This window comes from Panthera pardus, unplaced genomic scaffold (genome assembly GCF_024362965.1).
Source record: "Panthera pardus isolate Hobbes unplaced genomic scaffold, ASM2436296v1 HiC_scaffold_25, whole genome shotgun sequence".
Taxonomy (NCBI): Eukaryota; Metazoa; Chordata; class Mammalia; order Carnivora; family Felidae; genus Panthera; species Panthera pardus.
Genome location: NW_026526821.1, coordinates 3,297,027 through 3,432,258, shown reverse-complemented (window position 1 = coordinate 3,432,258; position 135,232 = coordinate 3,297,027). Strand labels below are relative to the sequence as shown.

Sequence of the window (135,232 nt, the reverse complement as noted above, 5' to 3'; positions counted from 1 at the left end):
AATTGGAAAGAACCCAGATATCCATCAGTAGGAGAATGAGTACATAAACTGTAGCATATTTATACAACAGAATTATTTTCCACTAATGAGCATTCACAAACTATAGCTGTAAATAACAATGTGGACAACTCTCCTAGACATACCCCTGATGGAAAGAATCCAACCATGAAAGGGCAGGTGGTTCCAGCACTAATCTCTGACGTCAGAAGTCAGGATGGTGGTCACCTTGGGTGTGAGGGAGACAGAGAGCAGGACGGGGCTCTGGGGTATTGTAATACTCTGACACTTGATATGGATGTTGGGTACCACTGCGTGTGCACTTTGTGCAAATTCATCACCACTTATGGTTTTGTGCACATTGCTGTACGATTTTATTAAATAAAACTCATACTGCAAGTTAAAAAAAAAACACCTTATCTTGAAAATTGAATTCAGACCACATGGATTGACTTCCTTCTCTTTCTTACCTGTGGAGACCTGTTCTGTACAGGTGCACTTTCTTCTCGTCCCTGTCCCTGTGACGCACAATGAGGTTGTTCCTAGCTACTTGCTATCGGATGCTATTTTCCGAGATACTTTCTAATCACCCTTCTACACTGAAGCAGGTTGTTATGAACACAGAGGATAACCTTGTTGCACAGAATCACTTCTGGCCCTGGAGACACCACCAGGCAGGTCGGCCTGTTTCAGATCACCACGCAGGTGAGCAGGGCCCTGACCCATCCTGAACTTGCACAGGCATCATGCGGGCAAACACACTGCCTGCAAGGCTGCATTGCTGCTCTTGGGTATTCCCAAGGCAGGGTGCCGGCATTTGCATTTTCTCCTTGCCATGAATGCCCAAGTGTTCTGAATATTAATGAAACCATTCACAGCCTCCTTTGCAGGCTTAAAATATTCAGCATCAAACATACTGTTTTGTTCCCATTTCAACCAAGTTTAATTTCTCTTAACCGGCTTTGTTTTTGTAAAGCAAAATTAATGTATAATTTCAGTGTTTAAATCTCAATTCTCAGCAATTCACGACAGATTGCAAGTGACTATGATTTGTCCGTTAACACCTAATGGGTTGAAATAATTTATTGTGCAAACATTTCCAGGAAAACGATGCCACTTGAGCAAAAGCAAATCAGGAAATGTTACTTGTTTATCTAATAAACTACCCTAGGGTGAGCGAGTACATTAGCATTGCACAAACTTTGTGACTTATTCATCATCACTATTTATTATTAAAACTTTATCTGTTTCAACTTAGTGAATGGCTGCCTTGGGATACACTGCTTGCAGCAACAACAAGAAAATAAAGTTTATGCAATTTGCATAATACTGTACAAAGAATATTAGCTTAGAACAATATGAATCCCTGGATCATTTGCAGCCCTTTGGTGTTTAATGTTGGTAAATATTTAAATAACAGCAAGCCCGTGTAATTATAAAGATTTCTCTTTCTAATCTGCTCAGGATGCACAGCTGCTGTGAATCACCTCGATCCCATGGTTTGGCGGGGAGAACGTTACGGGTGACGTTAGGGGTGACGTTAGGGGTGACGGAGAGGCACTTGCTGCTTTTGTTGGAGAGGAGGATGGACACTGGAAGCAGAGGCGGGGAGGGGGGCGGAGTCTGACACAAGGTGCTGAAGCTGCTCTTTTTTCCTTTTTCCCCTTTCTGAGTGCATCTCTGTTTCCTACAAACTGGGTCCTGCTTACAATAGGCTTGTATTCTGTCTCATGATTGAGGTCTTTGCATATTAGGGAAAGACATGAGTCCTACCTCAGGATCTTTGCAGGTGCTATTGCCTCCCTTTGGGGTGTTCTTCCTTCACATCACCTGCTTGTCCCAAGTTACAGCTCACTTGTGGGTTGGGCCTCAGTGTAAACCTCCATATCCTTCCTGCTCCGCCCCCCCCCCCCCCCCCTCCCCGCCAGCCCTGACTAGCCTGGTCTCCCTGTGCACTTTCACGATGCCCTGCATTTCTCCTTCCGACCTTACTTACTCAAGCTTCTTTCCCCTGGACTCTGGGCCCCACGAGGGGAGGGGTGTGTCTGTAGTGGACAGAGCTGTGTCCAGGAGGGTGTGGCAGGTGGTAAAAGCTAAATTACATTTTGGTTGCAAAGTGAACAGATGAATACCTACAGTCATCCATTTAAAGAAATGTCTACATAATCAATAATTATATGCTAAATTACCTTCTAAATTAAAAAATGAATTATAACCCCTAGCGTTGGTGAGAATTTAGGGATGTGAGAATGTTCCAAACACTTTAGGAGAACAATTCAACAGCATGATGCCAAAGTCTCAAAATGATTATTTTATTTTTTATTTTTTTGGCTCGGTGAATACATTTGTGGTAATTTATGCTAAAGTAGTAATCTGGGAATGTGTGAACACATTTGGTTCCAAAGATATTCATCACAGTGTTGTTTAAAATTGTGAAAAATCATAAGCACTTTAATGGTCAACAACAGAAGGTTAGCTCAGAGAGCTACAACTCACCTAATCGATAGAATACTATGAAGCTGCTAAAACAGTGATTTAGAAATGTTTTCATGACCTGGGAAGAGGCTTATGATCTACTTTAGAGGGAATAAAGGAAAAATAAAGCCTTATGCAACCATGATTCCATTTTTTGTAATAACATTTATGTATAGAAATGACAAGAATCACGTATGTTAAATGTTAAAGAAATCATTACCTGTGGTTCGGTGAGATTTTGCTTTTAATGTAATCTTTCCTCAAAATCGAACACAAAATGAAAAGAAATGAACCTATGCACTGAGTCAATGGTTTAAGCCACACAGGGAGGCATTAATTTAAGTGAATATAAAAAACAGTCATTTGGGGCACCTGCGTGGCTCAGTGGGTTGAGTGTCCAACTCTTAGTTTGGCTCAGACCATGATCTTGCCATTTATGAGTTCAAGTGCCATGTGGGGCTCTCCACGCAGAGCCCGCTTAGGATTCTCTGTCTCCCTCTCTCTCTGCCCCTCTCCTGCTCAAATGCGCAAGTACGCTCTCTCAACAATAAATAAATATTTAATAAAAACAAGACAAAACAAAAAACATTTGGCTATATATCTTAGTTGGATATATGTTAAGGACAAAAAGAACACCAAATAAATTTTCTTTCCTTTTCAGTAATTATATTGTTAATTATTATATTGGTGTTTCTATTTAGAAGCTACTTAAGTAAATTATAGGATGAAACAAGGAATTATGTTAATGTCATCAGTGAATAAGACATTCAGCTTAAGAGTGAAAAATAGAATTTAAATAAAAACCAGCGACCTTAAATTTGAGCTGGAAATATCAGTATAGCTTCCCGATGCATTTTCTCTTACAACACATATTTCCTACCTCTGTCCACTGAACAAGCCCAGAAACCAGGAACAATCTAGCAGCGACAGATGCTCCTAGCATCCATACTGGGATCACTAAACGAGATTTTCCACAGAAACAGACCAGAGCTCCTTAGAGAAATGGCTGATTCCAGAACCGGGGCTGGAAATGTACGTGAAGATACTGGATCATCTTATCTTACGAAAGGAAATGAGAAAAAAGGCTCCTGGGTAAGAGGGCTTGACAGCCTGCTTAAATTGACTCCCCAGCCAGAGATGGCTCACTGGGAGCACCAATAAGAACGACACAGTGGATTGGAACACATCAGGTCTGATAAAACCATGCATAGAAGATGTAATGACAACAGTGACTGGTTTCTTCTGAAGGATGGAAGAGAATCAGCCTGTAATTCTGAAAACTAGCAAATAACGGGAAAGAATCCAGCATTTTTCCTGCCTTCATTTTGCACTGTACCTCAGAGTAACCAAATGGTTTACTTGAGAAGATTTCTCTTTATGTTGAAGAAGTCCCACTCAATAATGATGATGGAATGACAGAATCAGAACGTCCCAATTTTTCAACCTCAAGTGAAATCACTGAACCATGCCATCGCTCCCAATGACTACTGGCATCACAAAGAGGGAAACCACCAGACATCCTTTACCTCTTGATGGAAACAGATGACACCACTTACGGAGTTTTCTTGCCAAAATACTGAACCTGGCACCACAGGGATGCAATCAGCGAAACTAATGGCAAAGAAGTTAAAGAGAGGCTGAGGACCTATAGACAAAGAGATTTAGGAGATATTAGCTAACTGCAAGGTGTGGGTTTGTTTGGATCCTAATTTGAGAAAAAGTAAGGCGATGTAAAAAAAGAAAAAGAGGCCGTCTAGGAATTTTAATATTCACTAGGTATTTAAAGATATTAAGAAGTTATTGTTATCTGTTATATGTGATGATGGTGTTATGATTATTTTTAAAAATGTTTATCTTCTGGAGATATATGCTGAGCTATTTCTGGAAAAAATGAGCTTACCAGAATACCCAACAGATGTAGGATTTTTTGCACTTTCGCTAATTTTTTTAGGTCCTTGGGACCCTTTCATTTTGAAGACTCAAGAAGAGACATATATTTTCAGTGCTCAGAAATGGTCTATTATTTTATTGATCCTTGCCATATGTCCATTATTCCATTTTAGAATTTCATAATTCCCTTGGGTATATAAGGTAACCTAACCTGACTCTGTATTTCTCTTTTCTTCTCTAAATTCATCACTTCAGAATAACTGAATTACTCTGAATTAAGTGAAGTTGATCCAAAGCAACTTCTATCTAATAGGGGATATGCAAGCTACTAGCTGGTGTATCAGCTACATAATTCTACAATGGAAAAGACTCTTCAAACATGAAAAAATGACAACAATTAGGTCTTATGCTACAGAGAAGTAGTGTGAGCAAAGAGCTTCAGAATCACTGGGAATATTAAGTATTTGAAACAATTATACAAAGGCAGCAAAGAATAATTCTGTTTTCTTGGGCCAACTACTAATTGTGCTGTAATGTTCTCATCACTTTCATCTGTCATTACGGGGAAATACTAAGAGTCCTTTAGAATGGGAATTTGGAAGAACTAGAGGTTAATAAAGACACAACTTCCTATGTGTACCTAAATGTATGATATAGGACTAGGCTAATTTTAGAATAAAAATGATGGTTTCAGAACACTACAAGATAAATACCTCCACAATGTCTATAACTGTAAGACATTAAATTAAGTTTGTGAAAAAGGATTGTGCTCAAACAGCCCTAACCTATCCCTCATCTAATTAGCTTGTTTACAAAACTTAATTGATTTATTTTCCCTAAAAGGTCTTTCTGTGGACTTCCCTACAGATATTGTTGTTCTAAAGTCTTCCAGGTACCTGTTACTGAAATCCAGCTCAAAAAAATAGGCTCATTTTCTGTTTAAGAAGGAATATACTTTCTCATTGGATGGAAAAACCAGAGGCTAGCTTCTTAGGTATCGTTGACCAGATGCACAGTGATGTCTCCAGGAATATGTCCCTCCTGTCTCTTGGCTCTGTTTTCTGTGCCAACTTCAGTCCCTGGCAAGCTCTTTCCACCTGGTAGAAAGGTCCCCAGTAGCTTCAGCCACAGGGGAGGCGCACCGGCTTTGTGTCTGCCTTGCTTCTGTCACATTTGTGTCCCCAAATACATAGCTTGGCCAGGAGCATGCTGTCCCTTGGTCAAGCTTGGGTCCTCTGCATACCTGTGGAACATATATTACGGGTTCAACCCATAAATGATGGGAGGGTGGTTCTTTGACAGAAACTCACAGCCTGCTACTTGGAAAGGGGAAATGCATGCCAGGCAGGCAAATGAAATATCAGGCATCTACTGCAGAATTTTAAGTAGTTTTAGCAATACAAAATCAGTATACATGGTGTGGCCCAGCCTGGTCATTTGTAGGTTAAGGGAGTGGTAGCAGGGCTGACTTGGAAGCTTTGGTGCTCTGTATTTAGGGGTAGAAGGAGGAGAAGTTTGATGCGAAAACAGATGCCAAACTCCTGATCTGTTTTGTTTTTTCCGAGGAGGATACAAAGCCAGTCTTTGTCAGATGTACCTTTTCTGGCAGATCTTTAGTGTTTTTTAAAGGTTTATGAAAAAAAACAAAAAACAAAACAAAACAAGACCTTTTGTTCTGTGAGAATTTAGGAATGGTAAAGTAAATCCCCACCAGATATCTTCCCTGAGGGGCAGCATTTAACAGCTACTTATTTATTCTCACTTTAGCACTGTCAAAGGTTGTACATGATGGAATGACTTTATTGGAGAACATGAAAAATGCTGCCCTAGAACTGTCTACCTGGTCAAACAATGCCTACGACACACCCGTAAAGATGTGGTCAGCCGCCTCGGAAAGGTGGTATTTGGAGAAGATGTTCAGTCAAGTGTTTGTACAGGTAGGTAGTTTTAACTAATAAAACATTAGCTCACATGTGTTGAGCCCTACTGTATGCTAGATGATTTGCCGTGCACTGGGGATACAAACAGAAATATATGAACGTGCACTGGTGTAATACAGAGATTGATAATAATAATAATATATATATATATATATATTTGGACTTTGTCCCCTTTTCTCCCCCAGAGCTCCTAAAACCCTTGGAATTTCTGAGAGTTGAGAGCTACAGATGTCTTTTGTTATTTTAATGAGGTGACTTTTGGGCTGCACCCAAGAATGGGGGCTGGCTGCCAGGGGAACCAACCCTGTGAGGAGAGGGCTGGAATGTTCAGTCCCACCCTCTGCTCTCAGGGGTGGGGAAAGGGAGTGGAGGTTGAATCAATCACCATTGGCCAAAGAGTTAATGGATCCTTCCAAACGAATGAAGCCTCCATAAAAACCCAAAGGATGGGCTTGGAGGTCTTCTGGGCAGGTGAACACGTGGAGCTGGGGAGAGTGGTGTGCTTGGTGACAGCACCGAAGCTCCGTGCCCCTTCCCATATACCTCGCACTGTGCAGCACGTCCATCTGGCTGTTGACTCATAACCTCTAATATCCTTTGCAATGAACCAGTAATTAAGTAAAATGTTTCTGAATTTTGTGAGCTGCTCTAGCAAATCACTTGAGCCCAAGGAAGGTGTTGTCGGAACCTCCTATTGGTACCCCATCCAGGTTGGTCAGGTTAACAATCTGGGCTTGTGACTGGCATCCGAAGTGGGGAAGGGGAGGGTGTCACACAGGACTGAGCCCTTCACCCATGGAATCTGATGCTGTGTCCCAGTAGACACTGTCAGAATTGAGCTGAATTATAGGACACCCACCAAACTGGAGTCCTGAAGGATCGCTTAGGGGTGTGTTGGGGGGTTGACACTGGAAATTGGTCTCAGAACACCCAGATAACTGGGGATGCAAATATATGGCTCCTGGTGTCTTATGACCTGCTTCTACCAAGTGACTCAAAAGAATAATTCAAATAAAGGGAAACTGTTTGTGTTTAAACAAACGGAGATTTATTCTAGATCTACTGACAGAGTGAATAGGATAAAAATAGTATTTGATTTTAAGACTTTTGTCCCAATGCGCCTTAGTACTAGGAAGCATAGGTGTAAATCTCTGAAATGGGTGAGTTTGTTTTGTCTGACATTATGTGGCATCAGGATAGTCTTTAATTGATAGCGGTTTCTTTCTGCTTGACTGGATACTGAGGTTTGCTGATATTTCTGCATAGCTAATATGATTTCCATTTGGTATTTGGCTTATGTACAGAAATACATATTCAATGGGGCTGAGAAAGACCAGACCATGGTTGTTCAAAACCCTGGGGATGTGGCTTATGCTTGTTAGCACTTAGCTGTCTCTGGTTCCTATACACCAAGCTCACTGTCAACCTTCAACGTAGAAATCAGCATGAAAATATTTACATGGGTATAAAGACCATTGTCTTAACATCTCTGGCTGGTGTAGGGAAATCACTCATGTAATGGATCAGAAGACCTGAGCCAATTTAAAATCCTTTATAAATGCCGTTCTAATGAGCATTCTAACCACTGCGGATGATAACAAATTAATGTAAACAAGATCTTCCTTCTTTTTATAAACTCCCTTAAATCTCAGTGGGAGATTTTAGAATTGGTCCCAGTTGCTATCTCATCAGGTACAGATTTCTTTATGTGTGAGGTGGAGGTGGGGATCTGATGCTGGGGCATTTCAACTCATCTCGGCTAATGCAGGTTTGCAAATGTGTGTTTACCAAAACTAAGACAAGCTGCACTCCAGGACGAGAGTTTCCAAGCAAGTGGTTTCTGAACTAACCGTTGGCTGCATTAGTACCACAGGATGTTTCCATGATCAAGCAAGTCTGGGGTCTTATCCAGTTCTTGAGGCTCCCAAAATATTGAAAAATAACAGAACCTTGAGTCAAGATTATAAAAATTGGGATATACTTTAAAGATTTGCATCAAACCATGCTTTTTTTTTTTCCTCCACAGCAAAGTGCAATGACTACACATACGATTTCCTTGATCATGCATCCAGCAATTACTGACTGGACATTTGTGAATGTGGGGCTGACACCATGAGAGGCAGAGGCACAGAGAGAGGGAAGTGGGGTGCTTGAATCGCTCACTGAGCCACGGAATCACACTTCCCTGGAAATCTGGTAGTTGCCCTGTTGCTGACTCTTTACAGTTGAGCCAATAGATTCTTTTATTTCCTAAGTCAGGGGAAGTTGGGTGTTGGCTTCTTGAGGCTGAAATTATCCTAACTTGATACAGACTCGTTCTGCTCACTGCCCCCACCCTTTAACCACTTCGCTCACACACAATGCTAACACTGTCTTTATTTAATTGAAAAGTTAATTATAGGCGGAGGTCTGTTATATAGTATGTGGTTATTTCATTCTCTGTAGCAGTAAACACATTTGACAAGTCCTCTTACTGACTTGACTAAATGGATGGATTGCTGATATGACATAATTCTAGCTATTAGCTGTCAGTCCTTTCATCTTAAAGAGGCTGTTTTCTCTTTTCTTTACATTGATTTGACAATTTATACATTTTGAAATGTTTTCACATGCATTATCTCATCTGATCATAAAGGTATGCTTGGGGCTTATAGAATAGGCATTTTCTGATTTCTCAGAGAAGGAAGTGGAGACAGGAGCCTGCCCAAGGCCAGTGTGAGGACAGGGTCCCGGGCTCCTCAGGAAGCCTGTGTGCTCTCCATGGCTCCTCATGGGTTGGCCAAACCAATTACTATCCATGCATTAGGCAGCAAGTGACTGAACACAGTGACTCAGGCCAATCTAAATAAGGATAAATATGATGCCAGGCAGAAGAAATCCAGAGGCAAAGTGGGATCCAGGCATGGACATCAGGAGCCTTTATCTGCATTTATCTGGGCTCTCTTTCCCTCTGGGTGTGGACTTCATCCTTAAGTGGACAGTGATGTGGCTATAGCTGCTCAGGCATCATCATACCCAGACACAACAATGTCTGAAAGAAGACGGGACTTTCTCTTCTCCTTTCCCTTGGGAGCATGAAAAGCTTCCCTACAGATACCCCCAGCAAACATTTGTTTTGTCCAGCACCGGGCCCATGTCCGTCCCTCAACCAGCCATGGGAAGAGGAAGGGGTGTCCAAGATCTGCCTAGAACATCGGAAGATCACAAGGGAATGTTAGATAGTGAACCACAGTAACTCTCACTGCGTTGATTTATTTTTTTTTTAATTTTTTTTTAACGTTTATTTATTTTTGAGACAGAGAGACACAGCATGAACAGGGGAGGGGCAGAGAGAGAGAGGGAGACGCAGAATCGGAAGCAGGCTCCAGGCTTTGAGCTATCAGCACAGAGCCCGACGTGGGGCTCGAACTCACGGACCGCGAGATCGTGACCTGAGCTGAAGTCGGACGCTTAACCGACTGAGCCACCCAGGCGCCCCTCACTGCGTTGATTTAAAATAAAACAATTTAGGGGCGCCTGGGTGGCTCAGTTGGTTGAGTGACTGACTTCGCCTCAGGTCACGATCTCACAGCTTGCGAGTTCGAGCCCTGCGTCGGGCTCTGCGCTGACAGCTCAGAGCCTGGAACCTGCTTCGGATTCTGTGTCTCCCTCTCTCTCTGCCCCTAACCACTCGTCTTCTGTCTCTGTCTCTCTCAAAAACAAATAAACATTAAATTTCTTTTTTAAATAAAACAATTTAAAGTATAAGGTTGTTCAAGAGAATTGGCCTGGGGTCTGGTGGGTTGTTGCTATCATGGCTCTCCATTTCCTCATGCTTCCCTGTACCCATGCATGTGGGTAGTTCCCTCCCACACTGACTCAGAGCTTGGCTACAGAACTTGTTTTGATCAATGAGAAAACAGTGAATGCCACACAGGGGCTTGGCTTCTGGTTGCTCTCGGGAACTGTTCTGGGCTAAACTTTGTCCTCCCCAAATTCATAGTTTGAAGCCCTAACCCCCAATGTGAATATACTTGGGGGTGGGGCCCTGAAAAAACTACTTAAGGTAAATGAGGTAGTAAGAGCGGGGTCCAGAGCCAATAGGGCTGGTGTCTTTAGAAGAAGAGGAAATGCCACAGAGAGCACATTGTGTGTGTGCAACAGACAAGTCCATGAGAGAACACAGTAAGAAGGCAGCTGTCTGAAAGCCAGGACTCAAGGTCTCACCAGAAAGCAACCTTCCCAGAACCTTGTTCTTGGACTTCCAGCCTTTGAACATGAGAGAATGTTTCTGTTGTTGAAGTCACCCAGTCTGTGGTATTCTGCTATGGCAAACTGGGGAAACTAATGCAGGAACCCCACAAGAGCCATGACAGGAATAAGCCAGGGCTACTCTTCTAGATGATGAAAGACACAAAAGCTAGTGACTTTTATTGCCTCAACCTACATCCAGCGACCTGCAGGCACGCGAGGCGGGTGGTTGACCCCCAGGTGATCAGATGTGTGACTGAGCCCAGGTGAGACCAGCACAACAGCTGCCTAGCTGAGTCCAACCCAACCTGCTGACCCACAGAATCACAAGCCAACGGATGGCCGTTTTAAGCCACTGAGTTTGAGAAGGTTTTGTTGCACAGCAAGAGATAACTTGTCCATGTGGGAAACATGGAGCTTTTAGTCACATGCTTTTATGCTCCACGGAGGACCTGCTGACACATGTTCCCACTGGTCTGTTGTGGAATACAATTTATCTCCCTCACAAGTCAGAACCCATGTGGGGGGATCGGGCAAAGTGAATGAGCAAGGCAGGCTAGATACAAAAAGTAATCACGAAGATTATTTCACGAAGACTGAGTTTTAGTTTTCACCTTTGGATAAAGACACAGGTACAGGAATACTCTCATACCAGGAGAAAAGAGTACCGGCGGGATGCACGATGACCACTGCCTGCACGCTTTCGGTGACAGGGAAACCCCGAGGGGGTGGCAGGGACAGAGAAATGGAAGTAGCCGACTCTCCCAAAAAGGATGGCTACTATTCAGCTCTGGCCCTTGTCGCCATGTGGGCTCAGTGCTGTGTTACTAGAGCTTCCGATTTTTCAAAAGGAACCAGAACTCTGCGTTTTTACAGAAAATCTCCTAATTTTAAACCATTGATTCAATTAGGATTAAGACACTGTACAAGTGAAATAAAGTTGATTTAGCCTGCACTGCCTCTTTAGACCCGGCTACATACACACTAACACAAGTCAGAAATCAGTAAAATGCACCAATGTCACAGAACTGATTTGACAAAACTTTCACTTCCCCATCGTTTGGGGCTTGTGTGTGTGCAGCAGACAGGTGCAAATGGAACAGTTCGCAGAAAGGGTGGTTCTCAATTCAAAATATAATAGAAAACGAGACAATGAAAAAGTTACAGTCTGTGATTGCAGGCCTATCTGCCTCCGAGCTCAGAGAAAACAAACAAAACCGCAAGCCCTACTACAGGAAACCAGGACAAAAAGGCATTTCAAATTCAAAAAACAAGTAAATGAGGGTTTGATCCTTTGCCTTTCAAAATAATTCTCAGGCAGATGGAGAATTTCTTAAAATCTGGGGCCTGACTTTACTTATCTCTATTACACCTGGAACCTGGAAGCCACTAACCCAGGTTAACAAATGAGTAGCCCAAATGGGCTCACAGGTGATCACCACAAGCCATGTGTATGGGAAGGGGCACAGTGTGGGTGACAAGCATCCCGCTGGTGGACCCAGCTTTCTTCCTGCCTGCTCTTCCATTCTGGGAAGGGAGTTACCCAACTTCTCTGCTTCTCCCTTCCTCAAGTGTAAAATGAGGATAATAAAAAACACCTACCTGGTGGTGTTGTGAAGATACAACGGAAAGCTGCTTGTAAACGGCACGGCACAGCCCCAAGCACAACGTGGGTTCCGCTGACGCTGTTACTGAGCTTGATGGCTAGCTAGTTTTAAACAGCGGGTTACCAGGTGAGTTGACAGGAGGAGACGGGGCATATTTAACTCTTCAGGGAGACACCTTTTGAATAAGCCGTAGGAATTTGGACTAGATTAGGTAAAAACGTCCTTTATATGGACTCTGAAAGAAACAACTCAGGTCACATCTTGGGCAGAAGCCTGAGGAATCTGGGAGGAGACCCCATGCTGTTTCCAAAGCATTTTCTACAGCAACGAGGCCCAGATGTTTCCCTGGGGAATGATTCTTTGCTATAGAATTGGCCATTTTCGGCAGCACACACCGATGTTGTAATGACGGGGATAAAGCATGTGAGTCCACAGCGGCTGTTTATGGAGCAGTCGGTATATTCCAGTTGCTCTTGAATGAGCAAAGAGAAATTGCATTCTCTACGCCGGTAGAAGCTTGTGGCTTTTCATTTTCTCCCTCTTTTTGGGTATTGTTGCTTTCCTTTTCACTTTGCCCTAATAAGGAATGTTCTCTCTAGAGCAAAATAGATGCCAATCTCAAGCATTTCTGAAGGAAGAGCTATTGTAGTTCGAAATTACAAAATAATTCTCAGGGTATTATTTTTGGTCATTATTGCTAGGCTTTTACTATTATGTTCCTGATGTTGGCTGGGACCTCCCAGTCCTCGGAGATGTAAGCAAGGTCAGTGCTGGCCGCCATCACATGCTCTGCGGGGCGGGGGAACCTTCTTGTGTCTCCAGCAGGTGGAGAGAGTGGTGAGTGGGGCGGGGGAAGAGCAGTGCGGGCCCTATCCTGGAGCCTTCGCCGCCTCCTGGCTAGCAGTTTCGCTGAACGCGGGCTGTTTTGCTCCATGTGGATCCAGAAAAAAAAGAACCAAACTTCTTTACCAGTTCCATACGCTGACCCTATTCACATACAACATATGCGAATATAGCAAACTTGGGTTTTTTTGTACTAGACTTGAGAGTGGGGAGAAGGGGGAAAACCTCTGCCTTGAAATCAGGTGAAGAATTAAAAATAACTTCCGGTGGAACAGAAGGTCATCCTGCTCTCAGTATAACCACTGTCGCCCCACCCTTCTCCAGCGGGGGTGCCTCTGACACTCGCCTGATTTCTCGCCCCTTCCTCATTTGTCCTGGTACTCCAAACCCTTCTCTGCAAAACCCGCGCGGAGATCCCGCAGCCGGTCCATCTGGATCCAGACGGCAAAAAGGCGCCCCCTTTCCCTGGCACGCATCCCCAAGGAGCAGCTTGAGCGATCCTTTGTTTCGGGTATATCTTCAGAGAGCATGGTGAGCGCGGGGTTTACACCCGCCGCTCCCTTTGGGCCCACCGCGCGCCCACGCGGTCTGGGCTAGACAAAAGTACCGCCCGGCCACCGTACGCGGCCGCTTCACCCACCTTGTACTCCCGCTTTGTCTACAGAAGTGCCACCCGCGCAACGTTCTCGATTCCAGCAGCCCCGTCACACCCAAAAACCAAACAGCTGAGCTTAATATTGATGATGTCCAAACTGTTACCACCTGCACATGTAATCAATAGGAACAAAATCTAATGAGACATTTTACCTTAGTTTTGTCTTCAGCATCCGGAAGCACGTATCCACCGGCTGCACGCCTCGCTCTGGGTCCGCGGGTCCCAGGAAGGCACCGGGAGGCCCTGGGGCGGCGGCCGGCCGCGGCGGGGGCGAGTCCTGAGGCACCCAGCCGGTCGACAGCCAGTCCGGGTCTCGGGTGCCCCCGCGCTTGCCTCGGGAAGGCGAAGGCCGCCACTTCTCTCTTTGTAGCGGTAGCCATCCCGCCAGCCCAGGTGGCGGCGCCAAAGCGCAAGCGCGGAGAGTGGCTCACGCTGCGCTGGGGCTGGGCCACGTGTCCAGAAACCGGCCCAGCTGATTGGCTCATCTGCGCTCCATCCCTCCCAAGCTGGGGCGGAGCTTGTGGGGCCTGCGCCTTCCGGACTTCTCGCGGGGAAATTGCAGGCAGGTGCTCCGCGAGGACAAGGAGAGCCGAAGCCGCAGGCCGCTGTGGTTAGGTAGGTGGCAGGGTTCCTAAGCAAGGGGACCTCCCTGTGAGGCCGCTGGGGCGGCCGGGAGTTGAGGAGATCCTGCCCCTGCCTGTGGAACCTCGCGTTGACAGAGAGGCCTCGACCGGTCTCCATCACTGCTCGGCCCCCATGGCCTCAGGGCCTCGCGCCCTCTCAAGGTTGACTCTTTGGAAGGGCTCCCCGTGGGGGAAGGGTGGGCAGAGCCACCTCCCAGGGACAAGGGAGGGGTCAGGAGCCATCGATTCCTCCACTTGGCCGGCAGGCCAGTCCTCTCGGTGACCTCCTCCAAGACTGCGCGTGGGGCCAGGCCACAGGTGAACCTCGGGATCCCCCACCGCAAGGGGTGACGGGGTTGCAGGGCAGCTCCACACGCCGGCCACAGAGGCTCCAGCGAGCATTTGTACCTTATGTCCGCCTCAACATCAGAGTTACTTTTGAGCTTTGTTTTGGTTACCCATCCTCCTCTTACAGACATGTGGGTGTTTTAATCGCCCCTCATGAAGTTGCCATGACCACTCGGCCAAGAACATGTCTCGATTCAAATCATTTTTCTTTCAAAATGTCTGCGTTGTCGTTGTTGTACATACGCTTTTCAGTTCTTGACTCCGCCGTGTCTTCTTCATATGTGAGGGCTTCCAGGTGAGATTCTGTGTTTTCTGAAATCACCGTTATCGACTTCATAAAATCCGGCATCATTTGCAAGATTTTCACATTTCCTTTGAAACCGACTTGCCTTATCCTCTTAGATGCTGCCAACATCTGCCTCTGAAGGAAGGAACTGGCTGATAGAGCCTCGGTGCAGTGGGCAGGGGCAGGAGCTGGAAGTGGGCTGGGATGTTTGAAAGGGGCTAATATTCGCACGGTCACCTGTAGGTGACTGTCTTTATGTTACGCTCACCCTCTGCTCCACAACCTTGTGACTGGGGATCGGGTTAATGTATACTCAGTTAACAAGATCCTCTTGTATTCAGTTTGAAGTCTACTGCTGTAGAGAATCCCTAAATTTGCCACCGGAGGATCATCTCCCTACCCTTTAGACTCACGCTGTGTCTTTGATTAGTGGTGTACATATGTGTGAAGGGGACAGTTGTCACTGAAATTACAGACAGCTGAATGGCGATTTGAATTGCATGAGCATTAAGGTCTTCCCTGAGAGCGGTATGCAAAACCCATGGTTAGAATGATTTTATTCAAGCATCAGGAAGTATAGATAAATCCCCCTGACATCAACACAGCAGGGGACACTCTAAGAACCTAATTCTAATGAATATACATTTTGACTTTTCAACTACAAGGCAAGTAGGGCAGAGGATTTATTTAGAACTTCCTAATTAATAGCCTAGTATACTAGTCAGGGTCATTACAGGGCTATTCTGTTTCTCTAGAGAAAAAGAACCAATAGGAGATACAGATGTATATATATGTGTGTGTATATACGTATATATATATGTACACATATACATATATACACACACATATATGTGTACATATGTATATGTATATACATATGTATATACGTATATACATATGTATATGTATATATGTATATATACACTTATATGTATATATGTATATACACACACACATATATATGTGTACTTGTATATATATATAGATATATATGCATGTGCATATATACATACACGCATGTATACATATACGCGTGTATATGTACATGCATGCATATGCATATATACTTATATATATCTTTGTATATATCTGTGTCTCTGTGTGTATAAAGATTTACTGTAGGCATTGACTCATGTGACTAAAATGTCCCACAACCTGCCATCAACAAGGTGGAGAACCAGGAAAGCGGTATAGTTCAGTCCAGGTCTCAAGGCCTGAGCACCGGAGCACCAGTGTCCGTGGGCATGAGAAGATGGGATGCCTCACTACAAGCAGACAGACTGAATTTACTCTCCTTCTGCGTTTTTTCTTCTATTCGGGCTCTCAGTGGATTGGATGGTGTCCACCTGCATTGGTGAGGGCATCTTCTTTACTCTGCCTACTGATTCACATTCTAATCTATTCACACACGCACACACACACACAATGTTATAATCGTTAAGAGGGAGGTGGAAATGCTTGCATTTTCTAACCCATGACAGAAATGCCTTCTCCTGGGAAGCCAGGCATGAAAATACACCATGGTGTGGGTGCTGGGATTGTGTGTTCTGGGTGAGGCTGCACCGAGATGCCTTTCAGATAGGATCAGAGCCATGTCTGCAATCAAATGGGACACTTCTCGCTACGTAGTTCGTTCACTTTCGCAGCCTTTGATTATTTGGAAGGTCACTCCACTGGTTTATGGAGAGGTGGCTATGGGGAATACAGGGAAGGAGACGGGGCCCGCCTCAATCCCGTTGGCCCCCGGAGCCGAGTTTGCGCAGGTAGTGGAGGTGTTTCCGACAGGAAGTCTCCTCAGGATCGATGTGGCAAAGGTGGTTGGCTAAGGAGATCCACTGAGCTTTCCGCTGACCAATGAGAGAATGTGCTTAGTGAATGTTAGGTAGAACCCCGTGTAGCCACCATTTTTGTAGGTCAAAAAAGGGTTGGACCATCACTTCCATAAGATTCAGCCGATACTTTGTGGAACATGCGACGTGCCCACATTTGTTCCCAGTTTCCCTCACTGTGTCTCGGGTGTCAGCTGACAGGGCGGTGGCAACCCCCTGTGTGTTCGCTCTCTGTTATGGGTGTTGGCACGCTGGAGTGTAGACGGGATTTGTGTACACACGTGTAGGCACCTGAGAAATGTCATACTCAAAAATTTTCTTTAAGTGGAATTCAATGTGAACCTGGGGCAGTGTTCGGGTGGGCTGAAGGAAATTCAATCACAGACACTTTGGAGACCCCTTTACTCCCCTTTGGGGGCACAAGCTGCTGGAGGTTTAGGTGAAATCTGAGGCAGCCTTTTCTCCCTGGTCTGTGTGCTCAGTGCCAATAGTCTCGTGCTCAGCTGCGTATTATCCTTGGAAGACAAAACCAGAAAGGCAGCTTTCCAGCAGCTCCTCTTTGTCCTTTCTCGACAAGCTGTCACCACAAAGGAATGTGCTTTCACAAACGATTCTGAAGGAACATATCCCACCGAGCCCCCAAAGGCCTCCCTGGAGGCCAGTGAAGGATAGTTTGTGGGTATGATCCCTGTGTGGGCTGTGAGCTGTTCCAGAGCAAGGGCCATGCCTGTCTTCTTCACTGCTTCACCCCAGAGCCCTGAACACCCTGGTGCCTAGTGGGCATGTAGTGGACATCTGCCGGAGGCACGAGCAGGTCAGAAAAGCGCCAGGGTTGACTCAGTCTGGAAGTCGGGGGGTTTAGGAATAACCTGGATACAGGTCTTTCTGGACTGTGGTAGCTAACTTTTATGTAGAAAACCTGCCTGAGACCCAGTGACCCTTTTCAGTGGGAAGTGGCCTGAGGGATAACAAAATACTAGAAAGAAACCCTTGTAAAGAATTATCAGTAGGGGCGCCTGGGTGGCTCAGTCGGTTGAGCATCTGACTTTGGCTCAGGTCATGATCTCACAGTTCGTGGGTTTGAGCCCCGCATTGGGCTCTGTGCTGACAGTGTGGAGCCTGGAGCCTGCTGCAGATTCTGTGTGTCCCTCTCTCTCTGCCCCTCCCCCCACTCATGCTCTGTCTGTCTCTCTCTCTCAAAAATAAACATTAAAAAATTAAAAAAAAGTGTTATCAGTAAACTTGCTGCAGGTGGTACATTGGTAGAAGCTATTACTGAATACAGAGTAAGACCTCTTTTAAAAAATGCATTTTAGGGGCGCCTGGGTGGCGCAGTCGGTTAAGCGTCCGACTTCAGCCAGGTCACGATCTCGCGGTCCGTGAGTTCGAGCCCCGCGTCAGGCTCTGGGCTGATGGCTCGGAGCCTGGAGCCTGTTTCCGATTCTGTGTCTCCCTCTCTCTCTGCCCCTCCCCCGTTCATGCTCTGTCTCTCTCTGTCCCAAAAATAAATAAAAAACGTCAAGAGTAAAAAAAAAAAAAAAAATGCATTTTATTACAATATGACACACATACACAGGTGTATATAAATGATACTCATAGAGTTAATGAACATTTACGTGCCCTAAGCACTCAGGAACATCTCTCCCGCACCCCCCCCGCCCCCCCACAATACTACCTCAGATGTCAAGCACTCTTGAAGTTATATCATTAGGGTTCATTCTGATTGTTTGGGGCTTTATGTAAATGTAATCAGGGAGTATGCTTTCTTTTGTGCCTGATGCCTTTTACTCCTCATTATGTCTGGGGGAGGCATGCATGTTGTGTGTGGTTGTAGTGTGTTTGCACTGTGAGAAGAGATGGTGATTTATCCATTATGCTATTGTTGGACAGCCAGGATGCCTATTATGATGAGCAGTGCTATGAACATCCTTGTTTGTGTTTTGGGTGCACATGCACACACGCTTGTGTTGAGTGGATTCCACTTAGGAGAGGAGTTGCTGATTGTTTTAGGTCACAGTGTCCAGAAGCGGAACCTGAGAGGGTATTGCCGTTGCAGGTGGTTTATGGAAACATTGTTCTCTGGAGGAACCTGTCAAGGAAGAGAGAGAGGAGGAAAGCCAGGGCAAGAAGCCAAGCCAGCCCATCTATCTGGTTGGCGTCCACCTGAGCCTGACTCCAGGTGAACGACACCGCAGTCAGCCCTGGAGGACTTTCGTAACCTGTAATCAGCCAGGCATTGGCCATGGGCCCGCCCCGAGGGGTGCGCATCACGCTGTGGGCATTTCCGGATGAGATGGCTCCCGTCGGCGAAGTCATTCTCCGGAAAAGGTGCGAGCCTTCATCAGTCGGCAAACACAGAAGCTGGGCGATTGGTACTGGCCTCTACAGGGATCTGGGCGGTCACCAGCCGCAGCTACTCTCCCAGCCCGTGGAGGGTGTATGCTCAGCGGTGGCGGGTGCTGCCAATACACACATCCGCCAGCATCTCAGGAGTGTTTCAGTTCCACACCCGCAGTACCGCTAGACATCATCTGACTTTTCCGCTCTAGCCGTCAGATAGAATCACAGTAGTATCTCATCCTAACTGTAATTTGCATTTCCCTGATGACTAACGAGGCTGAGCCCCTTTCTTGTGTTTCTTGCCACGTGGATATTCTCTTTCGAGAAGTGTCTCAAGTCTTCGGCCAGTTTTTCTGTTGGGTTGTGTGCCTTTTCTTACTGTGTGCGTTCTTTATTCTGGTTAGCAGTTCCTGTCAGATATTTATGTTAGAAATATCTTCTCCAGCATAGTGGTTTGGCTTTTTCCTCCATAATATGTCATTTGCTAAACAGAAATTCTAACTTTTAATAAAGTATGTCATCTTTCCGCTCTGTGGTTGGTGCTAGTGTGTGTCCTATTTAAGAAATCTTTGGCCTGAGGCCATGAAGGTGTTCTCGTATATTGTCGCCCAGAGACTTTGTTTTAATTGTCACCTTTAACATTCGGATCTCTGAGTCATTTGGAATGGAGTTTTGTCTATAGTGTGAGACGTTGTTGCTTTTGTCATGAATCAAGGAATGTGTGGTCTGTTCCTCATTTTCCATGTAGTTTTTTGGGATCTATTGATCTATTCCAGTGGTTGCTACCTGGGGGTAATTTTGCCCCCTCCGGGGAACATTTTACAATTTTTGGAGACGTTTTTTAGTTGTCATGAGAGAGAGAGAGAGAGAGAGAGAGAGTGTGTGTGTGTGTGTGTGTGTACTGTAGGCATCTAACAGGTAGACACCAGGGATGGTGCTGACCATCCTGCAGCACACGGGACAGCCCCAGGGGAGAGTCGTCCGTCTCCAGTGTCAGCAGTGCCCAGGTTGGGGGACCTGCTACCCTGCACCGGTGCCACTGTGTTAACCTCTTAGCTTCACAGGGTCACTACTTTTGGTCTTGTGATCCTACAGTTTTCTGCATCTTTCCAAGCCTACCATGGCCCTTCTTTTGCTTTTGTTTTTCCACATACATTTTGGAACTGGCTTGCCAGTCTACACAACCCCTCTACCCCGGAAAAAAAAATCTGCTGGGATTTTGGTGAGATTGAATAGAATCTCTAACATGCCCATAAGTTTGAGGAAGTTTATGTCTTTTCAAAAACAAGTCTTAAAGTCCATGAACATGATACATCCTTCCTTTTACCTAGCGCTTATAAATTTCTTGTAATTTTTTATATTTTTTTCTATAGGTGTCTTGCAAAGCTTTTGTTAGATTTATTCCTAGACATTGGATAGTCCTACTGATACTGTAAATATCATCCGTTCTTTCCATTTTAATTTCTCGTTACATGTCACTGGTGTGGAAAATGTGGTTGTGTTTGTATATCGGCATGCATGTAATGGTGAGGCTGGATTCTCCTAGTGATTGTATTAGCTTGTGTATTTTTTCTTAATTTTCTACATATTTGTATCAAATATGAGAGCTTTACTTTTTCCTTTCCAATTGTTTTGCTGTATTTATTTACTTACTGCTTACTGTGTGGGTTAGGACCTCCAGCACACTTTCGGATAGTGATGGACCATCTTCAGCTTGTTTCCAATCGTGGCAGAAAGTTTTCAGGGTTCTACCATTAACTTCTCCCTGGTGACTTTTCTTACTTTAGAGTCTGCTGTGTCTGAAATTAGTACAGCTTCTCTTGCTCTCTTTTGATGAGTAGTAGCATGGTGTATTTGTCTCCATCCCTTTTAATTTTCATCTCTGTGTGTCTTCATTTTTAAAGTGGGTTTCTTCAGACAACATAGAGGTTAAGTCTTACGTTCTGATCCACTCCAACAGTCTGCCTCTTACCTGGTGTATTCAGGCCACTGGGGTTCGAATTGGTTGTTGGTATTGGGTTAATAGCTACCATGTTTCTTACTGCACTCTGTTTATTACCCGTGTCCTTTGTTCCCATTTTTGTCTTTCACTATTTTTCTGCATTTTCTGGTTTTAACTGAGCATTTTATGTGATTCCATTTTTTTCTCCTTAAAATATTAGTTATACTTTCTTTTTCTTAAGTGTTTTTTTATTTATTTTTGAGACAGAGAGAGACAGAGCATGAGTGGGGAAGGAGCAGAGAGAGAGGGAGACACAGAATCTGAAGCAGGCTCTAGGGTCTGAGTTGTCAGCACACAGCCCGATGTGGGACTCGAACCCACGAATCGTGAGATCATGACCTGAGCTGAAGTTCGACCCTTAACTGACTGAGCCACTCAGGCGCCTCAGTTATACTTTCTTTTTTTACTTTTGTTAGTGGTTGCACAAGAATTTGCAGTATATACTTAGGACGATTCCGGTCCCCTTTCCAGTAACAGTACATGTACTTCACAGATAGTGCAGATGCCTGTATACGTAGAATGCAGGAAGTACGCATAGCACACGTAATCAAGTACATTGTTATTTTGCACAAACTGTTACCAGATCAATTGAGAATAAGATAAAAGTTTTCATTTTACTTTCACTTATTCCTTCTTCAGTGCTCTTCCTTACTTTATGCAGGTCTGAGTCTCTGACCTGGATTACTTTCTTTCTCTCTAAAGAACTTTTCACGTCTCTTGAAGGCATGTCTGCTGGCAACAAGTCCCCTCAATTTTGTTTGCCTCAGAGGGTCTTTGTTTCTCCTTCTCTTTTGAAGGAAAATTGCACAGAATGCAAAACTCTAGGTTGGTGGTTTTTTTCTCTCTCAACACTTGAAATAACTCTACTCTCCTTGTTTGCACAGTTTTGGAAAAGTTGGATGTAATTCTTATCTTTGCTTCTCTGTAGGTATAGTGTTTTGTTTTGTTTTTTTTTCCTCTATGGCTTTTTTTTTTAAGGATTTTTTCCGTATCTTTTCTTTTTTTTTTTTTTAGTTTTTTTTTTAAAGTTTATTTATTATTGAGAGACAGAGAGAGACAGAGCATGAGCAGAGGAGGGGCAGAGAGAGAGGGAGACACAGAATCTGAAGCAGGTTCCAGGCTCTGAGCTGGCAGCACGGAGCCCGACATGGGGGCTCGAACTCACAAACTGTGAGATCATGACCTGAGCTGAAGTCGGACGCTTAACCGACTGAGCCAGCCAGGTGCCCCTGTATCTTTTATTTTCTGTAGTTTGAAAAGGACATGCTGAGGTCTAGGGTTTTGTTTTTGTTTTTGTTTTTGTTTTGCGTTTATACTGCTCAGTGGTTTCTGAGCTTGCTGGATGTGTGGTTTTACGTCTGACACTGGTTTTGGGGAAACTCTCAGTCATTGCTGTTTCAAATATTTCTTCTGTTCCTTTCTTTCTTCTTCTAGAATTCCCATTACGAATATGTTACACCTTTTGTAGTTGTCCCTCAGTCCTTGGATGTTCTGTTTTTGTTTTGTTTTGTTTTGTTTCTTTCAGTCTTTATTTTCTTTGCTTTTCAGACTGGGAGGCTTCCATTGCAATGTCCTCAAGCTCAGAGGTTCTTTCCTTAGCTGTGTCCACTCTACTCATCAGCTTGCCAAAGGCGTTCTTTGTTTCTGTCACAGTATTTGTTGTCTCTAGCCTTTCTCTTTGCTGCTTCTTGGGATTTCCAGCCCTGTGCACATTGCCCTTCTGTTCTTACACGCTGTCTACTTGGTCCATTAGCATCCTTAACATATTTTTAAAAAAATTTTTTATGTTTATTTAAATGTTTTTAAGTGTTTATTTTTGCGAGAGAGAGAAAGAGAGAGAGAGAGAGCACGTGCGCAAGTGAGCAGGGGAGGAGTAGAGAGAGGGAGACACAGAATCCAAAACTCCAGGCTCTGAGCTGTTGGCACAGAGCCTGACGTGGGGCTTGAACTCATGAACCATGAGATCATGACCTGAGCCAAAGTCACTCAACCGACTGAGCCACCCAGGCACCCCTAGCGTCCTTAACATATTAATCAGAGTTGTCTCAATTTCTGGTCTGATAGTTCCAACATTCCTGCCGTGTCTCACTCTATGCTTGTCTGTCTCCTCACAGTGTGTTTTTTGCCTTTGAGTGTGCCTTGTAATTTTTTTTCTTGATAGCTGGACATAAAAGGAAAAGGTGAAAGGGCCTGCCGTAAACAGCCTTTAGTGGCATGGTGGTGAGGTGTAGGGAGAAGGGAATCAGTCCATATTCTGCTCGTTAGGCCCCAGTCTCTCAGGGAGCCTGTACATCTGGACTGGGAACTTGCCAAGAGTTTCTCGGATTTTCTTCTCCCCTCTTCGCTGGGCCAGGATGGCTAGAGTGAGCTGGAGCTGACTATCTTCCTTCGCCTGGTCGGGTAGGCTGTGGTAAAACCTGAGCAGGGCAGGCCCTGGTTAACTCGTGTCCTCTGAGGGCAGGCCTTGTTGAGGAAGGGCAGAGAGCTCCGAGGTGTTTCAGAATGCGTCCTTTCTACTCCTCCTTCTGGAGGCAGGAATGCATTTTGTCTCCAGCATTTACTGTGAGGACCTGGCTGAGCTCCTGGAAGTAAAAAATTTGAGCCGGCCATGATTGGGTCTCCCTGCCACTGGGTCTCCCTGGGGTTTTTGTCCACTCCACACCACCAGCAATTCCTTCCATACAGTTTAGGTTTTCCTGCTCCAGAGCTCACCGGTCTCTGCTCTGGAAGCCGTGACTCCCTGTGGTCACCTGTCTGTCTCCATTCCAGTCGTGGGGGCAACGGTGTGCCCTGTGTCTTCCCTTCTTTTTCAGAGCCAAGGAGAGGTGTTCACGTTTCCATCTGGTCAGCTCTTTACTACTTGTTGGAGTGGAGTGGTGACTCCAAGCTCTTTAAATATGGAATTAGAAATCATAGGTTTCTCAGATCTTTTCTAGGTCATGAACGTTGTTGAATTTCAGCAAATATACGTTGAGATGATCATATGATATTTCCTCCCATCATTCTGTTGATGGGGTTGAGTAGTGAAGAATTAATCTGACCCAGAGAGGGGTTTGCCCTTGGTTTTGGGGAGGTGCTGTGGCCCCAGGAACGTCCTGCCTGGCAGGAGTGTCCTTGTTTGATGGGGCCTTGGCCACTGGATAGTCCAGCAGTGTGATGTATGATGGGGTCTTTAGGACTCATCTGGGTCATCGGGACGTGGTCAAGCCCCGGTTAGGACTCTGAACACGAAGGCTTGGGTGAGCTTCCCGGGTGGGCTACACTCTGGAGTGCTGTTGCACGTGAGAGCCTGAAGTGCATAATGCTGTCTAGGACTCCGTGGGAAGATCAGAAGCTTTGCATTTCGACCCTCCAAATCTCCACTTGATGTGTCCTTCCTTTTGGCTGCTTCTGATTTGTGTGCTTTTGCTATAATAAGACTGTAATTGTAAGTGCAGCACTCCCCTGAGTTCTGAGAGTCATCCCAGTGAATTATCGATTTAAGCTGGTTGTGGGAACTCCTGACTTTGTATTCCTGCTGGTCAGAAGTAAAGAAAGTCCAGGACACGAAGCTGTGGTCTTAGTAAGAGCAGTCTGGCGGAAGACTTGTGAGGTTTGGCCCCCTCTGAGTAGTTGGTACCAGAAGTCATTGCAGAATGAATTATATGGATTTTTTCCCCCCAGTTTTAAACCAACGTTGTGTTTCTAAAATAAATCCAGCTTGGCCACAATGCATTATTTTTGTTATCCTTTATATATGTCACTGAAAAGATTTATTAATATGTGATAAGGATTGTACATCTATGTTCGTGAGAGGGATTGGCCTGAATTTTCCTTTCCTATAATGTCCGTGTTAGGTTTTGGTGTTGAGGTTTTTCTGGCCTTATGCACAAGTGTTAGGAAGTGATCTTTTCTTATTCTCTAAAAGACCTTGTGTAAGATTGACACTTTCTTCCTTAACCTTTTGGAACATTTTTACCAATAAAACTTTCTGGACCTAAAGTGCTCTATAAGAGATGTGGGCTCTATAAGAGTGTTTCTATAAGAAACGTGTTTCTGTTTCTTATTTTATCAGTTTTGGGAAGTTTGGGCTTTAAGAAAATTACCAATTTCATGTAAATTTCCATACTTATAGGGTAAAGTTATTCATAATGTTCTCTGATTAATTTTTTAGTGTCTGCAGGTTCTCTAAAGACGTCATCTCTTACATTATTCATATTGGTAATTTGTTTCTTCTTTATCTTTTTTTAAATCAATCTTTGTAGGAATTTCCCAATTTTATTAGTCTTCTTGAGATGCTAACCTTTGGTTTGTTGGTTTCCCCTATTATACATGCACTTCCTATTTGATTATGTTCAGCTTTTTCCTTTGTAGCCCTTCCCTTCTGCTTGGCATTTTCTGGTTTTTCAAATATAATTTCTTGAGATTGATGATCAGACCATTGATGTTTCAGTGTTTTTCTTTCTCACATGTACAGTTAGACCATAAATTTTCTCTTAAACATGGCTTAGCTGCATGGCACACATTTTCATTTTGACATGTGTATATGTTACGTGTCTCATATATATTTGAAAAATATGCAAATTCTGCAGTTGTGGAGTGCAGTGTTCATGTAAATTAGGTCAGGTTTGTTAATCATGGTGCAGAGAGCGTCTGTATCCTCTTTGGCATTTTGTCCGCTGTTCTGTTATTTCCTGAGAGAGGCATGTTAAAACCTATCGAAGCAATTGTAGATTTTTTGTTTCCTCTTTTATTTCTATAAATTATGCTGTACATATTTTGAATAGATGTTAATTAGGTGCATGTACGTTTCACATGGTCCCATCTTCCCAGTAGATTCTTTCACTATCCAAGATATCCCTGCGTATTTCTAGTAACACGTCTCTCTTTAAAACGACTTTGACCAGTGTCCGTATAGTATCCTGACATTCTCTTGATTGACTTGTGTGAGTCTTTTTCCATGCTTTGATGTTCAGCTTGCCTGTGTCTGTATGCAGAAAGCGGGTTTCTTTTACAGCATAGACTTACAAAACCCAATCAGACATTGTTTTCTTTAACTGGAGTATTTAGTCCATGTATATTTTCTATAAGTACTGATATATTTGAGTTTATATCTGTAGTTTTACTACTTGTTTTCTCTTCCATGTTTTACCTTTCTGTGTTCCATTTTCTTTCCTCTCTTACTTGTTTTTATGTTAATCAATGTAATTTTGTGATTTTATGTTCTCCCTTTTTAGCTTATTAAGCATTATGTTGCTATATTCTAATGGTCCAACTAGATATTACAACATGTATCCTGGAGGCATTGCCGTGTGTCTGCCTGACATAATTAGCACTTTTACCACTTCCTGAGTGACTTAATGACCGTAGAACACAGTCCGTTTAACCTTTATCACCTTCTGTGTTATTTCTGTTTCATATCTAAACATATTTTCAATGCCACAAAACAGGGTGGTGATGATGCTGATGGCATAGAGGTAATCTAAAGAGCTCTTGAGATTGACCCATGTACTTACACACTTATGTTTTGTTTTTCACTTCTCCTGAATCTGCACAGCTGTACGGGCTCGGTTTTATTCTGCCTGTAGACACCTCTTGCAAATTTTAGTTAGTTCACTGATTTTTGTTTGTTTGGAAAAGTATCTAGTCCTCACCTTCAAATGACAGTTTTCCTGGGCGTAGAATTCTCAGTTGGATGTTAGCTTTTTTAACCACTTTGAAGGTGTCCTTCCTTGTTGTCTGGATTCTGCTGTTTCTGTTGCCAAGTCAGCCATCACTCTTACTGTTGACTGCAGTAAAGGTAACGCCTCTTAATTCTTGGCAGCCTTTCTCTTTGTTTTGAGAACTGAGGTGTGGCTTTCTTTTTCTTGATCTCGCTTGTCAGTCTTACTGTTACTTCTGTGAGATAAGGTGGTTTATTTTGTCTAGTTGCTTTTAAGTTTTCCTCTTTGTCCTAGATTTTTAATGCTTTCGTTAAGATGTCCCTAAATGTGGCTGTTTAGAAATTCACATTCTTAAGGTTCATAAAGTTTTTGGCATAAGATTTTATATTTTGTATCAGTTCTTGCCATGATTTCATCGAATTGGGGTTTGTCTCCAATTCTCCACCTCATCCCTTCGAGCCTCTAGTTATATGTGTGCTGAGTCTTACCATCCCGTGTGCAATTCCTGCCTGTTTCCTGTTCTTCGGTTTGGGCACATTCTACTCTGCCCCAGCTGCCTACTCTCTTCTCGCTTGTGTTGAATCTGCAGTCAGAGTCATCTATTGAAAATGTACTTCCAGGGCGCCTGGGTGGCTCAGTCATTTAAGCACCCCTCTCTTGGCTTCATCTCAGGTCATGATCTCACAGTTTTGTGAGCTTGAGCCCCACAGCGGGCTCTGCTCTGACAGCGCAAAGCCTGCTTGGGATTCTCTCGCTCGCTCACTGCCGCTCCCCCACTCACACTGTCTCTGTCTCTCTCAAAAGTAAGTAAATAAACTTAAAAAAAAAAAGTACGTTCAGTTATTGCCTTTTTGAGCTCTAGAATGCCCATTTTCCAACATTTTATAGATTCTAATTCTCCACTAAAATTCTTTGTGATTTATTTTCATGAATGTGTTATAGTTATTTTTAAATCCATGCATTATGATTACAGTATATATATATAGATAGATCATCTGTGGCTCTGTTTCCATTGTCTGTGTTTTCTTTGTGTCTTACACACAGCAGGTTTGCTGTTTTAAAAACAATTGTGATTAATTAGTGGAGTAGAGCCTCTGTAAGTTACCGTATTCTTCTGGAAAAGAATATTAATTTTGTTATGGCTTGTCGCGGGCAGTTGTGTTAGGGGAATCAGAATTCCTTTTACCATTTCCAGACAGGGCCTTGCCTTCCCATTCGCCCTTTTCCAGGAGTGGCCCGTGCTCCGGATTCATCACAGCACCTCACAGGCTGGAAGCATTACCGTTTCCCTGACACGGGGCCAATTTTCTGCTGGTCTTAGACGTTTGCGATCCCTACTTACCAACGAGCAGGTGTCTCCAGGGAAGAATCAGAACAGAGTCTTGAACTGTGTCCTTGAACTGTGCTTGCTTTCTGTCCCTGTCCCTGGAGTCCTGGCGTCCTCCAGCACCCGCTGGTCCCCAGCCCTGCACCTCTGCCCAGAGCCCACCCAGCTCCTAGTTTCTCCAGGCTTTCTGCCCATGATCCCGGCCTCTTGTCCACACTCCTTGTGCACTAGCAACAACCTCAGGGCGAAAGCATCGTAAAATACCAGCCTCCTTGAAATGTGGTTTCCTTTCCTCTGGGACCTAGGGCCATCCATCCGTCGTAGTTCTCTCTCTCATCCTGAAAAACAAAGCTTATTTATGGAAAATTCAGCTTTTCTTTGTATGTATTTCATATGGGTTTTCTGCATCTACAGGGAAGGAATTTTCTTGCTGCAGACTAGTCATTTATACCTTGAACCAGATGACAACATCTACCATCTCAGGCACTGCATTTCCTGTTATAAAATAATAGCCTATGCATCCACCAAAAGGTTTTGTTTTTTGTTTGTTTGTTTTTTGTTTTTTTGAGTAAGAAATGGAAACTGACCCTGGTTAACTTAAGGAAATCAAGACAGAAACTACCCCCTGGGATAGGCACTACCCTCACCTTCATTGTGCACCGAAGGTCTGAGGTTCTGGAACATCAAGTAACAGATTGCACAGATCCTACATCGCAGAGTGGGCATTTAGACCAAAGCTCTCCGGCCCGGAAATACTCTGAAACACTACTGTGTACTGCCATTCCCTAGTCCTTATATGGATTCCCATGCAGGTGTAGAAATAACGTGCAGAAACCCTCACCCTTCGTTCAGTTTCCCCCAGCGATAACATCTTGGAAAGCCATATATTGCTGCATCAAGTCAAAGATGCTGACATCGATACAGTCAACCAGCTTTATTTCTACTTAACCCATTTGTGTGTGTGTATGCACACGTCACCCTCTGTGATTTCATGCCACGTGTAGATTCCTGTGGACCCCAGCAAGGTCGAGACAGAGAACTTCCATCACAAGGACCTCTCATGCTCCATGCTTCTCTTATAACCGCAGACACCTCTCACCCTCCACCCGCCCCTGGCAACCACTACCCAGTTTTGTGTCTATAATCTTGTCATTTCAAGAATGTTCTATGAATGGAGCCACACCCTGTGCAGTCTTTTGAGGCCGATTTGTATCACTCAGCATAATTCCCTTGAATCCTCTGCAAGGGTGTGCACACATTAATAGTTTCTTCCTTTATAGTGCTTAGTGGTGTTGCCCATGGGTTTACGTTTAAGATTGAATAAGATATATGTAAACTTCCCTCCGCAGTGACTGCCACATAGCAGGACACCCCATCATGGGAGCTGGTGCTGTTTCTCTATGCAGAAACATGATGTAGTTGTTTAAACTTGAGTTCAATTACACATGCAGCTTTAGAGGTTGAAGTGACCCCAGGCACACTTAATGAGTCCCAAGTGTTTAGGTATGAACAGTGTTTGGAGGCTGAATTGAGGTACCCTTCTCATCTCCCAGAATTTAAAAATACTGACATAAGTTGGCCTCAGGAATAGAATAGCATGGAACACCCTAGAACGGAGAGGTAAAGCCAGGTGAGGAGGCGGACGAGAGACTAGGGCCTGATTGAATCTATTAACATATGTAAAGTGAGTTTGTGCCATTGGGAGAAAGTTTGCTCCATCAGGGAAGCAGAGCCAGGTAGGAATCCCACTGGCAAACACTAGAAGTTTCATTCAGAGCCTCTCTGAGGGGTAGAGAGAGCTTAGGCTTTGGAGACACTTCTGCCCTGAGTGTCAAAGCCTGTCGTGGGAGGCCCACGCATGTTCTCAGCCTGATGACGTTGACTCTTCGGTACCCCAACTCTTGCTGCTTCTATTCCAGGATCCCCAGGCGACTGCTGATGGTTTGTGATGGCTCGCATTGATGTGTCCACCAGGAGATAACGCAGAAGTCATAGGGGCTGTAAGCCTTCCCTTCTCTGTCAGAGTTACTTTTCATTGTTAACAAGTGATATTCCGAATATGATTTGGTGTCTGTGTCTGTGGTGAAAGAAGGCTTGGTCCTGCAGAGGCAACATTTTCTAATTCCGTGATAATTACAGGACATTTTGCTGCCACTTATTGAACGCTTACTAGGTGCCGGGCTCCCCGTGAAACCTTCTGTTTGCATTGCCTTGTGCTGATCCTTACGTTACCCGGATGTGAGAATCCAGGGCACATTTAGAGAGGTGGCGTCACCCCCTCTGTCCACAGCTAGCAAGTGACAGAGTTGGGATTTAAACCTGGGTGGTTTGACTTCACGTTTGGGTTGTTAGCCACAGAGCCACAGAGCTGAGGTGCCACAGCCAAAAGGTTGGCATCTGGGTCTTGCACTTCAGCTGGAGAAGCTTGGCTTCTGTGAGTCTGTCCGTGTGAGAGGGATCAGCTCACAAGGAGCTGGTGGAATCAGTCTTCGATCTGTAAACCAAGGGCCACAGCCTGAACAAGAGTGACTTTGCAGGCTAAAGGGGGCCGCGGGAATAATGATGACAGTAACAGCAGTGATAAGAGTAAGGATAACCCTGCTGATACTTACGGAGTGAGAACTGGGCCAGCACTATGCCGTGCTTTATGTCTGTTAAGTCATTAATCCTTAAAACATGCCTTTGAGATCATGCATTTTATAGAGGAGGGAACTGAGGCGCAGAGGGGTTAGGTAGCCCACCCCTGGTCACACAGCGGTAACAGAGCTGGGGTTCAAACTGGCCTGCCTCGTGCAGGGCACACACACTTCCCACTTGAGCTGTGCCGTCCTCTTCACAGCCGGGTGGCTCTGGAGCATCTCTGAGTTGGGGGCTCTTCTGGGCAGCCTCTTCTGCTAGTGGCGGGGGTGGGGGGGGAGATGAGATGCCTTGAGGTATTGCGTGATGCAGTTTTGGAGTGGTGGTGGGGTCCGGAGCTGATGACCAAGAAAGAATTCTGGAGACATCTTTGGTGCAAAAAGGTGATTTCATTAAAGTACAGGGATGGGACCCGGCAGCAGAAAGAGCTGGACTGGGGTTGTGATCAGTGACTTGTTATATCCCTTTGGGTTCAGAGGGGGTTAGGGATAGTGTATGTCTCTAAGGAATTTTGGAAGTGAGGTTTCTAGGACCTTGAGGGGCTAAAAGGGGTTAGGAAAAGGTCATTTGTTATTATTTAGTAAAAACTCCGTCATGAGACCCTTCAGATGCATATCAGGGGCCATAAGCTTGGAGGATGATTGCCAGCACATATCTTGGGGGGTGGAGATAAAGGAAGTTTCCGAAGGAATTTTTATGTGTTAAAGTAGACTTACAGGATCCTGGGGGGTCAGGCTGAGATTCCTTTTTGCCCCTAGCAAAGTGTCATCGTCAGGACACTGGAGCTCCTGGAGGAGGGTCGCCCTGCCGGTCCCAAGGAGTTGTCCATGGGCTGCAGAGAGTAAGGAGATTTTCCGTTTGCCCTTGTTTCCCACATCACACGAGGACTTCCAGCTGCCTCTTCCCAGGTGGGAAGGAATCATTTAATCTGGCCACAGGCTCTGGTCCTGCAGGAGAAGGATCCAGTGGGAGCCGTGTTCTACGGGCTTCCATACTCTGTGGGGAGGCTGGAGATTAGACTGGGGAAGGGACACCATCAGGGCAGAGCCAGAGTCCGGGGTGCAGGGAACCCCCCCCCCTTCCTGCCCCTCAGCTCAGTGCACCTGGTGCGAATCAGGTCAGCCTTTGTCCCATCTTGTTTCATTCTGGTTAATGGTCAACATATGTGGAGAGAGCTCATGGAGACTGTGCCAGTTTGACTTCCAGTCCCCCCACTACACCCTGCTAAGCAGTGGCCTGGCACCTTGACTTCCTGCCTGCCCATGACTGCACACAGTGGGAGAGGTGGCTCTCCCAGTGCTCAGGGGAGGGCAGTGGAGGGTGGGGAGCCTCGGTCTCCTGGTTGTGCGGGACCCGCAGCCACCACGGTCGATGAGACCGGAGAGGCGAGTAGCTTGGGCAGAGGCTGCAGGAAGGCAGAAGTAGCCCACGATGCTGCAAGCTCCTCTGGTGAAAGTTCTCGTCTCTTTAAAGAAGGCTCACAGCCTCCAGGAGAGCTCAGTTTTCCATAGATAATGGGGAAACAGTGAAAGCATTTTACCAAACTCTGGGTATGTTAACTTGACTTTATTATTTTTTTTAATGTTTATTTATTTTGAGAGAGCGAGAGTTAGAGAGCAAGAATGCATGAGCAGGGGAGGCAGAGAGAGCTTGCTCAGGTTATGATCTCAGGGTTCATGAGATCAAGCCCCACGTCAGGCTCTGCACTGACAGGGAGGAACCTGCTTGGGATTCTCTTTCTCTGCCCCTCCCCTGCTCATGATCTGTCTGTCTCTCAAAAAAAAAAAAAAAAAAAAAAAGACAAACATTAAAAAACTTTTTAAGTGAAAAAAAATCAGAATCATTTATTTCCTCTTCTTTACTTTCAATTTCCATGCCACCATTTGTTTTCAAAGCAAGTAAAATCTATTAAAGAAGCCCAGTGAAAATGAGTAGATCCTTACTGGGTGTGTCAGATTAGACGAAGTCCCTTCAAATTGCCTTAGAAATTGCCCAAGAGTTTACCCTAAAAACTGGGATGTCTCTGGAAGTTTAAGAAGGTGCAGGTTTGTCAAAAAGAAAGGCAAAAGGAGATGAAACCGTTCAAAGATACTTCAAAAGGATAGAACTTCAAATGAGAAGTATCCAAATGATTCCTTTGAGTCCTAAGGAAAGGTTGTTTGTGGGGAACAGTCTGCAGGAGGCACTTGTCCCCAGACTCCACTGTATGGAGGTGAAATGTTCCTATTTAAGGAGAGATGAAGCCATTTTGCGTGTTTATACCCACCGGAGGCAAGACCAGATACTTCATCGGGAGCAGCTGCTTTTAATTTTTATAAAGGCTTTGAAATCACCAGAAACGGGATGTTTTTCCTCAACATGGAATGTCTGGAATTTGCAGGGGAGGTGTTCTCAAAGTAAAGTTTCCAAAGAGGATGAGCTGGGGACTTCCCTGTCCCCCACACTCCCCCTACCCCCACAGGGAGTTCCAGCAGGATCTGTTGGAGGTGAGAACCTCCAGCGACTGAGTTGGAATTGTGATGTGGAGACTTCAAGGAAGTCTTGTAAAAAGAACTTTTAGTACATTGGTTTCCAGGAAAAACAAAAACAGTCCCGCGTAGGGGCGCCTGGGTGGCTCAGTCGGTTAAGCGGCCGACTTCGGCTCAGGTCATGATCTCGCGGTCCGTGAGTTCGAGCCCCGCGTCGGGCTCTGGGCTGATGGCTCAGAGCCTGGAGCCTGCTTCCGATTCTGTGTCTCCCTCTCTCTCTGCCCCTCCCCCGTTCATGCTCTGTCTCTCTCTGTCTCAAAAATAAATAAAACGTTAAAAAAAAAAACAAAAAAACAAAAAACAGTCCCACGTAATACTTTATTAAAACAAAAAGAATTGTTCTGAGTTCGATAAGAGAGCTGACCTCAGCCTCCTGGAGAGTTGTCTGTGTTGGTACGCGCAGGGCTCTCAGAAACCATGCCTAAAACACAGTCAACTTTCTGAAACCCAGTGCTTTTTGAACGTGTTGGAAACACATTCCCTTTGTTCCAAGGATGGTATGTTTTGGAGGTGCTCCCTTCCTGGGTTTTGAAGGACCGGTTTGGTCCCCCCATCTAAAGAAAAGAGCTAAGTGCTGATGCCTGTGGCATTAGACTTTCTGAATCAGATTTTGCTCCTTTAAGTCACCATCTTGTGAAAGCCAGGAAAGTGGGGAGACCTCACCGCCTTGTGGGAAGGAAGTAGTCCCACAGGCACCGAGCTTCCTGAAGACAGAGGGTGGGCCAGCTCGTCGGGTTTCAAACAGGGTGGTGTGACATGTGGTGTAACACAGGTGACTGCACCTCCCTTGCTTCGGTTCTGACAATACCATCAAAGTGAGTGCACGTGGCAGGACTTTTTAGGCAAAACAAATACACAAAAGCCAGCTTAAATAGGATTAGGCAAAGACAAGGGGAAGTAATTGTCCACAGGCCTGGCCAACCCAGGTGCTATCCTGCTTTTCTGTCTCTGCCACGATGCTGGTCTCATTTCCAGGAGGCCTCATACTCAGGGGGGTCTCTCGAGGTCCCAGCAGAGGTGCCACTAGCAGCCCGGGGCGCACATCCGACCAGCCCAGCACCAGACTAGAAACCGCACATAAGTCCAGCAAACTCTTAGAGGGTGAGGTTATTTAACTGGATTTGGTTATGTGTCTACCTCTGGTGTAAATTCTGTGATTGAATGTGGGACAGGGGACCCATCTCTAGAAACGGGGTGTGGGTCAGGCCTGACAGTGGGGAATAGGTGGGCTCTGAAAACAAAATGAGGGCACAGCCAGAAGAAGGGGCGTGCTTGCTTATCAGTGGGCAGACATATCTGTCCGCTCCCCGAACACTGAGGAGTGGAGGACAGACATGGGTCCGGGTAGTAAGAGAAGCGGTGACCAAAATTGGGTTCTCCCCACTGCTGTCCAGGTGGGGTGTCATTGGGCCACACTCCTGAGTCCTTGTGGAATGTGTTAGATGCCAGAATGATTCTGGGAACAGCTGAGGGCGAACCGTGGGCTCTCAGGCAAGGTGCACAGATGTGGACCGCCTCCCACCTCACTGCATGCTTTGACACTTGAGCTCCTGGGAGAGACCAGGTGCCAGGTTCCGGACAGAGTAGGGACGGTTCCCACGAGATCTGCCACAGTCCAGCGCAGGAACCCCAGATGGATCCCACCTTTGCCTTCCGAGTGCCAGGGGAGGAAGGGCCCCTGTGTAGACGTGGCTCCTGGGGCACGTGGAGAGCCCTGAGCACGGAGGAGATGACTCCGTTGGCAGGAGGGTCCCTCCAAGGCTCACAGTTGTTCTGGGCAGACGACTGCCGTCCTGACGAGCCTGTGAGCCTGCCCTGCCCTAGAGCCTTTCCCAAGCCAGGGCCTTGGCTGCTGCGGTGACGTCACTTGCTCTGCACACATAAGGCATTTTTCCTAAGTGACCTCCAGGCAGAGAGGTTCTGGGTCTCCCACGCTCTGCTTTTCACCTGCGGGGTGCTGTTTCCATAGGTCCCATCTCCATCACTGTGCTGCCATGTATGTGATTCTGCAGACCTGAGTCCTCCTCACTGGGGGGCTCACTGTCCAGCTTCTGGTCTCCCAGGTCTGCACTTGTCTCAAATAACGACACTAGACACGGCCCAGAAAGGGTGGAGGCCGGGCCCCCACATCACTCACACGTGGGGCCAAACTAGCTTTGTTTGGTGCCAGCTGTGTGTCTCCGGAAGAGATAGGCTTAATTTTTTTTCTATTTTTTTGGCAAGGCTTTTATTTTAGAATAGTTTTTGATTTGCAGACAGACTGCCGTTACTACAAAGAGTTCTCCCGTACTCCAGATCCAGTGTCTCCTGTTATTAACGGCCTGCATCGGTGTGATACATTTGTCACAGTTAACAACTCAGTACTGATGCATTATTATTAACTAGAGTCCATACTTTGCTCAGACTCTACTGGATTTTCCCTCAGATCCTTTTTCTGGTCTGGGATCCCACCCAGGACACCACGTGACATTCATCATGTTTCCTTAGGCGCCTTGCGCAGTGACGGTTTCTCAGATTCTCTTTGTTTTTGATGACTGTGGCAATTGCAGAGAACCAGCCAGGACTTTTGTAGACCGCGCCACAGCTAGGATTTATCTGTCTTTCCTTCTCATGATTGCAATTTCAGTTTTGAACCCCAGTTCCTTTCCTAATTGGCTGGTGTTTAGGGGGCACTTGCTGTGAGCCAGCATAGTGCTCTGCCTTTCACCTAGATGATCTCGTGTAACCCCCTCAAAACCTAACACCAAGTAGACACCACTGTTAAACCCATTTTACAGATGTGGGAAGTGAAACACCCGAGGACCAGTAAGTTAGCCAACGTTGACAGCTGGATGGATGTGCAGCTGGGTGCCAAGTTCTCTGAGGACCCCTGCTATGATGGGGAATTGATCCTGATGCCGTAAAACTGTTGTCTATATCCTGCAAGGTGGATGGGCTCTAGTTTGCATTATGCCAGCTTGTAAGCTTCCTGCAAGATGGTTTCCTCCAGGTCTGCAGCTTTGCTTGGTGGCCTGGCCGACTAGAGCGAGCGGAAGGCCATCCTAGGCAAGGGAGCCAAGACTTCTGTTGGCAAGTTGGTGCCCATCCTGCGGACCTGGGACAGTGCCGAGCTGGTGGTTCCCAGCTCCAGGTGTAAGAGGAATCTGTGGAAGAGCTGGAATGATGAGATACTCCATTAAGGAGTAAGGGATTTGCGTTGGCGCGGATGTGTACGGTTGGGCGTGCGGAAGGACAGGAGGACAGCCTGAGGCCATTTCACTCCAAGAGCAGGGAGTGTAAGCCAGCCCCTCTGGGCTCCTTGCCCACCATCTGCACTTGGCTTTGTCCTGCCATGGGGCGCTGTGAGCTCCGTTTCTCCTCTGTCAGCTGGCTTCCTTGGGGTCCCAACAGCAGGACGTTGCAGAACTGGAGGAGAAGGGGACATTCTCTTTGCCACCTGTGTTCCAGCCCATAGCACTGAGGCACCAAGTCTCCTCTCTGCCACGACCCAGAACCAGCCCCCTGGTGCCCCTGAGAGGTTCCTGCAGCAGCTGGGCTGGGCAGCACACCTTCTCTACCTTCCCAGCTTCTAGGTTTGATGGTGAACGAGGAACATTGGCTAGTTTAGCACGGCCCCCAATCCAGTCATGTGCGGACCACCCTGTGGATTTCCTCCAAATCCTATACCTTCGGGCAAGTACGTATTGATTTCCTTAAATATAACCGTTCTAAGTTTTGATGTATTTATTTTTAAAGAACATTTTACATCATCATGTGCAGTGGAAAATCTTGCCATAATTCATTTAAAAAAATGTGTGACAATTAAATAAGCGTTTGTTCTTCTGGCGCCTAGAGTCCCTCTCTTTCCTGAGGTGGTGGGTAGCAGGCTTGAGGAAACCCTGGGTATCCAAATAATATTTATTGTGTGCCTACGGATGCAAATGCTTTTGTAATTGCTCTGGGGTTTTACACAGGTGACCTGGTCCCAGAGTAGCATTAAATCAGGCTTTCAAACCTCCCTTCCCCATCTCCTTTCCACCCAGGATGGGTGACCACACACGGGTCTGGAGTCCTTTGAAATACCCCGTCGGGACCTGCTTCTGTCCCTAATGAGTGTGGCTGGTGTGAAGAACCGGGGACCCCCCAGTGAGAATAAAGAGCTTAACTTGAATCACTCACATCACACATTAGTTGAAAACCCCCAGAAGTTTAAAAGGAATTTATTTATTGTAATTTATGGAAATATATTAGAGAATTTCCTGATGTAACTGAAAAGGTCTAAATTGTATTCAAAGGAGAATACTTAATGACATGTTAGAAGGTGCTCTATTGAAAGGTATTTGTTAAAGTGCTCCCAATTTTGACAAACATTTGTAGAAGCGATTTTTATTTTTTATCTTGAGGGAACAGAAGTAATATATGGATAGAAACTTTGAGTAATATTCACAAATGACATTGGGAAGAGTGATTCAGCATCTGACGTATTTTCTCTTGCTTGCATAATAAATCAGGCATCAGTGGCTCATGTACATAATTATCAGAACTCATTTTTGTAAAACCAATAACTGATGTTAAATCAGGATTTTTTTTTTAAGATTTTAAGTTAAGCAGATGGTAAGAGACTCTTTCTTGTGCTGATTCGTCTAATGAGAATCGGAGGACAAACGAATGTAATTTCACAAGATCAAGGTAAATAGAATAACCACTATGTGCGTGTACATTTATAAACGTATTTCTGTTCACACGTCCGTGGAGCACATCACATGAGGCACATTCACCACAGCATGCGACCGTCACTGCTCCCATTCTCAGCATTTTTCATCTTCTCAGACGGAAGTTTTGTGCCCATCCCCCTTGCCCCCAGGACCCTCGTGCTACCTTCTGTCCGCATGGATTTCCCTGCTCTCCATACCTCGTATGAGGGGAACCACGCAGTGCCTTTTCGTGTCTCACTCCACTTAGCATGTCTTCAAGGTCTGTCCCTGTTGTAGCAGGGTAAGAACTTCATGCTTTTTGGGGGGCTCAGTATTATTCCAGTATATGTGTATACCGTATTTTCCTTACCCATTCATCTGTTGATGGATATTTGAGCTGTTTCTGCCTTTTGGCCATCGTCACTGAGGCAGCCGTGAACGTCGGGGGCAGGTAGGTATTTGAGCCCCAGCCTTGAGCTCCTTGGGTACATACTAGGAGTAGACTTTGCTGGGTCATATGGTAATTCTATGTTTAACTTCCCGGGGAGTGCTTTTGCCATGTTTTTGTGCCAAAGGATTTACTGGGGAATTGAATCTGCCTATCCGTTGTGAGAGGGACTCCCTAATTTAGTTCATTAGATAACTAGCAGTGTTTTTTCCTTTCTTCACACACTCATTTTCATGGGGCGTGTCCTCATTGCCAGCAGGGCGGTAGAAATGGCTAGACAGCCAAATGTTGTCCTTGTTCTCATGGAACACCCATTCTCCTGTGGAAACTGGAAGTGAGGAAAGCAGTAGATGAGGTCAGAGTCAGAATGCCCTGTGAGGAAAACAGGAGGGAGCTGGTGGGTGGGGGGACACAGAGTCCCTGTGGCCCCTGACAGGTGGTTGCAGGGTCCCTGTGGGTGTGACATTGGAACATCAAATCCCCCTGGGGTGAAGCTTCAGGAATAGGGGAAGGAACAGCGAGTGTGGATGCTTGGAAGCCATCCTGGGAGGACGTTTGAGGAGCATCAGGCAGGCCAGGGTGGCTGCAGCCACGTGAAGACGACACGGGGTGGGTGCTGGAGGGGACCAGGGGCTGGGTCACAGAGGGCCTCGTCAGCCATGTCGAGAACTTTGAGTATCATTTGCAGGATGGAAAGCCATCAACGGGTTTGGGGCTGGGTGTGGCGAGACCTGGCTCAGGTTTTGAGAGGGTCTTTCTGCTTGTTGGGTGGGGAATGGCCACAAGAGGACCAAGAGGGGAAGCCAGGAGACTGATCTACAGTCTCAGGACCCGCGACAAGGCAGTTCTTCCGGGCTCACGTGGCAAGTGCATGAAGAGCATGTTGGGAATGGCACTTTGAGTTGACATTGAGGTTGCTTTCAAAGAAATGACCCTCTTTCAGCGTCTGCATTAGAAGGGCTGTTTGGAGTGTTCACCTTGCACTTTAAATTGCTTGTCAAGATCATTGCCTGGTGCATCCCCGTGATTATGCACAAATGGCCAGATGAAGAGAAAATAGCATCAACGTTGTCTTCGTCGTCTCAACAACTGGTGTCTGCTCCTTGCCCGAAGACACTGAAGATGGAAGGCTGGGTCAGGATGCTCCTTTCTAAGCTGTGACCCAGGAAAAGTAGCCTGTGAGATGTTACCGGGCTTTCTTTCTGTGAGCTTCTCTTACGCTGTCTGGAGAGAACTGGATGTGAACGAGGAACTCAGTGAGAAATCTGAAAGGCTCGCCCTGCAGACCTCCACGGCCTGGCGACCAAACCCAACTTTTAGGTTGAAGAGAAAGACCACCTTGGGTCCTAATAGGAAAGAAAAAAACCTTAGGCTTTTAAATAACTTTGTTTATTTCACAAGGTTTTATAAACTTAGGGCCCAGATGTTCTTTGCTACAATTTATTGCTGAAAGAGGGGAGGAGAGAAAAGGAGCAAAAAGATTAATTGGCTCATTTCGAGTATATGTTTCTTTTGACAACTGAAGAGTTATTGCCGAATTTGATATAAAATAAGATGTTATGACCTGACATTTATCATTTGGATTTATTTAGAGTAACTTCTCCAAATTCAATAATGCCAGGAAGCAGAATTAAGCTGGGTAACTCTATGGGATGCCCTGTAACTCCACTGGGGGCTGCCAAGCACAGATCCCCACCCTGTAAAGTCTGTAATGATGACCTCGTGCATTTTCTTACCTCCTTCATGTTGAGGAGGCTGTATAACCACAGGGATGTTATTTATTTATTTAGTTTTTACATGTTAAATCCCATCCTATCTCCTGTGGAAAGCCCAAAAAGATATTTTAAAAACCCAAACAAGATAAAGAAACATCAAAGGGCCAGAAAGTCTTGAAATATAGAAAGTAAATAGAGTCAGACTTCCAGGGAAACAAAACTAGAGCCAGTACTTGGGGGGCGGGAGCTGAGAAGGTAAGAAATGAGCCAAAGGTCCTGGAGATGCAAAGTGGGGGGGGGTTCCCGGGATTCACTGAGGGTCTTAGTTAATAAATCAGGTGGGGCAGCTCTCCCCCTTTCCCATTGTGTTAAGTAGGAATGGCATTCCCTGAGGCCAGGGCGGTTGGGGAGGGCTCAGGCCAGGGAGCTCAGGCCTGGGGAGGGACAGGGAGCCCCGACCGAGGCAGCATCTCCAGCCTGCCCAGCAGGAGCTAGGAGTCAATAAATGGAACAGGCAGCAAACCAGGGATTGACAGAAAGATAGGTAAATATTCACGTATCAGCAAACACTTGAGGAGAGTCGACATGAGGCACGTGTGTCTCCGAAGGCAAAGGGTAGAAAAACTGTTAACGAGATGGGTCACTCTGCAGAGTAAAACCCAGAATGAACCTAACTGGACTCACGGAGGGGTTCGGGGAGATGCAGCGTCTGATGTGAGCACCAGCCAGAGGTCCGGGAAGTCAGAAGTGGGGATCTGGACTAGAAAGCTCAGGATGTGGGCAGAAGACCCTGAGGGGTTCCAGTGTGCAGCAGAGGGGGAAGGGGGCGGGGTGGAGGGGGAGGGGAGCGTCCACGAGGTTGGCATCCGGACAGAAAATTCTGGAAGGATGGAAAAGAGGCAAAGTAGAGGATGAAATGGAAAAAGACGAGAAAAGAAATCCATGGAAATGCCCAGGGCGAGAGAGCCTGCTGCACAGGGGGCGGGGGAAGGCCCGGATGGCCCCCAAGACACCCGCGGAACTTCTGGAAACCAGGGGGAGCAGGACACCCAAAAGCCCAGAAGCAAAAATGATGTTTCCTGCTAAGTGGCAAAATTCAGACTGGCACATGGCCTCTCATCGCCTGAGTGCGGTGCTGGGAGCCGGTGGAAGAGTGGCCTTCCAGTCCCCAGGGAAAAGGGCATTTGCATGTAGCATCTTAAGTCCTCCAATGCAGTAGCGTTGGGGTGAGGGCACAGTGGAGGCATTTCACATATGCTGGGACCAGAGATGCTCTGAGAGTTGCTTGGCTATGTCCTCAAGCAACGCATATAAGCAGTCCAAAATTAGCATAGGTTTGCAACACAATTCAGATAATGATAGAAATGTGCCAAGTGGAGAAGAGAAGCTCCTTCATTGTCCTCTCCTAAGAGAGACAGAGCTTGAGTGGGGGAGGGGCAGAGAGAGAGGGAGACAGAATCCAAAGCAGATCCAGACTCCGAGCTGTCAGCACAGAGCCCGACACGGGGCTCGAACTCATGAACTGGGAGATCATGACCTGAGCTGAGGTCGGACACTTCACCCACTGAGCCACCCAGGCGCTCAAAGACACAGTCACTTACAGGCGTTAACGTTTGTGAACCTGCGTCTTTATGGAAAGGCTGCATTCTGTAAAACAGTGGCAAGATTGCATAACGACCTTTTGCTGTGGAGACGCACCCTACTCCCTGACTACCAAGTTCCTTGTTCTTTGTAAAGGCTGCCTAGGCTCCTGTGCATTAGAGAGCCCTAATTTATTTAAACAGTCCCTATTTGTTTAGTGTTCAGATTTTATATTTCACCAGGAAATGAGTACCGTGGTGAACATTTCTTGGACTTTGAGTATCCCTACAGGATAAACTCAGAGTGCGGGTACTTGCTGGACAGGGGCGGGCAGCTAACTCTGCTGGACCTCGATGGCTATCCCCCCACGCCCCCCCACCAATCCTGGTACTATTGTCACCACTTATCCTGTAGGTGACTGAGCGTTGAGCCCCGCATCTGCCCCCTGGGCCAAGAGGGGAGGGGTGCAGGTGCTGGAGTCCCCCTCAAGCCCCCCCCCCCCCCCCCCCCCCCCCCGCTGCCCTGACCCGGGCTGTGAGGTTTGGCCTGCAGATGGCACTCCTGCCTCTCCCGCCCAGAGAAGCATCTTAATTCTAAAACAAAAGGAAAGTAAATTGCTCTGGTTCCTGAGGCAACCCAGATCGACTATGCCTTACCTTCCCGGCTGTAAAACTCAGATAACTTTGTGATCCACTATTCTTCAGAAGAAAAAAGAAAAGATTATATTTGACCATCTTTTTTGAAATCTTTAGAATTGCATCCTTTGAAAATAAGGCTTTGAGAATTTCCAACAGTGTGCATCCAGTCAGTGTATTTCAGGAGAGAAGAAATAATTTAGGTTTCAGCTTAGTTGTTTTTTTTTTTTTTTCCATCTCTAACTTCTAAAAAAAAAAACTTTTAAAAAGGAAAAAGAAAAAAAAACGCCTCTTGATCCAAAGAGAACAAATGGAAAGCTCTATGATAATTTTGCAGAATTAAGCCTTCCAGGGGGCAATGGCCTCTGTGGTCCTGTGCAGATTGGTGCTTAATTTCCAGGGTTAATGCCAAGCGATGATGGGAGTGCAGGGTGTTCCCTGAGTCTGGGAAGGGAGGGAGTGTCACTCCCTTGCTTCGGGGTGTGTCTCCTCCAGGGTGCGGGGAGACAGATCCAAGTTGGCAATGAACCAGAGAACCTCTCTGCCCAGGCAGAAACTGGGGTTCGTTGGGGGGTGAAGTGGAGAGGAGCCGTGCAGTCAGGTGTCCCGACCTGGGCCCTGCTTCTCTGTGCTTGGTGGCAGCGGCCGGCAGAAAGCGAAGGCAATGCTTACGATGCACTGAGGACCCGCTGTGCCTTGGGTGCCCCCCCCCCCCCCCCCCCCCCAGCTCACAGCAAAGCACCGGGCTCTGTGGCACATTCGGGCTTCAGAGCACCGTGAGCCCTGACTTGCTCTGGAAGGAGAGAGAGGCCCAGCAGGGAGCGATCAGCAGAGGAGGCTTTGCCCTTAGAGGTTTTTATTCCATGAATCCTTTCAGAGGCGAAGTGCATCCACACCCTCCTCTCAGCACAGAAGGTTCTGGGATGCGGCTACCTTGGGGAGTCCCAGTGAAGATTCTGAGTTGTTCAGGGGTAAGGAAACCCCGCCACAAAGCGAGCCCCTGTCATGTTGCCGTCATTCCCTGTGTCTCTAAATAGGCGATGGCAACTTCTCCCGGTCTTTGCGGCCTCTCTGGTCTGCCAAGTTCAGGAGTACTGTCGACTGGTGGGTGGAGTGTGCACCGGCGGAGAGCTCTGCTTTGTCGGCGTTGTTAAAAGTCAGCTTGTTTCTTTGTGCAAGTCTCTTATTCCACTGAAATGGGGTCCTCGGTGGTTGGTGTAGCCTGAGTGTGCACACGCGCAAAGTCAGCTGCTCAGTGCCATGCAAGCATGATGCTCGATACCTGTGCCTTCCCTGAACAGAAACCCGAAGAAAATTGGATGGATCTTAAAGGGTGGTCGTGAGCGACTGGTGCTCCCAGGACCGACAACTGCTGTGAGGTGCTGAGCAGGACCCTATGTATGTGTCCAGGGTGGGACTGTGTCTCATTTCAGACCCCATTTCAGCCCAAGACAATAGACGGCAAAGGTGGACGCATCTCAGAGCATCACCTAGAATGTGAGGCGAGGTGGGGAGCAGGGCTGGCCCCAGGCGAGGACCCTGGGCTGGTATCCGGGAGTGGACAGCTGGAGGTCATGCTGAGTGTGGCCGGAGGTCAGCAGTAGAGTAGTGTTTTTAGGGGCCTGGAGTTCAAGGCGAAGGATGATCTTCAGTGTTGAGTCTCCATCGGAAGCAGACTCCAGGATTGGGAGGTAGGGCGTCAGCAAAGCAGGAAAGTAGGGGGTGGACCCAGGCAGTAAGACACTGGGGGCAGCCATTGGCCAGGTCAGAGGAGGGAAAGGGTAGGGGAATCCACACCACTGCTCACTGCTCCCGGGCCACATGGTCTCTGTGCCTCACATGTTTTCCCCATGTACTGAGCTCAGTGCTGGGGAGTCAGGCAGCCTCGACCGGGTCTCATAGCCAGGCCACAGTGGGAACCCAAGCACCTTGACTCCAGAGCCTGTGCCCTTGAATGGTACTGATTCTGCCCGAGTTTGTGCTGCTAGGAGTTAGTGGGACAGGACTGGCATCCAGGCTGCCAGACTCCGTGGGGGCCAGACCCCCAGCCGTGGCCGTGCGGTTCTGCCCCTAAGACTGGTACCCGGTGGGGGCTCCCATCTCCTCGTCCCAGTCCCAGTTCCAGTTAAGGGCTTTCCGGGCTTCTGAGTCTCCAGCTCCAGTCACACCAGATCCTCCCTCTTCTTCCTCTAGTGTCCCCTGACCTCAGCCTCTGTCCCTGCAGCGTCTCACCGCTCTTGGGATGATCTGGCTCATAGGAGCTGCTGTCTGCCTGCCCTCCCTGTCCACCCTGCCCCCTGTCTGACCCTCTCCTTCTTGCTCTAACGCATCCTCTCCTTTGGCATCAGAGCTTCCAGAGCACTGACAAAGCAAAATGCTCCTCTGCTGAGAAGTAGCAGTGACTTCCCCTTTGCCCTACAGTGTGACCTTGCTTCCTGTCCTTGTTCCAGCTCTTGTGGGGGAGGCTACCCGGAGCCCCATGTGGAGGAATCCTGGATCAGAGCTCCCGGAGCCAAGATTGATCGGCAGTGCCTGCCAGGGACACGGGCATGGCGGGTAGAGGTCGGCCGGTCCATCCTGGTCTCTCTGACCGCTTGGGGTCGCTTGAACATGCTGCGTGCTATTGTAAGTCTGAGTTTGGCAAATGTTCCTTCCATTTCATGCGATACTTTTCCCCTTGGATCACCTGGTGAACTCTTAATTGCCCTGCGAGACTCTGTTCTGCCAAGTCACTCCTTGGAGCATTCACCTGACCCCACTGAATGTTTTATCCCGGCTGCTGCCGTAACTCTTTGTCTATCTCTTGGCCCTCCCTTCACTATCTTATGACTGTCCACCACCCCTCCCCATTGTTTCTGTGAGTCTCTGAGAGCGAGAGCAGAGAATGTTTTATAAATTGCGTATCCCCAGTACCCAGCACTTAATTAATATTCAAAAGTGAGTATTGAGTTTTAGAAATCTTCATCCCTTATACCTGCTTTAAAATCAGCACAAGATGGCATGATTACATGGGGTTCGTATTTCACTGTATAACGCGAGTCCTTTACCTGGCCTAGCCTCTAGGAGAGAGCACGGGGAAAGAAATCGAACTGAAAAGAGAGGAGGAATTCAACTGAGGAGAAGCGAACTTCCAGGCAGATTCCGCACTTCCTGTGCTTCAGCTCGTCCGTGGTTAGCAAGCACGTACCCAGCGCCCTCTCTGTGATGGCTTCCCCTGTTCTTCGGTGATGAGACTCTGTGTGTTGGGGGACGAGAACCAGTACCTCGCCTGGTCTCAGGGTTCCAGGGAGATGTGGTGCCAGGGCAGCATGGCGCCATGGAAACAGGCGTGGGCTAGACCCCAGGTGATGTGGTGTGAGAGCCAGATCCCCCCTAAACAGGTCGGACTTGCTCGTACACAGAGTGAAGGAGGCAGTGCAGTCATGGCCGACACAGATGGAGCATTTGCTGTTTTCACCCCTTTGGTGACACACCTTCCACGATTAGCCTGTTGAATCCCAAGGAAGGCATATTACTGTGCCCGTTTTACGGACACAGACTGAGGCTCAGGTTGATGGAGCTATGCTGTCTTCTTCCTGAAATGTAGCACGGAGAATGGTTTGGGCAACCACCCAGTGGTCACTATCATTCATTCACTTGGCAGCTTCCTTGGATTGGGGGGGTCAGATGCGCACCGGTCTCAGAGTCCAAGGGGAGGCAGGCTCTCAGGAAGAAGTCACAGCAGGGGGCAGTTACTCGGTTCTGTGCTCTCACACCCCCCTGTATGTTTGCTCCAGAATCTACCACATTCTGCCTTACCCCATACTTAACGCTGTGCACATCTGTTCTTATCATAGGAGAGAAAGTTCTTTGAAAACAAGGACCATATGCTTTTCATCTGTCTCCGGGCCTGCCATGGTGCAGACCAGACCACCTGCAATTTCTGAATCGATGACAAACTTAACTCTATCATTGCAGCCATGATTTTGAGGTGCATTTGGGGGAATCCTGTTTTCTTGGGGAATTAAATCAATATCACATACATTTATTGAACACCTACTGTGGGCTGGACCCTGGGGTGCACCAGGTGAATGTCACATCATCCCTCCCCTCGGAAGGTCATAGCCTAGAAAGGAAAGCGAGTGCTTCTGTCTAGTCTGTGCTCAAGGGTCATCGTTCCTGAGGCATTGGATGAATTTGCATGCCAGGCATCTGTGCAAAAGCTTCCACTGATTTTTCACGAAGTGAACTGATGGCTGATCCTGGTGAGTGAATTCTGTAGCTGCTGAGGAGAGATAGCCTGGGGGAGATTGGAGGGGGTGCGCACTTGACACGGGGAGAGAAGGGCAGAGCTCAGGAGATGATGGTGGGGAGGGATCCTGAGTGAACAGACCTTGACCTTGCTTCAAGTGCGCAGGAAAAGTTGCCATTCTGTGGGGCTGCTGGGTGGGGCTTCACATCATGCTGACCAAGGGGAAGGTGTGACTTTGAGTCCAGACCGCAGGGCGACTCCTGTCTGTGCGGTGTTGGGTCTGTGCCACAACATCCTCATCTGTAAGATGGACTTGGACCGTGATCCTCCCTTCTGGGCTCACGGAGAGGGTCGTGTGAGTAAACCTCCAGACAGGCGTCCTTGCTGCTGGGTGAGGGGCGACTAGTGCCCGGCACCCCGGCAGCCCCACCGCGGGCTGATTCTCAGTTACTCGCGGAGCTCGGACAAGGCACAGACTCTCTGACACGTAGCCACGAAGAGGGTGGAGGTGCATCTCTGTGGGCTCACGCGGAACGATTTCCAGGTGTGCGCCTAGGTGAGGAAGCAGAGTGCTGGTCAACGTGTAGGTGGTTTCTGCTTGTGGAGAATAGTGGGGAGATACAGGTGCGTGCTCATATGTGCTCAGACTCTTTCTGGAAGGATCCACATGGCACTGCCACAGAGGGCTCCGTGGAAAGGGAATAGGGGGCTGGGATTGGGATTGGAGGGGCGACTTGAACAGCTCGAAATTTATAACAAAGAGTTCATCTTTGAACCCAGATTCCTGGGCCCTGTTTCCAGAATTCTTACCCTATAGTTTTCAAGTGGAATCTGGGAATATGTTTTTTATAAAGTTCCCTGAGTGAAGTGTATGGCCTACTGGATTCTGGAACCCCTGCTTTAGTGATAAGGATTACACGGGGTGCCTGGGGGGCTCAGTCGGTTAAGTGTCCAACTTTGGCTCAGGTCATGATCTTACAGCTCATGAACTCGAGCCCCGCGTCAGGCTCTGTGCTGACAGTTCGGAGCCTGGAGCCGGCTTCGGATTCTGTGTCTCCCTCTCTCTCTGCCGCTTCCCCACTCGCACTCTGTCTCTTTCTCTCTTTTTCTCTCAAAAATAAATTAACATTAAAAAATTTAAGTAGAGAGAGGGTTACCTGACAGGGGTTTGGAATCAACAGCCACTCTTGCAGTGGCAGTTTGCAATCTTGTGTTTGTAGAAGGAAAACTGAGCCTGATGCGTTGAATTGACAAACCTGAAATCATTCCTAAGCCCCTTCTCCCTTTTGTGTCTCTGCTTCAGAGGCTGAAAAGGGAATGTGTACTTTCTCAGAATCCTAAGCATTTAGGAGTGGTCATGTATAAACACAAATGTTTTGGGCAGTTGTGGGAAAACCTTGGCTTTTGGGAGAGGAAGGACTGATTTAAATACTTGCCTTTCATTTTCTCTTTGGCCTTGAACATCTCTGTGATATCTGGAGCTGTGGAAACCATTTTGCACTTAACGAAGGAAGACCGAGGGAAATTGTGGAGACCCCAGCCCTGATATCCTTAGACTTCTGGAATGATATCAGCAGCCACCTTCTCCGACTTCTTGACATGTGGGAAAAATTAACCTCGTTTTATTAACGTTGAATAGGTTTTCTGCTATTTCCAACTGAAAGGGACCTCCGATGTGGGCACTGAACTAGAAAGCAATAGGTTTGGGGCCTTGCCCTGGTTACTTTAGATTCGCTGAGTGGCCTTGGACAGCCTTCCTTCCCTCTCAACCTAGAAAATGCGGGGTGGGGACCCGAAGACACCGCCAAATCCTTCGTGATTTCTGCCTTTTGTAAGATAACTCACAAGTACTGCTGCTCCTTCCTTTGAGAAGTGCCGTCTAGATCCAGTAGGTTCACTTGGCTACAAACAAGAGAAAACTGCTTTTCCAGGTTAGGCGGGAAAGTGTTTGATTTGAAGAGTAGCAGGGACCCCACTAAATTAGCAGGGGTACAGTGGGGGGACGGAGCCAGCACAGACTTGACGACAAGGGCAGGGGTGCACAAACTGTGGCCTGCAGGCCAGATGCAGGCTGCCGTCTGTCGCTAAATAATGTATCGCTGGAGGGGAGATGCGGGGCTCCGGGAGCTTCCGTGAGGGCAGAGTCAGGACAGAGGTGCACGCCGCCTAGAGCTGAAAATGTTTATCATCTGGCTCTGCACTGACACAGGTTCACGGCCCCTGACCTGGGGGCCGAGCCTCAACAAGAGATGATAAGGAGGAAGGAAGACCAGGCCCGAGCTCAGTGCCCCCTCCTGTCGAGGCCCCAAGTGCTCCTGACTGGCGCCCACCACTTTGTGTCACCCCTTCCATCTGCTGCTGCTTCCTTGTGTGGCCGTGTCTACTGTTGCTTGAGGGCACATGTGTGTCATTGCATTTGTTTCCTGCCTGCTGTGTGGAGATATCCGGCCCCTGGGGACAGGCGTCCACCTGTCTCCTTCCCTGTGCGCCTCGGCCACCCAGAATACGCCTGACACACAGCAGGTGGTCAGTGAATATTTGTTGAACAAATAACTAAGTTCTAGCTGTTCTTTAGGTATGCTGCTCCATTTCCTGCGGCCAGGAGAGAGTCTGCCTGGTCTAACTTGGATCGTGTGTCTCCCCTGTCACCTGGGGACTGACGGGCACTTTGGTCGGCAAAGATGAGCACATCGGGACAGAGGCAAGGCCCCCGAGGATGCTCCGTTGCAGTTACAGAGGAGGGAGTGGTCTGTGATGGATGTGGAGTGTCTGCAAAGCGGCACAGGTCCATTCACGAGACACTGGGTCTGTGAGAGCTGCTGGCACCCTGCTACTCCGACACATTTCTTGCTGTATTCTTATGTCCTCTTCCGCTAGGTGGTGCCTTCCTTTTTCTTCTCTGTCTTCCAGGTTCTCTGGGGCAGGGAGCCTCAGTTCCTGCCTGTGTCTTCTCTGTCTCTCTCTGTCCTCTCTCCGGCCCTCCACGCCCAGCACCCTGCCCGGCAGAGCCAGTAGTCTGGGCTTGATGCATTTTAATAATGACGGAATTCTGCATGCGTTTATATGCCAGCCTTTTAAGCTGAGAAGGCAGAGGTCTGGGGGAAACAACAGGTTGGAACTTCATTACGATCCAGGACATGTCTAGCTGGTGTATGAATCCATCTGCGGTGACTGTTTGGATAAAAATATTCCATACTGGTGGCTCTATTCTATTTGAATGTGTAGATTACTCAATGCTCTGACTACTATTTCCAGAAAGCTTCTTGCTGAAATTTTGTTAACGGTGTGTGTAGGCTTCATAGCTACAAAACATGATCTTCTGGGTGAAAGAAGATTAATGGCTTCAGAGAGACGTGTCGCTCCCTTCCTGCCGCTGGAAAGCATCACCGGATGATGAAGAAAAACGACTCAGGATCTATCTATACCTCCTGTGAAGTGTTCCCCTCCTCGAGCATTTTATTCAACCCATGTCAACCTGGCACAGTACGTTAACGCCATGAGTTTCTTGAGAGGCTTTGTGGCTGATCATATTTTTCTCCCAAGTTCTCGCTAAACACGAAATCAGTAACAAGGCAGATAGGGCTTTTCTTCGCTCCTGAAGATGTTCTCACAGCTGATCTCTTGAATCGGGTAGAATGTCCTTAGTTGAACGTGATCTGCAGGGGAGCGGTGGGTGGGCTGTGTTGGAGCTCATCTTTAGACAGCTTGACTCTGAAAACTCGGTTGAGGCTATAGGCCAGGCCGGGAGTCAGGACCACTGGCCCCCACGTGGGGTCCGCTGCTCGTCAGCCTCAGGGCCTTGGGCACCAGTGTCCTGCCCGTTCTCTGCTGGTGAAACAAGAGTAGTGTGGCTCTTTGTTGTGTGTTGGGGAGCGGCATCCCTGGCCTCTGCCCCCTAGTGCCAGTAGCCACCCCCAGTGTGACAGCCGGAAATGTCCCCAGACACCTGCAGATGTCCCTGGAGTGAGGGCAGAGTGGCCCCTGGCTGATGGCCTTGCTGTACTTGAGATGCTTTAGTGGCAAGTAGAGAGGAGATAGTTCAGTGTATGTCACACCCTTGCATCTGGTTCTTGTAGCTGCTGATCATTCCCAGTGGGCCCTCACTCTCCACCCCGGAAGCCAATGTGTGGATTCCTTCTGGAAGAGGCCACACAGACAGCCCGGAGCAAACACGTCGTCACCAAGCCTTGTGGTTTGTACATTTTCATCCAAGTGTAGTGCACTGATGAGAAGTTCGTGGCTCAGTGGATTTTCACAGGGCGACGACCCCTGTGAGTGTGACCAGCGCCCCAGTCAAGCAGCAGGTTCGAAACAGGAGCGGCACCCCTCCGCACCCCAAATTCACCACTGTCCCGACTCCAGACATCATAGGTTCGTGTTGCCTGGCTTGTTGAACTTCATGTAACAGAGTGTTAAGGGATGCACTGCTTCTGCGACGGGCTTCTTTCCCTGTTTGTTGTGTTTGTGGAGCGAGCTCATGTTGTGTGTGCACTTGTACTCTTCCCTCTCGTTGGATGGCCCGATGTTACCTGAACACACAGCAGCTTGCTTACCCATTTCGCTGGCCGTGGGCCTTCGGGGAGCCTCCGGGTTGGGGATCAAAATTACACTGTGAACATTCTGCACATGTCTTTTGGTGAATATGTGTAATGATTTCTGCTGGGTATGTACCCAAGACTGGAGTTAATGCAGTATAAAAGCAAATGACTAAACAATAATTTTATCGTCTAGTGCAGTGAGTGACACAGAAAGGGTGTCTGAGGCAGGATGCTTTGCAGGTGGTGGTTATGGAGAAAGCATCTCTGAGAAAGCCAAAGGGGCGAGGAGGAGACAACCATTCCAAGATGGTGGACACACGGGAGCAATGCCAAGTAGAGGGAACAACCTGTGCAAAGGCCCTGAGGCAGGCCCGGGCCTCCTATTTTCCAGGAAGTGAAAGAAATGGGCTGAACGTGGCTGAAGCGTAGTGGTCTAGGAGAAGTCTGGACAGGAGCCAGATCACGCAGGGCTGCGAACTCAACGGGAGGGGTTTCGGAAGGACAGTGGGAGATCATTGCAGGGCTTTAAGCAAGGGAGGGAGTAATGTATGGGCTCATTCCTCTTGCGGCCCTGTCACGACTATACTGGAAGTGCAGCACGTGTGAGAGGCTGGTAGTAGGGGTGGCCTGGACAAAGGTGACGGCAGAGGACAGGAAGTGCGTGGATTTAAGATCTATTCTAAAGGTTCAGATGCGGTAATCAGAACAGATGCCATTGTTATTATTACTGCAGCAACCCGTACTTGCTGGTTACCTGCTATGTGCTGGGCAGTGTGCTCACAGTCTTCTATGTAGTGTTTGAAACAGCCCCGTAAGGCGGGTGCTCATCACCTACATCAGAAAGCAGAGGCTCATGGGAACTACCTGATTAGCCGAACCTCTGCACCTGTCACCGGAGGGAAGCGTGGTTGGAATTTGCGTGTTGGACTTGGCAGCCTGTACTCCGTGCCACTGACGCAGTTGGATCCGGGGTCACGGGGTCGGGGAGAAGCCCCAGCCTGTCCCTCACCAGCTGCAAGGCCCACCCGGTCCTTATCCCCCAGCTGGTTTCCACCCAGTAGGGCTGGAGTTTAAGGTGAGGTTGCTTTCAGGGTCACGTATAGCACTTGTAAATGCTAAAGCGGTGCTCAAATTTGCATCGTTATTAGAGAGGATAAACCACCAGTCACAAAAGATTTAGGACAGTTTTCTTCTGGAGAAACGGGCTTCGGAACAGGAGTGGCTGTTTCATCCAGAGACTCTCACGCTCAGAGAGTCCCAGAGGGAGCCCGACCAGGAGCTCCTTTGTCCTGAAACGAGATGGAAAAATCGCAGCTTGGGCTTGAGGGCTGCTCTGCCCCTAGAAATACCTCCCTGTTCTTCAGCCTCTGTTTTCTCCAATAGATGAAACTTCCTTCGTCACAGGGTACTGGCGGTGCCCAGATGCTGTGCCTTACCCCCTTCCCAGGGGTCTGCCCTCTGGAATGCCCACTCCTCGCTCCTGCCTTTTCTGCAGACCTCACCTTGACCAAGCCATCCCCATGCCTCCCCCTTCCCCGCCTCCAGATTTCCTTGCCTCGCCTCGCCTCATCTCCCTTTGTGCTTTGCCCACGCATAATCACCAGCATTTACTAAGTGCTCACTCTCTGCCAAACACTGTTTAAAGAGCTTTGAAAGCACTGTTGCTTTGCTGGGCCTGCCCTAACAAGGGAGGGGTTGTCATCACACTGCACCGCAGGGCTCGGAGGCTGAGGTCTGGAGAGGTTTCAGGAGCGTGGCCAAGGCGGCCATGCTGCCGAAAGGCACCCCTGGGACTTGAGCCTCTGTCTCTCTGTCCACCGCGCTGCCGCTGCCCATCTGTGAATTAATCTGTCTCCTCCTCGAGGTTGGGGCTGCTTCGTTGCTGGTACTTGCTAGCGTGGTGCTGGGCCTGCAGTGGGCCCCGGGAATACACCTGCCGAATTGAATTGAGACCTAGAGAACGTACGGTTGCCATGGGGTGTTTGAGCTGGAGCAGAAACGACCCCATGGAATCCCATGGCCACGACCTGACACGGTGGCTGCCCCCGGGTCTTAGAAAATTCTGCTTCTGACAGTGACGACAGAAAACAATGGCTGAGCGTTTATTTTGTGCCAGACACCGTGCAAAGCACTTACGGTCATGTCCCTGATGGCCCACCCAGGCTTATGCGCGGCATTCCTGCTGTATCGCGCTTGAGGAGGCTTAAGTGAAGTGGGTTGCCTGGCCTGTCGACTCTGTCATCGTGGGTCTGTGGACTGTGACCCCTGGGGGAAGGTCACCCACTGGGGCAGAGTCTGCTGCCAAGCTGGAGGCAGCCACGGATGGACCGTGAATGATCCACAATCACATTTGGTCATTACCTTTCACCTGTCACCTTCCTTATACTGCCATGAAAAAGGTAAGTGGCACCCTGGCCATTTGGTGTCAGAAGTTCTGGTGTCTTTCATTCTGTGTTTTAGTGATAAATAAGGGCGAGGGAAGGAGCTGGAGGAAGTGGTGAAATGGGCTCAGTGGTCCCAGGTCTCCAGATGACCTCCCGGTTACGTGGCTCACGAGGCTGGCTGTGAGGACGCGGGCTGCAGTGGTTGAGGACGTGGGGTCTACATGCCAGGGTCTGCAGGCCTGCTGTTGTGTCAGAGTGGGGGGCGGTTCTCGGTAGGTTCCGTGTGTATGACACGCCTGGGAGTCTGTAAAGGCAGCATTGTGTGGGCCTGTCTGTGGGAAACACGTGTGTGGTCATAATGTGGTTGGGAGTCTCCACTCTGTGGGCCTGGAACATTGGTCTGGACCCAGCTGAGATTCGAGGGAGTAGCCCAGAAGCCCCCTTTTCTCACTGTCACAGGAGACTGGGAGCCGCAGGCCTATGCGAGCACGTGGGATCCACAGGTCCCATCGAGAGATGGACGGTCAGAGCTCTCTCCGTGCCCCTCCCCAGGCTAGGGACTGCGTGATGAGGAGACAGTATGCAGGCGTTGGGGTCAGCCAGACCTGGCAACTCGTCCTGCAAGTTCCGGGATGCTCCTTGGTCTTAGGCTGTACAGGTGAAGCACTGAACACAGAGCCCGGAATGGGAAAAACAGAAGTATTTAATAATGCATATTCACATATACGTGTGCCTATATAAGCACCTGGGTGTTTAGAACTTAAATATGTGATATGTATAACAAATACGCAAAGCAGTAGATTGTTGGAAACATGGACTTCAAAACCATTTCTTTAAAATATATTTTAAATGTGTATTTATTTTTGAGAGAGAGAGAGGGAGAGAGAGACAGAGTGCGAGTGGGAGAGGGGCAGAGAGAGGGAGACAGAATCCGAAGCAGGCTCCAGGCTCTGAGCTGTCAGCACAGAGCCCAACGTGGGGCTCAAACTCACAGACTGCGAGATCATGACCTGAGCCAAAGTCAGATGCTTAATTGTCTGAGCCACCCAGGAGCCTGTTAAAAACCATTTTTAATCATAGAAGTTATATTGTTAGAAATGAAGATTTAAATTTTTGAAATAGGGCCTACAACTAGGAAAAGAGTACATATAAAGCTAGTTAGAAGTAAACATGGTGAATATTTATTATATCGTTTTTGCATATTGTCTCTTTCCTGTATTATTTTTTACTTAGAATTTGGATATTATTGTACATAATGTTTTGAACCCTTCTTTAACAATATACTGGGAATGTTTTCCCCTGTGGTTAAACATTTGTCTTCGAAGTCGTGTTTAATGGCTCATTATGTTCTGCGTGGGAGTTTCCGTGGAGTGCCGATGGACCGAGTGATGCCTGCAGACGCAGGGAGAGATAGAAGGCTTTTTGACGGCAAAGTGTGCAGAGATGGGGAGAGGAGGCGGGGTGCCCGTGAGCTCCCGGCGGCTCCCCCCAAGACACACAGCTGCTGGGGTGTGTCTGTCCTGCTCACACCCCCCAACACGGTGTGAAACTGCCCTTTGCTCACAGCTTTTCCAGCAAGGTGTTGTCAAAAGACGCACTTTACTGATCTGAATGTGTGAATGTGTGGAAGGCAGGTCTCGTTGCTTCTGCTTCGTTTGCATTCCCGAGTGGCTCAGAAACACAAGCAGAGCTCTGCCCTTTGCCCTTCTGTCCCCGCCCGTGTTCCTGTTGGCCTGGGTGCGTTTTCCTCTTTAATTTTTAGTTCTTTATGTAGATGCTATATTTTTGTCAGCTGTGTTGCAATCCAAAGACTTTTTTTCAAACTAGATCTTGTCTTTTATGTGGCTTATGGTGTCCTGTGTCAAAGATTTTGAAGTTTGCTTTTCCTATAGGAGCCGCCGGGTTGAGAGGAGCGTGGCCCTCTCCTCTCCCCGCGATGGCGTGTGCTCGTCCATTGATATCCGTGTACTCCGAAAAGGGGGAGTCATCTGGCAAAAATGTTACCCTGCCTGCTGTATTCAAGGCTCCCATTCGACCAGATATCGTGAACTTTGTTCACACCAACTTGCGCAAAAACAATAGACAGCCATATGCTGTCAGTGAATTAGCAGGTCATCAAACCAGTGCTGAGTCTTGGGGTACTGGCAGAGCCGTGGCTCGAATTTCCAGAGTTCGAGGTGGTGGAACTCACCGTTCTGGCCAGGGTGCTTTTGGAAATATGTGTCGTGGGGGCCGCATGTTCGCACCAACCAAAACCTGGCGCCGTTGGCACCGCAGAGTGAACACAACACAGAAGCGATATGCCATCTGCTCTGCCCTGGCTGCCTCAGCCTTACCAGCACTGGTCATGTCTAAAGGTCATCATATTGAGGAAGTTCCGGAACTTCCTTTGGTGGTTGAAGATAAAGTTGAAGGCTACAAGAAGACCAAGGAGGCTGTTTTGCTTCTTAAGAAACTTAAAGCCTGGAATGATATCAAAAAGGTCTATGCCTCTCAACGAATGAGAGCTGGCAAGGGCAAAATGAGAAACCGTCGTCGTATCCAGCGCAGGGGACCCTGCATCATCTATAATGAGGACAATGGTATCATCAAGGCCTTCAGAAACATCCCCGGAATTACTTTGCTTAATGTAAGCAAACTGAACATTTTGAAACTTGCTCCTGGTGGGCATGTGGGACGTTTCTGCATCTGGACTGAAAGTGCTTTCCGCAAGTTGGATGATCTGTATGGCACTTGGCGTAAGGCTGCCTCCCTCAAGAGTAACTACAACCTTCCCATGCATAAGATGCTTAATACAGACCTTAGCAGAATCTTGAAGAGCCCTGAGATCCAGAGAGCCCTCCGAGCACCACGCAAGAAGATTCATCGCAGAGTCCTCAAGAAGAATCCACTGAAAAACCTGAGAATCATGTTGAAGCTGAACCCGTATGCAAAGACAATGCGCCGGAACACCATTCTTCGCCAGGCCAAGAATCACAAACTCCGGATGGATAAGGCCGCGGCAGCCTTAGAAGCCAAATCCGAGGAGAAGGGTGTTCCAGGCAAGAAGCCTGTGGTAGGGAAGAAAGGAAAGAAGGCTGTCGGTGTTAAGAAGCAGAAAAAACCCTTGGCAGGAAAAAAGCCTGCAGCGACCAAGAAACCAGTAGCTGAGAAGAAGCCTGCAGAGAAGAAACCCACCACGGAAGAAAAGAAACCTGCATAAAACTTAGATTTGTGTATTCCATAAAAGTTAAATCATTTTGGACAGCTAATTATGAATAAAGGCCTAATCAAAGACCGTGAGAAAAAAAAAAAAAGATTTTGAAGTTTATTTTTTTTTAATTTTTTAAATTTCTTTATTAAAAATTTTTTTAACATTTATTTTTGAGAGAGAGAGAGATAGAGAGAGAGACAGCATGAGAAGGGGAGGGGCAGAGAGAGAGGGAGACACAGAATCCGAAGCAGGCTCCAGGCCCTAGCTGTCCGCACAGAGCCCGACGCGGGGGTCGAACCCACGAACCGTGAGATCGTGACCTGAGCCGAAGTTGGATGCTCAACAGACTGAGCCATGCAGGTGCCCTGAGATTTTGAGGTTTCACCTAGTCTCACTTACCTGTCTTTTCTCTGACGGTTTGTGCTTCAGGCGTCTCATTTACGAAGTCCGTACGCACTCCCTTTCTGTAGAGATTCCCCCGTATTGTAGCCCAGGGCTGTGCTGGCAGCCCACCATACTTAGTAGCTCTGTGACGTGGGAGAGACCTCCCTGGGGACCCTGCTTTCTCATTTATGAAATGGGGGTAATAGCATCGGCTTCATGGAATTGTTTTCAGACTTAGTGTAATTAACTCATGTAATGTCCTGGAAAAATTGCCCAGTGCCTGAAAATCACTCAGGAAATGTTAGGTGATTGTTGTTGTCCAAGAAGTTTTACTTTTTCTTTTAGCATCCATGTCTTGAGTCCATATGGAGTTTGTTTCTGAGTGCAGGAGGATCTTTGGCGATAACATCTGTGTGGCTAGCTTGCCATCTCAGCATCAGTCATTAACGGATCCGTCTTTTCACCGTGAGATCTTAATGCCACTTGCCTTACATAATAGCTTCTTAGATAGTCATTTCTGTGTTTTCCTGTTCCAAGGTTCTAGTTTTCTACCCGTAGGACAATAATGTGCACTTAATTGAGTGTGGTCTTAACCAATGAGAAGAAAGAGGTCAGCACCTCTTCCACATTCTTCAAAATTGTCCTGGCCAGTTTTGCCTTTATTTACCCATGTGGATTTCAGGAGCAGCGGATTAAGTTCCATGAGGAGCCCAAGACTGACATGTGACCACAGTACCTTTTCTCCGTGACACACCACAACTCCCGTGAGAATATTTTCCTGGCTTTTTTTCCTGTTTGTTTAGTGAGGTTTTGATTTTGAAGACATTCAGTTTAGTAAACCTTTTCATGCATCTACACTGGCACTTGGGTGTTCCTGGTGTAGGTACTGAGGCTGTGTTTTGAGGCCAGCCTGGTTGATCCTTTCCAACAGTTCCTGAAGTTCACTTTAGACAAGGAATTTTAAAACTTTGGCTTCTCAACGACCATCTTCAGTTTTGGACCATGTTGGGTCCGTGTTGGGGACTTCTTCACAGGCCAGGCTGTATGTGGCTTTGCCGACAATGCCCGGTTGTCAACGGGGTTCTTTTTTGGCCTGGCCCCAGTCTGACCCCTGGGTTTTTGTCTTGTTCAGCCACGTTTCTGACATCCTTCTTCTTCCAGTCTTTTCCCATCTTTTTTGATGTTATTTTAGCTCTTCTAAGCAGCGTCTAGGTAGAAATCCTATCTCAAAATCTGCCTTTTAACTGTAGTATTTTATCCATTTACATTTACTGTGACCACTGATGAATTTAGACCTAGTTCCAACAATGGTATTTTGTATTCTCTCTTTATTGTAGTTTTCTTTGACAATTTTTTTCCTTTTCACAAGAGTCTTCTAGGACTGACTGAATAACTGATCAAAGTTCCTTTATTCCCTTTACTTCTGGTACTTGTTTGGACCTTCCACATGCAGGTGAAGTCCTTTTAACAGCTACCTTATGCTTTAACACGCACTCTTGCTTCAGGGAACTCTGAACTTCAGGCCTGTCTCTGCCCTCCCTGCAGGTTGTGTGAAGATATTTAAACCTCTTGGTTTGATCGCTCACTCTTGTTTTCCAACCTATTGTTTTCACTATTTTACTTTTGCCTTATTTTTTAACCTCCCTAAATTGGTAATCCTGATTATTCTTATCACTAACGGCCAGTTTTCCATATGTTTATCAGTATTTTGATCACGGCCTCTTGCTTCTCATTTTCTGTCATTCACTTCTTACTGGTCAGCAGCTTCTTTTAAGAATTGTTTCATGCTGAGTCTGTGAGTGGCAATGTTTCCATCTTTATGTGTCTGAAAATGTCTTAATTTTGTCTTCACTCTTGAACAATAGTTTATGGTAATGTAGAATTTTTGCTTTTTTTTTTTTCATGGCCATAAAGGTCTCATTCCATTCCCATATGACTTTTATTACTGCTGAGGAGAAGTTGTTTGCTGTTCTGATTATTGTTTCTTTGCAGAGAATCCCTTGCCCCTGTGGCTGCTTTTACAGTTTTCTCTTTTTCTCGGGGCAATCTTCATGTTACCGTGTTGCATCTGGGAATGGGTACATTTCACATGTTTTCTGTATAAAATTTCTGTATATCTTAGTTTTGGGAAAAAAACATTGCCTCCCTCCATCTCTGTTACCTTCTCCTGTAACTTGTTTTAAATATGCATGGCACCTTCTTAATCTGCTGTCTGTGCCCCGTAATCTCTTGTCATTACTTCCACTTTCTCAGTTGCGCAGTCGCATGGTCAGCGATTCACTGGGCTCTGTTCTGCAGTTATGTCTACTCACTGGTGTACCCCCTTCTGAGTTCCAGGTGTTACCGACTGTGTTTTTCATGTCCAGCAATTCTGTTAGGTTCTTCTTACTGAGTCCACCATTCTTTTCGTTAATAATATTTTGTTCTTTCGTAATGGCTTATCTTAAATTTTTATCCCTTTGAGATTCTGTGGTTTTTCCAAGTTCTAGGAAACACCAGTTCTCCTTGTTGTGTGTGCCGGCCCTCTGTTAACAGTCCAGTTTTTCCCTGTGTGTTTATAGCTTTAATTCTGATTTTATTTCCAGCTGGCGTGGCTGTGGACTGCAATAGTTTCGTGTGGCCTTGGTTGTAAAAGCGTCCCTACAGAGGGGTTTTATCAGCCTGGATTCACGTGTGATGCTTATTTTGGTGTGGGACTCCTGCACCTTAGATGAAGTGTAAGCTTGAACTCTGCATCCTGGGTGGCGTAGACTCAGGTTAGAATTTCTAGCAAGGCTTGCTTTCTGCATTTGGAGCCAAGCTCCGCTAAAGCTCTCCTGCTGTTTCCCTGGCTACTGGAAGTGAAGGTACTGGAGCGAAGTGTCTGAGGAGGTTCAGGGCACATTGTCACATCGCCCTCAATTAAAATACTCCTCCCACCAACAGCTCATGGATGCAGTTTCCCAGTTTTCTTAGCTCTAGACCAGTGGTTTTCGACTGGGGGCAGTGTTGCTGCCCAGGAGACGTTTTGCAATGTCTGGAGACAGTTTTGGTCATCCCCACTGGGGGTAGGGTGCTACTGGAATCTGGTGTGTGGGGGCCGTGCTGACGCTGAGCATCTGTCATGCACACGAACCTGTCCCCCCAACAGAGGGCGACCCAGTCTGTACTGCCAGTTGTGCAGAGGCTGAGGAGCTCTGCTCTAGACGAAAGCCTCTTGAGGGCAAGGACTGGACTGGACTGGTTCAGGTCTGTATATCCTTCCTGTCTCTCATACTGCTTGGTGCGGGTTCAGCTTATCATGTCAGGGTCACCAATTGTGGGCTCGGCTTTTGGCTTTGTCCAGCAGAGCCGGAGATGGCAGAAAGGGTTACTCAAGACTCCACAAGTCAAGAGAGGTGGGAGGGAGGTTAAGGGAAGTCTCCCCGAGCTGCTCGCAAGCTCCCGTATTTATTAGGCACAAGTGATAGGAAAAACATTGCACAATACGTCCCTGGCTACTTGCCACTAAGAACATATAGAAAGCGTAGAAAACGTGCAAAAAAACGAAGTGTTCCCAAGACCACAAAAGAGCAGATGCCGAAAGCAGAGTGGAGAACAAGGTTAGATGTTCCATAGATAACATGGTCTAAGGAATTCAGGAGCACAGGCAGGACCCAACCCCCAAGTGTGCATTAACTAGATACTGGTCAGCTGTTTTCAGCAGGGCCAGAAGGCACTGTAATGCATTCCCTATAATCTCCTTAACCAGGATATAGCTGTTTGATTTCCCATAGCTGGTGCGTGGTAGTCACTCAGTAAGTTTTACAAAATATCAAGCATTAGCTTTTAAAAATAATTCTTACCAATATGACAGATGAAAAATAGTATCTTGTTTTAATTTGAATTTATTAGTTACCTGTATTTCTTCTTTTGCAAAGCAACCACTCATTTTCTTTGCTTAGATGAACATATTATACTTTCTGTCTAATGATCTATAATTGGGACTATAAAGATTAATTAGATTAATTGAGCAAAATACCCGTGGATACACTTTGTATAGTATAGAACATTAGACAAAGACGTTATTATCACTGCCTGCTGTCCAAGCAGCCCCCACCCTTAGCAAGGGGACTGGGGCTCTGTGACTGGGTGCTCACTGCACAGGGGGTGGGGGACACTCAAATCCAGCCAGCACTCCATTCTCAGAGTCACCCGTGCATGCACCTGTGGGGAGGCCTCTGCCTGTGTTCACATTCACTACCTGGTATTTTCCCCAGTGCTTTCACATTTCTACTGCCTGACTGTACCTCGCAACAGGTGCCAGGGGGGCTGTGGTTGGCAGGTGAGGATCTGAGGCCGGGAGCGCTGACACCGGTGATGGCAGAGGGTGAATGAGTTCTCACACCTGGCCGCAGCTTCTGTACACCTGCCCCCGGCTCCTCCCAAGGGCTCAGCATTGGAGGAGCCATGGTTAGGGCTTCATCTTGGTAAGCTTCCTTTTACCACCTGGAACTGAGAGCTGAGGTGGGAGAGTGGAAGGGCGTTTGTGAAAGAAGATGACGTATGGCCTTCCACAAAGGCCCCAACTCCACCAAAGCATAGGCAGATCTTGGGGAAATACTGTGGCTCTCTCTTCCTCATGTGCTGTCATAAGGCACAGCCCAGCAAAGCAAGAGCTAGATGTGTCACCTAAGGCAAGGGACACAAAGCAAAAATAAACTATTCAGACCCAGCAAAATAGAAAACTTCTGTAGAACAAAGGAAAACATCAACAAAGCAAAAAAAAAACCTACTGAAGGGGAGAAGATGTTTGCAAATGACATATCTGATAAGGGCTTAGTATCCAGTATATATAAAGAATATACAACTCAATATCCAAAAAAACCCCCAAATAATCCATAAAAATGGGCAGAAGACATGAATGGATATTTCTCCAAAGAAGACATCCATATGGCCAATGGACACATGAAAAGGTGCTCAACGTCATTCATCACCAGAGAAATGCAAATCAAAACCACAATGAGATATCACTTCACCCCTATCAGAATGCATAAAATCAAAAACACAAAAAAAAGTGTCGGTGAGCATATGGAGAAAAAAGAACCCTTGTACACTGTTGCTGGGAATGCAAACTGGTGTAGCCACTGTGGAAAGCAATATGGAAGTTCCTCAAAAAATTAAAAATAGAATTACCATGTGATCCAGGAATTCCACTATTGGTTACCCAAAGAAAACACTAATTTGGAAAGGTATATGCCTCCCTATGTTTATGGTGGCATTATTTACAATAGCCAAGATATGGAAACAACCTGAATGTCTGTTAACTGATGAATGGATAAAGAAGATGTGGTGTACACATACAATAGAATATTAGCCATCAAAAAGAACGAAACCTTGCCATTTGCAACAATAGGGATGGAGATCTAGAGGGTATAATGCTAAGTGAAATAGAGAAAGATAAATACCATATGATTTCACTTATATGTGGAATTTAAGATACAAATGAACCAAGAAAAAAAGAGACAAACCAAAAAACAGACTTCCTAACTACAGCGAACAAACCAACGGTTACTGGAGGGGGTGGTGGGGGGTGGGTAAAATAGGTGAAGGAGAATAAGAGCAGACTTATTGTGATGAGTACAGAGTAATGTGTACAGTTGTAGAATTCCTGGACTCTGTACCTGTATGTTAATTATATTGGAATTAAAAATACAAAGATAAATAAAGGATTTAACCACACCTCCGTGATACCGGACCCTTTGAGAGTGATGACCCCCTAAGAATCTGATGAAATCTGCAGTCTAGGAAAACATACCTGGTTTTATAGCTGATTTCAGGGGCTTCAGGGTCCCCTGAGCCTTTTGAGAACCCCTGGGCCCCAGGAATCCTTGGTTAAAAACAGCAGCCTGTGCTAAACTGGACATTAGTGGTCATGTCAAAGGATGCTGGAAATCATGTAAACTCACCCAGGTGGTCAGAGGACGGGCACGTCCCAGTTTCCTTGCTTCCTCCCAGGTTCGCCTTTTTTACATGTTGTGTCTCTCAAGGGAATTGCATCTGCCTCTTTTGAAAACTCTTATTAACAGTTGAGATGTCACTTCTCTGCGGCATATTTTCTCGCCTCCCTGGGGGCAGGGAGAGCACCACTCCCCCATCTTTGACTGTACTCACAGAGCCCTGCTTACTTACTTATTTGTTTTTCCAAGGAGGCTGTGGGATGCTTAAGAGCAGGGATTGTGTCTTGGTTTTCTTGACTTGTCCCTCTTGGCCTCTCCTTGTCCAGTGCCCGGAATGTAGAAATAGTTGTTGCAAAATGGCAAAATGGAATAAAGCATGGGCTTTTCAAGAATTAAAAGAGTAGAGGAGATTTGTATGAGTGACTCCCTGTCTGTTTTGGGCCAAGATAACATGCACATCCTGGGCTGGTGCACAATGTCTAGTGTGCCCAAATGATTTGTGTCTCTTCTTTAAAAAGTATTTCTCCTAAAGGGAGAAATCCAAAATCTATAAAGAACTCACCATACTCCACACCTGAAAAACAAATAATCCAGTGAAGAAATGGGCAGAAGACATGAATAGACACTTCTCTAAAGAAGACATCCAGAGGGCCAACAGGCACATGAAAAGATGGTCAACGTCACTCCTTATCAGGGAAATACAAATCAAAACCACACCGAGGTACCACCTCACGCCAGTCAGAGTGGCCAAAATGAACAAATCAGGAGACCATAGATGCTGGTGAGGATGTGGAGAAAAGGGAACCCTCTTGCACTGTTGGTGGGAATGCAAACTGTGCAGCCACTCTGGAAAACAGTGTGGAGGTTCCTCAAAAAATTAAAAATAGATCTACCCTATGACCCAGCAATAGCACTGCTAGGAATTTACCCAAGGGATACAGGAGTGCTGATCCATAGGGGCCCTTGTATCCCAATGTTTATAGCAGCACTTTCAACAATAGCCAAATTATGGAAAGAGTCTAAATGTCCATCAACTGGTGAATGGATAAAGAAATTGTGGTTAATGTATACAATGGAATACTATGTGGCAATGAGAAAGAATGAAATCTGGCCTTTTGTAGCAACGTGGATGGAACTGGAGAGTGTGATGCTAAGTGAAATAAGCCATACAGAGAAAGACAGATACCATATGGTTTCACTCTTACGTGGATCCTGAGAAACTTAACAGAAACCCATGGGGGAGGGGAAGGAAAAAAAAAGAGAGAGGGAGAGAACCAAACCATAAGAGACTCTTAAAAACTGAGAATAAACTGAGGGTTGATGGGGGGTGGGAGGGAGGAGAGGGTGGGTGCTGGGCATTGAGGAGGGCACCTGTTGGGATGAGCACTGGGAGTTGTATGGAAACCAATTTGACAATAAATTTCACATTAAAAAACAAACAAACAAAAATAAATAAAATATATTGTTAAAAAAAATATTTCCCCTAAATACCATTGACTTCTCTCAAGTCAAAACTTGAGTTCAAGAAGCAGGCAGCCCATTTCCCTGCCATGGATGTGGCTTGACCCTGGAGGACTTCAGCTCCTGTGGACCCCCACAGAGGGACAGATTGCCCACATTAGGGAGAGTACTCAGCCTCTGGAGTCCTGTCATTGCTCTGAAAATTTATCTCCACATCCCGGAACTGGGGAGGAAATGGCAGCGGGGTTTGAGTTACTGCCGTTGACGGATCTGAACAGATAAGCAACCTCAGTGAAGTGAGTTGCATCAGATACACACGCTGGCATGCTGGATAGCCTTGGTCTTTAAGCTGGAAAAAAAGCACACCTTTCTGAGAAGAACCCCTCATTTGAGCTTTCTGTCCAGACACTGTAACTCTGTGGTTCTACTCAGGCTTCCCACCCTGGGGACCAGGTCCCTGTGGAAGAGAAGGGAATTCTGGTGAGTGCTCCCGGGGGAGCGGCGTGGTCCTGCCTGCCCTCCACCTACTGAGACTCCAAGCTGGGCTAGCACCTGCTGCCTAGGTACTCACAGTGGTGGGAGAGGCCATTGTTTATTTCTGTCTTGATGTCTCTGACACAACTCATGTTGTGTGTGCAGCACGAAGCCTGGGGAGCAAATGAAGAAAGGAGTGGATCCTTGAATACAGACATGCATCTGTGGACACGTAGCGACCATCCATTCGAGCAATGTGGTGATTACGCATGCAGTGAACTTTGTATGCCCATCTCTTTCCCTAAGCCATTCAGTATTCTTCGAACATTTTCATGGCTGCACAGCATGTCATAATTTAGATGATCATTTTTGTGTTCTTGGGCCTTTACGTTTTTTTCTCAACATTCACCAATGTAACGATCACATCTCTGACATCTTCATTCTTAATTTCTTTTTCTTTGTCTGCGATTGTTTCTTAGAATATTTTCCTACAAGTTTGAGAGCATCAAATAGTCTCCAGAGTGATACTTCCTAGTTTATACTCCCCAGCCCTATACATTTTCCATTTCACTTTTACTTGACCACCAAGAAGTATTTATAGCTTTAAAATATTTCCCAGTCTTGTAGGTGAGGAATGTTTTATTGTTTTTGGATTCATTTCATGTCTCATGAGATTGAACATTTGCCTTTTCTTTTGTGATTACCTATTTATATCTTTTGACCAGTTTTTATTGGCGTTTTTTCATTTTCTTATTCAGGAGATCTCTTTCTGTGTTAATATAGTACATATATGATACAAATAGTTTCTACAAGTTATTACTTCCCTTGTAACTCTGTGGTCATTAATCCACAAGGAATTTACTTTTGTATAAGTCGTGAAGCAGGAATACAACTTTGCTTCATTCCGAAATAATCAGCTTGTTGTCACATCTATTGAATTATTCATTTTTATACTGTTGATTTAAAATGTTTTTTAACATTTGTTTATTTTTGAGAGACAGCGTGTGAGTGGGGGAGGGGCAGAGAGAGAGAGGGAGACACAGAATCTGAGGCAGGCTCCAGGCTCTGAGCTGTCAGCGCAGAGCCCGATGCGGGGCTTGAACTCATGGACTGTGGGATCACGACCTGAGCCGAAGTCGGACGCTTGACCGACTGAGCCACCCAGCTGCCCCTACTATTGGTTTTAAATATCACTCCTACCACGCAAGTATATCTGGGTTTGTTTCTAAATTTTGGTTCTGTCCTGGTGATCTCTATGATTGTTTCTGGATGGTAACAGTCTGTTTTAATTTAGTGTTGATGTTTTGTTGAGATAATCCAAACATGGGCCATTACCCTCCTTTCTGCTTCTCTCCTCCTCTCCTTCCTTTCTTCTCCCCCCATATTCCTCCCTCCCCTACATCTCTTTCCATCCAACCTTTATCCCCTCATCCCCTCCACCCCCCTCCATTTCCTTCCATCCCCCTCTGTCTCTCTCCAGCTCCCTCTGCTCCCCTTCCTCCCACCCTCTCCTCCTCCCTCCCCTAACATCTCCCTCTCATTCCCTTTTGTATCTTTTAGGCCGATCTTATACATTTATTCTTCTTGATAACTTCAGAATCATGTTGTCAAGCTTCGGAAAACCTCATGTTAGCACTTCAATTGGAATTTCATTAAATTTATAGTTTAATCTTAAAATGTTTGATATTTTACTACATCATACCTTCTCATTTAAGAATGTGATGTATCTTTCAATTCCTTTATCATCTTTTATATTTCTCAGCAACATTTTATAATATTTTTCATGAAGTCCTATACATTTCCTGTTAAGATTATCCTGAGGTATGTTATATTTTCGTGGCTGTTATACATGGAATCTTTATTATATTTTTCTAGCTGGTTATTTGGCATAAAGGAACTCACTGATTTATTAGCAGTTCATTTACTGGACTGTCTTCAGTACCTAAGTAACTTTTTCTCTTTTGTTTTCCAGTTAGACTGTTTTTTTTTTTTTTTTTTTTTTTTTTTTTGCATGGAAACAATAATCTTAGTTCTTATTTTTTCAGTAGATCATTTTAAGATGTTTAATTATTTTTAATAGAACAATGATAAAAATGGTAGGGATTCTTACCTTTTTGCAGACATGAATGAATTACTTTAAGCGTTTTACTCTTCTTTGTAGCATTTTATGAAGGTCGTTATTTTTTACCATTGACAACAGACTTCCTTCTGATTTGATTTTACTAAGAAATTTTGTGAGAAATGAGTGTTGAATTTCATCAGATGTCTTTCCATCCTTACATGCATGTATCGTGATGGTAAGATTTTCTCGTTTAACCTCTCATGAGATACTTTCTTCTAAATACGTAAGTACTTGTGTCCTGCCCATAACTTTCCTGTGTCACTTAATGTCGGTGTCTCTGTGTACACCTACTGGGATACGTTTGCACCAATGGGAGATATGGTGTCATTTAAGAGAAGGTTTAACCCATTTACTTTTTTGTCGTAGTGGGTCTGATACACTTGGCCTTCATTTTGTCATCCTATTTCTGTATTTACACTTCCTTGTTTTCTTTGCTATATGGATTATATTGCCTTTGATCATTTTTCCTAGAACCTGTGTGTCCTATTTTTTATGGATGGTAATAGTTACTTTTAAACATGTAAACCTTCTGTTTCTGTAGTGATCAGTATCAAGAACAGTAAGTAGCCATTGTATCCCCTTTACACAATGCAGGGAATATACCAGATAAAATTTTCAGCTAAGAGAAACAGAAGCTTGTTCACTGTGGCTTGAATAACTAAACTCATTGTTCTTTTTCTTTTTAAATTTTATTTACTTATTTTTGAGAAAGAGAGAGAGAGAGGCAGAGGGAGAATCCCAAACAGGCTCCACACTATCAGCACAGAGCCCAATGTGGGGGCTCGAACCCATGAACCATAGGGTCATGACCTGAGCTGAAATCAAGAGTTGGACGCTTAACCGACCGAGCCACCCAGGTGCCTGAAACTTATTGTTCTTAAATGACAAGAAGTCTGGAGACAGATAGCTGTCAGCATTGGTTCAGTAGCTCAACAATATCAGAGGTAACTTCTCTGCCATTTTCTTCCTCATAGTAATAAAATGGCTGCCACAGCTCCAGTCATCATATTGACGTTCAAGGTAGTAGTGATAAGGGAAGGTCTGTGCCAGCTGATTCTGTCTCAGGAGTTCCAACTCTTCGGAGACTTTGCTTAACATCTCATTGGCCAGTCTCTGGCTCATGTCCCTTCCTACAGACACAGAGGATGCTCAGAGATGAGCGTCTTTCCTGCTCAGGTAGTGTGGGTGGCAAGGAAGAAGGGGTATCAGCCTCAGAGGAATTAACACACTTGTCTTTTCTCCCATCATAGTGCCACCTCTGGGGACTTTCCCCCAGAATGAATATTTTCTTCCACAGATTGTAACATAGCATTTAAACCATCAGTTAAAATAGAGTACAATTTAAAATTTTCCTAGGACATAGTAGGTGATTAAAAAAACATCAGTTGGACACTCTTTCTCAGCCAATTCATGAATCACCTACCTTTGTGTGGCTCTACTTAAATCGCCAGATTTTATATCATTTATCCTATGACCTCATTTTTAATCTGCATTTGATTCCAACATTTTTGCCTTTTTAAAATTCCAAGTAATAACAAAGTACGTTTTCTTTCAAATAGTTGTTTTGAATTATCTATGAGAAAAGTTCCTTTAATAGAAAGACACACATGACACTGTCAGGAATAAACAAACAGATACCTGTCTCTGCTGGTTTGCTCTCTGATATTATAATGCTTTTGTGCTTAGACCTATTGGTCTGTCTCCTCGTTGACCCGTTTATGGCTGTGAAGCATTTCTGGTCTAACAGAGAGACTCGAAGGACCAGGTAGTGGCAGGGCGCGGACGGAGCCCGCGTCCCACGTTCCTCGGGGCACATGCCCGATGAACAGGCTTTGTTGAAGGCTTGGTGCTTCTCTGCCAAGTCTGGCATGTTTACACTTGTTTATGCTGCAGAGTTGATGTAATTGCACACCTAGTCACCACGTCAATTGTCACTAATCGATTGAGACTTATAAAAACATACGGGGTTAATGCACCCATGTGGCACTCTCGAAGGAACCCGGAGGCCAGACCAGCTGGGTGCAAGTCCTGGGTCTCCCAGCCGAGCTGCGGGGTGTGACTTGGGATACATAGTGTTCTTTTTTTTCCTTAAATTTTTTAATGTTTTTATTTTATTTTTGAGAGAGAGACAGAATGCAAGCAGGGAAGGGGCAGAGAGAGAGGCAGACACAGAATCCGAAGCAGGCTCCGGGCTCCGAGCTGTCAGCACAGAGCCTTCTTCGGAGCTTGAACTCACGACTGTGGGATAATAATGATCTGAGCTGAAGTTGGACGCTTCACCGACTGAGCCCCCCGGGTGCCCCGGGGCCCCTGAGTATTCTGGTTGAGCCTCGGTCAGCAGGTAACACGTTGTTGTGAGTTCACGTATACCATCGGCTTGGTAGATCGTAGGATTTCTGCGAAGGTTAGGGGTTATGTGGACAGGCTTCGAACACTAAATGCAAACGGTCGCTTTCACCTTGGTGAGGGTCTTCCTCTTGCTGAGTCTTCAGTCCGTGTTGGTTTGACAGAATGGAAGCGTGAGCTCTGCATGGATCCCATCCTGCCCGGCTCTGCTTGCTCGGGCGCCGCGGCAGGGGATCGGGTTCTTCTCGGTGCGCTTTGTTCAGGCACGTGTACGCCAGGCAGGATGCCCTGTTGTGTGCCGTGCTCCCGGTCTCCCGGCCGACGGAGCCCGACCTCGGTGTCCACACGTGGGTGTCTTGGATGCACAGGGGGTCACCTAGCAGATCCGCTTGGACAGCTGGTTAAGGACAGTCTGACTTGGGTGAGCTGGTCTGGTGGCTTGTGCCCAGTAGGGGATGGGAAGCCTGATTGGCAGAGGCGGTCACCCTGCCTCTTCAGTGCTTGATAAAGCTGTCTCAGGAAGAGATGGGCCATGTGATGTGCTCCCCTGTACATCTACCAACTCCCCAGGGCGCTGCCTGGAGGCCTCCAGCTCCTGCCTCAAACCTCACACTGGTGGTGCCTTCACTGACGTTTAACAGGTGCTGCCTTGCCGCCAGCGCGCTCTCTCCTTTACCTGGGTTATCTGTGGCCCCAGCACGTACTTACTACCATGTCGTGTGCTCCTGCATCGTAGTCCGTAGACAACTTTAGTTGCGTGTTGTCTGTCTCCTGTTCACAGCTGTGTTCACCGTTGGAACGGTGCCTGGCCCATAGTAGGTGCTCACTGAAAAGCTGAGCGATTATTAAACAAATGAATAAAAGTGTGGTGGGAATGTCCAGGAAGCGTTGGGGTGACCCACTGTCCCGCTTTGCCTGAGACCAGGGGTTTCCCAGGTATGCTTTCTCAGTGCTAAAACCGAGAGTCTTGGGCAAATGGGGACAAGTTGGCACTTTAATGACAACCTCGTGGAATGTCCTCTGCGAAATCACGCTGCCGAGGGAGACCCCTGGGCCTGGCGAGGAAGCTGGAGGGTGGCTCCCCCCAGTCCTACATCCTCAGTTTGTAGCGTGGGGTCTCCTGGTCGGATGGGGGTGGTCACCAAGTGTGGGGCGACCCAATCAGATGGGGGTCGGCGGTGCGGGTGGTGACAGATTCACCAGAGGCAGAAAAAAGGAGACAGAAGTTTATTGGTGTCTTGGGTCAGGACAGCGGGGGAGGGAGAGACCGTCTGCCATGCAGTGGAGGTGCAGGACTGTCTTCCAGGGGGAAGGTGAGCAGGCAGGGCTCACGGCCGTTTTGAGGCGGGTCGCCCGATGGGCCTGTTTGTGTTCAGCCAGGCAGTGGGGAGTGGCCACTATGGGCCCTTCTCCCTTTTCTCGGGTTTCCACTGCTCTGGTTGGTGGCCTGAACACGACCTCTGCCCACAGCCTCTGCCCCGTGGACACAGCACGCCGTTCCTGGAGGATGGTCACTTGGCCCAGAGTCAAAGCCTGACAGCCAGGGACGCGCAGGCCGCTGTCTTGATGGAGGAGGAACAAGAACACGGCTTCTACTTGATCGAAGCCGTGTGGGGCCCACGCTGCTCCACGCCATTGTTCAGAGCTGCTGGCAGGGAGCCCGCGGGTTCTCTTTCCCCCGCTTCCCTCTTTTCCTGAGCGCTCCACGGGGCTGTCTCTAAGCCCGGCTTTGCAGGGCACTGCACGGAACTCAGGCTCCTGAGATGCAAAACACAAAGGCGGTGGAGAGGGCGAGAAGCAGCCTGCGACTACCTGCCGTGCGTGGCTGGGGCCCCGGCACCGTCCCTGGCCTTTGAAACCGCTGGCCCCACGCGGTGCAGCGAGAACACATGCCTTCCTGTTCTGCCGTCTCTGATCCGGGGCTGGAGGGCTCCTAGCCAGCCCTCCTGTCTGTTGAGCACGACGATGTGGGGAACAAGCATAAGTAAACTTGAACGGAGAGCAGGAGACTCTGCAGGGAGGACGTGCGCAAGGCAGGCCCCTTGCAGACCTCTGAGCGGGAGGACACCAGGCGCCTCTTTGAAGGTTTGGCTTAGAGGGAGTTGTCTTGGTGCCTCTTCTGCCAGAGCAGACTCCTGTGTCGCCTGCTGGACGTGTGCAGCGTGGGCTGGGCCCTGCAGGTTTTCAGACCACGCGGTCAAACACAGCCGCTTCCTCAGGGCCCACCCAAGGTCTCCTTGAGCAGGGGCAGTGTCTCTGCCCTCCCAAGGCTTCCAAGGCTTGGGAGCCGTGCCTCCCGAGGCTGCAGCGTTCTGCCGTGTGGCACTCGCAGCCACTGTCACCAGCCGGCTCCTGGTGACAACCAGTCACACTCCAGTGACTTCCTTCCATGTTGCCCAGAACATCTTCAGAGTGAGAGGGAGTCTCCAATCATGTACTCTCTTTTTTTTTCTTTTCTTTCCAAGCCCAGACAATGTTCAGTAATTAATGGCATATTTTAAGTACACCAGGGAGCTTTGTATTTTTCAACAAGGGAGGAAGTGACAGCACACGTACAAATATGTGTTCACACTCAGGCTGCTTCCGGGCTGGCGATCCAAGGACCTGCTGGAAGGAAGGGAGATTGCTTTGCCCTGTGGAGAAAAATCCTTCTTGCTCAAGGAGCAGGGGGACCTTTTGGACAGCGTCTGCTGCTGCAGAGGCATCTCGGCAAGACCTTTGTTAAAACTTAGTTCTCGTCTTTTATTAATGAGATTTGGTTCAGGGAGATCGTGTGGGGGAATTAAAACTGCCTTGGAAGGCAGCTTGAAGAGCTGGCTGGGGCTCGGTGACAAGGGACTCGGCAGCTGGTGTCGGGTATTTGGGCTCCACTGGATGGTGGGTGTCGGGGGACAGAGCCACTGGGCGGGTGATCCCGCAGAGGGTGGCTAGCTAGAGACGAGCACTGAGGGGTCCACACCACCCCCCCCGCCCCCATGAGCCACCCCGGGATCTCCATAGCATTCTAGCTGAAAACCTAGTCTTTGTGGCTGGAAAAGCTTGGATTTGAGTCCGAGCATGTGACCTTGGGCAAAGCCTCAACTTCTCCATCTGTGAAATGAGGAAATCGTCACAAGTTGTGGGGGGGAGTGAGTGGGGTCGTCCGTGCAGAGAGCTCGGTGCACAGTGGCCTTGCTCAGGCCGGGCCGGGCTCCTTCAGCCCTGGGGTTCTGCTGAAGGCCGTGGTGCGTCCATGCTGCCCTTCTGTCCTGGGAGGTTTGTTTTCCACAGTCCCCCGCCCTTCTCCAAGGCTGATGAAACTTAACCCGTAGAATGTTCAGAGCAGCGTTGCATAGAAGTGGACATACCTCCAATGTCCATCAACTTATGGATGGGAATCGTAAGTAATATGATGTGATAATACATGGTGAAATCTGTCTTGGGTTTGAGGGCATTGTTTCAACAGAACAGAAGTGCTGTTCCTATACTCCACCTGAGGAGCCCTCTCCCCCTGCTCCTGCCCCCCACCCTCCCTCCTTCTACCTCCTTTCTGTCTCTGGAACGTTCCCTGAGGTGCCCTGATGCACTTGGCGGTCGCTCTGCCGGTGAGGCCCACACTCTCTGGCTGAAAACCACGTCAGTGGTTTCAGCTGGAAAAACCACATTCAGCAATCGCTTCCAAGGGTGAGCAGCCTAAGTAATCACCTCTGAAGCCTACTTTGCTGGAAGAGGTTGACTGACAATTCATTCTGTCTCAGACGCTGAGATTGATTGCCTGAGAAAGACCAGGAAATCGCACAGGAAGTCCTGTTATGGGGCGACTGTCGAACTCTGCGACTGCACGGGCACACCGAGCAGGTGTCGACTGGGCTCATTGGGAAGTGTCCGATATGAAACGGCTGCACAGTGCAGCACGCACGTGCAAAGTGCAAAGCTCAGGACTACATGATTCGGTGAGAAAACATAAATGGGAAATTACTGGAGCTGAAATTTTATTGCAAAGTTATTTATCTTTGTTATTACTTTCTGAATCCTTTTGTGCTTTTTGTTCACGGCGGTGGATAGAGGCACTCTTACTTACACTTTAAGCAGAGATTAGGAGGGAAAAATATTCCTCACGGCACCACAAAGTACCAGATTAAGTCTCAGCCAGGCCTGTGATTTCTCTCATTACAATGAAATATCTAGAAATTGAAATAACAATAATAAAAAAATTTTTGTAGTCCTTTTGCACAGACAGTTCACGTGATTTCCTTTTGACGCCAGTTGGCATTTCTTATTACAATAATAATGGCGAGAACAGGGCTCCCAGAAGATGTGGCCTGGGATTCCATCACTTTGGTCTCCAGCTTGTTGTGCAGGGATCCTGGCCCACTTCGAGAGAAGACGGCCGCTGGCCAGACCGCTAAGGTGATGTGATGTTAATAACAGGGATGATTCATCTTTTACTTTTTCATAAAGCTGATCACTTTTCAGAATCATAGTCTACATCCTTGGATTATTTAAAATCGCATGCAATTTTTATTAAAAGGGAAACTAATTTTGTGAACTGAAAAATATATACACTTAAAACATAGGCATACAAAAACATCCGTATTTTTAAGTTTTAACAAAGGTGTGGGTTTCTTATACTCATTCTTCCTGCAGTTATTTCCTGCTGCATTCAGAGTAAAAAGAAACACATTTTCTTTGTTAATTCTCTTATTTGATCTTTGGGGCAGCGTTGCTGTTCAGGTATAAGAGTTCAGGACTGTTGTCAGCGAGGCCTGTGGACCAGCTTACCTAGGCAGGCACTCGGAAGCTCACTGGAAATGAAGATTCGTGGGGTGCCTGGCTGGGGCTCAGTAGGTAGAGCACGTGACTCTTGATCTCAACAACACATTGGATGTAGACATCACTTAAAAATAGAATCTTTTTTTTAATGTTTGTTTATTTTTGAGAGAGAGAGAGAGACAGAGTACGAGCGAGCAGAGGAGGTGCAGAGAGAGAGGAAGACGCAGAACCCAAAACAGGCTCCAGGCCCTGAGCTGTCAGCACAGAGCCAACGTGGGGCTTGAACTCATAAATGGTGACATCATGACCCGAGCTGAAGTCAGAGACTGAACCGACTGGGCCACTGGCACCCCCAAAATGAAATCTTTTTAAAAACATAAGAAATGCACATTCTTATCCCCTCCCTGGACCTGAGTGTCTGGGACCAGCAACCTGCGTTAACATGCTCGTCATCCTGGTGATTGATGAGGGGTTTAAAGATGCAGAGGCCACTTCCTTGGTAGGGTCACAGTTGGATGGGGGTTAAAACATTGTTTGGGCTCAGATTGCCTGGGTTCAAACCCCAGATTCACCGCCTCTATCTCTTAGCTCTATGACCACAGAGTAAACCTTAAAATGGGAGCACGTTTATAGTGAGGGTCGAGTGTGTGTGTGGGGGAAGCATTTTCAATTGCTCTTGGACACGCAACCCATTCTTCATTTAACCCAGAGGGCTCCCCTTCCCACCACCCCACCCAGCCAGACAGATCTGACGTACATTCCAGGGAAAGAAAACCACTGTTTTCACATGTGGGCAAATAATGTTCGGAAGCTGTTGGCCTAAGTGTAAATGAGAGATGTGGATGACTGTTCGCAGAGTGAGTTTACTGCCAGAAACCGGATCAAATCTTGAGCGGGAACAGAGGAATGGATGGATCTCAAAGTCAGGCAAGAGAGAGGGGAAGTGATGTGAGGCTTCTTGGGAATGAGGTTCAGGAGGCAGCCTGGGAGCCAGATTATGGCAGATTGCGTATTCCACAGATGGCCACACTGATATTCCCTGTCCCATGTGTTCTTACGGAACTCTGCCCCTGCCTCACTGAAAGTAAGTCTTGGGGCTCCTGGGGGGCTCGGTCGGTTAAGCGTCCAACTCTTGATTTCAGCTCAGGTCATGATCTCATGGTTCGTGGGTTTGAGCCCGTGTCAGGCTCTGTGCTGATAACACAGAGCCTGCTTGGGATTCTCTCTCTCTCTCTCTCTCTCTCTCTCTCTTCCCTTCCCTTCCCTTCACTTCCCTTCCCTTCCCTTCCCTTGCCTTCCCTTCCCTCACTCAAGCTCTTTCTCAAAAATAAATAAACCTGAGAGAGATGAGTGGGGGATGGGCAGAGAGAGAGAGAGACACAGAATCCAAAGCAGGCTCCAGGCTCCCAGCTGTCAACACAGAGCCCAACGGAGGGCTCGAACTCACAAACTGTGAGCTCGTGACCTGAGCCAAAGTCAGATGCTCAACTGACTGAGCCACCCGGGCTACCCCTAGAATAAGTAGACTTTAAAAGAAAAAAAATAAAGTCAGTCTCATGTCCCTTCCTTTTGAAATTGGGTCGGCCTCTGTGACAGCCGGGTGGGGAATATGGCAGAAGTGATGATGCATGGCTTCTGGGACTCGTTTGGAAAAGGTGTCCAAGAGGCAGTGTCTTCTTGGTTCTGTCTCTCGCTGAACATACCCCTTTTGGGGCTCAGAGCTGCCACGCCAGGGAGCATGAAGTCACTATGCTGGGGGAGGTGCATAGGAAAGGAGATGTTGCCGAAGCCCCAGCTGTCTCTGAGTCTCCCCAGTGCAGACTCCAGGCGTGTGAGGGAAGGCGACTCTCATGGCAGCCGCCATCTGACTACAGTCTTGCGAGAGACCCTGAGCGAGAACTGCCAGGCACAGCTGCTCCCGAGTCCCCTTCCCATGACTCCCCCACCCCAAAACAGGGATAACAGGTGTTACTGTCTTTGAAGAGCTAAGTCTCAGGGTTCGTTATTAGGGAGCAGTAGGAACTGTAGCACCAATAACTTGTTTCTCTCTGGTGGGAACTGCCTCTCAGCTGGGGTCAGGAGGTTGACCACTGGTCATCCGGCTGGAAGGACACTCATCCGTTTCTGGGACTCTGCCCAGACCTCCTTCCAGCCCACCTCCTGTAGATGCCGCCACGCTCCGGGATGGAGGTAGCTGCTTGGCGATGCCGAGAACAGAAAGGCTTTGCCGCTGTCTGGGGTGAGACAAGGAGGCTCCATGTCTCCTACTTGCCTGGGGGGAGAGATTAGTCTGCTTTGTGCGTGCCAGAGTCACAGGGCAGTGCTTGGTTCACGGGGAGTGCTAAAACTAGCCCCCGCAGTTACTTACTGGCTTTGTACAGAGATGTGCCGGAACACAGATCGGACAAGCGCTGATGCGGGTGCTCGTGAGGCTGAGCCCAGGGAGCTTCGACGGGGTCAGATGTCCCCCTGGTGCACCAGGGATGATCGTGATGATGGTGCTGGTGGTGGTGGGTGATGTGATGTGACGTGACGTGATATGGGCTCGGAGTGAGCAGTCAAGAGAGAATTGTTGAGACATTTTCAGTGCCAAAAAGTGGTTTTATTAAAGGCACAGGGACAGGACCCCTGGGCAGGAAGAGCTGCACTGGGATTGTGAGCAGTAGTTGTTCATATACTTTTAAGTTGGGGGCAGGTAGAAATAAAGGAAGTTTCCAAAATGATGATGTTCGCATGTTGAAGAGGCCTTGCGGGATCCTGGAGGTCTGTTTGTTGTCAAGCTAAGGTGGCTTTTTGCCTCTAGCAAAGCATTAACGTTAATGCTTTACGCATTATGCTTCATGCGGTCGTGAGTTCCTGTGCTCTGCCTGCCTCAAGGAGGTTGCAAGTTCTAAGGAAATTTAATTTTACCTTCCTGTCTTTTGCCTTTGTTCTCCTGGTCAGTGATGACGATGGCGGCTAACGCTTCCTCGTTGTCCGTCACGCATCAGGTGCTCGGCGAAGGGTCTAAACCACTCAGTTCTCACTGCGACGCTGTGAGGTAGGTCCTGCTCTTGTTCCCGTGTTTCAGGCAGAAGGAGGAGGCACCAGGGGGTCACATAACCGGCCCCGTGTTACGCAGTCACCAGCTGCCCTGGGCTCCTCGTTGTTAACATGTCCAAGTAGCACGTATTTCGAGGTCTGCACCGCATGCATAATGTGACTTCATCTTCAAAGCAACCTTGTGAGGGAGTTGAGCAGATCTCCGCTTTTTTCTGGTTTGAAGCTACCGTCCAGAAAGTTCAGTGGCGTCCTCACAGTGACACTGGAAGTGAGGCACGATGGTGTCCGTGGGGGGAAGTGTCAGGCGTGCCGTTTGGAAAACGGTCCAGGTGTGTAAAGGAGAGGTCGGGTGAGATGCGGCTGAAGTGAGGGCCAGAGCCGTGGAGCTGGGACTTCATTCGGGATGAAAGGGGGAGCCACAGAATGCACCCGACGTGCGTTGTTGAGGTTTGTCCCTGGTGTGGAGGAGAGTTTGGAGTGGGAGAGGAGAGCTGACTGATGGGGTCCCGGCAGGGGCAAGGTGCCGGCCTGGCAGGTCACAGGGGCTGACGAAGGACGTGCTGTTCTGGACAAGGCGGTGTCTTAGCAGCGTCTCGGCTGTGGTGGAAGACACACAGAGGGGAGTGATTCTGAGCCACGCCTGAGGTGCTGAGGGTGGGTGGGCAGGAGACAAGGGGCCGCCTCCGTGTCCCGTCCGCTCCAGAGTCACATGTGGATGGGCCTGACCTGCAGGGAACAGCCAACGGTGAACCACGTTTCACTTTTCTTGCGAAGAGTCTGGTGGATTTCCCACTGTTTTTTCAGACAGCGCGATGGGATCCGTGAAGGGGACACGCTCACAGATCCCGTTCCATGCGGCACCCTGTCAGGGGCGGAGAGTTGGAGGAATCTGGCGGGGTGCATGTTGGCTGTGTTGGTGAGGAGGCCAGAAAGCCAGGATGGGATACTAGGCAGACTAGAAGCCGTTTCTCTTCTTGCAGCGGAGAAAAGGGTAACGAAAGGTCCACGTGTGCTCCAGCGACAAATAGTAGCTGTCATATCGGTTGCAAAATTTTGACCGTCACGTACCCCAGATTCCTCGGTGGAGTGGAATGTGTGCTCTGGAACCAGCCAGACCTGGTCCTCTCCCACCTACTCGCCACGTGATCTTGGGAGGTTGCTGAGATTGGTACCAGAGTCAGGTAGGAGATGCTGGAGAGGTGGGAATCGTAACACTCAATACGGCCGTCTTCCTGAGTCCCATCTTGGTTGTCTATAGAACGGAGGTGGGAAGAACATCCACTCCATCCGGCACCTGTGAAGATGAAGTCAGTTCTCTTAGAGGCAACCCACTCCATTACTGCCGGAAATGTTAGTCGTAAAGCAGAGGTACAAAGGAGCAATGCCGGAAACGTTCTCGAGTAGGAGGAGGGGCCGTACTCCAGATTCTTGCACATCAGCCTCAGGGCTGATGTTAGATACAAGCAGCCGGCCGCGAAGCTCCTGCAGAACGCGCCTTCCTGGAAAAAATAGCCCAGCGCCGCTTAGGAAGAGACACGTTTCGGCCTCCGCCAAGTTACTCACATTTCAGACAGTTCGTATTTGATTGCAGATGGGTTTCAAACGAATTCCTTTCTTTTACCCCGACTACTTGCAGTGAGGTTGGTGTTGAACTCTGCCCCTTTGAAGAAAATAAGGCACTGAACCATAAACTATTATTTTTTGACACTAATTTCCCCAGACTATTTTTCTAGGGAAGTGATCTCAGTTTAAGATACATTGATGAGTTTTAAGTGTTTTTCTTCTCAGAACACATTTATGGGGATGAGCAGGGCATAGAACACAAGAATTCAGATTCTCGGAATTTTGAGTCACGGTGTTTGGGGACAGGGTAACCAATATGTGTGTGAGCGTGCACACACACACACACACACACACACACACACACACAACACACACACTCCAGTCTTTACCTACACATCTGCCTTCTCCCAGGAGGAGGAGGGGAAAGGAAGCTCTTTCTCTGTTGCTTGGGCCCTTTTGTTGATTTATCATTTATTATTTTTTAAAATGACTAAAAATGTTATTGGCCTCGTCACTGTGTTTCGGTGTGGGCTTAACCAAGGTCCTCAGCCCCTGGGGAAAAGTCCTCCAGATGCTGTGGTTTTTTTCTGTATTTTTGTCCAGTTCTCACCTCAGGCATGAGCTTTTATTCATCGACATGCCTTTGCAAAAGACTGTTGTCCCTCCATCCCTCCCCAAAAGACATTTTCCTCATCAGAAATTTCCGGTTCCATTTAGTACTGAGACTGAGTAGCAGTGATGATGGCAGTGAAGTCGTAGTGATGGACTCATGTGCTGAAAAATGTGACACGTCAGGTTTCTTTTCTTTACCGCAATCTCCCCAGTTCTGTTAGAAAGCCATTTGTGGGTTTGAGGTGAGGCTAACTGCCCCCCTCCCTTACCACGGGGCGGGGTGGGGTATGTGGCCACAGTGACTTGTTTCCTGCTGGGCACGTGACCCCCAAATGCCCATGTGACCAGACCAGGAGACTTTCTGTGAGGTCATTGGGGTGGGTGGTGACCAGGTCTCCTCCTTGGAGGTCAGAACCATAAGGTTCATGCCGTGCCCCATCCCATGTCATGGGGAGAGACAGTCTTCCTGCAAACCTCCAACAGACAGGAACCAGTGGAGGTTCTGAAGGAGCAGACCTTGGGCGTGAGCCCATCTCAGTAGTGCTGGTGTGGGGTGAGGCGGATCTGTTACCAGGAATAAAAGGAGAGCTTGAAAAACATGCGAGAAAGCCAGGAAACAGTTGTTACTTCCAAAGGGGAAGTGTTTTCTGCGGACTCCTGTTGTAAAACGAGGACCGGGCAGTGTAGCAAGGGGTGGACGGGTCATCAGAGAAGAGAGGAATGGATTTCAGCATTATCCCAGCAGCTTGGATGTTTCAGAAAAGGAGTCGAAAGGGTGGTAAAGAACAGGCCTCTGAGAAGCCTGTGGGAGGCGGAGAAATGGCCCCCAAAGATGTCCACTGTAACCCGTTGGGCCTGTGGACGCGTCCTCTGCTGTGGCCCAAGGAGCGCTGAGGATGGATTAAATAAGGGCCTGGGGATGGGAGGCCCTCCTGGACTGTCTGGACAGGCGCATTGTTGCCTCATGAACCCTTAAACGTGGAAGACGGAGGCACAAGAGAGGTGGGAGAGATGAGGCCAAAGGGAAAGAGGGGGTGGGAGGGGCAAGAAGGACTCAGTGCACCTTGAAGATGCAGGAAGGGTGCGGAGTCGTGGAATGCAGGGGACCCTGCAGCCAGGACGGGCCTCAGCGGCCAGCCGGCCAGCGGTGTGCTGTGCCCACAGCGTGATGGAACAGGAGAGGCCCCACCCTGCAGGGCCCCCGGGGGGCGCACCCTGCCTGCACTTGGTGTCAGCCACTTCTGACCTCCAGAATCCACTGAGGTCGTCTAAGCCACCATTTGCAATAACTTGTTGCAGTAGCAACAGAAAATTAGTGTAGAAAAAGACCCACATGGTAGCAAATCAGGACAAGGCCGCGCCCTGCAGACTGGCTCAGTGCGCGGCAGCCACACAGGGACCTGGCCTCCCAGAGGCTCTGCTCCCGGCCTTTCATGTAGAAGGAAAAGTGCCCGCGCCTCCCGGGGCCTGTGCTCGTTGCTTAAGATTGTTCTTTTACGGCGGTTAGCAGAGCACCTACCCGACTCCGTGCTCAGTAACTGCTCGATTGATGCAGATGAACACAGGAGAGGGAGAGACATCCCCGTACATACTTGGAGATTCTCCTTCCTTTCTTAAGTAGACAAACTAGGTCACAAAGAAATACAGCCTGAATAGATATTTCGGGCTAATTCCATTTTGAAGTGTTTTGGGAGCTTTTATGTTTTCAGCTCTCTAAAATTGTAGTGTACTGAAAATATGTTGAAATTTCATTAGAAGGTAATGCATCAGGCCACACCTCCTTTTTCTGGACAGAAGAGGGATGCGAGGGGGGAAACAAGGAACATATCAGTTGAAAATCCCACTCCAAATGCATCCATTCCGTGACATTTGAAATAGCAGTCAGAGGCCCGTGCCTTGGTTACGGTGTGGCAGCAAGTGGATGGCCAAGCCCGTTAGCCCTGGGTTGTTTCTGAATTAAAAGGTTCACCTTATAGGAGCTCAGCTGTGTGCTTCCCCGCTGCACATGGCTGGATATGTGGTTTCTCCTCTGCACTGTTTTCCCCTCCCACACACCCAGTTCTTTCCCCCACTCGTTTATTCTTGCCCTGTCTCTCTGGAAGGACAGGGAAGCTTGGAGTCTGGGGTTTGAGCCCCTGCTCCACCACGTACAGGGCTGCTCAGGGCTGTGTCCCCGAGCCTGGCTAGCCGCTTGACTGATGGGGTTGCTGCAGGGTGAACAGAGGATTCTGGAAATGCACTTAGCAGAGTAAATGCCCCTACTCTTCTTGTCTACACTGGCTCCACAGCAGTCCTGAGAGCCTGGTGTCTGACCCACACTGGTGTTTTTCAATTCCGGCGTCTCCTAGGTTAATGAAAGTTCAAGGACCCAGGTTCTTACCAGCCTGTCCTTTATGTTCTGACACCTGGGTTTACTGCCCCTTGATTTGCTGCTGTTGTGCTAGAAGTGTGTGCATTGAAAGTATCCATCTTCCTCCACCCTGCCCCGCCCTCCTCCCCACACGCTGAACATCCAGGACAAACCCTCAACCTCAGATCACTCACCTGTGCCAGGCTCGCGTGTGCGCCCATAGAATCGGTCTCCACTCGTTGGTTTCTTAACATAAAATCATTTTCTAACTCACTGTTACAGTAACAGTGATTATTCCGATTGAATCACAATTTGAGGCGCCTCACAGTGTTCCAGTGATGGTTTTGTCTCACCATTACCGATGCTGTTAATAACTCATGAGGGATGCTTGTCATCCACTCCGATGAGCCCTGGGTCATCCATGTACAGCAGTACAGCAGGAGCATCTGGGGGACTGACGTGGCTTCAGGGGCCCCTCCTCTGAGCCCATCCAGGGTGTGGGTGTCCTTGATGACACCCTTGTCAGTTTCAGTTTGACCCCTAAACTGCCCCCTCCCTCCTGTCCTGTGGCCTCTGATAATTCTCAGGCATCTCAGACCTGCCTGCAAGTTTTGTTTGACCTGACACCGCCTCCCTTCTGATGGGCGGGGTCAGCCCCAAGGTCAGTGAGCTGGAGGTGAGCAGGGTGGCGGGGTGGCGGTGGGGGTGCTGTGGGTGTTGTTAGAAAGAAAACCACAGGCCCCAAATAGTGTCACTTTGCTGAAGTTCCCAAACTGGGGCTTAATGCCTAATCCAACTGCATTTCAGCCCCCCTCAGAGACGTAGTCTGAACCAGCCAGGAATGTTCCATCAGTGCCAGTGACTCTGCCACAGGGGCCTCTCCACCCCTCAAAGAAAGAAGAGGTCTTCTGTATCCAGGGACCCCTTGCTTTCCCCCTGGACAGCAGCCTCCCTGCAACAGCCCTTCGCTGTTTCTAGTAACTTTCTTACCCGGCCCTCCTTCTAGATGGACCTTCCTTTCTGTCCAGCTCCTTGGAGCCCCTTCTGCTTGCTGCTTGGGGTGCTACCCAATTCATGAGTCCTAAAGCCAATCAGATCTTTAAAATCTGCTCAGTTGCATTTTTGTTGTCTGGCAGTCTGCGCAAGAAGGCTCAGCCGGTGTCTCTCTGAGGCTTAGGCCACGTCAGGCATGGCCACCGAAGACCCTGAGGGACCTTTCTCTGGAGGGAGGGGCTCTGAGTTTGGGACTTGTCCTGAGACAAGATTTGAGTGATGTTAATGCTCGTAAGGGAGCAGGGCAGGATGGGGGCCAGTAAAGGGTGTGCGGCTCCTCTGAGAGACCGTGGGGACAGGGTGGGGACAGTGTAGGAAACGCCTCAGCGTTGCCTAGTGGGGGCAGAGGACTGGGGCATGGGTGTGCACTGAGCCCACCCTCCATGGTTGATGCTGGGGCAGAGATGCCTTGTAGGCAGCAGCCTTGGCAGGAGGGGGTGTGGGTGGGGCACCCTGTGGGCTGCTCCTGCCTTGCTTCCCGGCCTCCTTGCAACTTGGGGACCAGAAGTCCTGACCATAGTGTTGATAGTGGAATGTCTGTGCCCACTAACAGGAGTCCTGGAGGAGGAGTATGAGAGTGTCCTATAAAAGCTGACCGCCTGGGAGAGCAGGGGAGGGAAGAAGAGGGCTCTGTCTGTGAGGAGCTGGCCCTAGCCCTCAGACCAGGCAGGAGTCTCTGTGGGAGCAGCCGGTGGGATCAACCCCGGGGGAGCCTACCCTCTGTTCAGCCCAAGTGTCGGAGCTTCAGGCCCAGACACTGGCAAGGGCAAGACTCTCCCCTCACCTCCTCACCTCTGTCAGGAGCTGAGCCTCCCCAAAGAGGCTGATGGAAGAGAGCAGGGCTCTGCATCCTCTCAGGGGCCATGGCAGCCCTTTGGTGGCTTCTCCAAGTGGATTCCTAGGCCACCAGCATGGTCAGGTGGGATCCAAGATGGATGGAAGACCAGCAGTGGCAGGACGTGGTAGACAGGCACACGGGAAGAAGCCCTTTTGAGACTCAGAAATGCCTGGGTGTTTTTGGGGGTTTTGACTCTGTCACTAAGGCCACTGGAGGGGTGTCTATCCACCATCATATGAACATGAAGGAACAACAGGGAAACCCAAACTGATGCACAGCCTGAAAGTAACAAACAGGCCTCTGTTCCTCGAAACTTCTGTGGCATAAATGACCAAGGCCAAGGAATGTTCCAGAATAGAAGGTAAATAGAGGTGACCACAGAATACAGTTAGTGATCTTGGAATACATCCTGTGCAGGAACAAAGTTTAATAAGGACATTTTTGGGACAGTTGATGACATTGGAATATGACCGATGGTTTAGATTACGGTGTTGTACTGGTGTTCTGTTTCCTGAGGCTGGTCACTGACTTGTGAATATGTGAGAGAATGGTTTTGTCCTCAGGGTGTAGACCCTGAGCATAACGGACAAAAGGGCATGGTGTGTGCAACCCACTTTGAAATGATTTAGAAATACAGTAAAACCTTGGATTGCGAGTAATTTGCTCTGCAAGTGTTCCATGAGACGAGCAAACATTTCTAATAAACTTTAACTTGACGAAGGAGCGATGTCTTGCAGTATGAGTCGTACATGATGCTGAACGTCACGTGGTCACAACTGAGCCAGTGGTTCTTGAAATTTGCTTTGATACATGAGTGTTTTGGATTACAAGCATGTTTCTGGAATGAGTTATGCTCAAAAACCAAGGTTTTACTTTACATACGAGTGCACGCGCATACGTATGTACATACGTAAAACCTGGCCAAGTGAAGTGTTAGTGAAACGGGGTAAAAGGTATATGGGGGTTCCTTTACTATTCTCGCAGTCTTTTGTAGCTTCGACAGTGATTGCAAGATAAAAGGAAAAGGAAGTTAGTGACCAGTTAGTGAGGCCCGGGAACACACACACACAGTGTCCCCTGCATCCCATGGGAGACCAGCTCCCCCACCCCTCCTGCCCAGTCTGCTGCCCCACCCCCACCTGGCAGAGTCCTTAGATTGTCCAAGAAGCTCAGTCTCCAACACCCGCCTTGTGCTCCACCCCCTTGGAACTCATGCTTGGAACCATGCACAGCTGTTTGTTTCCTCTTCATTCACACGGCCTTGTTTTCCGCTAGCTGTGCCAACGCTGACACTTGGTGCACCCCCAGGGTCCCCAGACAGATCAGGAGGGTCCCGCCCTGCCCGCTTTTAAGCCATATCTTCCCAGGCGTATTGTCCAGATCTGGTCTGTCCAGCCCTTTTGCATGATGCCGTGGCACACACTTCATTTTCTGGGTCGACTGAGGGGGCCGGGCAGGGGGAGGGTGGTGTGATCCCAGACCCTTGGGAAGATGTGCTGTGGGAGGAGAGGGCCACCTGGCTGCTGCTTTCATTGTGGGGGGGTGGTGGGTAGGCGTGGGCCAGGCGTTCACCCAGGGATTGTGGTGCTGCCGACAGGCCCGTGTCAGAAATGACAGGAGGTAGAACCGTACCGGGAGCAAAGCGTCCTGTCCGTTGTGACTGCATCATGCTGGAAACTTCCTTTCTTAGTGTCCCTTTGAGGCTGCGGTCAGGGAGGGTCTGGGTCCCATTGGAAGCTGGGTTTGTGTGGGGTGGGGAGCCCGCAGCCCCCGGGAACGGGGTGCTTCCGTGTGGCCACAGGAGGTCGATAGGAGGTGAAAGGCAGCTAGAGACACAGAAAATAAAAGCAGAATGAAGACTCTTAGGGATCCGTAAACAAGCTGATGGGGCCCGCCCCTTGGGGTCCTCTCCAAGGCCCGCCAGTGGGGAGCTTCTCAGGCTGCAGGGAAGGTCTTTGTGGGGAAGGTCGGGTAGGCGCTGCACTTAAGTGGATTGATGTAAAAGTATCTCAAGAGCAGTAGGGGAGGGCGAGCAGGGTATGGCCACTCTATACTAGGGTTTTAGATTTCTGCTGTTCCTTTTGATTTGTGAAGTCAGGTCTTTTCTCCATGTCGGGAAAGGCTGTGCTTTGGGGAGGCCAACTCGGGGTCCTCTCCTTGCAGGGGGGTCACAGCCTCTTCCACCTCATTCACTGGCTTTGGGCAAATCGACAATGAGCCCACCCGCCGTCTATAGAATCAGATCAATCCTGTGAGTGCGTCTGGGGGGCCCACACTCCCTTTTCTGGCCCCAGTGGACTCTGGCCAATCTTAGTCCTCGATCTGTTCGGCAAATATTGTTGAGCTGCTTTTTAAGAGCCAGGCAGTCGGGCTGGAGCTACAAATAAAACGGCAGCCCACGGGGGCCCCTGTTCCAGGTCCGAGACGACAGGAGACCAGTAAGCAGAATCCTGAGGTCCATGCAGCAGGATTCATGCTGTAAAAATAAGCAAGCCTAGGGCTGGAGAGAGGGGCTCTAGATTAGGTCAGAAAGGTCTTCCTGGAAGGGTGTGGGGTGAGCAGAGCCCAGAAGGAAGTAGGGACCAGCCCTGTGTCCTGCGAGCTCCCGGCAGACGGCAGGGCTGCAGCCGTGGTTGTGAGGCATCTCTGGGGAGGAGTGGAGGGCCGTGGGGGGACGGGGCAGGAGTGGCAGGGACAGGCCTGGATGTTGGAGGCAGCAGGGGGAGCACCGCTTGGCCACACGGGCAGGGGCTCGGCGGTAGCCACACTGATGTGAGAAGCGGGTTTTGGGGCTAGGAGAGTGATACGTACCACGGTCATCCAGGGGGTCAGAGTAACTCCCACCGACTTCAGCTTCTGTGTTACCCTCCCGAGGGAGCTGTGGCCCGAGTGTCTGTGCCCCTCATCTGTGCTTCTGATTGGTCACTGCATGAGGACCAGCAGGAAATAATGCTGAAGGAGGCCATGCTTCTCAACCAGAGGTGATTCTGCCCCCCCGGCTGACACTCGACAATGTCTGGGGACATTTGTGGTTGTCACCACTGTGTGTGTGTGCACATGTGCCTGCACGTGTGTGTATGCGTGTGTGCGTGTGCACCTGTGTGTACTCCTGGCATCTACTGGGTACAGGCCAAGGATGTTCCAAACATTCCTCAGTGCCCAGGTCAGATGCCCCAAACAGGCTCTTCTGGCCCCAGATGACCCCATTGCTGACTCTAGACCCCAGCTAAACATGGCATGTTCTTTGCTTCATTTAATCTTTATAGGAATCCTATTAAGAATGTGGTTCCCTTTTTATAATTGGGGAAACTGACACTGGGGATGGTGAGCCATTTCCCAAGTGACACAGCTGGTTAGTGGTGGAGCTGGGATTCGAACCTGGGTCTGACCCTGCAGTTTGTGTTTTAGCCGATGCAGGACACTGTGTGGGGACCAGGCAGGTAAGGGGCACTCAGCAGGTGCCTGGAGAGCAAAGAAACCTCTTTATTTTGACTTGAAAGTTCTCTGGGTGCTGCTGCCAGTTTGCTTTTGCCCCAGACATTCCCTGGTGACCCCCTTGATTTGTTCAGTCCCTCGGAAATCATCCAGAACATTCACACCACTGCCCAGCACTCATCGGACACTGGCGAGCCGGGAGTTAACGACGTCTTGATGTTGGAGTCAAGGAGACCGAGATTGGGCAGCCAAGTCTTACAATCTGTACATGGGAATGAGGGGTTATATTACCAGTGCCGCCCGCCCTGAGTCTTGGGTTTGTAAAGTGTGCTGACGAGTGCCTGTCAGCCTCAGGTCCCTTTCTTAGGAGGCCCCCACCCCTTAGGGAGGTTCCTGGACCCACTACATGGCAGGGCAGGGGGGCCTGATTACCCACCACGGCGAGAGGATGGTGGGGCGTCTGATTCAATTGCTGTTCCTATGGATCCACTGTGACAGATGTCTGTGGCGGGCCCGTGTGCACGCTTGCCCTGGGGACTTCCTCAGCGCCTTGACGGCGATCCCAGGGGACGCCTCAGCAGGGGCACTGGAGGACCCAAATGTGAGATCCATGAGCATGGTTCCTAATCACACCCCCTCCCTGCCCCTCCCGCCAGCTGCTTCAGGGGCTCCTGTTCGTATCATCCCCTCAGCTGTGATTCCCTTGGGCCTACAGGTTCTGAACCAGCCTGAGCCAGAGCAGTGGGTAGGTGGGCTCTGAATGGCATCAACTTACCGGAGACCTGCTTCTTTTATTTATTTTTTTAAAGTTTGCTTATTTGGGGGGAGAGAGAGAGAGAGAGAGGAGAGAGAGAGAGAGAGAGAGAGAGAGAGAGACAGTGAGAGCGGGAGGGGAAGAGAGAGAGACAGAATCCCAAGCAGGCTCTGAGCTGTGAGCAGAGCGCCTGACGTGGGGCTCAAACCGTGAGATGATGACCTAAGCCGAAATCAAGAGTCGGTGGCTTAATGGACTGAGCCACCCAGATGCCCCAGGAGACCTGCTTCTCAGTGTCTCTCACCCACTTTCCTAATGCTCAGGGCCATTGGTGGATGGGCTGATGGGGACGGTGGGGACAAGACAGCATTCATTAGGCGTATACAGATGGCTCATGGGGACCCCTGCTAGTTTTTCAAGTTCAGCTTTCTCACTGAACTGGGCAGGCCCTGCTCCAGGCATGGGAGCTATTCATTTAAATGAATCCTACAAGGCCTGCCCTCCGTGAGCGTGTGGTCTGTTAAAAGAGCCCCATGTACAGTAAGTACATCAGTGCAGGGCCCCCTGGCTCTTGTCACTGCCCTGCTCACCTGCCCACCTTCCAGGGCTACTCTTGGCTCCTCCCGTCCCCTCTCTTGCCCTCAGCTGAATATTGCTGGCAGGTCTGGCCTCCAGGCGCCTGGCCTCCAGAGCCCTTTCTGCACCCACCACCCACCCTTTTCCCTGTGGCCACCATGCCCTGCCCTCTGGGTAGAGGCCTCTGGACGTGCTCCTCAGCCTGGCTGTGAGCTGGCCGTGGGTGGGCCCTTCTGTGCTGCAGGCCTGGCGCTGTGTGCTGATGGGCAGAGGAGGGCCTGGCGTGGTGTGCGGGGCAAGCGCAGGGTGTGGAGGGAAACCGTGGGTCTGTGCGCAGCAGCCTTTCCTGGAGAAGGCACTGATCCCGGGTATCTGGGCATTGGCCTCACCCACATCAGAGGCTCAGGGGCAAGACCTTGTTGCCATGAGTCTGCGGTGCACGTGGGCAGGTTACAGTGTAAAGAGCCAAGTGTGGACCCCAAGGCTCATTGTTGGGATTTTCAGCCACTCAACATACACTCCTCCTCCTGCCTTAGAGGAGAAACCCTCCCCACCTCAGGATCCTTCTGGAAACCACCAGGGCCTTGGACAAGAGGATAATGAAGATTTTCTGCAGCGACAAAAATGAAACCTGGAACTAATGTATTTTTATCATGTCCAGTGTGGTCTCCCCCACCCACAATCGCGATGCCCCAGCTCATCCTGCCTCCTGCCCCCATCTGCTGCTTGGACTTGGAGGATAAATGAGCTGGGGTGTCCCTGAGAGCTGGCCTGCTGGGCACGTGGAGTCGGGGGCGCTTGGGGAGGGGGGTGGTGCAGAGCCACATTTTAATAAGAGTTTGATAGTTGCTACCTGCATGGTAACTAATTGCGTGCACCCGTCCAGAGGGCAGACCCCCCGCATGGTGCTCCATTAACAAATTACTCTTCAGTCCTGAGGGCAGGAGTCTCTGTTCTTGCTGTGATTCTGGAAGCTCGGTGGGGCACAGCCTCACCTTTGGAGTGACAGCTTCCTTGTGCCACCAGCAGGCTGTGTGGGAGGTTTTACCTCTCACCCTTCCCATGGGTGGGTCGGAAGGGCCGCCCTGGAAGCGGTGTCGGCTTCTGTGCCCTCTTTATCCCCCTCATCTGCTTCAGCCCTTGCCCTCGCCCCTGCCTGAAGAGCCCCCTCCAGAGACCTGGAGGTCTCTGTAGTCAAACACCATTTCCTTAAATAGGGCAACTTGATTCCAACAGATTCTGTCCCTGGAGCGGGAAGGCCGGGACCCACTAAGCCAGAGTGGCAGGTGCGTTATGTGGTGTGGGGTCAGAGGGCACCCTCCAGTGACCCTGAAATCATCCGTTTTCCTTGCTCAGTCTCCCTGGGAGACCCACCTGCTTCCCTTCCTACGTGCCCAAGCACAGCCCAAGGGGAAAAATAAAACCTCTTTCTTGCCATTGCCAAGAATTCTTATTGCCAAGAAAGTCCATGCGTGCATTGTAAACTACTGTTTTTGTAGAGGACAAAAATCAGGGTTAAGCCTGGATAGCAGCCTCCCATGAAAATATACCAGGAAAGATGTGAGGCTTTGGTGAAAGGAAACACACACACAGGATCACAGGAAAGGTTTAACAACTAGATTTTGTCTGACAAAGGCTGCCAACTTTCCCTCCCTCCCTCCCTCCCTCTCCACCCCACCTAGTTCCCTGTTATCTTTATGGAACATCTCCTTTACTTCCCCATCTTGCTCATGGTTCTTGGTTGCAAACAGCAGACCCCACTCCAGCTCGTGGCTCGTTTCAATGACCATGAGCCCGTTGAAGGACTCTGGTGAGCTCACAGAATCCCCTGGGACAGTCCAAGACTTGCGATCACAGGCCATGCACACAGGAGCCCGCCCAGGCCTGGCAATTCCCCCTGCCCCAGCTACTGTGGGCCATGCTACTGCCATGGATGGGGCCCAGGTCACACGTCCTGCAGCTAGGACAGATGCATGGCCCCGCAAATCCAGCGTGAGGTGAGGACCTAAGACCGGGGCTGAGGAGCAGGGCAGAGCCATGGACTGAGAAGGGGCTCAGGCAGCCACTGGTCTGTCTCATGGTCATCAGTGGAGACCCGCAGTGTGCCACAGGGTGGGAGCACCGGGGGTAGGGGTAGGTGTGGGCTCGTGGGAAAGATGGGCCAAACCAGGGGAACAGAAACATCACAGTAATTTTGCTGGAAGGGAGAAAAACGGAGGTAGTGATGGGCCTTCTCCAGACAGGGTCCAGGGCACCTCCCTGCAGTGGTGCCAGCTAAGCTCACCTGTGGCCCCTCCTGCCATCTGGCCACAGCCACGTGTGCCGGCTCTGATATCCGCATTGCCAGGATCAAGGCCCGTGTGCCTGGCTCAAGCTCATGGCGGTCCTTGGATAAACTTGGTACGTACGTGGGGTGGTTTGGGGTCAAGGGGAAGCGTTTGGGCCCTGGAATCCCCGAAGCAGCTTAACTTGGGTAAATTGACCTCTCTTACCCTTGGCTTTCTTGTCAGGAGGTAGGATCCATGAAGGTGTCTATCCCATTGGGTTGGAGATAATGCTTGTCAGGTGTGGAGGACACAGTCTAGCTCACAGCAACTGCTCAGTTAATGCTTGGCTGTTAGGGTGGCATCACCACGCTCATTAGCAATCAACTGATGAATCAATCGCTAAACCATAAAGCCAGACTGTTCCTTAGTGCTTAGCCAGTGCATAGGGACAGGGGAGAATAGCGTTTGGGCTTTTCTTTTAAGAATCTCTGTTCTGCCATATTTTCATACCTCAGTGTTCTTCATTAACTACATTATCTACTAGTAGTTGGGTATTTATTCTAGGCACCTTCCCCAGAATGCCGTACTTAATCCTTAGTTTGTGTGTGTGTGTGTGTGTGTGTGTGTGTGTGTGTGTGTGTGTGTGTAAATCAAGTGTCATAGACTTTAAGTATGTTGCCGAGTGTTGTAGCTTCTGTGAGGAATAGCTGGGATTTGAACCCAAATCTGGGTGACCTCCAGTTCTGTGTCATGACCAGTGCCAGGTTGCAGAGCAGCGCTGAGGTGCGGGGGCTGGAGGCCTGGGCTCCGCGTCCGTCTCCGCGTGAGCCAGGGTCCTCACACCCAGCAGGTGTGTCCCGAGGAGGGCCCAGCAGGATCCATTTTTGCCGTCAGACAAAGAATGTGCCTGGTGTTTCCCCCAGAACCTTCTTGGGAAATTATGCCTAAAGGAGGCAATTCCTTGTAAATTCAGCCGCCACCGAAAGCAGAGAGGACTCGGTTTTCCAGAATGGTAGAACCAGCCGCCGATCCATTTTTATTTGCTTCTTGTTCATTTTGCATTTTCTTCTCTCCCCATAATCTTTTTTCCCCCATGTGATAAGATTTTCATCTGACTGTCTATTTAACATACCGATGCTTCTCGCAGAAACCGCCGTCTATTGTTCCTTGGAGTGGGGATTCATTAGTCTTTGCCGGAGAGGGGCTGTGTGCTGTGGCTTCGGTGCCTCCTTTGTAGGTTTGAGATTAATTCCTGCTGTGGTCATGTTCATTGGGATAATTTTATCAAGATTTTCTTTCTCTTGCTTTTATTACTTGCTTTCTTGGTTACTTTATTAAATTCTAAAATGTCTTATTAAAACCACTTCTTTTCTCATGACAAAAGTGTAACTTTTAAACTTGGCTTGAAAAAATTTGCAAACCAGACACTTCCTGCCCCTCCCCCCCCACCCCGGGGGGGTGGGACAGGGCCGGCCTGGGACATGGGTCAGGGAAGGCTCTCACCTGTTTGCTCTAAACGTTTGTGCATGGTTTTCGTTATTTATACTCATCACAGACTATTTCGCTGAATTGCTTTAAGCAGTGAAGGAAGACTTCTGGATGTGGTAATGTTAATTTTTAAATTTTCTCATAAATTTATCTTAAAAGCAGTCGGCAGATATAGACATGTAACAAGTCTTTTGTGAAATAAACTTCTAGAACTCCACATTAAAAAAATTGACAGATGGCAATCCCTCCAGTGAAAATAATGTGGCTATCAAAGCTGCACAGAATTCAGGAATATGCTTTAATGGAGATTTTTAAGGCCACTTGGCCTAACAGCAGTTTACAGCCCAAGTGGGAATCTGTCTGGGTTCTGTTGGAGTATCCAAAGGTGCAGAGACAAGCCGTATTCACACTGTGGAGCGAGACTTAATGCCAGCAAATGACTTCCATGTTGGCCATCACCAGAAACCATCTGGAAGGACAATTTATGAAAACCTGGCCTTTTGTGACTTACATGGTGCCTGGTCTTTTGAAAAAGGACTGTCAGGGCAGGACTGATTTGGTGCCCACCATGAGTTAGTTTCTCACCTGGACAGGTGTCTGTCTCTTGCAGGTGGGCAGGTAAGTTGGCTTGCTGGCCTTGCGAGGCAGGGCACCTATGGGTGGAAGCCAATGGGTGTGGAGAGTGACCCCTGGTGGCCGAGGAACCTTCCTGTGTTCACAGGCCTCCCCACCCCCCATTCTCCAGGGCTCTGTGCCTCTCCTGGTCCCAAATAGAAGTGCTTGCTTTCTTGAAGCTACAATAGCCAGAACACCCCATGTCCTCTGCCTCGTCCCCACCCCCTGCTCCCCCACTCACATGTCAGATGTGTTTCTTAGATACGGATCTAAAATTAATGCTCTCCAGCTCAGTTCCTCAGGGGAAAAGTGGGATAATCAGCAAATGTCAAAATGTTTTCTCCAAATTTCTAAATGAATGGAAAATAAAACAATGTAATCCCCCTCCCTCAGGAATTACCTGGCCACCGTTTTCCCACAGATTTGACAAGACTATTTTCTGTTCCCCTGAGTGAATCCAGTTGGGAATATTTTATGCTGCGGATCTCGGAGCTCCGAGGAGAGACACTGCCCTTTTGGAAAGAGGGGGTCCTGAGCACAAGGGTTCTAGGGCAGTGTCCTCGGGTTCCGGGCAGCTTTCTGAGCCATGAAGTCTGGGAGGCGCCTGGCCACACACCCAGAAACGGGCTCCTTCTCTGGGTAGTGCCGGTTAACCTCCAGAATCTAGTGTAACTGGAAATCTTTATTGGAATTACCCAAGCCATTACCCGCTCACTGTATTAGCTCTGCCCTCGAGCACTCTTGACTGCGTATCATGGGGATGGAGTGCTTTGTCAATTGGAACTCAAGCCTCCCGATCTTAATTAGAGATGTGCCAAAGTACCTGAATTTAATGGAGAAGGTTGGAAGACAGTTCTCTCTCCACCCCTCTTGCATTTAATGACTTCATTACTGAGTACCGTCCACAGCCATGCAGAAATTAAATACGCTCTGCAGAGAAGCACAGAGGTTGACGTGCAACCGCTTCTGCGCGGCACGTTCTGTGTGCAGCTCTGCGCTCTTTGCAAAACGGGGAGAGCCGAGATGTCAGCATTTCGCCCTGCCGTCCCCCCGCCCATGCTCCGCCCAGCAGCCTGGCCTCGGACACCCGCGAGGGGCTGATGCCCCTGATACCTGAGGTGCGGAGAATGCATTATTCATGCACTCGCTCCCATCCGCAGATAATTCAATATTCTGCTCTCAATAATCTTTTCCAGCGTTATCTGTATTCATCCTCTCGTTTTGTAAAGAAGGCTGCTAAGTAATTGTTAAATATCTCTCCTGCTCCCTGAATAAATTGGAGATACGGAAAAATAATAGGGGTATGATTGCACCGTGTTCATTGGGTCACGTCTGCCCTGAGTCAGTGGTGCGGTCACGGCAGATGGAACAGCGGCCTTGTAGGGACTGCAGAGAAGGGCCCAAGTCACAGCTCTTTCTCCCCCTGGAAGATTTCCGCCGACATCTGTCCCTCTTAACTCAAACACGGCACCCTGCCCTGGCGACACCAGCTCTTACCAGCGGTGGCTTCTTTTCCACCAAAAACCAGGTGGTGGTCCCATTCACGTAGAAACTCTGCCAGCCTCATTCTCTTATTTAAGCTAAACATTTCCGTCGGAGGCAGGAACATTGTAACTATTACATCCGTCTGCTTTGCAAAACGAATTCACAGGTTCAGATTTCCCCAGTCCAAGCAACGGCTTGTGAGCACAGTAAATACAGCTGGAGGGAACTGTTTGTGTAACACTTGCTTGGAAGGAATAAATAGCACCGGGTTCTGCGAAGAAAGGTAAAGAGCTCCCAGGCTTCCACAGAGGAGAGAGGAGCCAGGAAAACGGTGACTCTTTCCTGGAAAATTCACCGGAAAAGAAGGAGTCGCTTTCTCTTTTACGCTGAAAGAAAACATTCGGGGAGAGCGGCTGATGCCGGGGTGCTGGGCTTGCCCGCTGTTCCTCAGGAAGCCAGGCGCTGGCTGAACTTGAGGGCTGGGCAGGCGGCTGAGCACGGGGCTCCCAGCGGGCAAGAAGCTGGTGCTTCCGGAGGGCAGAGCCGCTGGTCTGGGTGTGTGGGCGGGGTGGGTGGCGCAGGGCCGGGTGGCGGGTCAAGGGTGTCGGCTCGTGGGGAGTCCTGACCACCTGCTCCTCTGGGCCCCTCTCCGGTCAAGGTGAGGTGCTGAGCTCCTGCTTGCCGTCAGCCCTGGGTGGCCGCAGGTAAGTTTGGGACACCACACTTCTCATCCTGAGAGCTCCGTCTGAGGCCACACGGCCACAGGTATTTATAAGCACGTGTGTCTCTTAAGTAAGTACCTGTGGAAGTCAGCTCTACCTTCGTTCTGGCTTCGCGGTCACATTCAGTCGGCCGTTCGCACAGGTTCCCGCCCTTCCCGTTGGCGGCACAGCATGGCGCTTCTCTCCTTCTGTGGTTGGACATCGGTCTCTTCCCAACCTTTCCTTCTCTCGGTCTCTGACGTAGTGTCTTCTGACACGTCACGTCCTTCTTTCCTTGCGGCCGGCAGACTTCATTTGCATCCCGATCTTCAGGGTCACCGCTCACTCCCTTGACATCTTTTTGTTTTAGAGCCTGTCACATCAGCGCGGACGCAAGCCTCCCGCAGCCTCCAGAGATCTTTGACAGTGCTGTAGACGCCTCAACCCACCTGATGTGTGGAATCTGCTCCCTGCCGAATTAATTTCCTCCCCAGCCTCCGAGAGCCTTCAAGTAAGTATGGTCTCAGCTCTTCATTCACCCTGGCCCAGACTCTCTCTCTGGGGCCGACGAACACAGAGCACTGGTTTAGACCAGTGGTTCTCGACCAGGGGGCTGTCCCCTCCCCACGGGACACCTGGGGATGTCTGCAGGCATCTAGGGGGTGGAGGCCAGGGAGGCTGCTGACCATCCCACGGTGCGCAGCCCCCATCACAGAGAATCACTCAGGCTGGAAGTCTGTCGTGCCGAGGCAGAGGAACCCTAGGTCGTAACACAGCGGTGGTCAGGGTTTGCCTTCTCCTGGCAATATGACCTCGGCCAGAAAACAGATCCCTACAGCTCTTACCTTGCGTGCTTCCGCAGGGATTAAAGGAAGTCATGTTTATAAAGTGCTTGGCAGAGTTATTCCTGGCACGTGGAAACACGCAAGTCCCGGGTGCTGTTGTTGATTTTCCTGGGCTTCGTAAAACCCAAGCCCCGTACCCTAACCTCTCCCGAGGGCTGGTCTCCTGTTCTTCATCTGCTCAAAGCCCTTGCTTGGCTCCTTGCGCTACCCTGCTTCACACCAGGACTGTACAGTGCCCCCTGGCGGGGCTCCCCCAGCCCGGCCCGCACTGCCAGCATCTGCACCGGCGCTCTGCTGTTTGGGCCCTTCCCTGAGTGTGTGCCTCTGTCTCTCGTCCCCAAGGACGTCGCCATGTGCCTCAGGACCTCTCTCACCCAGGCCCGCCTCTCTACCGCGTTCGGTGCGGGGGAGGGGGAGGGCTGGTGTGGGAAGGGGTTCAGTGTGCAGAGCCAGGGGCCATCTGTTCATCCCTCTCCTGAGTGCCCACTAAGCCTGACCCGGGCACTGGGACGGGGCCTGCCCTTCTCACATCCGTGCTCGAGGGTCTTGGGAACAGGATGTAGGGGTGTGCGAGGAGCATGAGGGTCCCTCTTCCCTTCTTCTGAGTCTTCCCCAAGGCGGAGGCTTCTCGCCTGGTGGAAAGACATGTCAGGGGGATTTAAGGGGCACCTTGTTAAAAGATATTAATGACCCTCGAATGTCTAATATTGCCTCATACTTGGAAATGAACTCGGGGGCAGAAAAGCTGCCTCTGTTATCTGGTACTTAGAGTGAGAGTCAAAGGCCATATACTTGTAGAAAGTCCTTTCCTTCGTGCTGAGGGCTTCCATTTGGCCCAGTGGACGGGTCTCAGATGCCTCTGCCCCTGCCCTCTGACTGTCCTCAGGACCCTCTTGCTCTGGTGCATTCCAGCAGCTCCTCGGTCTCCGCTCACTTGTCACCTCCTGTCACAGGCTTACCTGAGCATCTTATAGAAAGTCGCCTTTTTTCAATCACTCTGGTTCTGGTTAGGACATTGTCGCCATCTTAAAATACCTTGTTGATCTGTCCACTTGTATTCTCTGCGAGCTCTGCCGTGGAGGCAGGTCTGTGTATCCTGTTCATTCATCGGTGTAGCCAAAGGACGTAGCTGAGCCTCTGGCCCCCAGTAGGTGCTCAGGAACTATTTAGTGAATGCATGGCATGAGTGGATGGGAGGTTCTCCTTCTGCCCATGGAGAAGGAGGGAACGGGGAAAGGCAGCGAGATGTGGCATCGTAATGCCTTCCTGAGGGTTCCCCTTGATTCAGGCTGGGACCAGGGTGGCATGGTGACACCTTCCAGGTCAATGGTATTCTTCTTGGATTCTACAGGCCAGTGGTCTCTGTAGCCAGGACTCTGAAGACCACAAATAATAAAAATGTGGTTGGGTCCTTGGAGCCGTTCCCTGCTCAGTATGTGTGGACATTATTCCCCGGCCCTGGGTTGAGCACCTGCTGTGCAAGGGCCTGGACCACGGTCACAAGGAGCAGCGGTGCCTGTTGTCAGACCTGGTGGGCTGGCAGGAGGAGAACGAAGTTGGAAAAATGGCGGCCACGCGTGACAGTCTGTGGGAAGTGGTAAGGGACACAGAACGTGGCCGCAGGCACGGGGCTCTGTTTGCATCCGACCCAGGCTCCTCCGTGGGACCATTTATTATGTGGGTTGCTAGAAAGAGCCCTGTCATCCCTAGTGCAAGATGAGTCCCAGCAACATACCTGTAGGGATCTCAGCTTTGATAAGGATGTCCACGTTTGTTGTTCATTTCCTGCCTCCTGACGCCTCAGCCTCTGAGCTGCCCCAGGAACCTGCCCCACTGATTTCCCTGCCCAGCACTTCCTTGCTCTTTAGCTGACCTTTAGTGCTATTCGGATCCCTGCACCTGCACTGTGTGCCCACCTGCCCTGTCGTGGTTGTATGAGCCACACCCTGCTCTCCTGCTCTCCGTTGGCTGGGACGGGGCATTTTTAGAAGATAGTTTGTCCATGTGGGATTATAAACAGGCTCATAACGTGCCTTCCCTGGGTGACCCCTCGGTATCTGCACCCTGTTCTTGAGGGTCGTGTGTTAATGGCATTAGCAGGGTTTGAAGTCCAGAGCCAAGAGGTGAAGTGTGGAGCAGGCTACAGAAAACGCTGCAGACTTTGGGCTTTCACAGCCCTGGGTTGAATCCTGGACCACCATTCACCAGCTCTGTGGCCGGGCCAAGCACTTCCCTTCACTGGGCCAGTGTTTCCACCTGTAAGATACAGATAATACCAGTATTGCACACGGCTCTTAGAATGCAAGCCACGTGGCTGAGGCTGGGTCTTGCCTGCCCAGCATTGCTTCCATCGCTGCTAGTAGGACCCCCCCCCCTTTCCTGTGCAGAGTGCATTTCATTTGGATCAATCTCCCCACCTCCCTTTGGGGATGGGCACCTTGGCCAAGCCAAGCTCAGGATACTCACATGACCTAGACTAACCAATCAGCTTGGGAAACACACACACGCACACGCACACATGCACACACATATGCACACACATACACGCACGCACACAGCCAGGACTAATCAGTCAGCTCAGGGAGGCAAGCATACGTGACCAGGTCTGACCAGATCAGCACAGGGTAACTCAGATGACCCAGACTAGACAATCAGCTCAGGGAAACACATACGTGACCAGGGCCACTCACTTTAGCTCCAGGATGCACACCTGACCGGGTGGTCCTGTCTCCCCGCGAGTGATCAGTCACTCTCCATCCCAGGAGGAAGGCTGCACCTTTGGGCAATTCTTAGAGCACATAGCCTTCCATGAGCTGTAATCTGGGAGATTTCTGGGTGTATGTGAAGTTTATTTCCATTTCACCCATGCTAGTGGGAGAGTTCCTGTAACTGACCGCTGACAACAGGTGCCCAGTGCCTGGCACGGAGTGGATGTTGGGTGTTTCAAGACGGGAGTCACCCCCCAGGCTCTGGGGAGACAAACCAGTAGTTTCCTGCTCCCCTGCCGGATGAGCGGCGGCTGGCTGTGGATGGGCACAAGGGTCCTTCACGTCCGTCGTGAAGACCACCACCTTCTGAGACGTCCGGGGGAAACAAAAGGTGCCTGTTGCTAGCCCTCAGTGCTCAGCCTGTTAACTGAAGGAAAATGCATTTCTTTAGTGCTGCTCTGAGAGAGCTTTCCTTCTGATTGGTAATTCCCTAGCACCCAATAGATGCTAATGAAAACGCACTTTCATTGCCAATTCCTCGTGTAATTCATTCCTTTTCAGCAACAGACAGGAGGGTGTTTTATCCATGGATTGCAAGCAAAGAGAGGCTTTGCCTCTGTAGCAAAGAGACTTCACTACTCATATGAGTGTGACTACATCTTGATGTAACTTGAGTCAGCGTTTTAGGGTCAGAGTGTATCGAGTCCCCCCACGAGCGTTGGTCTTGGGGGCAGGAGCCGTCTTTCTGACGAACTAAACAAAAGTCAAGCTAGTTAAGCCCCTTGTTGAGTACGTGACAATCCGTAATCTCTCAGAATTTCAGGAACCTAAGTAGATGGAGTGAGGCACACACCGGCTTCCGTGGTCTTGTTTCCTGGAGCTTGCCAGTCGAGCATCCCATAGCTGACGGTCCCAAGCCACGAGTCCTTCCGACATAATGACGCCCTTCAAGACTAAGGCACAATCTGTCATTACCTCGTTACCCAGCGGTGTCTTATTTATTCCAGCACGGCTCTGCAGAGCCCATGAGAAAACATGTTCTTCTCCCCCCATAGAGCGCTGCCTCCGCCTGGTGAAAATGGTGTGTTTCCAATCAAAGAGCTCACAAATCAATTATCCCCGGAGCGATGAAAACGCTTGGAGGTCACTGTAGACGGAGCCGAAGGAAGCAAATCCGATGCGTCTCTCCTCGGTTCATTAGCTCTGCGTGTTTGCATCCTCACAGACTCCTTGCTGGACGACAGCCTCCAACCTTTTCCAGGCAGCCACTGCTTGTGATTTGCCTGAAGTCTCATGACTGCTGATGAGAGACGTCAGAGACTGGCCAGCCAAGGGCACCTCTCCTAGGTCATAGTGGGGAGCACATTGGAGCTCCACTCGTAGGTACAGGCAAGAGCCGGCGGGGCCTGGCCACGACTGGGCTGGCCTGACCCACGGGTCTTGTCTTTAGTCTCATCCTTCTGGGGCCCCTCAATGCTGGGTGTGTCTCCTGTTACTCCCAGTTGTCTCGGTGTGTGAATGGAAGTCTCAGGCATTTATCCAGGCTGAGTGTTGTGTCAGGGACAGATTAAGCACGTACTGGGGGGCGTGTCTTAGGAAGAGCAGTGGAGGTGCTTGGGTGTCGTAGTAGGTGGACCGCGTGCCGAGGAACACAGGGGCCCCGCTCAGACCGGCTGGGGTCTTGTCTGCCTCTGTTTCTCACTAGGAGTGACTTGGTGTCTCCGTACATTCAGTCGGCTCTAACCAAATGCCACAGGATGAGTTACAGATAAGAAGCAGACGCTCTGAACAGTTGTGGAACTTGTGCGGTCCGAGATCGTGGCACCAGCGGGTTTGGTGTTTGATGAGGACCTGCTTCCTGGTTCCTAGATGGCTGTCTTCTTGCTGTGTCTCACATGGTGGAGGGTGTCAGAGACCTCTCTGGGGTCTCTTTTATAATGGCACTGGGCCCATTCATGAGGGCCCCACCCCCCTGACCTAACCACCTCCCGGAGTCCCCACCTCCTAACACTGTCACCTTACGCATTAGCGTTTCTGTGTATGCATTTGTGGGGGTCATTTGGGGGGACACAAACATTCGGCCCGCAGCACCTGGGAAAGTTACTGACCCCCTGTCTCTGTTTCTCATCTGTGAATGAAGTGACGATACTGTCTAACTCTCGGACTTGCTGTGAGAGCCGGGAATTTAACGCATGTACGGGTGCATGGCACACAGTCAGAAATGCCAGCCTTTATTTTTCATAGCTCATGGACGGAAATATGGAATTGCAATCTTGACAGAAGAGGAAAAGAAACATTAATATTTCAAGAACCTTACCACGTTGGGGGCCTGGGGGGCTCAGGTGTTTAAGCGTCCGATTTCAGCACAGGTCATGATCGCGCAGTCTGTGGGTTCAAGCCCCGCGTCGGGCTCTGTGCTGACAGCTGAGCCTGGAGCCTGCTTGGATTCTGTGTCTCCCTCTCTCTCTCTGCCCCTCCCCTGCTCTCACTCTGTCTCTGTCTCTCTCTCTTTCTCTCTCAAAAAATGAATAAATGTTAAGAAAAAAAGAACCTTACCATTGATGATAGACACTAAAAATGAATGTTCATTATACCTCCAACGATGAGGCACACCTATGGATCTCAGATCTCGCGAGGCCCCCAGCTCTTCGGGAATAGTCCATTTGCGTAAAGTGGGGTCCTCTTCATGCCTGGGTGCTTGCCCTAGGGAGACAGAAAGGCTGAGAAATTATTAATCTACCCCGACCCAACTTCGTTCGTGGGCAGAGTCCAGAGGGTGAAGAGTGAGTGAATGTTGTAGACGTTTGCAGTCTTGGTGATCTGCTCATAAACACGGTGGTTTATCAGAATCTAGGATGCTGGATTTGATAACAGCCGCGGTAGGGAACCTCCTCTCCGAGAGGTTCCGGAATGCCCCTTGGGGCTGGTAATGATGTGCAGAACCAGTCTGTCTCCCCTGGAAGGGAAAAGGCTGGTGCACAGTGAAGTTTGGAAACAAAAACAAACTCAAACACCCCTTCCTCAAGACCCGAGATCCCAGCCGCGTGCGATGCGAGGCATCGCAGAGGCCCAGCCGGTCTTGGGGGAAACTCGTCCAATGCTCAGTCCTGCTTGGTGGCAGGGACTCTGCAGAGATTCACTGACGTCCTACTCCAATTGCCAAGCCATGGCTCGTGGCCCACGATCAAAGGGCTGCTGGGTTCACATAGCTGCAAGGCAGTCCAAAAGGGTGGAGAATTCTAGAACGTGGGAGAATTGGCGATGGAGGCGGGTGAAAATGTGAGCGACTGAGATTTATCATCGAAGAGATCTGACGTATGCTAGAAGTTGGCTTTGGAAGGGGCCGGAGATCAAGGTATCACTTGCCCGTTTCCTGGTGATTTTATTTGTCACAAAAGAAATGAAATACAGTCATCACTTGGGAATTGTGAATGAGGTTGGGGCCCTCTGTTTAGGAATGGGAGCACACTGAGGGACAGGATGTTGGGAAGGAAAGTGGCTCTATTTCTCCCAATACAGTGCCTTTCCTCAAGCCAAGGAGTCTCCCCTGGTTTTCTGAATAGATAAGAATGGTTTGTAATTCACATATGGTCAAGGGTTTCTGGAATGCTTGAGGATGCTTGAAAAAGGATTTCAGTTGACTTAGCATTGCTTTGCCCAAGTTGCACATGCCATATTCCTTAGCCAGTTCCTTTCTTTATACAGAGGTTAACTTCCCAACTGGCAGGTAGGGATTATCACAGTCCGAATGTGGCGGTTTCTGTATAATATTTGCCTCTGGGTGCCCCTGTGAAAACAGCTAAAAATAGGGACTTTTAGAGAGAGAGAAGTCATCAACTGGGAAAGCTAAGGGCTGGAGGTGACCTCAAAACCTAGGGAGATAAGCTTTGCTGTGGGCTGAGGCAGCTGGGAACCTGTGAGGAATTTCCAAGAAGTTAATTCTACAGAGGTCTTCAGTTATCTACACTGCTATTTCTCTAACTTCCACCGGAAGAAATGTTTTCTTGCTAAAAAGTCACCAGCATTTGCAAATAATGACTGTTTTTCCCAGCCCTTCCTGCACGTGTGGCCCCCATGCACCCTGGGAGGTAAAGAGGACAGGTTTTATTGCCCTGCGAAGATCAAGAAGGAAGGCATGATGCGGCTGTCTGGTTGAGCCAGAACTCAAACCCGCCTCTCCTAACTGTCGAATGCCTGAAAACTTCTTCCTCTCGTGTATAATCGATTTCTGTTTTCCACGTGCTACGGAAACACTACACTGTGTCTTCCATGGTCCTTGTTGGCGAAACCTCCAATGTCCGAATTTAGAAAAAAAAAAAAAGGTAAATTGAGAGAGATGTTCCACTTAACAGAAAGATTTTCTCCCCTTCTCGAAAGAATTTGTCCTTTCTTTACATTAAAAAAAATGTTGCGAATTGTCCTTCGATTTGCAAAAAACGTGGCATAGCTTTTCAGAGCACGTCCGTTTGGTAGAGTGAGGCACAAGAGAACAGAACTCACGCCTCTCGGGGAATTCCTGAATGTGCCCTCAGCCTTTTAACTACTCCAGGGCGCCTGTGTGGGTTTACGGGTCGGTCTGTGTGGTTGGAGGCCTGCGCCCCCCGCGGCAGGTGCAGGCACACACCGACCCCACACGACACGCCCGCATGCATCCCCAGTTGCCTCACTGGTGAACTCTAATGTGGTCTCTCAGCTCCCGTCCTGGATTTCAGCAGCTCTCTGAGAAAACCAGACAGACGGGGGTGCTCCTGGCAGGCTGGGCATAAATGAGCTCTCCACGTTTAGCTGAAGGGGTCTCTTGCTGCCCAACACCCGTTACTTCCTGCCAGTCTCTCTACAAACATGCGCTGGTGTACCTCCGTACACACACATGCACGCACAGGCTTGCTTCAGGTAAACAAACAAACACGAAGCCTTCCTCCTAATTGCCTGAGCAAATCCGAGAGCCTTATGGTGAATCGTTGTGTCAATAATCGTCCCTGCCGCATCAGTATTCATCCTCTCGCTTCTCTCGGGATGGTTTCCTTAACCGAGAGTCCACCTTTGTTAAATCTGGAGTAGTCGTTTCCGGCTGGCGGTGATTTTGCCCCTCCCCCGAAGACACCTGGCGATGTTTGGAGACATTTTTGCTTGTCTCAACGTTGGGGGGGCTGGCAATGTAGTAGGGAGACGCGAAGGATGCTGCTTAACATGCTATGGTGCACAGAACGGCCCCACAGCAGAGAGCTGTCCACCCCAAATGTCAGGAGGGCCAGGGAAGAGGAATCCTGGGTCATAGGGGGGAACACAGCATAAACGTGAGATAACAGTTCGTCCTAATGAGGGACCCTGGCCCAGAATTTGTGGCTAGCTAGCACTGGGAACTTTCCTTGGAAAACCGGAAGAGGGGAAACCCGTCACACACACAGTGATACACGGGCATTTTAGAAACAGCAATGGCAGTGGCAGCCACGGAAGCTTCCCCTTTTAATTAAAGAGTACAGCCGGTGAGCATGGCACCACGACTTCTGAGTTACAGCCCCCTCCAAGTGGCTCATTCCCTGCGCAGCCAGGCCGACAGAGGGCACCCCTCTGATGGCGTCCTGACCATGGTTGAGGGACAGGCAAGCAGTCCGTTGGTCTTTCTGAAACACTTTCCCTTCTGTTATAAAGAGGTTGCGTTGTTGAAAAGAGACCCTTGCTGTTTGTGGTGCTATTAATAATTCTCCCCTGGTGACATCACCCATGTGGCCAGAGAAACGAGGTTTCCGTGACTGCATCACCACAGAGCTCCTGCTGGATCGGGAGGAGGGATGGAGATGGTGAGGTGGGGAGGCTGGAAGTGTCTGCCTGGGCAGCGAAGAGGGGACTGGTTTCATTGCTCATCAGGAAGGCGTTGGAACAGGAGAGAGACTGAGCATCTCCGGAAGCAGAAGCCGCCTTTGGCTTGCAAAAGTGTGACATACAATTCTCCATGGAACAGGCAAGCTATATTTAGCTTGGTTTTGGAAAGGGTAGGAAAAGGATATGTTTAAATAAAAGTTTGGACAGCTTGTATACCAAAACCCATCACCCTCCATGTACACATATCTCTACGAGCTGAGGGAAGGAAGCCTTCATCCAATGGCTCCCTTAAATGGTGGCGTCTGTTTCTGTTTCCATCTCGGAAACCCCGAACACAGCCGTTCTCATTAACACAGATTTTAATGGGAGATATTTGTCTCCAGCACTCAGTCGTTTCCACTTGCCTGAGACCGCCATTTAAAACAACAAGTATAATAGCATCTTTGAGCTTTTTAATTAAAAATTAATTAGGAGGTTTAAGAACAAACTCATTGGGGGTTACTGTACAATAGCATGTTTACAGAATTAGGTCTGGGCTTTTTGTTCTGGCTAAGTGTTTCCATCAATTCTCTGTCTATTAAATGTAATTACGTATGATGCTTCCTCAAAATTATAATGTCGCATTTAAAAAGCAGCTGGGAAAAAGTCTGTAATTTTAAGTTTGGGATGAGGGTAACTATGGAAATTCAAATACAGGCACCTGTGACTGGGTGGTGGGGGAGTCACGGCCAAGAATCGAACAGCAGAGTTTCAATCACGGAGGGCATTCGGAACACCTTTGTCCCTGTTGGTCTCACCTTCCTGCTTCTGCTAGGATGCTTCCTTGGGGAACACCAGCACAGGCTAGATGTGTGCTGCAGAAGGACAAGAATGAATGGAAAGAAGGAATGTTCTCGCACACGTCCTTGGCATGTATTTTCGCACTTACTGCTTTTTAATGAGAGGTATTCGTCGATTAAACGCTCGCTTTTGACATTGGCCCTTTAAATGCATGTGCTTCCAGAATAACCTTCATTTTCTCAGTCTGGAAACAGCACTTTTAAACACTTTGGAAGCAGGCTCTATAGTCCGTTCTTTTTCAGAGCGTAGCTCTTGAACAGGTAGCATTTGCTGGGAGGGTTTTAATGTGTTGGTGTGCAGGTACTCAGGCTTCAGGATGAGGAAGTCCAAACAGTTCCTCCCCCTCCCGTTCATTAACGGACTCTGTGGCGGTGGCCTAGCACGTTGGATCCCACCTGCTTAATCACCTCTGTTAAAAATGGATGGAACGGTGTCATATCTCGAGATTGTATGCAATAACTAAAAAATAGTGCTTCTTGGAGAGGAATGCCAGGTCTGGTCCTGTGGCCGACCCCCTTCTCCAAGCCCGGGGTGTGCATGGGAGCAGTTAGTTCACATCTAACTAGAACAGAGATTTAAGAAGCTTGCAGTGGTGGGGCTCCCCAGTGGTTGGCAAAATAAAACCTAGATCAGAGTGACCTCTGAACACTCCCATGCTCCTGGCAGATGTACGAGGCACAGGACGTCACTTGCTGGGAGAGCCTGCCAAGATGGCCCTCTTCTCCTTGTGTAAAGGCACCTGTGGCCCAGCAATGCCCTCCATTTTCAGACGGAGGGGGAATGCCCTGCAGGTAGTCCCTGGACTTGGGGACACCGGACATGCTTCTGTTGGCCGCACCCTGACTCGGCTGTGCTGACAGAGCTCATCTTGGAAATACAGTCCTTCCGCAGGCCTTCTCTGAAGAATGCAACTCTTCCCTGTGATTTCTCTTCAGCGGTTGTATTTTTGGAGCGTGTTTCTTGATGGGAGACGTGCCGGGATCTGTAAGGAAGGATGCTGATGCTCTGGTGTCTCTCCTGGTCATTGGAGTGGCTGGCGGGGACGCACATCAGTGGGAACGGTTGGGCTTACCGTGATGTCCCCCGCCTCCGTGCTGCCTGGTCTCCCTCTGGCCGAGAGGAGGGGCGGTCTCTCTTCCTTCTCCAGACTTCTCAAGCTCTCCCTGGTGACTGCTGAGGCAGCAGATCCCTTTGGGGGGGGACTCTAATAGGGGAAAATAGACTATTTCTCTTGCCACATTCATATAGTATTGGGAGCATTAGAAAAAAGGTCTAAATTATTTTCAAGGCTTGGGGGGTTGCTACTGCAGTGTGGCGGTGTTACCTTCTTTTTGTTTCTTTCCTCCAGAGCATAGTTAAAAATCTGAATTCGAATTTTTGTGGCATGTTCTCACTGTGTATCCTGATGATCAGATTTTAACTACGAGATGATATTTATCACATATGCCTCACTTTAAGAACTGTCTTTTTTAAATCATTCCTCAGAAGATGGGAGTGACTTTGTGTTTCAGGTTTTCAAATGCCTTTCATCTCATGCAGCTCTCTCCCTATTTTGAATAACACAGTTTTGACTCAGGAAGACACTTCAGGCTGAAAGAGCCTCATTCAGTCCCAGCTTGGGTGCTTATTGAGGGAGCACATGTCAGGATTGGTAGCGGAGGGTTTTTTTTTTTTTCAAAGCAATAAAGACGACTTAGCACAGATTTGGCAATTATCCCATGAGGTGGGACCTCGCATCTCCAAGCCTTGTGTGTTATTGGACACAGGTCTGTCAAGAACCACTTTAAAAAGCAGCACAGGAGTAGTTACTCTGGAGCTCATGTGATTTACACGTATCAGAAAAAGAAAAAAGAAAAGCAAACCGTCCTTGTGTCACACAAATACGCACTTGGACTAGGAAGCAATTTCCAGAAACACATTCATGTGTGGAATCAAAAAGTGCTTAATTGCAAACATCTGAGATGAAAGGAAAAATGAGATACTTGGAAAAGTATGCTAGATGATTCAGATGGGCGCCCTGGAGATGGCAGAGACGCTGATGGGAGAGACGTGCGCGGGGTCTGAATGAAGTCATCTCATCAGACGCGAGATGGAGAAATTAATGTTTCCACGTTGATACTTTCTATGGGATAAAAATGTGTATACGTGCTTAAGTTAATAACCTAAATATTATTAATAGACATTGGACTTCTTCATCTTATTCAAGGAGTTTTTTTTCATTCGGTTTGGTCAGAATCTACTTTGGGATTACCTCTTACTGGAAAAACAGCACCATGTATCTGGGCACATGTATTGTTGATTTTGCTTTTGGACCTTGGAATGAGGCTCGCGGTTGGGAAGTATTGGGGGAGGTGGAGAGAACTGCCCGTCGTTAACACCTGTGCGTGGTACATCCACAGGTCACGTACATAGTTCTGATTAAGTCGGCAAACCTTGGAGTGTGCTTATAACAGTAACTTTCAGTGTTTCGTAAACATCGGAATGGTCGGTGGAGTTTATTAAAAATATAGATTTTGGGGGCCGCCTGGGTGGCTCAGTCAGTTAAGTGTCCCACTCTTGATTTCAGCTCAGGTCATGATGCTGGAGTTGTGGGATCGAGCCCCGTGTTGGGTTCCGCGCTGAGAGCAGAGCCTGCTTGGGATTCTCTCTCTCTCCCTCTCTCTGCCCCTCCCCAGCTTGTGTTCTTTCTGTCTCTCAAAAGAAAAAACATTAAAAAAAAAAGAACGGAAAGAAACACAGATTTTTGGTCATCATCTCCCAGAGGGCTGGAGTAGGGCCAGGAATCTGAACTGGGGACATTTGGATGTCGCCATCACGCTGAGGCCTGGAGAGGTGTTCCAGGGGGGCGATTCGATCCAGCATCAAGAGGAGGCGTGGGTGATGGAGCTCCACGTGGAAAGTAGAGTGAAGGGGCTGGGTCTCTATGTGCGTGTGAGCAATCAGCTGTACCCAGGCAGGTCCAGTCTCCACCCTCAGCCTCAGGGATGTCATCTTGAGGCCCCTGGAAGGTTCTACCCGGCAGGAGCATCCTCGTTTGGTGGGAGCTTTGGCCACTCGACAGTCCAGCAGTGTGATTTATGACGGGGTCTTTAGGACCCGTCATATCAGTTCTGATCAGTTCTGATCTCAGCCAAGTGGGCAGGACGTGGTCAAGCCCCAGTTAAGATTCTGGAAAACAAAGGCTTGGGTGAGCTTCCCGGATGAGCCACGCTCTGCAGTGCTGTCGCACACGGAAGCCGGGAGGAAGTGATACCGTCCAGGACTCCACGGGGAGTGGCTGGAAGTTCGTACGTGGACCCTCCCAGACTTTGCCTCTGTCCTGTGGTCGGCTCTTACTTGTATCCTTGTACTTATGATAAATCTGTAATTGTAAATACAGTGTTTCCTGCATTCTGAGAGGTGTTCTAGTGAATTATCAAACCTGAGGGAATCTTGGGGACCCCAGGATTTGCAGCCAGGTGGTCAGACGTGATGGTGGCCCTGGGGACCCCGAGTGTGTGGCTGGCATCTGAAGTCTTGGGCCTACTTGGCAGTCTGGAGGGCTGTACCCTCTCCTGGAGCATGGCCAATCCCTCTGCAATGTGCTTCAGCCTGGACAAGCCTTAGAAACACAAGGTCGAGAGAAAGAAATAAGTTCCATACAGTGATATACAGTGTGACACCATTGATGCCAATTTAGAAAGAATAGAACGATGCCATATGTTGTTTATTAACATATATGCACACACATATATAACCCATATTTTCATGCGTGTGAAGTGCATAGGTAAATGTATATGGTTTATGTATAAATATGTATACTTACTCATTTCTATTTATATGCAAAGCATTATAGTTTGGAACTGGATAGATACACACCAGTGTCTTAACCAACCTGCTTCCAGGGTCAGGATGAGAAAGCCAAAATGGCAAACTGAGAACATTTGTTAATTACCGATGATGATTTTTGGACGTTCATATTATTATTCTGTATGTTTCCCTGTATTTGAAATTAATGCAAACAAATCTGGATTGGAGGCAGGGGAGGCAGTGGGGCTTCGAGGGTGCTGGGAAGAGACCTAGGGGGCTGAGTGGTCGCAGCTCCAGTGGCAGGACCACCCGGAGAGCAGCATGGGCTGTCGAGCAAGGACATGCAGATGCTTTGCGTGGCTTCTCCCGTGACGGCTGTTCCACGGACGACCACACCGGGAGGGATTCTGCAGCCCGAGTGGCTGGAGGTTCAGGAGCTGCCCATCTCTGGACTCCCCTCTCCACACCCCCCCTCCCCGCCCGCCTGGATGCCTGGGTGAGGGTCACCAAGGAGGGAACAGCTGGGGGCTCTTGGTTCAGCTTCAGCGCAGTGTCTGGGAGCGGCCCTAACGGAGCGGCCATTGGGCTTTCCTGCCTTCGCTCGCTGCCCCCCTGCAACTGAGGGCACATGTGGGTGTGCAGACTTGCCCGGCCTTAGCTCAGGGCATCCACGAGGCCCTCTCTCTGGGGCGGGCCAGCCCCGGCCGCCACAACACCAGTCTGGCCTCCTCGGTGGCTGTTGTTTCTTGCCTGTGCCTAATTATGCTCAACGGTGGCACAAGTCAATAAAAACCCCATCTGGCCCTCACAGCACAGAAGACTGCGTCTGCCTTGAAAATTCGTTTGTGCTGAGCCGAGCACACACACGCTTCTAAATCACAAGTGCCAGAAGAGTCAAGGTGACATGGCAGGAACAAAAAATCAGCCACAGGAAGCACAGGCGCCGTGGGGCCATATTTCACCCTTCGTGGGGAGGACAGCGAAGGCACGTTTCCTGGTTTGTTCAGGTGATGAGAGGACATGAAGAGGCACGTGTGAGGACGTTAAATGGGGTGTGCATTTTACCCAGAATATATTATTGTGGGCGCATTGCATTTAACGTCTGTTTGACCTAACTGCAGACCCGGTCAGACTACCAGCTTCACTGTGTCAGAACCACAGGCATTAAAAAAAAATTTTTTTTTAACGTTTATTTATTTTTGAGAGAGAGAGAGAGAGAGAGAGAGAGAGAGAGAGAAGGGGCAGAGAAGGGGCAGAGAGAGAGGGAGGCACAGAAACAAAGGCAGGCTCCAGGCTCTGAGCTGTCAGCACAGAGCCTGACGTGGGGCTCGAACCCACAAACTGTGAGATCATGACCTGAGCCAAAGTCCGGTGCTTAACCGATTGAGCCACCCAAGCGCCCTAGAACCACAGGCGTTTTGAGCTCCAGCCACCCTGGTAAGCTGCCTGGGACAGTGTCAGGTCAGCTGTGCCCAACTCAGGGTCCTGGGCACCTTCCTGTGAGAAAGAATTCCAAGCAGGATACCAGGTGGAAAAAGCCTGGATTTTCAAAATAGACATGAACTTGATGTATAGGTGTCTTGTTCTGTTCTGGTGTGGGGCAGGGGGAGGACACACTCCTTGTCTTTCTTACCCTCTTTTTCTGAGCGTCTGTGATACTGAGCTCAGCGTTGGGGAAGCAGGGCTGGTCAAGACACGGGTCCTGCTCTCCAGGGTCCGCATGTGGCGGTGGGGAGACAGAGGCAGGTCAGCGAACAGACACAGGCACTTTCAGGTGCTGAGGGAATGGGGGAAGTCACAGGGCGGGGGTGTGGGGTGAGGTATGGGGGCCCCATGAGGGGCCTCCTTGAGAAGGAGGGAGGGGTAGGAGGACAGACAGAGGAAGAAGGAGGAGGGGAGGGAGGGGGAGAAGGGAGGGAAGGAGGAGGAGGGAAGAGGAGGGGTAGAGGGAGAGAGGAAAAGGAAGCATGCGTGGCTGCCACTGTGTGATGGGCTGTGGTGGCCGCTCGCCCACCTTCCTGGGCGCTGGCTGCTTGGCTGACCTCGGTCTTCCTCAAGCCTGCCGTGTCCCCACCTCTCACCACCTCTGTCCCCCCTGTGCTGTCTCTGACTTCCTGCATCTGTGGCCCCCAGCCTGGCCCCTGCTTCTGGCCCAGATATGATAGTTCTTCTTTTTATCCAGTCCTTGAACCTTAATATGTTTCAGCAGCTTGGGGCCTGGGGTCCCCTGCTGGTCTCGTCCTGACCTCGCTGCCGGCAGCACCTGGTGCTCCTGTCCCGGCGGCTTGCGGTCACCTGCGCCGTCCTCCTGGGGCCGGCTTCTCTGCCACAGCCCTGGCCTCCGGGTCCCTAGAAATTAGACATTTTGGTGGAGGCAGTAACATTTCTTAGCACCTGGAATCAGCAGGCAGCCTCCTGTCTGTGCGTCACCCGCAGTAATCCGCCGCCCGCGATTACGGTAAACCGCGTGCGCGTGGGGACGAAAGGCTCATCTGGTGACAGATGTGGCCCCTGGTTCCACACCCCACGCAGGATTAAACAGGTGTTTCACATTCTGCTCATGAATTCTGTCAATAATTCTAATAAGAACTTGTAATAATTAAATTAGAATCAGCCTATAGGTTTTTAACATGAAAGGAGACAAAATTTGCTGAGATAAGTCAATTTGAAAAAAAAAAAAAAGAAACTGCTCACATTATGTATTTATGAAGTAGAAACTCATTTTCCCATCCAATTTGAGCTTGCTGTTTCACGATGGGTAATAGGTGCTTCTGATAACAACAGCAGCCTCTGATGGAAACGCCAACCACAGTCTCACCAGTAAGTTCTCTCCAGGCTCGAGTCAGTGATGAAAATCTCATTGGCCGGACCCCGGCTAGTTAAAGGCGGAGTGCAGTGTGCCAGCCAGTTCCCTGGCTCCCTGCCTTGCTGCGTTTATTTATTATTCGCACCTAAATGCTGCCCACCCTATGCACGTGAACTCCAGGTTCCCTCCTCTGGGAAGCATCCAGGGCTGGCCCTGGGCTGGAGTGATTGCGCCTCTGGCCACCACCGCCCTTCAGGCCCCTCGTCCGCTGCTCCCAGCTCTGTGCTCAGGACGGGACAGGAAGAAAGGGAAGGCGGGTGCTGAGTTTGACACCCATTTTCTGCTGGACCCCTTGCTAGAAATCTGTTTGTGGACCTGACAGGGCCCTGCTCAGGCTTCAGGGGGTGACCTCTGCCTGCTTGGGCCCCAGCCTGGGTGTGGGAACCAGGATGGTGGGCAGAAAGGCCTAGAAGGACCCAGAAAGGTCTGCATTAAGTCACGTGGTTGAAAAGCAGGCTTGGGGAAGATTTGCTCTTGGAGAACTAGAGTCAGAGAGATCCAGGGGGGAGCTGGGCACCAGGCCTAGGGAGGATTATGGCGTTATTTGGGGTGTCCAGTTGACAGAAAAATGATGAAGGACTTTGAAGGCAGCCGCAAGGCAAGGGCTAGACGGCCCGTGAGTAGGGAGAGGACGGGTGTGCGGTATTGTCGCTTGGGGTCACTCACCCCATCTTCTCCGGTGTTCACTGAGATGCCCTGCCAGACCCAGAGGGACCGCGTCTCTCTGCACTGCCCCGCGTGGCCGTGTGACCCCTTGGCTGCATGGCGTGTTGTGGGCCGTATGTAGCCCCTTTGCTCAGGCCTGGGTCTGAATTCGGCTATGCGGCGGGGAAGCTGGATGGCAGATCTGGAGCAGGTTGCTTAGCTCTCTAAGCCTCGTGTCCTCAGCTGTGAAAGGGGCACAACTAATCACCTCCTAACGGGCTGGTTCTGAGATCAAAGTGAGATAAAGGGAGGTGACATGGGGTGCGGGGCTCATCACGCAGCAAATAATTGGAGGCTAACAGGTCTTTGTGTCATTGATCTCCTAGCCCCGCATGGCTCAGCCCCACCCTGTGTCTGCGTCTTACCCCTCAGCTGCTGTGTGTGCCCTCTGCGGAAGGGGCCGTGACTTAGGAGCTGTTTATGCCCCCAGAGCCCTCCCAAGGAGGGGTGCGCAGGGGGAGCTCAGTGAGCCCATGAGCGTGTACCTCCTGTTACCCAGCGGGCTCTTTCCTGAGCTGCAGGAGGGCCAGGCCAGGCTCAGGCACAGAGGAGAGCCGTGGGGCCAGCACGCTGGCCCAACGGGATTCCTCTCTGGCTGTGCTGTCCTGTGTCTGAGTTTCTGGACTTTGATCACAAGAATCTCGTAGGAGAGAAGCACGCGGGTTTGGCATGCTGCGCTCACCCTCTAGAAATAGCACGCACACACACGGCTCTCAACACATGTTCCTGCGAGGAGTCATAAATTCGTAAGCGCATTTAATTGCTCAACAACAAGGCGTACGCTTGTCTAAGGGCAAAATACTGAAAAATGCATAGAGCAGGGGAAAATCACCAACAAAAATTGAACTTAAAGCCCCATGACTAAGTATTTATGTAGGGTGTTCTGTTCGATCACAGTTGACCATGTCTGAAAAACAGCCAGATTGTGCGGAAGGCATGGGAGAGTTGGCCATGGGTCAGCCCAAGCTGGGCCCGTGGACCGAGGCCATGTCTATGAGCAGGCGGCTCGGACAGATACAGCGACTCCCTGGACTGTGGTTTCACAAGAGGAGCTGAGGGGCTGTGTGCACAGCGTCCGGCACCAACTGAGGACTCAGTGTACCCCAGGTGTTGTTACTGTTATTACTGTAGTTTTTATTTTATTTTTATTATTTTATTTTACTTAATTATTTTATTTTATTTTACTATTTTTATTTATTTATTTATTTATTTATTTATTTATTTATTTATTTGAGAGAGGGAGAGAGAGCACACAGGCATGTGAGCAGGGGAGGGGCAGAGAGAGAGAGGGAATCCCAGGCAGGATTCACGCTCAGCGCAAAGCCCCACACGGACTCCGTGTCACAAGCACGAGACCACGACCTGAGCCGAAATCAAGAGTCAGACGCTTAGCCTATTGAGCCACCCAGTGCCACCCTTGCCATTGTATTTAGGAGCACTAATGCCATTTGTTCCTCCTGAAAAAATTGCCGTTCTTAATTCTTTTGTGTACTCTCAAGTGAGATAAACACGTTAGCTGATTGCTGTCGCACGTTCTGCGTCTGACACCCTAGTGAACGGCAAACGCATCTCCATTCAGTAACGGCCTTAAAAGAACCAGAGACCTGGTTTCGCAAAAAGATGTATCTTTGCGGTCAACAGACCTGCCGTTCATTCCTGCAGCCGTCAGGAGGCTTTCAGCTGTTGGCACACATCCACCAAAAATGCAGAGGGGGGTGCGTGACCTTGAATAGTCACGTGGGAACAACAGGTGGCTGTGAACACGAGCTGAGAGCAAAGAGCACACTAAGGGACATTTCGCTCGGAGTGGGACCCCTGGCGCTCACACCTACTCCCCTGGAAGCAAATTTACTGAGAAAGAAATGGAGGCAGCATGACAGCGGCTCAGACTGGAGCCCCCTGCCATCTGTGCAAAGACCTGAGCATGCGGTGCAGACCCCGTGTCTTTTCTCTCTGGCTGTTTTAAGATAAATATCCTGAAAAAGCATAACTGTGGACTGAGCTTGATTCAGTAGTTATGGAAAGAAAAGTCCGAAAACTAATAAGCAAAGAGAAAGCACTCAGAGGTTTGGTGATTGGTGGGCGTTTGGCTCACCACCTGTCCCCAACCCCAGTACTGGGAATTATCCCACTATTCCTGATGCGTCTTTGATCCCCAATGAGCAAAGGCCAGGCCTGGGTCTCAGAAGCAGCTGAGGTCCCTGATGGGAGACAAGTGATGGTAAGACCATAGCTGTGAGTCCTTCCTGCACAAGGTGCTTTGCAGAGTGATTCTGTTTGCCTCTGCGATGGTCTGGATGTACTATCGCTAAAATTCATGTGTTGAAACCTAATTCCCAATGTGATGGTCTTAGAAGGTGAGCCTTTGGGGGGCACCCGGGTGGCTCAGTTAAGTGTCCGACTTCAGCTCAGGCCATGTTCTTGAGGTTTGTGAGTTCGAGCCCCGCATCGGGCTGTGTGCTGACAGCTCAGAGCCTGGAGCCTGTTTCAGATTCTGTCTCCCTCTCTGTCTGCCCCTCCCCTGCTTGTGCTCTGTCTCTTTCTGTCTCTCCCCAAAATAAATAAATATTAAAAAAAATTTAAAAAGAAGGTGACGGGCACCTGGGTGGCTCAGTCGGTTAAGCATCCAACTTCGGCTCAGGTCATGATCTCATGGTTTGTGGGTTCGAGCCCTCATCGGGATCTGTGCTGACAGCTCATAGCCTGGGGCCTGCTTCGGATTCTGTGTCTCCCTCTCTCTCTGCCCCTCCCCTGCTCATTCTCTGTCTCTCTCTCTCAAAAATAAACATAAAAAAATAATAATTAAAAAAAAAGAAGGTGAGCCTCTGGGAGGTGATTAGTCATGAGAGTAGGGCTGTCATGAATGGGTTCAGTGCGCTTCCTTATAAAAGAGAGCTCAGGGAGTTCCTTCACCCTCTCTGCCATGTGAAGACACAGTAGAAGATTCTTGGAACCAGGAAGACTTCCCCAAACAGTACACTGGTACTATGATCTGAGCTTCCCAGTGTCCAGAACTGTGAGAGATACACTTTCTGTTGTTTGTAAGCTGTCTAGTCTATGGTATTTTTTGTTATAGCAGCCCGAACGGACTAAGACAGCATCACTTCTTTTGTTTTTCATGTTTATATATTTTTTTAGAGGGGGGGGCAGGGGAGGGGCAGAGAGAGAGAGAGGGAGACACGGAATCCGAAGTAGGTTCCAGGCTTCGAGCTGTCAGCACAGAGCCCGACGTGGGGCTCGAACTCATGAACCGCGAGATCATGACCTGAGCCGAAGTCGGATGCTCAACCGACTGAGCCACCCAGGCGCCCAAGAGAGCATCACTTCTAATTTTATCTTCATAATAATTTATAAGATCGAAAACACCTTCACCCCATTTCACAGATGTGCAAATGAGGCCCAGTGGGGCTCTGGTGCTCCACACAGCACAGGTGATGTGGGTTAGCATTCCAGCCTCTGGAATTTTCTCTCCTTCTGTTGGGTTGAGATCTTCATTTGCAAACTTTCACCACGATCCAGGCCCCTCACTTGGAAGCACTGTGCAAATGCCGGCCCTACCCCAGAGGACAGACCGTTAGGCGGCCAGACGTGGCGCCCCGAACCCGCGGTATTCCCTGTAGTACCTGCCACGTCCCTCACGTGTTCTTCCCCTGGCCTGGCTGTGAGTCTCCTCAACATTTCAGTTGTTTTCAAAGCACCTCCAGTTGAGGGAACGTCCCTCTGCAAAGTTCAGTGCCTGGCACCCAATGCCACACTGCTACCTGGTTTTAAAACACCTCAGTTACGCTTACAATGATCGCTTCTATTAACTTTGTCGCTAGAGTTCTCGAATGCAGCCTCAGTTTGGACCGGCTGTGTCAGTAGCCAACAAGTGAGTAGTGAGTACACTCACTGGTGTGTGGACTCCACACAGGTCACAAGGAAATCTTGTTTGTTGGTGGGTTCGCAAGGAGCTGGGAGTGTCTCCTGTGTACCAGGCACTTCGCTGGGTGCCGTGATGTAACGCTGAGCAGTCTCCAGGGCAGAAGCAAGTGAAACAGGCCAGTCTATGTGAAATTGTCACCGTGTGTGGGCTGCAGACAAGAGGGTACCGTGCATAATGGGAGCGTGAAGAGGTAAGCCTGGCCTGGCCTAGATGGGGGTGGCGGCTGGTAAGGGAACATTTCCCCTAAGGGGATGACATTTTACATGAGATAAGACAAATGAAAAGGAAGTGATATGGGGGGGGGTGGGGAGTGGTAGGAGAGAGTATTCCGGGAAGAGGGTCTGGCATGTGCCGAGGTCCTGAGGCAGCGAGGGGCTTCTTGGGTAGAGCGGGTGGACAAGGAGAATGTCCACATTTGGAGAGTGAGTCTGTGCAGAGACAGGGCTGGAAGAGCTGGGGAGGGCAGCCATGCAGCCAGGGGCTGGTAGGCTGTGGCGAGGGTGCTGGGTTTTACCTTGACCGAAGCAAGAAGTCCCTGAAGGATTGTAGGCCGAGGGGTAAGCTGATGAGCTGGCTTTTGTACAGTGGCCGCGTCCACGGACTGACTCCGGAGTGCAGACTTGTAGCCACTTAGCCTCTCTTGCACAGGAAGGAGAGCCTCCTCCAGCTCACCTCCGTCTTACAGCTGGAAATCACACACATGCGCGCGCGTGCGCACACACACACACACACACACACACACACACACACAGGCTGCCTCCAGCTAAGGCTAAAAGGGGAAGGTAATGTTTGGGCCTGAGTCTGCATTCTTTAAAACTGGGCGTTTGAGAGGAAGTGTGGTGCCAAATGGAACGATGCTTATGGTGAACAGCGAGTGCTCCAGATACGGCAAAGGGTATTTGATATCGGCTATTTCTTTGAAGTTTGAAGAGCCTCACGCTACAGCCGCGCACCCCTTCCCCACCAGCACCCCACCCCAGGGAAAGGCCAGGGTGCAGGTGAGTGGATGGTGGGCAGCAAGCGTGACCTCACAGCCTGACCAGAGAGAGACGGAGTGCGTGGGCCTGGGGGAGGCTTGCGGGGGGGTGCCCGCTGCCCGCTTGGGGGGAACCAGCCTTTCACAGGAGAGAATTTGGGGCTCAGAGCCTTCCTGTTTGGGGTGGAATAAATACAGGGAGTCCCAGGCCAACCTTCCAAGGGCATCGCATGGCCCGTTTCTTATGCTTGTTCGTCATACTCATAGCAGTGCTGTGATTAATTATTTATGATGTGTAAAACCAGAAATTAATGAGGCTACAAATGGTGAAATGTAACACACTTCCATCCCGACTGCACCTGCTGGGGCCGGAAAGCAGGTTCCGGTGGAGCAGCTCTCGGTGGGCAGAATCCAGGATGCGCGGGGGCATCACCTGGTTTGTGTGTCTGCTGTGCGGGGCTTGAGGCAGACACAGCGAGCCTGGCGACATGACGGTAACCGTGACCCCGCACTCAGGCCTGTAAACTGCTCCGTCCCAGGCAAGGGACGGGGGGCTGGGGTGCAAAGGAGCTTGTCCAGAGTCACGGGGATGGCAGGCAGTGGAGGCGGGTCTCGAATCCAGGTCTGGATCTCAGCCTGTGGGATTACGGTCCACATTCCTGCCTTGAATATGCTCTTTCCAGGCCACGTGGAGAAGAGAGGTGACGCCAGTAGCGGGTATCAGGAAGCTGGAGGCGAAACCACCCAGATGCTCTGTCCACTGAGCGCACGGGGCAGAGCACCTGCTGAGTCAGCAGCTCCTGACCGGTCACATGGGGCGTTTATTCCACGGTAAACACAATTTAAAATGTCCATTCTTTTAAGATACTGCCATAGACTGTGTCCCCCAAATTTAAATGTTGAAACCTGATCCCCAGGGGGATGGTATTGGGAGGTGGGGCCTTTGGGAGGAGATCAGGTCATGGGGGTGAAGCCTCACGGACGGGATCCGTGCCCCAAAGAAGAGAGCCAGGGGGCTCCCCTCCACCATGTGGGGACCCGGCGAAGAGACAGCCACCGTGAACCGGGAGGTAGGTCCCCCCAAACCCCGGATCTGCGGGCGCCGCGAGAGCTGTAAGAAACTGTGGTTCCTCAGCCCCTAGTCTGTGGTCTTCTGTTACAGTCGCCCAGTCTCAGACGGATACTTGGTTCTGCTGCTTGAAGACACTCGAGTTTGCCTGGTGATCAAACTTGGAGAAAGCAGCGTGGAGGTGTTTGGGACTAACGTGAGGAGAGCGCATTTGTAAGGGGGCTGGAAGATGCTGTTTCTTATTCACTTCCATAGCAAGAGCCAGATGAAATTGTAGTCGCTTCCTGTAGCCAAAGTAACAGATACCATGTTTGATGACTTCAGAAGCAGAAACTCTCCTCTCTCCCTCTCTCTCTCTCTCCCTCTCTCTCAGTTCTGGAGCCCAGGCATCCGCAATCAGGCCGTGGGCATGGCTGGGCTCCCTCCAGAGGCTGTAGTGGAGCATCCTTTTGCCTCTTCCACTTCCAGTGGCTCCAGCCATCCTCGGCTTGTGGCATCACTCTGACCTCTGCCTCCTCTTCACATCACCTCCGCTGTACGTCGTCTCCTCTTTGGTCTTTTATAAGGACACCACTGTGTCACGTCTGGCATGAGCTCATCTCGAGACCCTTCACATAACTCCATCTGCAAAGACCCTTTTCCAGAGGAGGTGACATTCACAGCTTCCAGGATGCGAATGTAATTGGGGGCGAGGGGGCACCCTCCACCCTCTGCAGAGAGGCTTCAGTCAAAGCTCTCAGCACAATGCCTGGCACCACTGAGTGCTCGAGGAATATTATCTGTTCTTATATCGTTAACTATTGTTTCCTGGGAGAGGGTTTGGGAAGCCCTCTGGCCCTTCGGTTAAAACAGAACAGATGAAAAGGAGGGTCTTCATGACGGGGCAGGTGAGAAGGGGCCGGGGGCACTGCCGCCGGGCCTGCCAAGCAAACGCGGGGCTCCCTGCCTCGGCCCCCTCAGCCTGGGTTGAACTTTTCTCTTGGCATCTGCATTGTGGGTTTCTCGGGAGCAGAAGTTTTCCGGGTGGAGTATGCTTTCCCTCTGGAGAGGCTCGGCTGTCCTGCCCCTGGCCAGCGTGCTCCTGCAGCACCGAGTCTCAGAGCTAACCGCCACCTGCTGTCAGCAGAGAGGTGGGCGGAGCCCAGGAGGATGGTACCAGGGGACGAACGCACCACTGGCCTCCTCTATCATCTGCGGCCTCAGTGGAGCTGCTCATCCGAGCAGACTGGAGGAAGCAGCAGAATCTTCCTCTCTTCCCAGGGGATGAACCCATGCACCTGACCTGGGACGTTCGGCCGCCAGAGCACCAGGACTGAGGGGCTCGGAGCTCCTTGCTTGAGGCTGGGGCTCTCAGACAGGTCTCTGTCCCGAGCCCTGCGCAGCGGCCCCCTCACCCCCGCCTGACCTCTCCGATCCCATGGGTGGCCCGCGGGCACTCATGCCCTTCCATGTTCTCTTGCCTTCTGGGGATCACGGGCCCACTTTACGCCAGGTGCTGCGCTAGGTGGATGCTGCAGCCTTGCAGGGAGCACTGGCCGGAGAAAAGCCATCTGTCTGTGTCTGCCCCCATTTACCGATTTGTGGGATGAACAGATTCTGTCCAGGCGGTGACCGTTGACCACCTGCAGGCTGCAGGCCACTTCCCCCTGCGGTCCTCAGGTGCGTCTCCGGCTCTGGCCTCGTGTGTGCGCTAAGAGCCGATTACGTCTGTTCCCACATCTGTTTATGCCGATTGCACAGTTCGTGTAATTACATCACGTAACTAAATATTACATAAAACAATGACATTTCAGTGCGAACAGGAAGAAGGTGTTTGTATCTATAAAAACAGTTGAATTTTTGGAAAGACTTAAAATGGGCAAGGTGGTAAAATTTTTCTTTCAAATTAAGTTTCCATGAATCTGCAATAAAGGATTGAAGGGAGGAGTCACAATTCCGACTGATGGCGATACCTGCGGGCGCTTCAAATTGCCTGCGTCCTCACAGCACGTTTGGTGGGTGGGAAGTGCGCTGCGGGCATGGTAGCTGCGAGCCAGAAACCAGAGGGCAGAGGGGGTGTGTTTTCCCAGAGGTGAGCAGACAGTGAGTGAGCATATGTCTAAGCGTTTTGTGTTGAGATGTTTAAGGCATCATCGGTGGTAATGACTGTCCACTTCACAAGACTGAGCCTCTGTGGCTCAGTCGGTTTAGCATCTGACTCTTCTTGACTTTGGCTCAGGTCATGATCCCAGGACTGTGAAATCGAGCCCTGCGTCGGGCTCTGCCCTTAGTGTGGAGCCTGCTTGGGATTCTCTCTCTCTCTCTCTCTCTCTCTCTCTCTCTCTCTCTCTCCCCCCCTTCTCTCTCCCTCTCTCTCTTTTTCACTCTCTCTCTCCCTCTCCCCCCCTCTTTCTCTCCCTCTTTCTCTCCCTCCTTCTCTCTCTCTCCCTCCCCCCTCCGCCCCTCTTCTGCTCATGCTCCCTCTTTCTCAAATTAAAAAAAAAATGGTCCACTTCATAGGATGTTTTTGGTCCCGTTTGAGAGGGAGTCTTCTGGGAGGCACTGTGACGGCGGGAGCTCACAGGGACCCGGGTCTCTCCAACATCCAGGGTGTCATCCCCAGACCAGAGACCCCAGAGCAGTGTTACCCGTGGGGTGGCGTGTCAGAGTCTCCACAGCGCCTGACACATCCTCAGGCAGAAACACTCCCATTTTGTTGTTACTGTTCAGTGGAGGAAGTGTCCAAGAGATGGCTTACTTTTGTCACACATATGCACACGCGTGTGTATTTCTCTCTCTGTTCCAAAGACGGTAACTCCAAACGTGACTTTCTGTTCGGTCAGCTTACACAAAATAATCCTGAAAACATGGGAACTCACTTCCAAGAGAGAAAAAGAAGTGTAGACAGAAACTGAGGCATAAGCAGCAGTTACCTGCCGGTCAGGTCTCCTTAGGGTCCCGGAGAGCTGTCAGCTGGCCCCTCGACACGAAGACGCCGTGTCTCACACAGCGGCCACCTGGATGCTCACACACCAAGCGTGGGGACGCTTTGCTTGCAAAGCTCGTTGCACTCCATCTAGTTAGAAGGCAATATCTTTTAAAAGGTAAAATATTGCTCATGTAGATTATTTAACTTTTTTTAGCTCCTTCTATAATAAAAAAAGAAACATACAGCATCGAAATGAGCGATTTATGGAAACACATAAAGGAGCACATTTTCCTGGCGAGTCCTTGAAATTTAATTTAGAGATGTGGCAGCAGAGGAAGGGATGCATTTTAAAGTTGCTTGTTTCCTCTCCTTTGGGTGACTTTGCGGCGCCTTTGTGAGAGCGGCTGAGTTCAGGGAAGGAGCCACAGGGCCTTTCAGATGGTCAGGCGTCCCCGTCCCTGAGCATCGGGCGGGGAGGGCCTTGTGCTAAGCCTGAGGACCTCCTCTCTCTGCACTCACTCCCTCGCTCGAGAGTTGAGTGCCATCGGCGTGTCTCTACTTGGACGTCAGGAGCCCATCTCACACTTGATGCGTGGGGAGCTCAGCTCCCGCCTCCGAAGCTTTCTCTGCGAAGTCTTTCCCATCCTCGCGGATTTCAACAGTGTCCGTTCAGGTGCTCCAGCCGGATCACCGTGTCATCCCGGCTCCTCTTTCCTACACCCCACACGTAATCCATCGCCGTGCCTTTCAGCAACACCTTCCAAATACATCCAGAAGCCAGCCGACATAGATAGGTAGCTTCTAGCCGACACCGCGTGGGCGCCTGCGGAACTGCCGTGGCTGCTGAACTTCCGCTCCTGCCCATCCTTACCCCGTTTCGGTGTCTACACGGCGGCCAGTGGGAGCCTGCTAAGGGCCAGTAGGGCGATGTCACCCTGCTTCCAATCCTCTGCTGGCTCTTTTCGCCCTCGGCCGGTCATGTGACTGTGTGAGCGAGGGGCCGGTCCGCCGTGTGGTGCCACGGGCTCCTGCAGCTGGAGACACTGAGAGCCGGGGGCGGTGAATGCGAGCGGGCACCCTCACAAAGGGAGCGAGCCCCACGGCCAAAGCAGGTTCTTAGTGTTCTGGCCCCGTCCCTCTGATGCCAGAGCAGGCACTTCCTTGTATCACGTCATCGTCACTGGGGAAGGCCTCCTAGGGTAGGACCTTGGTGGATGTGAAGGAGGGTTGCCAGGAGGGAGAGAATAGCAGACGGATGAAATGTCTACGAGTCCATTCTGGTTTAGGGAAGTAACTAACACCTCAAAGATAAGGAGTGGGACACCCGCGTGTCTCAGTCAGTTGACCGTCTTGACTCTTGAATTCAGCTTAGGTCATGATCTCACAGTTCATGGATCGAGCCCTGTGTCAGTCTCTGCATTGACGAGGAGGCTGCTTGGGATTCTCTCTCTCCCTCTCTCTGTCCCTTTCCTGCTTGCTCTCACTGTCTCAAAAAAGGAGGAGGGGGAGGAGAAGAGAGAGGAGGAGGAGGAGGGGAAGGGGAAGGAGGTGCCTGGGTGGCTCCGTCACTTAAGCAACCAAGTTCGGCTCAGGTCATGATCTCACAGTTCATGAGTTTAGGCCCCACGTCGGGCTCTGTGCTGATAGCTCAGAGCCTGGAATCTGCTTTGGATTCTGTGTCTCCCCCTCTCTCTGCCCCTCCCCTGCACATGCTCTCCCTGTCTCTCAAAACTGAATAAATGTTAAAAATTTTTAATAAACAGAAGAAGGAGGAGGAGAGAAGGAGAAAGAGGGAGAGGAAGGAGGAGGAGGAAGAGGGAAAGGAGGAGGAGAGGTGGGGGAGGGGGAGGAAGAGGGGAAGGAGAAGGAGGAGGCGGCGGAAGGGTGGGGGAGGGGGAGGAGGAGAAGGAGAAGGAGGCAGAGATGATAATACAGAGTGGCTGGAATAACCAAAGCCCAGGTATGACCCCGTGTGATCGTTCTTTGTGCCACAACCGTAGTGCTTCCCCGGGAGAGTGCTCCAGGAGAGGGACGTCCCTGCTCTCACAGAGTGTACAGTCTGGAAAACCTGTCTGAAGTCCCCAAGAGGGTCTGAACTGGCCGACATCAGCCAAGAGAGCTCACTGTCATCACATGATCCTCTGCAGACCGAGTCTGGTTTCTCTGTGTGTCGTCCAGTCAGACTTACGTGTGGCATTTAAGGCCCTCGTCTGGAATGAAACCAGGGACCCAGGTGATGGATTGTTGACTGTTTCATTCATTCACACACATTCATTGAGCACCTGTTGTATGCTAGGCACCGGGTCAGCCACTGGGGGTGGTGAGCCCCGCGAGACCGTGAAGCAAACCAAGAGTCTCCAAGCACCAGGGCTCCTGGAGGACCCTGTCGTGGAGCCATCTTGCACAAGGATGTCTGGAAGGCTCCCCTGTGCAGCTGCCCCCACGCACACCACATCTCTGTTGTATGTTTACACAGGGCATCGGGGATTTATGTGGGGAGGCATTAAAGCATCAGGGATATCCAGTCAGAGCGACAAAAAATACAGGGACCGTCTTTCAGTCCTGGTATCTGCACAGTTCCATTTTTATGTGACAAATATGGAGAACAATTAAGTCCCTTTTGATGGGATAATTGCTTGCTACCTGAAGAAGCTGCCTTAAAATGACAACTTGAGCAACGCGGACTTCCCAGCACTATTTAAACCCGTCACATTATCCAGAAGAAGTGGAAGGAAGGCTGAGCCAATCCGTGACCGCCTCCTTCCTAGATTGCCCAGCCTTTTGTATCTGTTATGAAGCCCTTCAAAAGTATGCTGCTTCTCCGGAGAGAAAATGTATTTACATAGCTCCCAGTGTCTCCACCAGACAGTGGTCGGCTCGAGATAAACCTCCCAGAGCTGGGGAGGAGGGTATTACGCACATACCGTAACCGGGTCCAATTATGTTGAAAACTAATAGCTGTGTTCCTCTGCCCCTGTGGTTCCCAGAGTGTGAAGAGAAGGAACAGATAGACTGACAAAATGGAATGGAATGGAATGGAACGGAACGGAACGGAACGGAATAGAATAGAATAGAATAGAATAGAATAGAATAGAATAGAATAGAATGGAATGGAATAGAATAAACTAGGCTAGAGTAGACTAGACTAGATTAGAACAGACTAGACTAGACTAGAATAGAATGGACTAGAATAGAATAGAATAGAATAGAAAAGACTAAAATAGACTAGACTAGACTAGACTAGAATAATAAAATTGCTACAGGGTCTTAACGGTGGGAGTCTGAGGAGGAGCCATTCAGGTTCTTGCCGCTTGTCCCGTCCTGTGTGGGTCTCCGAGGAGCACAGGGTACACAGGTTCTGGCAGCCCCTGTGGGCTGGCCCCTGGTTGGAGGCACTGCCGTGGCCCGCCAGCCCTGCATGTGGCACCAGGAGCCTGGAAGTGCGTTCTCGAAGAAGTGGCCTGGAGACGCACGAGGCTCCTCATTTTCTTTCTTTCCAGTAATTGACTTTGTATTGAGTTCCCCACCAAAGTGGACAGTCAGGCGCTCGTTCCCGATGAAAATTGCAGCGAGAGACAAATGGCAGTTGAAATAAGTAACATCGAGTCGCTTGACAAATGCATCTGCAGCAGCAGCAGAGGCCCCGGCTCAGGAGACACAATTATGCACCTGACCTGTGAAGCCAGTGCCTCAGTGGCCGCAGGAAAATGGATCGGCTACACGGGGCCTGGGGTGGGCTCTTTCCATGTATTTGTCCCAGAAAAGTTAATCAGAGTGAAGTGGAGATGGGGAGAGCTAGGGTTATCCTGATAGCATGAAAAAAATTAAATTCCGGTTGGCCCTTTGCAATCCAGGCTCATTTCTCTCTCCCTCTCTCTCTCCTATGGAAACCGTGTCTATCCGTGTCTTTTCAGTGTGAAAACAGTTTCACCCTTGAATTGGTGAGAGGGGCCTTACAGTTTCTTAGGAAGGTGCAGAGGGCAGGACAGGGATTGCAAGGGGAGGTCCAGTGGCTCCCTTGGTCTCCTCCACTCCACCCACAGGGCTGGCGGGAGAACACAGATTGTGCCGTTTTACCTGGATAAGCATGTGGTTGAGGACAAGGCCCCTGGGGGTTTTATGGGCATGGGTTTGCCTGGAGGACAGATCTGGCAAGGCTAAGAGAACGTACGCAGGGAGCTCCCGAGGGGCAGAGGAGGGACAGGTCAGGTGTCGTCAGTCACCCAGCGCTCCTTGCCCTGAACAGATGCATCATGTAACAGTGCCGTTTTTGCGTCTGCCCATCATGCCCAAGGCTGGGGGGTAGGCTATGCCCCTGAGGATTCAAGGACCAGACTGAGCCCCTCTGCTGGTTGAGGCGGGAGGAGTGTCAAGGCTGGGGTCCTAGATGCTCACACTGGGGGACATCTCCCCGAGCACCGCACGGCTGCCTGCCCGGCCAGCGCCAACCACCGTGGCCTGGAAGGCTCAAGAGCTCAGGCTGAGAAGCCACCCCTGGACGTTGTACCCATAGGAAGCCCCTCCCTTAGCTGTCATCCAGCAGGAGATAGTCCCTGGCGTTGCTTCTGAGGCCACCACCCCACTGCCTCTTAACACCCCAGACAGGTTCCTGGAGGTTGGACGGTTGCCGAGTAGAAACCAGCACCTCCTTGACCTGCTGCCCTTGGGAAAATGGACATGGCCCAGCAGCCAGGGGTGACTGTGCTGCCATCCCCACCCAGCCTCCAGCCATGCCGCACCCAGAACCTTCTAGGGGTCCACTAGGGGGGCTTTGTGCATGCGTACGGTGTCGGGAGGCCCTGCAGGAGGCTGCCTCCACCCGGTGCAGTGCCCTGGTTGTGGTTCAAGGTCCTTCTCTCCTCCCTCTCACCCTTCACGCGCACATGGGCAGCACTGGGTCCCACGTGCCAGGTGCCGATGGCAGTGTTTTCCTAACCTCAGTCATTTACTTCCTTACTCCGTGGTTCGTCCACGTCTCCTGCCACCACGGCCCATCTTCACAGTTTTCCACTTTGAAATATTTCCTTTTTTATTATTTACTCATTGTCTCCTCTTAGTTGCCTTTTTAAAAAATAGACTTTATTTTTTAGAGCAGTTTTAGGTCCACAGCAAAATCGAGAGCAAGAGGAAGGTACAAAGACGTTTCCGTATGCCGCCTGCCCCGCACTGACGCGGCCTCCCTCGTCGTCAGCGTGCCCACGGGATTTGTTACAGTCCATGAACCGCGTGGACGAGTCATTATCACCCAAAGTCCATCGTTCACCTGAGGGTTCCCTCTTGGCGCTGTGTGCATTCTGTGGGTCTGGACTGACGTGCGGTGGCACGGCCCGCCAACATAGCGCCACACACTGTGGTTTCTCGGTCCTGAAAGTCCTCCGTGCTCCCCCTGGTCATCCGCCTCACAAATCCCTGGGAACCACCGATCTGTTTACTGTCTCTCTAGTGTCGCCTTTTCCAGAACACCGTAGATTGGAGTCAGATTGGCTTCTCTCACATACTAATACACACTTACGTTTCCTTAGGTAACTTGTTAAACTGAAATGAATTTATTTTAAAGGGAATCAGTACCACGCATGGAAAACTAGTATCATTTATATTAACGGGATAATGGGATGAATACAATAAAAAGCGAATACGTTTTGGCTAGAGATCATTAATTAACAAAGGGTCAGAGCCCCAGATCTCTTTTCTTTATTGAAAAGATACATGAGTGTATGTGAGGTGTCAAGGCTAGAGCACCATGGAACTGAGGCTTTCCTCTTTATCGGAAGAGCTGAAGAGCCTCTGCTGCGTGTGTCCGCTCGGTCGATACCAGTACGACAGTCGTGGGCTCACACTCTTCCTTATTCTCGGATTTAGTTTTATTCTGGAGCAGATGTTACTATTCCCAGTTTAGAGAGGGGAAATTGAGGCTCGGCGAGGCAGTGGAGCCAGGACCTGAACCCAGCGTCCTGGACCTCAGGTCTCATGCTCACGAACATCGCATTCCTCGCATTGGGGAGAGGGGGTGGTTCCGTCTCAAGGCTCCCGGCCCCCGGCGGCAGACTCGCAGGCAGGGCTGCCCCCACGGAGTGCGTCGGTCCTGGAGGGCTCAAGGCAGCCCCCCTCTGGGGCCAGGCTGGTCATCTTCCTCGCCTTTGGGTTGACTCTCTGACCCAGAGTGCAGACAGGCTTCTGTGTGAGTGGACCCTCCGCAGCTGGGATGGGTTGGATCCTCTGGGAAGGGCTGTGACCTTCCTAAGCACTCTTCTTCGTCATGTGTCTCGGGGGCAATCAGGAAGTGACATGGGGTGACCTTTCCCCACAGAGCAGAGCTCCCCAGCCTGGGGGGTCTGCCCCATTAATGCTCAACACCTGGAAAGATTGGGCCCCACACGAGGAGTTGGTTTCTCAGAGAGGCTCTCCGCAGCCCCGGGGTTCCTTTTAAATTTCTCAGCAGCAAAGGATATACGAGAGTGAGCGGCATGCGTGCCCAGGCGGTGGGAGGACTTTCTTACCAGTGACCTGGGGAAGTGACCTGCTGTCTCCAGGAAGGTGGGTGCTGGAAGTCCCTCACCTGAGCATCTGGCAGGGGTTATTATGCACGCAAATTTTATACATGAGATTCAGACATGGAAGGAGCGGCCCCCCAACTTTTATGACCCGAGGATAAGTTATGTCTGAGTTATGCATCTGACTAACGCATTGGCAGACCCGCGAGCGTCTGTCCTGGTTTTCTGGGTCGGCTGTTGTCAGCAGGAAGATTGACACTCCTCCAGCTCCTTGTTCTGCGTCCTCCCTCCTTCCGTTCGACACCTGTTGATAGTGTGCCAGGCGCTCCGCCACTCGGGAGGGCTACACGGCCCTGGTTTCTGCTTCTATTAGGCCACCGGGCACCTTGGCTAAGAGTGGAGTGTAGACCTGGAGTGCGGGCTGTCTGTACCCACACTTCCCACCCGTGCACACTGGGGGGCAGGCTCTCTCCCTCCCCTGCATCCCCTCTGGAAGCTTACCTTCCAGGCTGTGGCTGTGACGACTGGGTATTTCTCTATTTGAGGAAAGTATGCATGGTTACAGGGAGGTCAGGACCGGGGCACTTGAGGCCTCTTTCCTCCCCTTTTTGGGGTTGTGTGTGTGGGAAGATAGAAACGGGACCCACTGCATCTAAGCCCCGTGTGCAGAACTGAGCCATGGGGAGTAAAGTGTCTACATGGACATGGCCCAGGGGGCCTGGCTCTCTTGTCTGAGAAGGTTCTGGAAGCAATAGAGACCAGAGTCAAATGGTCTGTGTCACGATCCCTCGTGGTCGGTCTGCCCTCTGTGGAACACAGAGTGGCAGGGTCAGGGTCGGTCACCTGGAGGAAGGAGTTGGCAAGCACCTGGCAGGTTGACAGGTCCCAGGCACTGTCTGAGCTTCAGGGAGGCAACAGTTCCCATGGAAACTGGAGAGCTGCACAGAGATGCCCCGGTCATCAAGACAGCGTGACACGGGAGGAGAGGGGGTGATTACACTGGTGTGGACCAAAGCCCAGGTGCCACCAGCACACCACGTACAACATCTCTGAACCTGAGGGAGCAAGAAGAGAGCTCAGGCCTGTCACCAGCGGGGCTGGGGCCTCCCCTCTGCCCTCTTCCTTTGCCCCTTCAGGTCTGGGCACCTGGTCTACCATTGCATATGCCCAGCCCACCCCCTTCCCCGCTGACTCCTTCTTCTGGCTGCTGCCACCATCCAATCGTACGTTGTACTTCATTCTTCCGTCCGTCGTGTGGTTCTGCCCATTGGGGTCTGGGCGGGAGAGCTCATTGTCTGGTTCCCAGTGCCGGGCACCTTGTGAGTCCCGGACACATGTTTCTTGCATGGCCGACAGGTGGCCACGTGCCGCCTGGACGTCTTGTGCAGGCTAGATCACACGGCCAGCTTACGGTGTCTGGAGGGGGAGGCGTGCGTGGGTCCAGTCGGGCCGCAGGGTCCTCGCCATCCACTCGGTCTTTCTGGCTTCTCCTGGAGCAGCTTTTCTTCCGGTAAATGGTAGCCAGAGCAAATGTGCTCAAGCCTAGTTGTGAAATCTGCAGTGGTGTGTAACAGGGACACATTTACTTTCTGTAAAGCTGAGCTCACAGTTCTCCCCTTCCCCCCTTTTGGGGGAGCTGTGGGAAGAATTGTAAAGATTTTTTTTTTAACGTCAATTTTAAAAAAGAGAAACTCCGCATATTCCCCTCCGTTCTGCCTTAAATCAAGGAAATACAGCCAGGGCCTCATTGGGGGACTTCCCGACTCCTTCCCATCCACATACTTACTGCTCTGTTCAGTTGTTCATCTGGCCCACAGACACGGGTCTGGCACCCACCGAGCTCCAGGTGTGATGTGTGACAAAGAACCCTCCCTATTAGATCAGATGCTTTGAAGGTCAAAGAAGCCAACCAGGGATAGCATTGGCTGTGGCCCACAGGGACGTGCTGGCAGTCGTCCAGGGAGCCTCGCTGAGTTTACTGAGAGAGGAAGCCGGGGCACGAAGAGTGGTGGACGCGTGAATGGAAAGAACTCACACAGTAAGCTGGTGCTGTGTCTTTGAGAAATTTGAAGGTGAGGAGAAGCCGAAGGTCGTGAGGACAAAGCAGGGTTAGAAGCTCGGGGATTGAAATCACCGTATTCCAAGTGGATGAGGAACAGCCAGTGGAGAGAAAGAGAGCCTGCTACACATCATTTTTTTTAATTTTTTAATTTCATTTTTTATTTTTAGAGAGCTCGAGTGGGGAAGAGGGCAGACAGAAGGCGAGAATCTTAAGCAGGCTCATGGAGCCTGATAACGGGGCTGGATCGCACGACCCTGGGATCATGACTGGAGCCGAAGCCAAGAGTCAGACACTCAACCAACTGAGACCTCCAGGTGCCTCGACCGCGACACATCTTTCATCTCCTTGTGTCCTGCTGGCAGAGTTGGCGAGGAGGTAAGTGTTCCTGGGAGGACCTTGGGGCCCGTCTTTGGCTAGACTCCCAGGTTCCTTAAGTCGGGAGGAGGCCCTGAGCAACCATCCAGTGCTCCTGCGCGGCTGCTTACAAGATGGGGAGCGTGGTGGCATCAGCGACGAGTGGGGATGACTTTCTTCCGGAACCTTCCTCGGTGTCACCGGGCAGCTTGTAGCCTCTGACGTGCCATGTGTGTCGTTCGACAGGTTTGCGCGAGTGCCCAAAATATGCCAAAGAAGGCTCTCGCGAATGAGAGGTTAAGAGATGAGCGGTCCGCGTTGCTGGCGGGGCGGTGGGAAGGGCGGCTTCCACTGTCACGTTCGTCTTGTGGAGCCAATAGCCGCAGGGGTCTTGCAGGGACCTTCCCCCAGCCACGCGGAGCCCTTGGTGATCTTTCCGCCTGGGTCTCCATCGGCTCTGGGTGAGGCTACTCCCTAAATCATTGCCGGTGTGATGAGGGTACAGTGACGACTCCTGTGGCTTTAATGAGCGTTTCCTGAAGACGAGTGAGTTTGAGAATTGTTTTCACGTTTGTCGATCGGTTGGCGATGCTCTTGAGATTTACTGACTGTGAACATCCTTTTGTTCATTGACAAATGGCTGGGTTGTTTCTTCTTGTCCTTTCTGTCAGAGGTCTGTGCGTGTTGGAGCTGTTCACCCATTGCTTCTTATCTGCTGCAAATGCGGACGGCTCCTGACTGCCGATGGTCTGACCTAACCGTTTTTCGTCTTTTCCGTGGCGTGAAGGCAACATACACTCAGTGGAAAGCGTCTTTGGGATTGCGAGTTTGGATCTCTTCCTGGGTTAGTGATTTGTGGTCCGATCCTCTCCTGTGATGTGGGGCAGCGCGGGCTCCCGTTAGCCACATGACCGCGAGTGTCACCAACCCATACGCTGGTGGCCACTCTGCACCCAGGCGTCCCTCTGGCTCCCACTTCAGGACAGTATTTGGTACATTCCACGAGGCAGTCAGCACTCCGTGATCAAATAGGCTTTGGGGTGAACGGTCCTGCCCAGCCGTGGGCTCACACGACTGTTCTTGCACGTGGAAGGCAGGCTGGGCTGAGCTCTCTGAGGTGTGGGAGGTCAGGCGTATGCATGCATTTTCGACTTAATGGTGTTTTCAACTAAGGATGGGTTGATAGGGATACAACCCCTTCGTGAGTCCAGGAAGGTCTGTATTTATTTTTTTACAAAGACTTCATTTAGGGGCACCTGGGGGGCTCAGGCCATGCATGATCTCACGGCTGGTGGGTTTGAGCCCCGCGTCGTGCTCTGTGCTGACAGCTCAGAGCCTGGAACCTGCTTCACATTCTGTGTCTCCCCCTCTCTCTGCCTCTCCCCTGCTCGCACTCTGTCTCTCTCTCTCAAAAATAAATAAATATTAAAAAAAATTAAAACAAAAAAACCCCACAAGGCTTTCATTTACCTGTTGATGTGTTTGCAAACGCATTTGCCATGTCAAATTTCTCAGTTTTTATGCTGCCAAGTGTGACTGCTGTCTGTGCAGCATCTGAGTCTCCCATCTTGACCAGGGATGTGTCCCTGCACCTAGAGCCTGGTGGAGTTTCCTCTGTTTCTCCTGGGAAAGCGCCCGCCTGACACCACCCCTTAAAAGAGCCTTGTCTTTTCTGAAACGTCAATTAGATCTGAAATAGGAGAAATACGGAAGGTGTAAAATCGTTGCCTCGATATTATTTTATAGCCCTGTGTCAAGATCCTATTGAGAATTGCTGGGAAACCCATGTGGTGAGAGAACTTTGGCTTGATTTTCATGGTGGATATTTGCTTCTTACCCTTTCAGCACTGAGCCCTCTTCTCTCGACAGTCTGGACAGTGGCACCCCCAGTTTCTTTGGGGGAACGAATGCATCTCGGCCATCGAGGGCATTCTGGATTAGACCCATTGGTGTCCACCCTTGCCCAGCGAGCTCCCTGTGCAGCCAAGCCTGGTGGAGGCCCTCCTGAGCTGATTGGAGGGCGGGAGGGCGGGAAGTGGGCCAGGGGGCTGGGCCATGTCTCTAAGCCCCTGTGCCTCCCCTTTTTGCCCTCTGGGGGCATGAGTCTCAGAAGTGGCTGGGCAGTCCCTGGCTGGAGCATCCTGCATTCAACTGTTCCTCGTTCTGCGTATTTCCATGGCTCTTCCTGTCACCGGCACATCGCGATGCCCAGACACGCACCAGGCAGGTTTGCACACCGGGCCGGGCTCTGGGACAAACGCTTGGCAGGCCTTGGCAGTGCAGCGGAACTCCTTTGGCTTGAACTTTGGAGACACGGGTGACTCCAGGCTTACAGCAGACCTGGACCAGGTAGTCTGGTTCCCGATGTTCAGTCTAAATCCTGGAAGTTCCCTTTGGAGCAGGGGTGGACACTGGCTGAAGAGCCCTTTCTCGGGGCTGCCCCCTGTATGGTTGGGCAAGAATGGGTGGAATAAAGACGTCAGCCGTGGAGGGACAGACGTGCTCTGCGGTGGCTGTGGTTCAAGTGTCCCAGCCCCTGGCACCGGTGGAAATGTTCCCCGAATGTGACGAGGAAGCCCGTGCCCGAGGAGCTGGGGGGAGCCGGTAGTCTCTGCATTTTGATGTTGGGTTTTCACATTGAAAGCTGTTTACAAGACATGTTCAGTCCAAATATTTCATCTCCTGTTGGTTTATGGAGAAAATGCCAAACCGTGTGACTTAGTTTTTCCAAATTCAGTGAAATGGTTCTAGTCCAGGGGATGGGAAGAGATCAGCGGAGGCCTGGATGCCAGAGAAGGGGGTTGTGGTGACTTTTTCTGGTGATTGAAGGCAGTTTTGCCTCTCCCCGCCACCCACCAGGGTCCAGAGGAAACACACCCACTACAGGGTGGGTACCTCACTCTCCCCCGTGGGCTGGGTTGTCAGAGCATCACTGGTCGACACATTTGCCTGCTAAATAGTGCTGATTTCACTCCTGTTCTGTAGATTGCATGTTGAGCAAAACTAGATGTGACCCTTGTCTCTCTTCAGAGAGATGAAATTTAATAGAGAAGACAGGTAACGGGTTTTAAGAATATAATTTCACGTAAAGTTTGAAGGCTGCAAGAGTGAATGATAGGAGGATTTGAGTTAGTCTTGAGAGGGAGAGGGCAGGGAAGCCTTCCTAGAGGCAGTGATGACTGCTCAGAGGGAGAGAAAGAACCATTGTTTTGGGCAGAGGGAAAGACATGAGCAAAGGTCCTGGGGCAGGCGGGAGTTTAGAATTCAACTAAACAGAAGCCAGTCCTCATGGCTGGGAGTCACAGAGGAAGCAGAAATAGCAATTAAAAGAAGCTGAAGTGGGGGGCTGGGCCATAGCATTCTGAGCCTTGTGTTTGGTACAGGACTTCAGACTCATCTGTCCAGCTGCTCACCTGCCCACCTGTCCAAGGTGCACCGAGGAGGCGGGTGTGGACATTGATCTCGTGACTGGTGCTCCCCGGGTCTCCCCTCCGTACCCCAGCTTTGTCCACCCGACCGGGCCTTCATGTCTCTGAGATCCCACCGCTGGCTTGCTGCCCTCCTCCCCACATCTGCCCCAGGCGCTCGCCCACGGATGCTGCATCACTCTGGGCCCCGGGCTTTCCGACCTCAGACTTCGTACCAGCGGCCTCTCCACCTCCCTGCCTCCCCTCCCTTGTTGCTGTTCACTCACACTGGGCCTTGAGCCACTTTCAGTCCGGATCTTTTGCGGCTTCCCTGAGTGAGGCTGGGACAGGAGCCCCTCACCAGGGGGACTGTGAGCGACCCTCCCTAATGTGTGTTCCCGTCAGACTGAGCTTCTAGAGCACAGGGCCTGGCCAGGCCCCTTCCCTGCTGTCAACCTGGTGCCCAGCGTGGTGCTTAGCACACGGGCATGCAGCGTGCACGTGACCCAGTGAGAGCGCCCCGCGCACCTGCCCCCTGCATCCCAAACCACCCCGAGGGCCCCGCCCCACAAGCTGCTGCAGAAGGAGCCCGCTGTTCATGCAGATGCAGACAGACAGACTGATGGAGCGGCTGGCAGACCAGGAGAGGATGAGACACCGGTTCCGGAAGCTTTCTGGCTGCCACTATTTAACACCCAGAGCTATTTTCAAATGCTAGTCACAGACATTTTGAACCGCATTAGAATAAACAGAATTCCGAATTATCTTCTCAGCAGCACATGAGAGAACTGTCTGTCACCCGAAAGGGGAAGAAGGGAATGACGAATTTCTAAGGTACAAAACCTGGAAAGGGCAAACTAATCCACAGGCAGTTCTGGAACTTTCTTCCACACCAGGTGGTTCTCTCTCCTGTCCTCCGTTTCCAGCCCCAGCTCCGGTGACTTGGGGAAAGTGGGAGCACATCAGGTGGAGCAAGCCAGAGAGGGGAGTTCGTGCTGATGGGCAGCAGCTCAGGAAAAACAGAGCCCTGCCTGAGGACCGCTGAGGAGGCCATGTCCACCACCGCACACAGCCAGCCAGGCTCGGATGCACATACCGCAGGACCCTTGCAAACGTGATTTTTGCGGACAGCGTGAAAAGCATCGCACGTGCCTTCCCCTTTTACTCCCCAGGCCTCCTGTCAAAGCTGGGCCCTCGCCGAATGGTATCTCCGTGTCCCACCCATAGGCCCTCGGTCACAATGACCCCCCCACTGTGGTGTCCCCCCTTAGATCATCCCCCACCCCATGCTGCGGCCACACTGGTTGCCCTCCAGGTCCCTTGCAGTCAGGGTCTATCCCCGGAACACACACACCACAGGGCCTTTGGTCATGCTGCGCCTGCTTATAGAAGGTCCTATTCTATTCGCCCAGCTGCACCTTCTCTCTGGTCTCAGCTTGGTTTTATCTCCCCTGAGAGGCCCTCCTGCCCCCCACCCCACCCCTAATTTGGCCTTCCCTTTGATTCTGTTGCTCTGTCCTGTGTGGCATCCCATGTGGCGTCCTATGTGGCATCCCACGTGGCACTGATCACGAGTGCAGCCACCTCACGCGCCTGCTCTGGCTGGTCACTCTGGTTGGTCGTCCTCACCA

The 135,232-nt window shown here is 49.7% G+C and overlaps 1 protein-coding gene and 1 long non-coding RNA gene across 2 annotated transcripts; both read left to right on the top strand.

The window, feature by feature from the left end:
- The first annotated feature begins 14,157 nt into the window (after positions 1–14,157).
- Positions 14,158–130,210, top strand: LOC128773439 (uncharacterized). Its single transcript, XR_008417673.1, has 3 exons — positions 14,158–14,252; positions 95,204–95,344; positions 130,008–130,210. It is a non-coding gene; the product is annotated as an uncharacterized LOC128773439 (long non-coding RNA).
- LOC109253448 (60S ribosomal protein L4-like) lies at positions 55,287–56,681 on the top strand. Its single transcript, XM_053890086.1, has one exon. The coding sequence runs from the start codon at positions 55,341–55,343 to the stop codon at positions 56,604–56,606; it is 1,266 nt and encodes a 421-aa protein (XP_053746061.1). The 5' UTR covers positions 55,287–55,340; the 3' UTR covers positions 56,607–56,681.
- Positions 130,211–135,232: the final 5,022 nt, after the last annotated feature.

Bases quoted from the DNA above. Each gene is read 5' to 3' on its own strand.
- LOC109253448 (XM_053890086.1), top strand. From the start codon at position 55,341: ATGGCGTGTGCTCGTCCATTGATATCCGTGTACTCCGAAAAGGGGGAG.